At 35.0% G+C, this 110,825-nt stretch overlaps 5 protein-coding genes across 8 annotated transcripts in view; 4 read left to right on the forward strand and 1 right to left on the reverse strand.

The window, feature by feature from the left end:
* LOC120345130 (uncharacterized) overlaps window positions 1-8,243 on the forward strand; it is a 30,328-nt gene extending 22,085 nt beyond the window's left edge. Inside the window, exons 39-45 of the mRNA XM_039414540.2 lie at window positions 420-519; window positions 809-905; window positions 4,508-4,589; window positions 5,021-5,127; window positions 5,449-5,552; window positions 7,005-7,049; window positions 7,482-8,243. Of these exons, the coding sequence (XP_039270474.2) occupies window positions 420-519; window positions 809-905; window positions 4,508-4,589; window positions 5,021-5,127; window positions 5,449-5,552; window positions 7,005-7,049; window positions 7,482-7,498 (552 nt within the window). The 3' untranslated portion in view covers window positions 7,499-8,243. The remainder of the gene's footprint in view (window positions 1-419; window positions 520-808; window positions 906-4,507; window positions 4,590-5,020; window positions 5,128-5,448; window positions 5,553-7,004; window positions 7,050-7,481) is intronic.
* A 5,600-nt stretch (window positions 8,244-13,843) lies between these two features.
* LOC120345137 (uncharacterized) lies at window positions 13,844-15,894 on the reverse strand. 2 transcript variants are annotated; one of them, XM_039414551.2, is made up of 4 exons: window positions 15,680-15,894; window positions 15,207-15,372; window positions 14,711-14,818; window positions 13,844-14,159 (listed from the first exon to the last, which is right to left on the reverse strand). In XM_039414551.2, the coding sequence occupies exons 1-4, from the start codon at window positions 15,747-15,749 to the stop codon at window positions 14,108-14,110; spliced, it is 396 nt and encodes a 131-aa protein (XP_039270485.1). In that variant the 5' UTR covers window positions 15,750-15,894; the 3' UTR covers window positions 13,844-14,107. The 2 variants fall into 2 exon arrangements, with proteins under 2 accessions (XP_039270485.1, XP_039270486.1); XM_039414552.2 differs by lacking the exon at window positions 15,680-15,894 and adding an exon at window positions 15,462-15,547.
* Window positions 15,895-36,256: 20,362 nt separating this feature from the next.
* On the forward strand, window positions 36,257-40,498 carry LOC120345135 (origin recognition complex subunit 4-like). Its single transcript, XM_039414548.2, has one exon. The coding sequence runs from the start codon at window positions 38,421-38,423 to the stop codon at window positions 39,738-39,740; it is 1,320 nt and encodes a 439-aa protein (XP_039270482.2). The 5' UTR covers window positions 36,257-38,420; the 3' UTR covers window positions 39,741-40,498.
* Window positions 40,499-40,516: 18 nt separating this feature from the next.
* LOC120345127 (serine/threonine-protein kinase N2-like) lies at window positions 40,517-92,286 on the forward strand. 2 transcript variants are annotated; one of them, XM_039414537.2, is made up of 22 exons: window positions 40,517-40,657; window positions 56,077-56,262; window positions 64,399-64,543; window positions 66,183-66,286; window positions 66,864-67,014; window positions 67,788-67,978; window positions 68,587-68,824; window positions 69,950-70,141; window positions 70,552-70,661; window positions 71,412-71,555; window positions 72,091-72,160; window positions 74,213-74,402; window positions 74,992-75,237; window positions 78,799-78,877; window positions 79,013-79,161; window positions 80,496-80,654; window positions 85,551-85,727; window positions 86,132-86,271; window positions 86,830-86,972; window positions 87,470-87,658; window positions 88,291-88,350; window positions 89,332-92,286. In XM_039414537.2, exons 1-22 carry the CDS (start codon window positions 40,649-40,651, stop codon window positions 89,473-89,475), a joined length of 3,216 nt encoding a protein of 1,071 aa, XP_039270471.2. In that variant the 5' UTR covers window positions 40,517-40,648; the 3' UTR covers window positions 89,476-92,286. The 2 variants fall into 2 exon arrangements, with proteins under 2 accessions (XP_039270471.2, XP_039270469.2); XM_039414535.2 differs by lacking the exon at window positions 40,517-40,657 and adding an exon at window positions 52,710-52,874.
* A 5,609-nt stretch (window positions 92,287-97,895) lies between these two features.
* LOC120344740 (uncharacterized) lies at window positions 97,896-100,081 on the forward strand. 2 transcript variants are annotated; one of them, XM_039414052.2, is made up of 3 exons: window positions 97,896-98,497; window positions 98,692-98,799; window positions 99,462-100,081. In XM_039414052.2, exons 1-3 carry the CDS (start codon window positions 97,985-97,987, stop codon window positions 100,035-100,037), a joined length of 1,197 nt encoding a protein of 398 aa, XP_039269986.2. In that variant the 5' UTR covers window positions 97,896-97,984; the 3' UTR covers window positions 100,038-100,081. The 2 variants fall into 2 exon arrangements, with proteins under 2 accessions (XP_039269986.2, XP_077969230.1); XM_078113104.1 differs by having other exon boundaries at window positions 99,223-99,581.
* Window positions 100,082-110,825: the final 10,744 nt, after the last annotated feature.

Consider the following 110,825-nt stretch of genomic DNA (forward strand, 5'->3'; position numbering starts at 1 on the left):
GCGCTCAGCGTCTTAGACCATGATTAGTTCACAAGATGCCTAGATGCCATTCCTAGCAAAATTGTAACTCGTATTTTGAGCTTCGGAATAGTATAAAATTTTACTACACCGCCTACACAACCAATAACGGCACGATTAAGGTTTTCGGTAAAATCTATATACAAATTGATACACAGCAGTCCTCTTCGACAATAGTCTAAAAGCCCCAAAAAAATCAGCAAAAGGCTAAAATATCATCTCACTATGTACACAGATTATGTATTAAATTATAAAATTTCGGTCGCTTATGTATGTTTATTTGAATACCCGATAGTTCATCAACCAGCAACTATTGCATATCTATTTATAACTTATGTATAACTTTGAAAGTTGACAATACTTACAACAATATAAGAATTAATTTACAATATCGTATTTAGGTGATTATGCGACTAGAGGAAAGTACAGAAATATTTGATGCTAATATTGCTTCTTATAAATCAGAAATGGGTTCTTCCACAACAGGAAATTATTGGTTGGGTGAGGAAGCAATTAAGCAACTACACGATGTTATTATTTCCACTTATAATAAATGTCATCTAAAATGTTGCCTACATTTATTAGCTGGCCAAGAAGTATTAAAAACCAAGCAAATTTTGTCAAAAAATAACTGTTTTCTAATCGATATAGCAAAAACTAATATCATTTTATATGCCCGGGTAAAAATTTATATTGCCGAACCCGGGTAATGTTTTCCAATTACAAATGCCTTGAATTTCCACAAATTATCATTTTTATCAGTCTTCATTTTATTATTCTTTTAACCCAGGATTAGACAATATGCACAAAATAACATCAAAAGAAAAGTACAAGCTGAGAATCGAGTATACAGAAGATATGGATGCTGTTGTTACATTTATTTACGGGTAAGAACTGTATTTTGTCTAAGCCTGTCTGGTCGTAGTCTACAGTCAGTGATTCCCAAAGTGGGCAATATCGCCCCCCGGTGGGCGAAAACGATACAGAGGGGGGCGAAAAAGTCGAAGGGGCGATAGGGGGGCGATTTCGCGAAACCTGTTTTTGCTCGGCGCATCGTGCACTTACTTCTGTACTCTGTGTGCATTCGCAGGATTAAATCACGTGGTCGATTATCACACGCGAAAGGATTGCTGGACTCGTCTTCGCAGTAAGGTACGGTAGTTTGTGTATCCCAGTGGTCGGCAAAATACGGCCGGAGTAAAATAATCTGGACGGGACGATTCACTGAATAGACTTATCCCCGACCTTTGACCGCGGAAAATTCTTCCTATACTTTACCATTTTATCATTTTCGGTGCTTATTTCAATAGTGGTTTTGCGAGTTGTTGTCTGTAAAATGGGGTATTTGTTTCAAACTATCATTCTAATTCATACCATTCAACAATCTGTTTTTTAAAAGTACCGATAAAGAATTTTAGCCTAGTCTATCACAGCTATTTCTACTATAATTTTTGATACTGTATTTAAACTGAAACTTATAGGAAGACAAAGTAATCATTGACTTATTTGTTAATATTTAAATTTCCGAAAAACAACTAAAAACTAACGAATATAATTAAAACGAAAATGATGTAATGTTCGCGACCACGCCTGAAAATTTGTGAAAAATCAGTGAGTGTGTCTGAGCGGATGCGAAAGGGGGCATTGTTACGTTTATTTTTGCATCATGGCCAATGTCACGAAGTAAACAAGAAAGTCTATGCCCGGAGAAACATCCAAACGGCGGTTATGATGATGAATTAATTTTATTTATAATTTACGCTCGAGGAGTAAATTACATTTTTTTACGTAATAGAATTTATCGTGAGACACGTTCAGACTAAATTTTAATATATCCTAAAAATTCTATTGAAAGCTAGCTACTCGTTTAACGCGCTTACGATTTAATTATAATTAGACAAATGGAAACACGAAGAAAAGTTGATGCTGAGGGCAGGGGTTCAATAGCGCAGTAAATAGTCGAATATATTGCGATGCAATAAGAAATTGAAATTCATATTCTATTCGAGAAATTCATCACTGCTTAATTTTTGTAAGAATGTTTCCTCTTAAAGAACATTTTTATCAAATTTCACAAATCATGCGAAAACATTCACTTCGATGTTTGGAAGTACATATTTGTGCAAACAATTATTTTTGCCCATTTAGAAAATGTTCCAATCTTGGCGTTGTAAAGCTATCAAGCGTGATGCAGCAACAAGACAGTGTCACATTAAATGTCATTGTAATGATTTTTTAATAGGACGACTGAATGGAATTCACGAATTGTTGCAGTTTTCGCGCGTTCTTCCGTTTTCAACTTTCAAACAATATAAATTTTGTCCCGCGAGCGACATAAAATTTGCCGACCCCTGGGCCGTATCCTATAGTCGGTCACGGCTTCTTCCACATCCGAATCAATGAATCCAAAAACAAATGGCTGATTAATTCTATGGACTGGGGATTGGACTGGAGGCCGTGGTAAGATGAGTAATCGGAAATGAATTTTACCGGAGTATTTTGGTGCAGGTCATCAGGCTGTAGGAATGAATGAGGTGTACAAAAATCATTATTATAAGTTTGGAAAAATTAACTTTGTTTTCATTAATTCAATGTGAAATGGGGTGAATTTAGGGAGTGAAATGCTATAAGGCAAGAGTACATGGCGGTTTTTGAGGAGGTAGAACTCTGGATTCTTTCATTTCCGACCTATTGTGATGAAAAAGGGGTTTTCAGCCGTGCTACTTTTGCTATCAAAACAACGAAATCGCCTTTCCATCAATAAACGGGGTAATTTTAGATATGATAAAAAAAACTCGCTGAAGAACACCAAGCTCATCCATCTCATTAAAAACACTATAAACTCTGATTTGTCTTCTTATTTGGTCTGTAATATATTCGTTTCTGACTTTACATTTTTTGAAGTGCCGGGGGGCGATGAGGTTGTATAAAATATTGTAGGGGGGCGATGGTCAAAAAAGTTTGGGAACCACTGGTCTACACTACATTGTCAATTTATTGCACCCTATTTTACTAGCTGGTCGAACAATAACCAATATTCGAGTCAAGCAAAATTTTACTGAATAGATTATAAATAACGAGGAATTTTTTTATTGCAACTTCGCATTTTTTCACCCCGTCCTACGTCAATCAGCCACACTCGTTGAAATTTTTGTTCAAGTATTTAGTTCTTTTTTATTATGATTTTATGATATCAAAAACATATCTATTATTGAATAATCAATTATTCCGAGCATGATTGTTATTGTATGAAGAAATGAAATGGAAAATAAATCAAATTCTGTTCGGACTGGTGACTGCAAATAAATATTCAAAGCAATAGGGAATATAAATTAGACCCACTCCAAAGGCTACAAAATCCCCAGAATTACCTAAAAATATCACAAAGCATTTGGAAACTGTATGATTATTTTCGTTGCAATACTTTCCTTAAATGTTGGATTTTGAGACATTTCTAAGGGTGACCCTATACATGCGTAAACTATTTTACGCATGTATGAATAAAGCAATTTCTATTTTCATACCAGGATGACACCACAAAAAAAATAAAACCCATAACTTTCTTAATTACTACTATTTGATTTTGTCTGCACTTGAACATCTGTTTATGTATGACTGTTTTCAAAAATTTCAGAGATATAAGACATTTTGCACAAAAGTTATGGTCTCTCAAGAATATGTTCAAAAAACGCCCTTCTCGTCGCTGGACAGACAGACTTGCATCTGTTGCGCAAAATTGTCAAACACTCCCACATACTTTTCTGTGGGGATTTCTGTAATTTTTCGCTTAAATTACAGCATTGAGTTCATCAATTGTTTGAGGATTGTTCTGATACGCATTTTCCCTATAGAAAGAATATGTGTTGGCTTCAAGTCCGATGAATGATGTACCCGCACGACGTCACTGTTAACTGCTGATCCGTCTTTGCCGAAATTGCTCCCCCACCCTGTCAGGGGTGTGATTTAATGCATGAAGGTCGCTACTGGCCACCTCCATCAATCCCTCTACATCTACATCGTCAAAGCGATATCCACCACCTCTTTCATTTTCGTACGTAACCAATACGGACCGATTATGCCATGTTTGGAAATGCTTATCATGTCGTTCACTTTATTGAGTGTATCGGTTTCGGTATGACTGCCGTCGGAGGGGCTTCGCCCGAGAAAAATTATGAAACAAAAAACTGCGCTTCAGCATAAAACCAAGTGAAGGAGTCAAAATTTTGCGCAAGGAATGCAAGTCTATGGAACATATTCTAGAGCGAACATAATTTTTGTAGAAGTAATAAAGAAAATTATGGATTCCGTTTTTTTTGTGGTGTCATCCTGGTAAGAAAATAGAAATTGCTTTATTCATACATGCGTAAAATAGTTTTTCTGAGTGTTGAATGAATTATGTTCCATATTCATCACCATATTATATCACTTCAATTTGAGCTTATCATTCAAATCACCTTTAGTTATATTAAGTAAACTTTATGTTTTGCAGTTCTTTTTCTATTGGTGACGAATCGAGTAATTACCAGCTAACCGTGGCTGATTTCGTTCAAGAAGAATCTTCCACAAATTTGGTATGATCGAAATATTTAAATTTTGAATCTGAAAAAAAATAAAATTTCACAATATTTTGGTACAAAAATTACAACGAAGAAACAATATTTATATAGTGAATCACTATTTCGTATAATTATACTGTTACCCTGTCGCTTACATATTCGAAGCAGCCGGTAAGTAGAAAAGAATAATGTTTCTAATGGACATAATACTTGAGGATCTAATAAATACCTATTTAAAGTGTTTTGAGCGCATTCTTAGATACTCGGAGCGCACTCAAACTAATTTTCCCAATATGAAAAACACACATCGTTCGTTGTTTTGTACGCGTTCACTATAAAATATGTTTCTTGGCTAGAGTTCAGCTTCTTGTAAATGGAATTGAAGATAAAACTACTAATATGCGAAAGAGGTCGACCCAACATTATTTTCTGTTGTTTTTTTTCAGAATTCCATGAAAATAATAGGTCATAGTGGATCCACCTTTTCTACAAAAGACATGGGTACGACGGAAGACTTGAAGACCTGCGCTGTGACAGGAGGAGGAGGCTGGTGGTTAGTTTATTACATTGGTTTTATAATACAGCATTTTACCTTTACAAGAGAAAATTGTACATGCTGTGCCCATTATTTGAATCCAATAAAAATTTATAATTAGACTATGCACAAATAGTTACTGATAGGTAAGAAACTGCTATAGTTTGAAGGAACGAGATCTTATCAGTTCGACACTCCCTGCCCAATTCGCCATTACCGGAGGAGGCGGTGAACATGAGATTTGAGTCCAATATTTTGATCTGCGATGCTATCCAAGTTAAATCTTACTTTTTACCACTAGAATGTTCTGAAATATATTCTAGATTTGCTTTTCGACAGGTATGTTGCAGCGGCACCCGGATGTCAGAGTATAAAACTAACTGGAAAATATTATTCTACGTTAGCAGAACGCGATGGTTCAGACGGAATCATAATCGGGGAAGGTAAGTATACTTAACAATGCAAATAAAACATGCACTTCACCATCAGCAATAATTGCAGCAACTTGGATAGAAATCACCAAAATTGTCAACTCATTAGCATGTAGCAATTTTTACAACCAAAATCGGCGAATGGAATGACTCAAAATATAATTTTCTATTCACCGGGTTACATTTGAAATTTCAAGATCTTCAATCTAGTTTTAGAATTTCGATGATCGTTTAGCTTAAATATAGTTGTCAAGGCCACAGATGAAACCATTCATTTTTGAATTGACACATGAATGACTATCGCGTGATCAAATCACATGAATGACTATCGGATGCTCCAAAGTCAGCCATGAAAATATTTACTGCAAACTGAACTTTCTGAGTTATATGGCACTCAAATTGTTATGTTTCGCATTGACTTTTCCATATAATTCTTGAGTAGGCACATTGGTATTTCAGAAAGATAACTTAAATAAGGGCTCGGCAACCTTTTGTCGCTCGCGGGCCAAAATTAAGCGTTGCAAGTTTGGCGGACCACACATATTTTTAGAAAGTAAAAAACCGAACGGATGGGCTATAAATCACAAATTTTTCACACAGATCAGAAGTTAAAAGTTTAATCAGCGCGCGAAGACTGCAACATTTCGTGAACTCAACTTAGTCGTCTTAGTCAAACTTTACAGATGACATTCAATGTTACACTTTTGGTTGCATCATGATTGATGCGTTTCCGGCATCACTAAATGGGGAACATTTTTTAAATGGGACACTGGATGAAGCCAAGATTAAAACATTTTATCAATGGGAATCACTAATCCTAGTTTTCAGCTTGTTTTTTGTAATCTTTATTTTCGAAAATAATTGTTTGCATGCATATATATCGTAACCTACTTCCAAACATCGATGTGAATTGTTTTGCATAGTTGGGCAAATTTGAATAGAGTTTTCCTTCAAGAGGATACTTTTTATAAGTGATACATTTCTCGAATAGAATATAGATTTATTTCCTCATTGCTTTGCATAGTTGGGCAAATTGGGATAGAGTTTTCCTTCAAAAGGATACTTTTTATAAGTGATACATTTCTTGAATAGAATATAGATTTATTTCCTCATTGCTTTGCATCTCAAAAAATTCCATTTGAATATATTCCGCTCCATTGAACCCTTTGCACTTTTCCGCGTTTTGTTGCTATCTGTAAATTATGCCCTCAGTAATTGGGAATTATATACTTGTTAGGTTTTAATATAATTTAGTCTACATGTGTCTCACAATAAATTATATTACGTAAAGAATATAATCGTCGAAACAGCCGTTTTGTTGTTATAACTCAATGAAGCACCGCTGGCCTTTTATTTTACTCCGCGGGCCGCGGGCCGTAGGTTGCCGACCCCTGACTTACATCTTTGCTTCGGTAATATCGTAAAACTGTATCTGTTACGTGATTCAAATTTTGTTTTTGTCAGCTTCGAACTTTTACAAAAGAGCTGAAATGTCCATAAAAGTTTCCCGTAAGTACCTTAAAAATTATTATCAGAATCTTCATATATTAGAAAACACAATAATAAAATTATTTTTCTATTATCTATTGTATACTAGCTGTCAAAATTATGGCAAATCAAGGTACTAAATATGCTATTTCCGATCCATACTGAACCGCTCTGAAACACTTTCTGAAAGTAGAGGTTTTGCTGTGCACTTTGAACTTGGACTATCGTCAACGACACAAACACCATTGGTTAAGTTTTTTCAATCAAAAGTAATAAAGCATTACGTACAATGACATTTTGCAATGACAGATTCTTGAAACGTTGTATGTGCTATCACCTAAGTGGACTTTGTTTTAACAAATCGTCCTGAATTAATTTGATGTTTGTGAGCATTCCCGGTCATTTGATTGTGCGCATATAAGTTTCACTTCAAAATGTACAATTTTTTTACAGATTCAGACCTAATGTGAATACTAAAAGAACAGACAATTTTATTATTACTGCAATTTACAATTCGCTAAGAGACAGAGTTGCGTAGAAACCGAAATTTACATTGATTATTCCATATTGCTTACCTGAACGACAATAGATGGATTAATGCCTCATTCATCCAAAGTTATGAAACTCTTGTACTCGAATGTATTATGAAAATATTGGAATGGATTTTCAGAAGAAATTGAATGGAGAGTTCTGAAATTAGATTCAGTCTTGCAAAATGATTTTTTTCGACTTATATATATGCCTATATACCTGTCTTCGTTTATGAATATTTTAACAGAATTTACCATCTTATTGCCTTCCACTTGGTGTGTTCTACTTTCATTTGGTTACTTTTTACATATTTGAATTCTGGACTTGCCTTATAGGACTCTAAGGGTAGAATAAGAAAACTTGGATGAGCGAAAAAATCCTAACTGTTCGATCTTCAAGAACCACCAAACACAATAAAGGAATAAACATTGATATCACGCCTAACATAGCTCATTTTCAACAATTTGTTGTGGAGGTAGGGGAGTCTTTATTTAGGTTGTAGCAAGTACATACATACAGTACATACCGTGAATTTTATTACTTTTCACAACTCATTGTTGATAGTGCATATTATTTTCCCAAAACAAGGTCGTTGGCAGATTTTATTTCCTTATGATATTTTCATAAAACATTTCATGCGAAAAAGTTGAAGCTTGAAAAATAAAAAATAAATAGAAGGGCGAATTGTTGAATTCGGGCGTTCAAGCTTAAAAATAAGTCAGTCTGGTCATAAGAGGTCCTGGTTTAAATACATCGTTTTCTGTCAAAAAATCTTCTACGTTCTGGTTTCCTCGACTGCTTATTAACTCGACATACTGCCCAAGTTTAATTCTTTGATTACATTTTCCCTTGATTTCATTACTGTTAAATTGCTTTCCCGTTTTGATTGACGAAATTTTAGTTGTTGGATTGCAGTTAATTGCTTTTAGATCACGAACTGGTGTCATCATAAAATGTAGGGAAAATGGGGTCCATATTAGGCGTGTCCTTACCTCACTACTATTTAACGTACTTTTAGCGGAGTAATCCCTAACTGATACCTTGAGAGGTTAATGAACATAAAATATATTGTAATGCCAAATGTTAACAAATAACAGATAGTGAAATACACTTGAAATAAAGATTACCTCGGGCTTGGAATGGTTAATTGGTTAACCGGTTTTAAATGGTTATCGGCTACAACTTTATTAATTTACATCAAATATTATCAATTTACTAACAAATCACAGAATTATATCTTATGTTATAGAATACGCCCTCATAACGGGTCGAAGCATTTGAACACCCAACGCGTAATATCATAGTCCTGGTGCACAAAACTGAGTCAGGCATAAGCTTCATTAAAATAATAATAGAACTGACATATATATATATCAAGTAAAAATCACCTTTATACTGTACGATTCCTTAAAATGATTAGATCACTGCAAATGCATCTTCCGTGGCGTTTAATTCAAAGGAATATCACAAACTCACTTGAAAAGAAAATGTAAGAAATAATTGAAGTACTAATAATTTTAATAATGAAAATTTAACAATGAAAAGTTCAGTGTAAGTTTCCGGTCAGAATACATTGCTCATGATTATATTGCGAGAACTTCTATTGGATGTTATTCAACAACTGCGCATCCTGTCGCGAAATAGTAACATATATATATTTTTGGAAGGTATTGACGAACGATTTTAATTTCATCATTGCCTGCCGTACTGAATACATGCTCTGATGGTACACTAGTAGCAGGTTATTTTAACTTTTCACCGCTCCAGTCTCCAGTACAAAACTCTCTGGAACTTTGTCTCGAGAGCTACTTATACACTATTTATTGTCATATGTATATGAGTGAACTGAAGAAGCAGAATAATATAAAATGCCATAAAATTATTTGAATCTAAAAACTAAGAATTCTACTTATATGCACGATACATTCTAGTTACTCGCTCACAAAATTCCGGTGGAAACCTTGCAAAATTTCTTTATAGCTTGAAACAATTGCCAATAAGTTGCAATTGCCAAGCGTATTCGGTTGGAGTGTTTTTATGAGTAGTCTTCTATTACCTCTGATCAAGCCAAGACTATTGAAAAAAACTTAGATTGGCGTGATGTGCAATTCATAAAAGATCCGGTGGAAGAATTTTCGGGTCATTTTAATAAAAATGGCTACTATAGCCATTTTATCAACACAACAGGCTCGCATTTAAGGATATGATTGAAAAAATAGAGGGCGAAGCGACCAATCCGACCTTTGTTCTCAGTACATAAATACAGCACAAAGGGTATTATATGCACAAAATGCTCTCGATTTGTCGTGAGCGATGTCTAAGACAGCAAGATGCAGGTCAACATCTCTATGCATGACATGAGCTTGTTCTTGCTTTGCACTTTCATATGCATATGCGTGGTCAAAAAATAGGTTTTGACGAATCCAATAATCAATTCAGTCAGTCTTATGAATAGGTGAAAGCATCGGACGGTATGGTTTTATCTTGCTGGTAGATCTACAATGGAATAATGTAGGCCTATATCACGTTTGTAGTACTGTTATGTAATCCAATAACCAACTACGAGAAAATAATGGCAATTCCACGATTATCGGAGAAGAAATCATAGAAATTTGTAAAATAAAGACTATCAAAACCTTACCATTTGGAGTTAGTGTATGATCAAGCATGAGTGACTTGGTGGCTCCATAGTCTGATAATATTTATCCGGTACAATGACAGAAGTCCTTTAACTTTTGATAACCAGTGGGCGTAAAGTAATCCACGTTTTGGCCACTTGTTATAATGATAAAAAAAATTGCATGATGATATTTCCAGGTAAATGAGTATGTTTCGTATATGTTTCAAGCCTTATCTTTTCATGCGTACGTAAAACAGGACAAATTCAGAAGCTTCTAATAATTTTGATTACCTCTATACCAAACACAAATCTCGAAGTGATGAGAAAATTCTTAGTTTAGTCAAAATAATCATCTCCAAAATTGAGGAATTCTGTTTAATATTCATTAAAATGATATATATATTATAAAGGTGTGTCATCAGACTCACTCATAACGATTTATCAAATACCTGAACCGAGTGCATGGTAAAATGCATTTTATCTTCAAGGGGTAAGCAAAGATGCTCAGCACTTTTATTAAGCAAATGATAGCAGACGTTTCGCTGTTCACGGGCGCAAGAAAGCGCGTTGCGAGATTAGAAACTTTATATATCGGGTGGCTTTCTTTACAAGATAATAAACATATATATATTTATTCCGAACTCACTATACCAACTGTAATGAGTTTAATGAGACTGTAAATGCTGCGTTCATGTTCCATTCGCCTATAATAATTTATACTTCAAAAGCATTCTAGGTGAGATAGATCAAAGAGCTGGATAGATCGGAAATATCTGTGCCTTTTAACATATACCGATAGTATTAGCGACATGGAAAAAAGAGTCGATATTGCTGATACCGATATAAAGGTACACGATAAAAGCGCCACTACACTTCGGAATTGCACTGACTTGCTTTTAAGCTACATGTAGATGCATGTGGCCACTTACTTGACTGCCGACAGATATAGGCAGTATAATTTACAAGCACTTCACAATTTCACATCAGTATTGGCAATATTGTGACTGTGCAAGTGTGCAACAAATCCATTTATGTGTTTTTATCAAAAATTCGAAAACCTTACTAATACGAATGAGTGGGTATTATTTAACATAAACAAATAATGAAAAATGCTTGCCGTATTGCCGGGTTCTCCGAAAGCTCGATCGTCAAGAACGGGTCGTCACGCCAACCGAGTTCGCAAACTCTTTGTCTCTGGCTGAGCATTGATATCATGGGTATACTCATATACGCGTAATGATTAGAAACCAGTGATTACCATATAAGGATTAAACACCCCTGCATTTTTATTGCGGATGATAATGATACATTCGTGATACTTCTTCATTCTTGCAAGAATAACTCAAGTTTCACTGGATACCTGTTTTGGCATTGTAACAAGAGCAGTAATCATTATTCTTGAAAAAGGAAGGTACATTCTGAGTTTTTTAACCATACCAAAGTGGCAATCTGTGAAATTTTCCAAATAGGCATCAAAATTTATTCTTGCTTGCTATGGATGAGATGATTGTCAATCGACAGGTTCATAAGCAAGTGAAACTTGATGCTTGAGCGTGTTGCCATTAGAAATTTACCTTATCACCTTTTTTACCGATAACAACAAAAAAAAACGCAGAACACGAAAATTAATATTTATTCAGATGCATAAATGGCTACCTACTAAGATTTATTAAATACTCCAATTAATTGCATCTCAAAATACTGCCGTTTCTGCAAACATGTCATTGCGCACTGGTACCAGGAATTGCGTTGTTCAATTAAAGCGCATAGTGCGCCAGCACTACACATGGTGAAGTACATAAACGTTTATCCTATTAAAGCAATACATAGTGTTGAATACGCAAAATTTTGTGACAATATGATGTAATTTTTTGTTTTTTACATAACGAGAAAATTCGCATTTCGTCGTTGTTACTATTCATTATACCAAATATTAATGATATAATTTTAGTAGCGAAAATATCCAAAGTTGAAGTATCCAAAGTAGATTGGATAATAAATAGCTGAAACAGGTGAGAATCAGGGTAAAACTGTGTAGCCTATAAAATTGTAGTTTCAAATAAATTTAATTGGTACTAACTCAAATTAAAAACATTGAAATTGTAATAGAACGCCATGGTACCCGGAATAGTTATCTCATATTAAACCGTTTCTACTTGCAAGAGGGTGGCATAACTCAAGGTCAACGAGGCGACGTCGCGAACATGAAACTTCGACGCAAAAATAATTTTACCATCGGTGAACTAACTTTTCTTTCATATAATCTAGATCAGATCAAAGAGATGAATATATTAGAATATATTTATTCTATTTTTATCCGATAACGATACGAATACCCATATCCGGTGTATCCAAAATGTCTTGTCCCACTTGTCCCACGTGTCTCACTTGTCCCACGTGTCCCGCTTGTCCAACTTGTATCACGTGTCCCACTTGTCCCATTTGTACCACTTGTACCACGTGTCCTACGTGTACCACGTGTCCCACTCGTACCACTTGTACCACTTGTCCCAATTGACACGTGGTACAAGTGGGACACGTGGACAAGTGGTACAGTGGGACACGTGGGACAAGTGGTACACGTGGTACAAGTAGAACACGTGAGACACGTGGGACAAGTGGGACACGATATTTTGGAGACACCCCCGATATCGAAAGTATGGCCAATAAATCGGTACATCGCAAGTTACCAAATGGAACTAAAGCACTCGCGAAAACGCGTGCGATGTCCTGGCGACTAAATCGTTAGAATCAACTATATTGGCATAGATGGTAACAGCCCGGTTTCACATACCCTCTACATCAGTGGTTCTCAACCGGGAGCTGGGGGCCCCCTAAGTAAGCCACGAAGCAGTTCAAGGGGGCGAGAACACAAGGCTGATAATTGATAATAAAGCGACTTTGTTGACTTTGTTTGCATACTAACCCTTTTAAAATAAAATTACCCGTTCAGCGTTCACCTCTGTTTCATAGCCTGAATAGGTTATTTGAGATTGCAGGGAGTATTCACTTTCTTGTGCATACATTGTTAGATCATAAAGGAATTTGGAATCTTCTAATCAAAATAGTTCGCCGGTAGACAGTCTAATCTAACAGGTAGTTTCACTAGACTGCGAGATAATCTTTGCTATCTTATTATAGACGCAAAAACCCGTTTAGTTTTATTAGGGTGGTGAACAGGGGGGCCACGAGTGCAAAAAGGCGATGGAAGAGGGCCACGAGCCATAAAAGGTTGAGAACCACTGCTCTACATCATCCAACATTCCGTCTCTTTTAGAATAAAGCAAAGCCATTTAACATTTTTAGATATCAGTGAATGCTTTCACATGGTCTCGTTGGCGCGATTAAACGCTTATCGTGACTCTTTTCTATTGTTTTTGCAATACCTGCAAAATGTACTTGTGTGGACGGAATATATTCATCACGCAATTGACAGGAAAACTTGATAGAATCACCTTTCAACCATACAACTCAACACGAAAATTCCATATACAAAAAATAAACCTACTTGTTGTGGCTTTCCGATTTCGAGTATTTCCGCTTCAGATTGAATATCTTGGCTGCTTCGTCAGCTCCACACTACTTGGCTGCTCAAGGTTACATTTAGAAACTGACCGTCGCTATATATATATGACATGACAACACACATGATATTGTGATTTGTGACTGTTTTAAGCTTTGTAAAATACAGTTAAAAAAATTCTAATAAATATTGTATAGCATAGACTCAAATTATGAATTCAGTATTTATTCAGATTATTTATATTTCCTATACAGCATAAACGAAATTATTAGTGACAAAAACATTACATAAGTGAAACGCAAAAATTGTAATCATATTAAAATGATCCCAATGTTCAGACCATAACATTTTGTCGTCTTTGACACGTTCTGCCACTTTTTTGTTTGCGTTATTCATATCCACGAGTTATCCATGACCATTTCCCTCTTTTCTTTCCGGTGGTATACCTCCGCAGAATCTGATGAGTCAATATAAATTGAGATTCATACAAATATTCAACAAAGGATAACTTAGATATCAAATTTTAATAATAAGACGGAAGGAGTTATCTGAAAACAGTTAATTGAAACAGTTTCATCAATATTTATTACTCCAGATCGCATAGTTAAAAATATAATACGTATATGAAATATTGCAAAATATTTTGTTGGTTTCAGTATAAGATCATATTCGTTCCGGAACTCGCCCGAGATCCTAATTTTTTTTCTGCTATTTCAATGAATTAAAATCACGAACTCCACGTGTATTTCAATATATATAATAAGATTTATACTTGTTTTATTTTTTCCTATATATATGGTTGATTTGGAGTTCAACTCATCACAATCAATACACATCGAACAATGAAAGCTTGCTTTTTAATTAGCTCTGAAATGGATTTAGAAGGGATTATTCCATTCTAAAAAAAATTAAGCAATTTGGCTCTGCTTTGTTCGATTTCAATTGCATTATATAGTCCCATTATAATATTTTTGGCAAAGTTAATTTGACAACGATTAATGAGCTTACGTATTATTTTGCGGGGTTACCGCCATATCCACTATAACCATGTTAATAGATTCAGGCATATCTATCATAACCATCTCAACATCTTGCAATTTCATCTCTTCCGCTTTTCTGAAAAACATGTTTTTTAAATTTATACATTGACAGCTAGTTTAATTAATATTTTTCACAAAACTGTTGTCTGAAAATCCTGTTGTGGTTCAACCCTTTTGTCAAAGAATTAAGATACCCATGTACAGCACAAAATCGTGAAAGTCATTCTACCTATATATATACATTAAGTTCTAATATGAATAGTATCGTCTTATAGCAATTGCAAATATTTATCACAGTCTTTTTGAGAAGTTATTCGAAAAAAAAAATTTAATGCTGTATTCTTATCATATGCTTTCGTTTTTGGCCAACTTTATGACATTTTAACAAAATAATCAAACGCGAAATTTTGTAAAATCCTTGATTCACATCCTATCAGATGCAACATGTTATGCAGATTACTCACCTCAATCTACAAAACCTGCGAATAACAAAGTATATCATCTCTGCTGCAAATACTATTCCCATTACAAGAGAGATCGATAACCCAACATTTTTTGTGGGACTACTCTCAAGGTTAGAATCTTGTGAAGAAGAACAATTTGAATGCGACACCGTAATTTGTGAAGCCACTGTAATGTACGACCGTAAATATAGTGTTATTGTTTAGAATTGGAATTTTTTTTTTATAAAGTATAAATGAATATATTACAAACTTTACTCAAAATTAAGTCACCGGACTCTTTCTTTTTCATTTTGCAAAATGAATGGCATATCGAAGATTCAAGAATTGTACGGAATTAAAACGAACTAGGCTATATAGAAAATCATACAGCAAATGAAATTGCAATCTTATCAATGTATTGTACAATCAATATGCATTATTCAGTACTATATATAGATATATTTTCATTATATTATACTCTACAATTTGCTAACCTAGAAGCATACATCCAATAAATTCAGCCCGCATGTGATAAATCATTTTCAGTGTGAAATAAACTGGCATTGAATAAAAGTTGTGTTTGTAGCTCTATCTTTCCTTTCCAAGTTTATTTTCCTCAAATATTAGCTGACAGTGTACACTCTAATACCTGTTCTATTTTACTGATATTTTCTGTCATAAAGTATACACAAAATGTAGTTGAATTTTAGATCAAATATAAATTTGCAGCCCAAAGAAAATAATCATTTACTTCCATAACCTAGCCATTACTTGACTATAGTACTACATTAAACAAACACAAACCTCATAGTGGTGAGGAAAGCGTAGTCAAAATAATATTCTACTAATATCAGGCGGATTGTATGTTGCTTATCAAAAGATTTTATATATTGAATGGGCGTATATAATGTAATATGTATGCATAATCATTTGAAAAATTATCAATCGGATATTATCTTTTAGTACTACATCAAACACAAACCTCATAGGGAGGAGAAAAGCGTTAGTCAAATTTATATTCTACTGATATCAGGTGGATGGTGTGTTTTTTATATACAAATATTGGAGTATATAATGTATGCATAATCATTTAAAAAAATGTATCAATCGGATAATATATGGCAGTAATTGGACAAAATTGTATCAATAATAATTCGTAGCATTTTCCTAGAAGCTAATCTAGCCCAATTCAAAGTATTTTCTCTGAATATAATGGCCATGTACGAATGGGTTGTGTGAGACCGGAATCGATGTATCATTTTGAAATATACAGGAAATGTAGAAATACGCTCCTAGTTCCGACAAATAATTTAGTTTATTCACTAGCACTGCGAAATTTTCATAGCATTATTGTAATTAAATTTTGATTTTATTGGTTTTTCTTGGTGCTTCGTGGTATCTGCACTAGCAAAATATTAATAACGTTAATAATGTTGGAGCGATAAGTAGAGAAATGTTATTTCAAAATTGCTTTTTTACAGCTTGTGATATGTCTTTATGTTTTTAATTTTTCTATTGATATTTGTCGAGAGACAAGCTGTCGTGCTATACATAATCATCAACATATTCTTATGAATACATATAATATTTTTGATGTTCTCGAAAATAAAGGGAAACATTTGTATGCTCAATGGGTTTTAGCATTTTCGAATGATGCTTTTCAAAATATAGTAGCGGGATTAGCATATATATATATATACTTGCAATATTTGCATTGGATCATGTTGTTCTATCTAGCTTACCTTAAAGCTCACCGGCACCCAAGAACATATATATATATATCTTTCCTTTTTTCAAATAATACTAGAGAACACGCGATTTTGTCTTTATCCCTATCATATATCGCCCTATGTGTTTACAGATAAGTCAACAAATTTCAGGCAGTTTCAATACCAATGACGTATATCTCGTTGCCGCCTTATGTCAAATCCTAAATATAAATCTGTATAAGAAGTATGGGTTCAAGCAACATGATGCAAAAAATAGAATCAGTTGTGCTGCGGCACCTCTTAGATGTATCATACTTCAATAAAAAGATATTGGAACAGAATAGTCTAACAGCACAAGGGTCTAACCTGATTTTGAGACAAGGTTGATGATGTTGAGCAATTCTTTTTCTAAATGGAATTTCATTTATATTCCTATTCAAAAATGAACCCGTTGCGTTCGATGTCCTGATTTCTTACACTGACGAACTATAGGTTGTGTAATATAAACTTGGGAGATTTTTTAAACAAACCTCACGTACATATTGCTCTCTACAAGTACGTTTTTTCAATGTTGATGTGCTCTTTTTCCATTGTCAACGTATGTAACCAGTAACCACATTATCACATCCTGTCGAATCATGTACTGAAATTAAGTTTTGTGATATTGCTTGAAATATTTGTAATATCATCATCAAGCATCTGTCCGTTCAGCGCAAGTATATATATCTAAGAATCGTGAACAATGGTTTCCTAACCTCATGAAACCATATATTCGAAGTTATCCTCTTGCAGATATCGCTTGCAATATATATCATCCGAAAGCCAGCCATGTCACAAACATCGATATTTTAGAAAACAAGGCGAGGTACTTTTTCGATCACTAATTTCAAAGCTCCTTTTCCACTCAACATATTCACAACAAACCCAGTCTTATGTAGATAAGTTATACTATTTGGCACAACTGTTAGTCTACTGTACACACAATATATTTTGGCCAAGTTGTTGTGAGAGATTTTGTGCCTTTCTCATTGCTTATGATAATTGTAGCTGGTTATCTGTTGGGGTTCTGTTCTCTTGCATGATTTGCTCGATCATAATGGGGTTTGGAATCTACCAATCAAAATAACACTATAAACAATGTACCTTTATCCACTTAATGCCGGAATTATGATCCGCTGAGAGAGAAAAATCGCCTCTTTGGTTATTTGCTAATTCAAGGCCGTAGAATACGAATTTAAACTTATTTATTTCTATCTTACCCCCTTATTTGGGAGAAAAATTTTGTCACGAAATCGATACACTCGTTCACGTGATAAATTTATTGTGGGAATACTCACACGTATTGCGACTGATACAAATGAAAATATATAAAATTCAATTCAAAATAAACGAAACCGGACGACAGAAAATGTTCAGTAGACCGTACTGTTGGTCATTAATATACGCCATGGTACCACGCAAAGCAAATTTTGGCTTTGTTTAAGCATAAATATACTCCGCATTTGGTACATCTGATTATCGGCTTGCTATCACACCCAGGGAAACGACATCGCTGTTTCTTAGCTTCTACCACAGGCCAATGGCCAGTGGCGTCGGTTCTAACCTCATTGTTGGGATGTGGAGTAGGTGTGCTTCTGATTCGTGGTGAGGTAGTAGACAATGGCCTGCCTCGCTTAAGTGGAGTCGATGTTTTCCCAAGCTTGCAAAGAGATTCTGCCACAGAACTTCGGAACGATAAAAGATCTCGCTGCTTGTTACTCGAAACTCCCAGGGCCTCACAATCTTTTCTCTATAGGATCCAGCTGTTTACAATAGCCGAATCAACCAGGTGCAAGAAGATCCTCAAGTAGTACTTTTTTGACCGAATGCGTATCCTATAGTAGGCTATGAGCGCATCTAACAAGTCTACGCCTCCCATGCTACGGTTATAAAAATCGACCTTAAAAGGACGAGTCACCATTATGTGCTGTTTCGTGACGTTGTCCCATCTTCGGACTTCTGAGGTAGGCATGGCGCTGGCAAACGAACCTGCAATAGTTACACTTCGTTTATCATGCTACTTCACAACTCTTATTTCAGTGTCCTCAACACATGACGTCTTTTCCTGATAACATCCCCGGGCAATTCCAGCGTCACTTTTGTTACATCTGAGCAAATTTTTGAATTTCAAACTGACTTAACCTAAACAGTATTAGAAGTATTCAAGTCACATTGTTACTAGTTGTAGATGGCGTTAGGGCTGTAACATAGACACCATAGAGGTGGCGATGCTATGGACTACTTTCACATAGGAATACCGCAAAACACCGTTACTTGCGTTACAGAAAAAGGACACATGTTTTTTTAGCAAAACTTTGAGATGCTCCCCATCTCAAGATATTAACACCAACTAACTTCTTTTTGCCATGTCACTGGAGAATATAGTTAGGTTGTAAAACCATAAAAATTAGGTGAAAAACTTTTGTCTTAATAGTAAAATTTTTAGTAGGAACAAAAAATGATCCGTTACTTGCGTTACGTTACAATCATGGTCCGATTTTTGTTTTAATGGTATGTTTAATATTAAGTCAATATTTGACATTCAAGTTCCGTAAGTTCAAACTTTTTTATTCTACAAATAAAATGGGCAATTTGAATTTCCAGCGTTACATCTGGGTAAATTCTTAAATTTCAGACCCATTTAACCTAAAGCCAATTACAAGCATTTAAGTAATGGTGTTTCTAGTTATATATGCCCTTGGACCTGTAACATAGACACCATAGAGATGGAAGTACTAAGGACTACTTTCACATAGAAGACCAATTGAAACTGTTACCTGTTACGAAAATGAACACAAGTTTTTTTAGTGGAACTTTGATGTGGCCCATATTTCAAGATATTGTCACCAATCAACTGCTTTTTCCCATGACAATGGAGATTATATTCGAGTTGTAAAATATTATAAAATTAGGTGAATACTGTTAATCTAAATCAGGGTGGTCAAAACACAGGCCCGCGGGCCTCATGTGGCCCGCCGCTTCATTATCTGTGGCCCGCGTCACATTTGGAGAGTAATCAAAAAATCACATTTCGTGTTGTATCGTCATAAAATTAATCAGAAAAATCTTTTGACATATTCTCATCACGAATGTCACTGAGTTAAATAGTGTTATGGATAGCTGGGGAAGCTAGCAAAGTTGAATGATGTGCTTGGCAGTCTAAATTGTTATCTGGCTTTCTAACTTTTTGGTCGGGACTCGAGAGTATATGCAAACAATATAGGACATCATAGAAAACTAAAAATCGAAACTATAAATCGATTCTATTAGCCTAGAATGGCTATGCCTGATAACTATGTGTTTGCACAATAAAGGTGTTCGTTTTGTATTGCACTGTTTACCTATTCTTGCTACTATTGTGGCCCACGAACGATGCAAAATAATTTTGTGGCTCGCGGAGCCGACAACCTTGGACCACCCTGATCTAAATCTTAAAACTTTCAGTCTGAAGTAAAAATGGGTCGTTACTTCTTACTTGTGGTACGTTAAAATCGGGTTCTGTTTTATTTTTATTTTTTGGAACATGTTATATTTATTCAAAAGTTAACATTCAATCACATTAAATTTACATTGCTTAATTATATAATATTCGCCAAAAAAATCGAGCAATGCTGCACAGCACTACCTCACTCACACACAACAGTTGCAATTTGGGGCTTGCCAGATATGATGAGGTATTGAATATCTTTATAATAACTTATTTCTGTTACATTGTTCAAGTGATATGTTCATAAGAATATAATTTGCCAAATTGATTTGCAAATTTTCCATTGGCCATTGTTTTACATCAAAGTAAATGACTAACATCTTCCCAAAAATTCCATTAATCTCAAAATTATCCTTAACTATGGCAATTCCAATATTCATTACCTCTTTAAAGTGTGCTATTGTTATGGCAAAAAGTAGGATTGATCGGTCAATGTTTAAATTAACTGAGGTAAATAAAAACTAAATATCCAAAACCTATATCTTTTATTGTTAAAACCTTTTTGATTTATTAAATTTTCATTTCTCTTGTTTCGTTACTTGCATTACTATCGTTACTTACGTTACATTGTTACTTGCGTTACACAATTTGACATTGAATATTGCAAAATTTATACAACCATGATAAATAAAATAAAATAGTTGTGTACCAAACCATCTGTTCCACACAACATAAAAATTTTATACCCCCATTTATGGGCTTTTTGGGAAGATATTGTTCAGCCTTGACCTCCCAATAAACGGAACCACTGTTCGTCGATACATAAAACTTGCTCTTGATGCAGTGGTATGAATTTTGCTTTAAGCATTTCTAACGGGGGTCTGATTTTGAACAATCGATCTTGTTGAACATCAGAATCTCCATGAAGTAAATCGTTGTTATTGAAATGGAGCATCTTTTTTATTCTTTTCCATCGATCACGGGTCATTAGATCGGCAACACAGTTAACCTTTGTTTCTACACCCCAAAACATACGTGTTCTCGGTAGACGAAAAACAGACATGTAAACGACACAACCGAGACACTTCTCCATTTCTGGAATTGTAAGGTTTAGTTGTTTGGAGGGATCGCTTTGGCTCGCATAGATATTGTTTTCCGCAACTATTTAGTGCATTACATCCGAGTCCAAAAAATATTCAATTTGTGCTCGCACTGTTTCCGATTCATACTCACAGCTCTCGTGCTGATTCTGGGTCCCTTTCCTGTGCAATCCTCCATACGGGCTTCCTACGTGATATATTGATACCCAGGGGCGGATTAACCAGTAAACAATATAAGCACGTGCTTAGGGCACCAAGCAAAGGGGGGCACCACAGAAATTTTTATAACAGAATTTTCAATAGTTCATCGGTGTTTAATAAAATATTACGAGTTGAACAGACAACTCAGACTCGTTCGTATTTTCTTTTCCTCAAGCATCATATTAAGCTTCTCGATCAATGTTTGGAGGTTTGCGAACTATCTTTAAAAAATCGTGTACATCAATGGACCTTTCCTCGACCTTTGACCCCGAAAAATTCTTCCTATACTTTACAATTGCAAAATTCTCGGGGCTTATTTTAAGAGTGGTTTCGCGAGTTGGCCCCTGTAAAATGGGGTATTTGTTGAGACCATCATTATGTTCCATGGCGTACAATAATCACCTTTTTATAAGTACCGGTAAGGAATTTTAGCCTGGTCTAACACAGCTATTTTTACACCAATTTTTCATTTACTGCAATTGAATTAAAACTTATAAAAAGACATGGTGATCATTTAATTATCTGATTTATACTCAAATTTCCGAAACACAACTGAAAACTAACGAATAGAGATAAAAAACGCGAAAACGAGGTAATGTTTACAACCATGCCTGAAAATCTGTCTGAGTGAGAAAAGTGTCTGAGCGGATGCGAAAAGGGTGCATTGTTACGTCACTTTTTTGCATCTTGCTGATTGGCCAATTACTCGAAGTCAACAAGGAGGTTGATGCTCGGGGAAGGTACATTAGTGATGAACACTGAAACTTACTTGTCGAAAGTTTGGTGTAGCGACAACATCAAAATTAAAAATGGTGCACTATGTGGCGGTTCCGCGATCGCATTTCAGCGATCTAGAGGTCAGCGAAGTTGGGGAGTTTTCTGGTAAGGTAGACTAGACTAATAAGTACTGGTAAAATTTTAAACTGCAGTTTGTACTCGGTTCATCTGGTATTTCGATTCACGTTGAGACTTGACGCATGAGTCTTAATCGTGACAATTCCCAGAATATATGGAAATCATATTCTGCTAAGCCAGTTGATGCAAACCTAGGCAGCTAGACTACTTATATTGCAGATAAAATGCAAGAGCTGGATTTCGTTTTATGTTATTGTTTTGGAATGAAATTTTACAGAATTTTCACAGAGTAAGTCAAGTTCTGCAAAGTGAGAATGTAGACTTACAAACATGCGCGCATCTGTATGCAACATTACGAGGCCAGCTGCGCATTCCACGAGATGAATTTGAACGCTATGAAGCGCTCACGCTACCACTGCAACCAAATGTCTCTTCATCTGCTGAGAAGGGCAGGTATTCGCAGGGTTGTCAAAAGCTTATTGATGCTTACCCAGAAGATTTCAACAGTAATTTCTCAGCTGAGCTTCAGCAGTTTCATTTATATGTGCTCCATAAATTCAATGACACAGGAAAAAAAAATCAAGATTCAGTCATGCTGAACTTTACAAAATTCTTGTAGAATATAACATTGCGTGCGCCTTTCCAAATGTAGACAATAGTTTTCGAATATTTTTAACATTAATGATCACAAATTGTTCAGCAGAACGTTCATTTTCTCAGCTGAAGTATATTAAAAACCCATACAGAACAACTATGAAACAAGACAGACTAGAATACTAGATGCTTTATCTCTGTTGAGTATAGATAGAGGCAGATGTGTTACATAAGCTTAGTTTTGAGGATCTAATCAAAGACTTTGCAGCTAAAAAAATTAGGAAAAAACTTTTCAAAAGTAAGTGAAAGACTTCTGTCTTTTCAAATGTTAGTGGTGCCTTTGTAATGTCAGTGGCGTAGTATCTAGTATGGAGAGAGACTTGTTTTTATAATATGAGAAAATTTATCAGAATCAAATTCAAGTAAATGTACCGAAAAACATCGTTTGCTTCCTTACTGTTGGTATTGTTTTATTTCAATTTCATCTTTTCAAAATTTTGTGTTGTTCATTATTTAATGTAAAAGATGTATTATGTAAGAATAGGATTAGTTTTGGGAATATGAGCAAAATTTCACAGTCAAAAAATTGTAAGAAAACCTAAGAATGTTCGTAGAATTTTTATTTTTTTACTGTTGGTTGTGAGTATTTTTGATGGATAATACACTTAATTATATGTATTTTAAAAGACACATATGGGGGCACCAAAGCCTCCAGTGCTTAGGGCACCAAAGGGGCTTAGTCCGCCCCTGTTGATACCAATACACACCTCGACTTCAACCACGTGTAGCGTACCGGCAATGTATGAAATAATTATCCAGGTTCAGAATATCCTCTAATATGATCTGTCCTCTAGTTTCCCTTTCAATAGTCCAAGTCTTTACGCTGTTTTATGTCATTTATTTAACAACTCGAACAGTGAACGATCCAAAACAACCAAACACTCCAAAGGAACAAAAAGCATAAAATAAAAATAACAGATACCAGGCAGTAAAAGGGCAAGAAAGACCATATACACCATAAAAAACACTGACGAACCCTGAAATCGAAGAGACTTTCAATAGAAACTAAATGACCCCTAGAATCCAGTACAATAAACTAGCTACTACCATTTGCAGAACAGGCCGAAAATAACTTATGACAGGCATTTTTAAAAAACGACGAACAATTCTATAGGTGCACAACATTTGAATAGTGCTGATAAAAGCTAATTTCATGATAAAACTGAAAATACTACACTACGGTAAATGAACTGTAATGGCACTGTACTCAAACAATAACATGGTCCCTACGTCAACCCACTGTCCAACACAAAACATCCAACAGTCACACAACCACAGACAAACATCCCCGAAGACCAGAATCACCCACACTGACACAAAACAACCACCAATCCACCCGAAACACTCAAACGACTCCCCCTCGTCAACCCACGGTGCAGACCATGCCGCAAAATCAAGGAAGGCCGACAGTGTCCCAGCGCCCCCAGTGTCCTCACTAATAGAATACCAAATATTGAAACGATATCACATGACGCATTTAACAGGCAAAACAAGGGTCGTCACACACGAAAGCAACTGACATCTCACCTGACCCTCTTGCTTCTTGGTCACTTTCTCCTCCCCGGTCAATGGATATATCCTGACTAACTGCTTCGTCATCTGAACTTTCTGACAACAAGGCAAGGTGATGTAACAATATGTCAAAAGATTTTTCTGTTTAATTTTATGACGAAACAAAACCAAATTTTGTTTCGTTCGTTTTTTTGTTTACCCTCCCGCAATGGCGTCGCGGGCCATAGATAATGAAGCCGAGAGCCACATGTGGACCGCGGGCCTGCGTTTGGACCACCCTGCGTTAAACGATAAAGAAGTTTGGCGAATGGCGCCCTTGCTTTGTACTATGGGGTGCAATAAAGTTAATGTCCCGAAAACGACCCTGTCGTCGTTATGTGGTTATATATAGTTGGTTGGCAGGCCATCTGACCTGCAGATAACGGTCGGACCTAGTCTACTCATAATAACGACCGCTTCAAAAGACTGACATGGCCTTAGTAAATGTATAGTATACGCAGAAAAATATTATTATATATATATAAATTTCTAATATATATATATTTCCGAGACAGGGAAATGGGACGACAAATATGTTGCCGTTGGCTTTACCGAAGTAAATCTCACAAAGTGTACGCAATACGAACATTGATTGAATCGTTGGAATGATGAACAGGGGGCGGGGAGTGCTCAGGAAGGGGCAACGAGTCATGAACGGTTGGGAACCACTGATATAAATGGGAATTGCGATTATTCTCGAAGGTAAGTATCAGTTTTCTTGATTGATCTGCCTTTTAACCGTGCTCTTTCACTGCATCGTCGTGAGCACTCGATGGCATATCAATCATTGATTGCAAATTGAGTCTATACGGTTTTCTATCGGGCGAGCCTATATTTGCGGTACCAATTCCCACTCTACATTACGCAGGACTTGCTTAAACTAAATATCGTATTCGAAGGCAAATATTCCTAAACATAACTTATATATCATTTATGAAATTACGAATAAATTAATTTTTGAAAGCCATATATGTGCAATTGTTCAGATCAAGTCACGCACACTTCAAATTTGAGTTTAAAATAAAATACGTTTCCCCACGATAATCGTATAAATTTTAATTTTCATTGATGATTCAAATAACAGTTCGAAATAAAACTCATTCAAACGAGTACAATAAAGTTACCTGATTTCATTATTAATGCATTTACATATGACCATCTTCCGAAACAAAATAAAGCAAAACAATTTCAAATTTAAATGCATTTTTGCAACATTTGCATTAATACATAAATTAATATGTCTTTTCCGATACCATTTTGCTCTATTCTTGAACGATTTATTGAAAACCGGACGTTTTCTGGCTTGCTATCAATAATCGTTTCACCAAATAAAATAGAGATAGGTGAAAATGCGCGTTTATATGCCTTGGATATCTTCGACAGCGAAGTGCGTCGGTAGAGCGATTCTTCAAGATATTGTTAGATTTCAATGGTTACCCTTATCTAATTTTGTTCGGAGCAAAAGGCACGAGTGAGCGTCGTATTACGTCATTATATGGAAAGAAAAAAATCTGACCCCCTCCCCGCAAAAAAATTGAGCATTGGGCTGCTGCCCACGTTCTTGCCTTGCACCACACTTTATTTTAAAAAAGAAAAGAATTGAATGCAGGTCACCGGCTGATTAAACACAAGAAGGGCAGAATTGAAGCAATTCGAATATCTAATTCTTCGAACAGATGTTCATACGTCTAATTAGAAGATTTAGGTACAATCTGAAAATGTTATATTCATATTTTGTTCATTGCGGCATATATTTTCATAAAACAAATGATACACCCAATTTCGTATCAAAGATTAGTTCTAGTTAAAGCCATTTTCCTTATTGTGTAAACATTGAATTTCAGTCCTACAAATAAGAATAATATATATATATATTATTCGATTTGGATGCAAATGACAGTAAAGTTTTCTATCAAGTCTTCGAAGTTTTAGAAGTTATATTTCACTCCGAGGTAAAACTGAAATTCGACCCCTGGCGAATTGACAATTATTTTTAGCAAATCCATCTAGGCTGCAATTATAACAATGTCTAGTTTATTGGACACGTAGTGGACATAACGATCGTTTCAATATTATGTTGTTGTTGTTCTTGTTCTTTGACACGTTTTTAAAAAGTCGCTTTTCTCTTTGATTGCTGGACTAATTGCTTTGAAATTTTCAGTGGTTAAAGATGAAATTTTTCTCCAGAAGGCTATTACTTTTATTTATTTCAAATATTTCTGTTAGCTCTGTAAGATTTGTTTTAGTTTGCTATGACGTCGCTAAACGTTCTGCGGATATCGGACGCCATTTTGTGTCCAACGGACCATCTTGCAATTTCAATTCACGCTGTCACAAGACAGGACCTTCTAAAGATAGAGAAGTTCTGGTACCGTAACACAGCGCGGTGACACTGAACTAACTCGTAGCTGTCAAAAGCTTGAAAATCCATACAAATATGAGAAATAAAAATATGAAACTTGGCAGGTGGGTAGAGTTGTGTTTCTTTTAACCATATTTGAAGGTTTCGCGTTTCTACATTTGAAGGAGGGGGAATAGGGGGTGTGCATTTCCGATACGTCGATAATATCTTTGTCAACCAATTTGCGACCACCGTGTTTTCGTCTGTTTGATTGCTGTGATGTGGTGCTTTGTTTATAATTTAACGAGTTTTGTTCGAAATAACCGTGTTCTTGAAATATATGACGGTCAGAAATGCAATCAGAAGCCCAATGTTTTCACGCTGTCACAAGACAGGAACTTCTAAAGATAGAGTAGTTCTGGTACCGTAACACAGCGCGGTGACACTGAACTAACTCGTAGCTGTCAAAAGCTTGAAAATCCATACAAATATAAGAGATAAAAAGATGAAACTTGGCAGGTGGGTAGAGTTGTGTTAACCATCTTTGATAGTTACTTCTCTCCCCCGGGATAAATATGTAAATCCTATCCTAATACGTCGATAATATCTTTGTCAACCAATTTGCGACCACCGTGTTTTGTCTGTTTGATTTCTGTATGGCTGCGTATGCGATAGTCTCGACACAGCAGAAACGGTGATCAAGGCTTGAAATCCGTGGTCGCACACTGGTCGTTCGGTCGCAAATACGTCTTTCGAGTGCCGTACTTTGGGGATTTGTATAGCTTTAACCCTTTGTCGTAGAAAGTTAATACGAGGTTTAGCGTATAGAATAAATGCCGCCAATGCACCCACGGTGAAAAAATTAACGGGTTAGATATAATGGTTTTTGTTTTATAGCGGTTTGAATGAAATTGTCCGCAGACTGGCTACACCACCCTAGGCCTGGTGAGTTGTCCGTGTAGTCGAATTGTCCAACAGCCCTAAACGGCCATGACTATAACGGCTTAGCACCATACGATGTGCTCGTTAGGGTGATTGGAATAAATAGATCGTACAGGCACTTTATTTCTGATGACGCGGTTCTGTCTGAGTTCCTTTCAAAGTTCGAAACGATTGTCCAAAGATGTTTATTGTCGAGTCAAAATAGTAGTCAAATAATGATGAAATAGTTGTCAAACAGTAATCCGGTAAAATACAGTGCTATTACACAGGAGGGACCAATAATAACTATACGAAACAGGAAAATAGAATTATATGATGTAAATTTAAACTACGCCTACTTAATAATACCAAAAGCCCCCGATTGCTTACGATACAAATTTATACGTCCTACCTCCAAGCGGCTCACGCCGAAAGAGATCCCGCCAACGCCAAAATGGTCAGGGTTCAATGCCCTAAGTTACCGTTGCCAGTTTAGTTACAATAATAGCGGTCACCGTTTAGAATCATGGCCGCTACAATGACTGTACCAAAAATTGTACCCCGATTCGGCTGGTGTTAAGTTGACGCATGTTATTTAGTAACGTTTTTATGTGAAATGTTTGATTGTGGTTCGGTACCTGATCCGATAATACGGTACATAATTGACTCATATCACGAGATATTTCAACTGATGTTTCAATTGTCACAGGACCTAAAATATTTATGACAGTCCCTGTACCGTCACGTTACCCAGGTACTGGTAAGTCACCGCCGGTATGTTAGTCGTTGGTCACCGCATATGATTTTTGGGGAATTGTTCTGCGTGTCCATATATTTGAGCATTGCTCTCTTGTTTATAATAAGAATCGTTTATCGAAAATGGCGGCCATTTATTTTTTTCATTCTATTTTGTATTGCGTTTCGTTCAATAGTCTGTCAATTCCATTATGTATTTTGTCTACATACAAAACTTCATTAAAACAAAACGAAAAACAAATACTCATTCAAGCATATTTTTGGATATTGTATATATATATTACTATAAAATAAAATACCATTTTACCAAATAAAGTATCTTTCAGATAACAGAACTTTATTACATATTATTCGTCTGTTAAGTGTGTTTGAAAAATGCTATGATTAAAATACATAATGTTATATAACAAGCGAGCTATGCTCAAATATATGGACACGTAGCGCCACCCAATGGCAATAATTTTGATGACGTCATAGCGAAAAAAAAGTAATAGCCTTTCTGGAGAAAAATTTTATCTTTAACCACTGAAAATTTCAAAGCAATTGGTCCAGTATTCGAAGAGAAAAGCGACTTTTTAAAAACGTGTCAAAGAACAAGAACAACAATAACAACAACATAATATTGAAACGATCGTTATGTCCACTACGTGTCCAATAATAGTTTTATTGACGATCAGTTTCCTATTTCCCAAAGTATCTGCAATTGTGCCACCGATCTTAATTTACCATTTTTAATTAGAATGACAAGATTCCGGTTCCTTAGTGAGCTATTTGTTTTTAATTACTAGAATGCCTGAAATCAATCACAGAAATCATTACAAACTCATTAAATTTTTAAAAAATACCTAACCAAAAATATTTGTGCGGTTCTTTGTGCGTCATTATTGGGTTTATTCGGCCCACAGGTGTTTCTCTGTGTTTTTCACTTTTCATTAAATGTTTTATAGGAGTAAACCAGAATAGACTATAGGATGTATGTTTGAGCATTCTCTATTTTTCAGAGAGTCTGCGACTGGGCCCGGTACCAATTTATCATTTTTGATTAAAACTACTAGAATCAGGTGTAGGCCTATACATCGGATATGCGCCTCGGATAACTAGTATGATTGCAATTCTTCTCTTGTTCTTTAGTAAGTGCTAAGCTAAACGAAGAAGACAAATTAAGTGTCTGGCGTGAAGGGTGGTCAAGTGCGTTAGAGCACATTAATGTCAGTAGGCCTATAATGTATTTCAACTTTGTAATCAGCGAAACCGACGATAAATCAATTGCTAAAAACAAAGAAAAATAAAATATGCCCCCAGATGTAGCAGCTGGTATGACCAATATTTATTTCATGGTATTTTATTGGTGATAAATCCCATTTTCTTCCAAGGCGATCAAGCGCGTGCGACTCAGATTCAGATATTTATTTTCGTCATGCAAAATCAATATACGATATATATGAGATAAATAAAAGGCATATAACAAATTACAAAAACGTATATCGGCTTGTTGCAGTAGGGGTTAGATTAGGGTTTCCATACCGTTCGGAAAATTCCGGACATGTCCGGAATTTAGGGTTAAATTTTGCGTCCGGGAAGAATTTAAAAAATGCTTAAATGTCCGGAATCCGGAATTTTACTGCATCTGCAATCGTACTGTGCACACTGCTAATAAAGAACATTGTTATTTCGTACCGTGCTCATATTTTTTACTACGAGGTCATGACAGTGACCAGAGCGTGGTCATTTTGACAACCGGGGCAAGCTACTGCGGGACCAAGTCACCCCCATCTACGGGGACAGGATGAGCGCTGTAAGTTCTCCCATCATTTTATGAGTATAAAAACCATTCCATCGGTAACAACCAATCGGCAAAAGCGACAATTTTTAACGATAAGAAAGTGTCTTTAAAACCGGTCCAAGTCAAGGGATTAATAAATATAGACATAGTTTATTTTGAAACCTCTTTCAAAAGGAAAGGCAATATTTACCCAGATAAATACAATGACATATTAACAGAAACTTCGGGAAAGCAGACAAAACCTAAAATAAGGTTTAAAACGTTACTATGAAGAAAGGAAAGTTAATGCAAAGATAAGGACATGCGTCGCTCACTCATAGATATATATGCTGCTAGACTTCTACTGCTTGAACATATATGCAACACGCCGCGGTTTCTTGGAAGCAAAATGCTCAATAACGCGCTGATTAAAGTCATGCATCCTGGAATAACGTCTCTGTGAATGGATAAAACAGCCAAGGAATTTAATCTATCTTGCTTCATTGTGTTTCTGAGATACGTTTTAATACGCTTCAGCCTACTGAATGTTCGCTCTGCGTCGGCGGAAGAAATAGGCGTCGTCAAAATGATGTCCAGAAATTTTGCAGACGCCGCAAAAGTAGTTACTAGACTCTAGAGTGTTATCTATGAGGAACCCATAGAGCGCGCAAGTTGATGTGATGTTCAAAAAAGTTTGATTGGTGTATATACATCGCAATTCATTTTCCAATTTACTCACGTTTATCATGGGGTAAAATTTGGAGACAGTAGCCAACAAATGGATGGGAAATTGACGTGCAAATTTTGAAAAATTTTTGGGGTTCATCAAAGAGAACGCGGCAAGGTGTTCAGTGCGCAGACGATCGCCTATTTGATTCACCAGAATGTCACAGCATTCCTTTGCAGACAAAATCAAACGCTGCGTTGTTTGCCCGCGGCGTAAAGAAGCACTCCATGTGTCGTCGTATTTTATTGTTTCCCGAATACGAGATACAGCATCGCAGAAGTCTGAAATACACGACTGCACAGACGCTCCATCCATTAGCCTTGACTGCAATGCGCCGTATAATACATCCACGTGATAGAATATTGTGGAGAAAAAAGCGAGAAAAAATGAAAACTCACCATCTTCTAGCAGACACTTTAGACCTGCCGCCTCCCTCACAGAGCGTTCGTCCCAAACCGGAGAGCTCTGAATGCCATTGAAACACTCAATGAGCTCAGACCTAATTTCGGACACGCCCTGCACCACGCGTGATTGGAAGTTCCAACGTGTTGGTGCACAAGCTGGAAGACGGCGGCTACATATCTGGCGAAGGAGGTCAGAGCGCTTCGGCGAAACGAAAAAAAAATGAAGAAAACCCCGAAACATTTGCAAAAAATATACGGACGAGAGGGGTATCAAGACACATATTTTTAATAACGAGGTTAAATTGGTGTGCATAACAATGTAAAAAATGCGCACGAGGAAAATCTTCTTTTATATAAACTTGAACACCCACTCATGACTGCCGCGCCAAATGTTGTAAATAAATTTTATACATTGAGTCGAGAAAATCATTTTGGATATCCTTAGATGTCCCTTTCGACACAGTTGCGGCATCAAGATGATCTCTCAATACTGTATCTAGGGATGCGGTGTATTCCACCATATCCAAAAATACCCCTCTATTAGAAGAGCCAGCCCGTTCATCGTGCCCACGGAGGGACAGCCCGTGACAACCAATGAACTTCAAAACATCTATCAATCGACCGAGAACATGGCGGTTTTTCTCGACGTTTTGGTTGTGCCGACGAATAGAAACCGCGCGTCCTTCATCCAACTGTGCTGCAATAATAACATTTCCGAATGTTCGGTATTTTACTGCATTGTCCAGATGCTCCATAGAAGATTGATGATCCCTGGCACGCTCGGAAAGATGATTAAGATCTCTAAAACCAAATTTACACCAACGTGAGTCACGGGCGGTAGCAAAAAGTAGGCAATAAAAACAAAAAAGTGCATTTTTGTCCTCGCTGTAACACAACCATTCGTGTTTTTTATACCAAGTTTCTGCGCAGAATGTACGCCGACGCTTTCCTCCGTCATGGGATTGTTCCAGTGAACAATTTTTTGGTTGATAAGGCCCAAGACGTTGTACCTCTAGTTTTTGTTCCAGCGGGAGCTGCGAAAACGGAGTGCGAAGTAGTGCATCAACCTTATTCATTATGAGGTCTAAGGCTAAGAAATGCGAAGCCGGAAAGAAGTGAGGAGCTCAAAAGGAATGTGGAAAATCGAAAGCAAATGGACTAAAGGTCTCTAACTGATTCAAATAGCGAAACAAGCAACAAAAACGAAGGCGAGGAAACTATCAACTCTTCAAGCAACCAACGAACGAGAAGGAATGCGTGAATAAGTCAACACGTTGTTGTAAGAAACGTCGGCATTGTGTCGTCATAATATCGGGGCTAGCCCCGATCGGCCCTGATGATTTAGTAAAAGAAACAGAAAACAAACGAGACAAACGCGGCGAGTGGAAGATAAAAGAGAGAATACGATATACAATGAGCAACCGGGGCAAAATCGGCGTCGCCCCGTCGACGTTCGGCGAAGGCTTTGCGAGCGAAAAATGAACCATATCGGGAGAATATGGCTAGTGTAGACAGTCTGTGCAACCGATATTGAGGTATTTTTCCAATATTTTTTATTATACCGAAAAAACAACCGGGGCATTGCCCCGGTTGGCCCTATTGATGCGCCGCCACTGGGTCATGAACTGTCCGGAATTTTGCTTTTTCAAATATGGTGACCCTAGGTTAGATGTTCACATTGAACTTGGCTGTATTTATTACGTTTTCAGACGTTATTACATCATATATTTACGATTACACCCATTTTCATCTTTTCCGGGATGCCTAAAAAGGGCCTAATCGTGCCAGCTGGTGGCAATTTAATATTCCTGAGCAAAATAACTAGACGCAAGTGCATACATTGGATATTCAACTATGACTAGGGTAATCAGTAGCACCAATATATTCATATTATCGTCTTTTATTAGTGATTAGCCTCCTTTCATTTTTGAAGAGCGAAGGATATGTTGTGATCAAGAGCATGGACCCCTACCTAATACTACGTTACAACCCGCATTCTTGGGTTCACCCTTTGCACCTTGCATGGTCTATCTATAATCTGTTCTATATCATATCCGACTATTTTTAACTGATTCATTATTTTATTAAGTTATTACATCCATTTTCCCCCTTTTTCCTAAATTCCTATAAAATTGCCTTGTCGATCGTGCCTACCTGTACCAATTTATAATTCATGCATAAAACTTCCAGACTCAAATGCATTCATCGAAAATTCACCTAGTATCACTAGCATTTATATTTTATATTTATAGTCTTTTATTAGTGATGATTTATTTCTTTTTCCAAGTACCTAGCGTATGTGGTGATCAAGCGCGTGCGACTTCTTCTAAAACTACGTTTTAATCCTAATTAATGGATTTACTGGTTGCATTTTTCGTGTTCAACATTTAATTTGGCTAATTTTAACTAATTCATTTTCTTTTCAAAAGGTATTACGCCCATTTCATTATTTTTCCAAAGTGCATGAAAAGTCATAACCGGTTCCTGTAACAATTTAGGATTTACATATTTATCCAGGGGGAGAGGAAAGCCATAAGACGGCTTATCCATATGGAAAAACCACGGCCTCTCGTCCGGTTATCATTCCAAGTCGGTTGTGGGATAAGTTATTGGACACGTAGTGGACATAGCGATCGTTTCAATATTATGTTGTTGTTGTTGTTCTTGTTCTTGTTCTTTGACACGTTTTTAAAAAGTCGCTTTTCTCTGTGATGACTGGACCAATTGCTTTGAAATTTTCAGTGGTTGAAGATAAAAATTTTCTTCAGAAGGCTATTACTTTTTTTTACTGCAATGACGGCATCAGAATTATTGCCCTTAGGGGGCGCTACGTGTCCATATATTTGAGCATAGCTCTCTTGTATTGTTTGTTTTCGGAAACATGGACTTGGTGGTGGAGGAAGCCGTAACCGACCAGCGGTTACGTGAACCACCCAACGACGGCGAGGAGACTAGCAATCCTCTCGCACATAACCATCCCTGCATGGGATTCGAACCTGCGAACCCACGCAGAGTAATTAGAGGTGCGGTGGCGAGCGTATTCCTAACGCTTAGCCCGTTGAGCCACACCGCCGCGCCAGGACGGGTTTATTATTCTTCAATACCACTACTAGACTCAAGTGCATTCATCGGATATTCACTCAGGCTAATTAATGTGACTTATATTTTTATTTCTCGGTTTTTATTGTTATTGGTGATAATTTATTGTATTTATCGCGTTTTGTTAGACTTTCTCAACGGTGTCGCCGCTCGATAACCAGCTTTGGTTTTCGGCGTCTCCCTTCACCCTAAAATGCGATTTTTTTTATATATTTCTTTTAAATTGTGTATGTAGAATTCGTATTTTTCAGCATGATGAAAAAATAAATTACTGATTACTGACTGATTACATTCTTCATTTTTTTGAAGTGCCTAGCGTATTTGGTGAGAGAGCGCGTGCGACTTTTAGTACTACGTTTCAACTACAGTATCATTTTTGGGTTTACTTGTTGTACTTTGCGTGTTCAATGTTTAATTTGACTATTTTTACCTAATTCATTGTCTTTTTAAAAGATATTACGCCCATTTTACCCTTTTTCCGAAGTGCATAAATAGGTGCCTAATTTTTAGGTGCCTACTTTCAGTCCGTCCCCTGAAGGGTTACGGTACCGGTATCACTGGAATTTGCATACCGTACCGGTAGTTGTTAGGAATTTTGTCAGTTTGTTAAAGCGTAAATACGGTTAAAGTCTAAGCAGTCTTTCAGCTATTAGAATTTGACTAGATTAGCTTGAATAATTATGTGTGTTTAAAGTCAGATACTACAGTCAGACAGTACCGTACCGGTACCGGTACCGGTACCAGTAGCCTACGGTACTACAGGATAAATGGGAATTTAGATACAGTCTCTGTTGAGAGCCTCAATTTGCGTTGTTTTAGTTTTGTATGATGATTAAGAACTCGTACAGTCCAGCAGTCTGTAACTACCGGTACTGAACTACAGAACTAGATGTAAGATAAGATTATTTTGTTTTAATTTAGTCTATTAGAAATAGTGTAAAATTTTCATTTGCTAATTGTCATTTTTTATGTAACTATTGTTCATTTATGACATTAACAACATGAAAATTTGATACAACCAACTGGATAATACTGTACCGGTAATATGTACCGGTACCGGTATTTGAATAAATGAGACCAGTGGTTCCCAAACTGTGGATCGCGACCCCATCCGATTTTTTGGGGTCGCCTAACTTCTGCCGAACATACACACACAAGTGAATAGAATTTGAAAATTGTATAGTGAAATTTTTGCTGGCAAATACCGTAAAATTTCCAAACTTAGGATTTTTAGCAATATCTTGACCATTTGTTGTCCAAACAGTGCCAGAATGGCTCGATTCTTTTTATAGCTTTTTTGATCATCTTACATTCAAATAAATTGTAGACCCGCTGGTAAGCGAATTGGATTTAGACCATTGCCAGTCTGCGAGAAATTACGTTGGTTTTTTATTTTGTATCTGTGTAGCCCACCGTTTCTCAAATTGTATGCCGCGGCACGCTAGTGTGTCGCAAGAGCTTCTCAGGTGTGCAACGGAGCTTTTTGAAATTTTAGAAAATAAGCTATTCGTGTTACACATTCAGACATTGGAATGCATGCAACGGGCAAGCTTGTGAGACTTGAGTATCCGGTATTAGACTGGTAATATAATTACATTTGCCTTATCGATGTAGTACAGTAGTAAGAGTGATTTTCTACTATGACTGAAATTAAAAGCAAAAAAGGGAGCGACGGAACATCATTTCAATTGTTTCTCAAAACAGACCACACACATCTCATTAACATTTGCAGAATAATTTGTTTAAGGATAACTTTATTTTGTTACAAGTGTGCCGCAGGATATTTTTCATTTGCTTAGTGCCCCGTGAGCAAAAAAAGTTTGAGAACTACTGGTGTAGCCGCTTGGTTTGGAAGATACAAAGCAAAGTTGCTTTATTTGGCGAACGGTCCTTAGTTAGGTGTTTGACATGTTTGGTATTGATTACCAGGCGGTGTCTTGGCGGAGTATTGGCACTGTAGGTTTTGATCAGTTGCGAAAGCACTTTGTTAATTTGCGCACGTGTCCAAAATCTATGAGTCGGCTGCGTGTTTTGCCCACATTGACCCCACATAAAAGTGAACGTTTTCGTATTGCGATATTACGTATTCAGAAGTTTCATACATACTTTCAAAGCGTTCCGAGTAGTCAAACACAAAACCACAACAAGTTTTAGCATAATAGAAGGCACCTGAAAGATGTGATTTCGTTCACGTTTTCCCTATTTTACTCTCATGCTCCGTTTTAATTTAAAATTATTAATGGAGCAATCTGTATTATGTTAACATTGTAATCAAAATAATAAAGACACTGTTGGAATATACTAAATAAGATTTAAAATTTATGTATATTTAGAAGCATCTTACTATCTCCAAATCTCACTATTTCCGAAGTATCATAAGCTTCCTTACAGTTACAATCTACCACATTTTATCAAGTCCGTCTAGTACTGTAGGTTTCGCTAAAGAACCGTTAAAATCCTGATCTAAGAGATTTTTACACTGTGGTTTTCATATCATGCCATGTGTTATCAAATCTTCCGAAGTTCCCCCGTTTTCTGGCGCATTGACGGACTCGTTCATATATTTTTGGGCCAATGTTCATCGTCAACGTCCATTTACAGTAGATATACTGGTACATTGTTCCCATTGAGGTATTTAAAATGATACATAGTACTGATTTCTGAAGTTGCTCAACGTTTCTAGTTGTGGGTCGCGAGTATCTGTGGGCTTTGATTTTATGAAAATTGGGGTCGCGACAAAAAAAAGTTTGGGAGCCACTGAAATAGCAATACCGATGCTGAATTAATGGAACATACAATGGTGATGGGGATCTTATTGGATGGTAACATTTTATGTAATGTGATGAATATTGGAGTATTCCTGTTTTTACCACATAAAAAAAAAATCCTAACTCAGTAACTAGAGCCTCTATTATACTGTTATAGCAATACAGCACACTATCCAAATTCCAAGAATTTCCCTCCATTTGGCTCAATAAAAACAAACACTTTATGTGTCTCACAAAGGTGGGGCGTCTGGGATCACGTTAGATGCTTCATATCGCGCCATGCTTGTCTCAATAATATTCTAAATTAATCGCGGCCGCCACATGACCAAAATTGCTGTTTTTTGCTAAAAACTCTCAAATGCTACGGTAAAAATTTTTTCTTTCGATAAATCGGATTATTTTTTTCCGAGGAATTCAATGATGACGTTACTAAATTGCGCTTATTTGTAGTATTTGGCGCAACTTTATTATACTGTATTTTTACCGATATTGAGGGACAACAATGTCCAGACGTCTCCCTAAGGAGGGGTGTCTGATCATCTGTAAAATGGGTTTCTCTGAATTAGGACAATGTCACCCGACTTGTATAGTGTGCCGTACTGTATAGGTAAAATATTTATGTGAATTTGTCAAGTGGCTTCCTTGTCAGTTTGTCAATCGTAATCCTATTGGAAATCATTTTATTTGTCTGACTAAGGTGGTATGTATGTAATTCTGATTTTTGGATGCAGTCTTCATTTCATTACTAGCCTACTGTCTGACTGTACTATGTCTGTATGTCAGCATGCAGTAATAGTTTTTTTTTATTTTTTGTGCTTGACTGTCTGACTGTATGCAAAAATTTTTATTTTTCATTTTTTTGTTCACCAGATATTCTTTAATTCTGTTCCATCAAATTACACTATACAGCCATACATAATAATGAGCCTCTTGAGTTCAGCACACGACTTAATCAGGAAAAGAATGGCTGGGTTATCTACACCTCAAAATATTCGCAAGGATATGAATCAATATTTTCTAAACATAGAACAGTTATTAAAACGAACAGTTGAATTGGGAGAAAGCAATTCACTTCTTATTATTGGTCCAAGCGGATCTGGCAAGACAACATTACTGAAAAAGTCTTTAACAAACATTAAAAAAGATGTTAACATAGGGAAAAATTTGATGGAAGTACATTTAAATGGTTTAATTCAAACTGATGACAGAATTGCATTAGAAGAAATTACAAGACTATTACATCTTGAGAATACAGTTGGAGATCGCGTGTTTGGTTCTTTTTCGGAAAATTTAGCATTTTTATTGGAAGCTTTGCGGACAGGCAAATCGTCAACTTCTTGCCCTATTCTTTTCGTTTTGGACAATTTTGAGCTTTTTGCTATGCATAAAAATCAAACCCTGTTGTATAACCTTTTTGATATTACGCAGGCGGGTACTACACCTATGGCAGTAATAGGTCTCACTTGTAGACTTGATGTTATGGATTTGTTAGAAAAAAGAGTAAAATCGAGGTTTTCACATAGACAAATATATATTCATAATGGAAGTAATTTTGATCAATATGTAGCAACTTTCAAGGACTTACTCACTCTCAATGCGGATGATATTAAAACATTTGCTGGAAACAAGAATGAGAAAAATAAATTTCTGAAGCAGTGGAATAATTTTGTTGAAAAAATTACATCTGATTCATCAGTGCTTCGGTCACTTCAATTTCAGTTTGATATTTGCAAGGAAGTTTCTTCGTTGTACACTGCGCTTGCACTCGTATTGTTTAAATTAGATCCGTTTGCAAAGCCATCAGATACTGCAGGTGAAATAGTCGATGCAATAAATACATTACATTGTGATTTCAAAGCAAATGTACTACATGGACTTTCTGTCTTGGAACTTTGTCTGGTTATTGCAATGCACCACCTGAATAATATCTACGCAGAGCCTTTTAATTTTCAAATGGTTTATAATGAATATATTAAATTTGCGAAAAGAAGATCCCATATCTTGCAAAACTATTCTAAACAGGTTGTCATGAAAGCCTATGAGCATTTGATAGAATTGGAACTGATTAAACCTATGTATTCAAGTGCAACTGGTGTTCATGCTGGTGTTGGATCCAAACTTCAAAAGGAATACAGGCCGATGTCTCTATTAATCGAACAAAGCCAACTTCATGAAGCGATAAACAAATACAATGGTTGTCCTACTGATCTAAGGCAATGGGCTATGTCATCACTTGAATAATTTGTATGAACAAGCTATGAGGGCATAACAACACACACAGATAGTATTGAGAATTGTTCCTTCTTTGAGAAGTATTTTCTGGCAATATTAACATTATAGATTACGGCAGAGGTTCCCAAACTTTTTGGGCCACGGACCCCTATTTGTGGATATTATTTTTTACGGACCCTCATGTTATACCAATTTATGTGACTCCCATTGTTAAGGTCTCGTAACCATTACCATTTGTGATTGCGTTAACTTACAACTTTATCTCGTTTATGAATGTCTATGTAACAGTGGATATACGTTAAATGTACCGGTATATGTTTCAGACTCTCAATATCGCTGCGGACCCCATGTGTAGTCGTTACGGACCCCAGTTTGGGAAACCCTGGACTACGATAATAATGATTATGTGTTTTTGTTTTACAATACACACAATGAGGAACAAATAATGTACCGTACTTCATAAGGGCATGTTTGCTTTTTTATAAATTTGCATCGAAACCATACTTGACAAAAAAATAAAGATTTGGGAAATGAGATCATTAATTCATTATTTGTTATTTTCAGATAAAAAATGTTTTTTGAACATACATTTTCCAACAGATTGATGTTGTTGCCCCCAATGATCAGCGGTTATTGATTAATCCTGTCATCTTTTACCATATAACATCAAAATCCAATTAAACATACATGATAGAAGATTGTTCGAAGTTTTAGTACCTGTGTCTGCTATGTTCAAAAAAAAATTATTTTCTATATTCATTTTCAGATTCCTAATCAGTATATGGTTATTGTCTAGTAATAAATTTTCTTTCATTCAGAATCTTATTTTTCGACAAATAATAAATATTAATGTAATTCTGCTTCAACACTAGACTGGGCTACACTTCACATTTTACCCATAGTTGGGTTTTGGGATTATGAGCGATGTGAGTATAGTATTTTATTCACTATTCTGATACATAACGGTAATGTAAATCTCTGATATTGAATTGTTTACATTCGACTGATTCCAGGTCATGTTATACCAGAAAATTACTTGCATCAATAAATTCATGTAGGTACTTCTCGTGGAAATTAATTCAGTTTTTATAAATATTTCAATCATTACAAAACTTTGAACAAGCAGGCCCTGAATCCATGAAAGCATTGTGAAAACAAATTAAATGTACATACTGTTATCTAATAAACTATCTGCTAGTACTTATTGCTATAGAATTGGGGTATTCGGGTGTCTGTGTTTCACAGTTTATTAGTAATAAGTTGACAGAGGTGATAAATATTTATCGTAGATGCATTAATAGTTGATACTGATATTGAATAATACATTGGGTAGAAATAACATACTCTCGTAGTATGTGTGCCAGATTAGGTTTAGAGCATAATTAGGCTTCCCGCTGCTTGTCAGCAGGGAACCTATTGTATTCCTGTGTTTTATTATTATTTATTATTATTATTTATTTATTATTATTATTATTTTTTTTTCAAATTGGTCCTACAAACTTGAAATTCACCTCAAATGTGCAGAACTTCTCAGCTAGCAATGGAATGCAAATTTTATGCATGACTGACCACGCTTTCACGCTCCAGTGAACAAAACGCGTTTTCAGTTTTTTTGCGATTTCTCAAAATTAATACATGCTATTGGGTTGAAATTCATAACAATGATTAATGGACATGTTCCGGATACGATATGTCAAGGACACGCATGAGTGACCTCGGCGATACGCTCCAGTAAGCAATATAGGATTTTACATTTTCATCTTCTTCTTGAGAACGACACTACTTAGAGACTTGAAATTTACATCACATGCAGATAATAAGTCCCCCATCATAAATTGCGAATTTTATGCATGACTGACCACGCTTTCACGCTCCAGTGAGCAAAACGCGTCTTCAGTTTTTTTTTACGCGGGAAGCCTGTTAAAGCTGCACGCAGCTCTAGTTTTATTTTGATTTTCCTTATTTTAGTTCTGTTACGATAAAGAGTTCGGGGACTGTCTTTGTTAGCCAAGTAAATATGCCCATAGGCTCAGTGGCGCAACCAGCGGGGGGGTTACGGGGGTCGTGTCCCCCGTTTGAATTTCGTTTTTTTTTATTATTGTTCTATGTTAAAACAACGTCGTTCCACGGTCATAACAATCCGGTGAAAACTACTTTTTTCCAGTGCTTTATCACCTCGACGTAATTTAACACCGCCCGCCCGACTTCAATTATACCTTTTTGCTGATAGTTACGTAATAATCGCTAACCCCGCGTATATGTTTGTATTCGAAAATGAGATATGTTATCTCAAAAAAGTAGAAATCGCGCGCTGTCGATGCGAATTGAAAGCGACAATAGCATAATGCCATCTCTCTCTCTCTTGTGACGAATACTCTCGTGCTTCATCATCTTGACGCAATGTAACGCCGCCCGTCTTCATGTCGTCGAGGACGTCTTCATGTCGGCTGTTATGTATTTTTGTTTGTAAATGAATACCGCTAACTTTAACTGAACTGATGTTGTTATCAATGCCGGATGCCGACGAAATCCGCGATAGATATTAAATACTATTTAAGAGCTATTTTATACGCGCTAAATTAGAAGAAATGAAAAAATTTCCTGTTATGTTCGGTCACTATCGAAACTGAGGATGGAAACAACTAATTAAGACACAATTTGCCGAGGACGCCTAAACCATCTCGACTAAGTTAAAATACCCGATAAGAAAATATTTTCAATCAAAAACGTCCTCGAAGTCTTATAAGTTCTTCAAGTTGGCGTTTATCGAAATTCTTTCATGTCAGCTGTAATATATTGCCGAACCACACATGGACGACGACGCCTAGGATATGTGCGCCATATTTGGGATTATTATAAACACGAAAAAACAGTATTTGAAGTTTGCGATATTTGAATTTAAATTCGATTTGGACATCCCTGCATTAAATTAGTCAGTTTTTAGTTGTGTTTCCAAAAATTAGTTTTAAATCAATTATTTTAATTGTCATTATGTCTTCCGGTGAGCTTCAGTTTAGTTTAGAATTTTTCCGGGGTTAGGGTCGGGAAAAGGTCCATTCGCAAGAAGTGCATTTTGTTTTTAGTCTTGACGAATTCACCCAACGAGCAAGGCGCGGCACGAGGGAAACACTGGAATTTATTCAAGCCGTGTTTCACTATCCACGAGGCGCAAAGCGAGGAAAACGTTGAAAATAATTAACAGCTTTTCGTTAGCAATTCGCTGGAATGTAATGAACGGCGTTTTGCTACCCACGAGGTGCAAGACATAGCGAAGCGCCGTTAATGAACGAGTGCAAGGTAAGCGAAAGGCTGGGATTTAATCGATGGCGTTTCCCTTTTAACCATGAGCAATTTATCGTGGTCAGCGGGGCGACACCTAGTGGCGTTGCGACTTACGTCGTGGTTGCACTGTGTAAATTCCGGTCGGACCCCCCCCCCCCCCCGTTGAAAACGGCCTGGTTGCGCCACTGCATAGGCTTCCGTCCCTTTACATAACTTGATGTAAAGCAGGCGAACAAAATTAGTTACTTCCATATTGGTACATGCACTTCTGGAGCACTGAAATAACATAGACAAAGTTTTTATTTAAAAAATTCCTGAAAGAGGCAACTTTTCAACCTATTTCAGAATTAGATGTGGTTTTATCTGAAAATATTAAATATAAATACAAAATTTGATCGGTATTTCTGTCTCAGATTTTGTCATTATATCCATAGTGCACTCTATTTCATATACAAATAATATGATTTAGTTCAGAAAAATTTCTGGAAGGTAAAAACTACAAATATCTTTAGAACAGGATATTTTGAGCATTCCTTTTTATATAGCACTCTAATTAGAAAAAAGTGTCCTCCATCACATTTCTATTATTCATCTACGTGGGTTGAATGGGATACACACCTGATGAGTCAATACTACTACAGGATGGTAATAAGAAAAAAACAAATATTAGTAAGCTATGTATATTGTCTTATATTGCACCAGATACTATAAAGAAAATTGTGTGTTCAATATTGTTATGGAGCAGCATAGTTGATTTCATTTATTAATATCAATAATAATAGAGTAAAGTAGGATATAAGCACAAAAGCTGTGTTATAAGCTGATCATAGTATTTGGATGGTTCACACTTGTTTTGAGAAAAGGTTGCTGATTGGGTCGTAATATATGAGCAAAAACACTTTATGTGGAACAAGGAAGCATATTCGATTTAATATCGTTTTTTATTGCAAATATGTTTACAATTACTTTAGGGCTTGGGTATATTGGCTTGCTTGGTTTTGGGTTCAAATTTTGCTTATTTTAAGTTATCTTTTTAATTTATTTTATTGCCTTTAATAAATATACTTCGCTTGATAAAATTAAAGTATTGATTTTGTCAGATCTAATGGTATTCAGAAACTAAATAATATATTAAATTTTCAAAATACTGGCATATTCTCGCTGAAAAGTTATTTTAATTTATACATAAATTCTCTATTATGATATAATATTTCATGGGATGTGAATTTTTTTTGCAATAATACCTAAACTTGAGTTTGGAATGATTTTGATGCCATAATATGTAAACATATTATAGATCCAATTAGGTAATGCTCATTTTATAGAATTAAAGGCGCTTGTGTTGACTAGTTGGATATGCACATTGCAGTTGATTTCTTTGATAAAATCATTATTGGTCAATCTATTGACTGTTGTATTGGTACTGACTGTAGAATGTGTCTGGTTTATTATTAAATATCATTTTGTTGGTTTGAACGCACAAGAATTCTAAGAACTTTTGTTGACATCATATTGATTTATTTAAAAAATGTCTGATTGCTTGGTTCTACTGATGATAAATTTGTCACAGACCAGTATATTGTTATATAATAAATCTTGACTTTAAAAATATCTCAATTCTCTTTCAGTAAATCTTAGTCTTGCTTGCATGTTGGTCATTCCTCATTATTCAATATAAGTTTGGATAGTCACTAAAGTTTCTTGTCACAACTCGATTATATCAAAGTATTTCGACTACATTCTGATTAAGATATGAACATTGGACAATTATTGTTCTTTGCTGAGTAGTAAACATATTGCAGGTTGACGTCATAGTTCTTTTATGACTAGCAATATCTGATTTCTTGTCTGCTGAAGTTATTGAATACCAAAATTTTAAATGTATTACGTCATTCAATGGGGGCGTCTTCAGTGTCACATGATATTTTATCTCTAGCCGGCAGTTCATGAAAGCCTAGGAAGTTATCTTGTGTAAAAGAATGAATCAAATTCAATTTGGGACATGATTGAAGATGATTATATAACAATGAAATTATATTTCTTTATGGCCCATGTTATTTTTGATGTACCGTAGATAAAATCAATATTCGGATAAGCTCTAACAGGCTGACCAGTTACCACTTATACATTGTTGACACTGTTAACGCTTGTTCGTTATTTTGTTCCCCTACGAATCTCAGTCTTTGTCTTCATCCTGATGTCCTTGTCAGAAGAGAGAAATCTGTCTGCATATCTCTGAACAGAATATATCCAGAGATACTTGTAGATAGATTTTCCTTTGTATGTTTGAAATGATTGTGATTTGTAATATTGTTTGTTTTTCGAAATGAAAAATTATTTGTGAGGCTCAATTATCTATAATATTTCAATAATACAATTTGCCACACCCATGTTTCATGAGAATATGACGCTGAATGAGCTTTATATATAGGCATATGTCTATTATCAAACTGCTGCAATGCTTACCTCTAGGTACAATTAGATTTCAATTATCAAATTGCATTATAGGTCAAACAAATTCAAAAATGAGTTTGGTATATCACTATACTTGAATACTTTATTCATTTTGATGGTGATGATTTTGATGCAATATATTCACCTAAGAAAAGCTTGGCTTGAACCCAAAATGAGAAATACTAGAGAAATAATAGAGCTATGTCATAGTTAGTGCCTCATCAAATAAGTGATAATATTCTGTATTATATTTATTTTAATATTAAGTCCTTTAAAAAGTTCATCTCTTTCAATGATTACCGGTAAACTCACAACACCTTGCAGCATGCAGAAATAATACTATCAATTGGTTTCTATTATAGGCTATAGGAATTTTTTAAATGTGGAACCGGAACAACTGTAGTTGACTACCGGTGTGTAGAATTTGCCAATGGTTGATGAAATACCAATAAACTATATATGGAAAGATGTTGGAACTAAATGTGTATGAACTAAAATGTTGGTGTGCCTTTTTTAAACATTTAAATATTGTTAATTTGTCAGACAAAACGTTGATCTTGTTATGTTTCTAATACAAATAATATATTTATTTTAATATTATTATTATACTTTAGCTAATGTAGCTGAAGCTAAATGTTTCTTGAATTGCCACCTGAGCAACTCTGCTAAATAAAGGCTGGAGAAACTTTTTTTTAACCAGGTAGAGGAATTTTGACATTTTTGGGAGGTAATTTTGCTCTGTATTCGCTGTAGTAGCCGATTACTAATATTCATTAGTTTTTTATTATTACTATTGTACTATACTATTCATAACCACATAATAAACTTTTCTTTTAACTGTACAAAAGTGGAAGTGCAACTAGCACAATGCGTAAACACTATTAATAACAATTGAACAAATAAAATACCGTAGTTTTATGCATAGTGGAGGAAGAATAGAGAATTCCAAAATAACCGAAAGAAGGAATTAAAAAAAAGTTTGGTAACCACTAGGATAAGGCAAAAATGGAACATGTTTGCAAGTAGTGTAAGCAAGTAGTATTTTGGATGATAAACTGGTTTAGCTCAAAAGAAGGTTGCTTTTCAATCTAAATCCCAGCCCACATAATCTTCCTAGTAGGGATGGGCAATATAGAATACCGAATCCGGAGGATTCGAATCCCAAAGTAGTCGAATCCAACATGATCCGATAACAGGATTCGGTTCCTGCCTCTCCGGCGCCATACGTCGATTTTTGCATTTCGGGTTTCTAAATATCAATTAAAGACGAGCGTTTTTCTCGCGTGGAAATCTCTCTCGTTTAAATAGACTTGCGTCTGCTCGGAAAGAACCCGTAAAATCGGTAAACTTCAATCACTGTAATCTCAATCGGCGTATTCTGGACTGGAAGTCGGTGAAGTACATCTCATGGCGAAGACTCGTTATTGCACCATTTTTGCGTTTTCGCCGTGCGTCAATTTTTGTATTTCGGGTTTCTAATTTATCCATTAAAGACGAGCGTTCTTTCTCGCGTGGAAATTTCTCTCGTTTAATAAAACTTGCCTAATCGCAAAGAACCCGTAAAATCGGTAAACATCAAACACTGTAATCTCAATCGGCATATTCTGGACAAGACGTCGTGAAGTACACCTTACGACAAAGACTCGTTATTGCACCGTTTTTTGCGTTTTCCTGCTTTGCTATCTAGCTAGGGTTTAGTAATAATAATTATTTGTGCGACTTACTGGCGATATTCCGATAGGCGATAATATATGATTGCAACAATCTTCAATTGTTCACAGGCGTGCCTTGCTTCATTGTACATTACTGTAAATGATTTTCCGCGACCGGCGAGTTTTCCCCAGAAAATGATGCATGTAAACCAAAAGCCAGGCGTGAAATGTTATGACATTACTTGCGATTAATTTAAATCAAATATTATTTAGGAATAATTTTATTACTTTTATTACACCAGTTTCCGAAATACAAAGTTATATCGCAAAACATGACGATCTGTCGCATTTAAATTTCACTCTCAAAAGATTACATATCTTTCGGTCCGTTTCTATCGTTCAAGATAGACGCACGTTTGATTGAGTGTCTGTAGTAATTTTATTCGCCGATAAATTTAAAAAAAGATGCCACATCTGGCGAAATCAGTTACGTATTGAGTTCGAGTAGTGCCAAGTCCGGGTAAGATAATGATATGTAACGATAATAATACTAAATGAATTCGTCTTCAGATGATATTTAGCGGCAATTTAAAATACTGAAAATAAAACCGTAAATATAAGTTTTATTGAGGCCCGCGAAAATTTGAAAAACGCTTTTCTAGGCAGTGAAATTCGCAGAATTTCGTGTGCCTCTGGCACACATTATGTTTGGTCGGCGTTTAGAAGCATATCGTCACGAATTGAGGGCGGGATTTGCCTGATTATCCATTACTTTGAATTGCCGTCGAATATTTTCAAAGTATATTTAATCAATTTTATTTTGATGAAATAAATTTCACTCCGAGATGTTACAGAAGATTTACGGATTTTTCGAACGGTTTTATCTAAAAATAATGGCAGAGTGGCAGCATTTCGATTGAGCGGAGACACTGTTAACAAGTACATCTAAATATTTGCCGAATTCGCAAAATACGGATCAAAACATTATTTAATCGGGCAGTTTACCACACGTTTTTATTTTTATGACCACGGATTGCAATGGTATATAAGAGTGGTGAGGATTTTATTTTGTCGACGCAACCGCAGGTTAAATTGAAGACAATTAAATTAATAATGAAGCAAGACATTTTAAATATGCCCGTATCGGTCACGAATTCATCACTTTGCACAACAGAAAAATATATTGTTATATTATTTGTTGTAAAAGTCGACTCTTAACAGGTGGCATAATCGCGGCGATGAATACGTATTTTCAATTTACTGCTAAACTTTATATTTATATTCATTGTATGAAATGAATTATACTCTACACTTAACAGGATTTTATATCATTATTTGAGATTTTTCTAACGGCAATAACGAGTTGGCAAGATTGCAAAAATTCGTATTAAAATTAAATACATCAGGCAGTTTATCTCGTACTTTTAGGTCACAGATCGCCGTGGACCGAATAGTAATGTTTTTTTTTTGACGTAAGAAGAAGCAACCGCGAGTACGTTGGACACATTAAATTAATATATAAAGATATTTTAGAAACTCGTAGTTGTCATGGATTGAATATTTTACGTAACCGGATGATCATTATACGCTGAAAAGACGGCTCTTTTAACGAGCGCGGAATCGCGGTGGGTGTTACCAAAGTCACTTTGGGTGTTACAGGCGGCAATGGGAATTTCCGATTTCCAAAATCCTGGCTGCGCGGCTGGCAGTGATGGTCATTTATCCTCTACTAATTTATTTCCAATTTCAAACACGACAGTATGTTACACATAATAACAATATGGTTCACATAAATTAATATACAAATATACTGGTAGTAGTAGAATACTCTATGCTTAAATATTAGAACTTTTAAAGGCATAATGGATTTCCGATTGTTGTTGCTTGTTTCAGTTGCCTGCATTGCCAATAAATTTTATTACTCTCAGAAAATATACACAATTATCTGAATACAAGTAGTATTTTTGTCAACAGACTTGACTATTATCATAATATCATGGTACCAATGATAGAAAGCGTCAGACAACTCCTTGGCTATCTTTTCATATGGTCATTTGTACAAAGTGAATAATTTTAATAAACTGACTGTGTCACAAGTTGCTATTATTTTTTATTAATAGCTATAAACTATCAAATATCTTGTGTACATATATTGTTGGTTTGTGGCTTTATTCTGATATTTTTATTGAAGCTTATTTCCTAATTTACTGGGTTTTAATAAACTAAACAAAAATGTGTTATTTTCGATTTTAGAATGTATTCGGAATAGTTTAGTATTCGGAAATGGCCATCCCTGTCTCCAACCTATAATGGTACAATACCGGTCTCGTAACTTGGTTAAAAAACATGACTGAATACGAAAGGGAGATTTATTTTGTCAACCAGAATACAAGCATTGAATCAATAAAAATCATTTACAAAACACACAGTTTTTCGGTATAGACTGGGGAGCGATACGACCATCACAGTCAGCTCCCCCCTGCCCCCCATGTTTGCTATCAAGATTAACAGTTAATTAAGATGTTTTAACAAAAACTCCTCGGAGGAAGGGTTGACTAAGTTACGGGATATTTTTGGATTCGGTTAAAAATGTAGTCCATTATTAAACACTGCCATTTTTGTAGATTTTCACTTAGTGGACACTCAGCAAGTACGACAGTTAATTTATAAAAAAAATTGTAAATTAATAACAAATCAGTAGAAGTCAGCTCGGGTATTCAAACATGTGATGATTGAAGTGAGAAAAAAATTTGAAGTCACGTTTAGGATATTACATTAAACAACAATGGAAAAGGTACATTGGAATCAGTCAAGCTTCAAATGCTAATGGCAGTAATGAAAAGAATATGCGAAATGAAGACTGAAGTTTCCATCTGAGACATTGGAAGACGCTAAAACCTTATAGACTTGATAGTGTGGAAAGCGTTCTCACAATGCAGTAATAATGGGACATATATTTATAATATCATTATACAGGCTTTAAGTTGAACTATATGTTTAATTAAAATATCTATCTTTGCTAATAAATGCTGAAAACCATTTATTTCAATCTGCTGAGTGATTAGGGCCAGAAATTTGCTGTAGGGACCATCACCAGAGCTGGATTTACCAATAGGCTAGGCAGGCTGAAACCTAGAGCCTCGAAATTCGGTTTCAAAGTTTGTAATTCTTTTGGAAACTTGACAAGTTTAAACCCAACGAAACGTATATATATATATCAAGCTTTTCAGAGTAGAAAATTCTGTACACAACTGGTTTCAACCACAGCATCATAATAAGGGAAATTATTATTATGCGCATTCTGCTGGAAGTTTCTATGTTAAAGTATGGCTGTAGCGGTTGTTTGATCAAAGAAATTGAAAGCAAAACTGCCTCAAGTAAATTATCATTCCTTTAATTAAAAATTCACACCCATGAATGGGGAGAATGAAAAGTTTAATGCTTTCATATTTTTAAATTTTAAGCAATTAAATGTGGTGTTGTTTAGAGAGAAATTCTGAGCTCAAAAATATGAAGGGGCCTCTCATGGTCTAAATCCAGCCCTGAACATCACCAATTTTGAGATAGGTACCGTACATGGTAGGTACCGTCAACATATGAACTGAGTTAGGCCATTGGATTTTGAAAGGTGTACCAGAAATGTACATGGAATTCATGAAATATATAACATCCAATTAAAACCAAAATAGGTCTTTCGTTGAACGCCAGTTTTGGCCCCGGTGCCGGTATTCCAGTATTCTGTTATCACAAGCAGTTGGAGCACATATCCCACAGAGCACGGCGCATTGGCAGAATCTCATGGTCTAGTGAGAATGACGTCATCGGAAACACCGCGCTCATTAAAATTTCAATGAACGATTATTAAAAATCTTGACCATGTTTATCATAATAAAAATATCAAAAAAGATGTAAAAAACATTCTATCCTCTAAACTGCTCACGTATACAATGAAAGATATCTAGAAAATTACATAAAATGCAAATTTCTGCTCTGGTGATCACATTCCCCATAAGAGCTAATGTTAAAAAAATATTTTTTTACATCACTTATTTTTTTGCGTGTAGGATGGGTTTTTAATGAATAAGGTCTATTCTGATATGATTTGATTTGTCCACTTGCTGAGTAGCACTATTAATTCGATCAGCTCGACTACATCTCAATTACTCTGCTCTTTTTAGCCTATTCCCAAAAGAAGAGCCTATTTCTTTTACAGCAAAAGTCCCAATGAATTGGGATTTTAAATTTATTTTATCTCTGGTCATTTATACAATAATTTATAAATCTTGTAGATCAAGAGTTGCCTGAGTTTGTTGTTTTCTCATCCAGCATGCAGACATTGTTTTCCCTTCGCAATGCACTCTGCTTGGGAGAAAATATCATTAGCGCTGACATTATTAATATTTGCTGATTAACAGAAAGGTACTTGCCCTTGCTTGATTTATTGCTCTGGTTTTTGATTGCACTTTGGAAAGATTTCGAAGCATCTGTTGATCTCTTTTGTGTCACAATTGCCAATGGTCTTTTCAAGTTCATTAGTGTGTGAAGCGATGTTCACATACTTACTAATGAAATTTTATCATGCGTACCACCTTACTTGCCTATGAAGAATGAAACTGCTACTAGGTTGTATACATTGCAAAATTGTTACCCTTTGCATCAGATACTAGTACTCTTGATAAAAATAACTTTTAGTTAGTTTACATATGGGTTATATCAACAAAAATAAGGACCTATGAAACTGAAATGTATAAAAATAATATGTGTTTATTTTAAAAAGCAAATGTATTCAATTAAATTTGTCATTACATATTGATTAGTTTTTTAAGTTTAGTCTTTTCATGGTTTGCTATTTCTGTGAATATCAGTTGTGTATAGAAGCTGTTTTGTCTAGTGGATTGTCTTGCACATGTAATATTAATAGGCTTATTAAAGTCTAGTCTGGTTAAATATCAAATACTTATTCTTCGACTAAATACTTCTGTTTTGGGAAAAATTTGCCAGTTTTTTTAGATTAAGATGCCAGGATAAAAAGTGTTTCATGACTCTTGTGTGAAAATGTACTAAGCATAAGTATGGATTGCTTGGAATAGCTCATTTCATGGAATAATGAGCATATTTGTAAGATTGCATTAGATCTTATAGTCTGCTTTTTAGACAAAAAATATAGCTTTATCAAAGACTAAAATAGGATGGAAATTTTCTAATTGATCCTAATACTATGATTATAGAATAACTGGGAGAAGACTGATAAAAGATTTAAGAATAAGTTAAATAAGATTTTTTTATGTTGTCTGGCAATCCATTGTGATGGAGTGGCTTGATGTTTTTATTGTATTATTAATAACGAATGTTTGAAAATCTAGTAACTAGTTGGTACAATATTATTGAATGCTCTTCTTTGTTGGATTTTTCCATTCACAATGCTTTCTATTTAAAATATTACACTTATATGAGGGTTTATTTTTTTTACGGTATTAATTAATATTTGCATATGTTATTCAGGATTCAGTGACTAAACCAGATTCAAAATAAGTATTGTTAAGCCTTTTTGATAACCTTCCTGTTTTGAGGTCTAACTTGATACTTGGTATTCAGCCCAGCTTCATAAACAAGCCAGAATGCCCTTCCTTTCTGTCATATATAATCATGTTGCTATCATCTACCGTGCACTATGACAACTCGTTGGTCATTCCGAATTCGTACATTGTCGCATGATGGAGGAACCCTGAAACGTACAAATGCTTTGAAGACATGGGTAATCATCTGAAGTTTTAAGTACTTTGTAATTATGGTCAAGTTTTTTCTCCATCATCTGCACCAGGCCTGCCCAACCTTTTTCGTCTCGCGGGCCACTTTCACATGACAAAATTCGTTGCGGGCCGCAAACGTTTGTACCAAACATTAATACCAGCTAAGTCCTGATTTTGGTGTAGGTAATTTACATAATACGTAAAAGGCAAGTTTACATAAAATCAATCAATTTATTAATTGCTCTCTGGTTACTGAGTAGGGCTGGCAAATTATTCGAATATCAAGTCGAATATTAGAATAGCAATTTACTATTCGAATATCTGGTAACGCGGGGCGTGGACATGACACTTGCGTTTTTGACGACCACACGAGAACATACACATCACGTCGAGATTGATTGTTATATTTGCGTTATAGTGTTTTTATTCATTCATTTTTCAGTAGCTATGATACTGACTCAATGTTTAAATGAGCATAATGTGCGTCAATGTCGTGGGAATATCAAGTTTAAGTGGGCCGTTTCGTAAAATTTGAAACATCTACCGTATACAAGTATTTAACGAAGTAACATTACAAAGATTTCTGCATGAATAGTCCATATATACTGATTTGTGACCAATATGCAGCAATGCCATTAAGTCAATTTCATCAGAATTATTGACGGATACGCAGTGACGACATTTCCGAAATCTTATTTAACCCAAAAATTAATTAAATAAAAACAAACAAACATAAAAGGACAACAAGTCTAGGGACCAGTACCAAAGATATTGTTGACTTCTAATTTTACGTTGTCGATAAATACGATCAAAGCAGACACGTAAGAAAATAATCAAAACGAAATTAATTTGCAAATTTAGACTCAAATTCATTCCTATAATTGCACTCAGCATTCGTCCTCAATGATCGCACAATATCTTTCGAGTTCGTCGAACAGAACGCTCAGTTTTGTAAGAAATAAAAACAACGTGGATGTCCACAGGGTGCAAGCCTTGAGACATACGTAATAACAAGAACCGGCATTTGAATGTAGATAGATGGCACGAGTATTTGCCCCAAAATCACGAAACATAATTTAGCCTATATATTTTATATTTAACATAGTAAAAACAGTCTGCTTACAAACTTCATAGGGCGGGCCGTGGGTTGGGCAGCCTTGATCTGCACCATTTGTATTGTTCTAACGTGAAGCCTAACTGTTACAGTTATGATGAACTGCATGAATTATTGTATGAATATCGTCAGAGATCAGGTTTTTGTGATTGTTGAAACAGTATTATGTTAAAAAATTACCATTGTTTAGTTTTATTACATACCTAAGTGGATAAATTGTAGACATTTGTCAGGTTGCCCAAAGAGGAGTGGCCTTACTTCATACCTTAGCCAGCCATTTATTCCCATTTTTTCATTATTAATTAACATGTTGTTAAAGGTCTATTATTCATATATGAAAAATATCCCTGTTTTACATTTAGCATAGAAACATGACAATCTTCTTGCAGTAACTTGCAACCTATATTTTTGATCCAATTAAAGAGTCCAGCTGCACACTAACACAAATGTATTTCTGTAACGTTTCGTCCGACCAGAGTCAGACTTCTTCAGACAAGCAGTTTACAACAATTGTTGATTGTTGTAAACTGCTTGTCTGAGGAAGTCTGACTCTGGTCGGACGAAACGTTACAGAAATACATTTGTGTTAGTGTGCAGCTGGACTCTTTAATTGAATAGAATAGTCATCTTTATTCCAGCTACAGTATCCTTGCAGTATACGCATACGGATCCACTAGCATAAAGGCATAGAGAAAAGTTAGGAAGTTAGTCTCGCGCAACCCAACTCAAATCTATATTTTTGAGTTGGCATTTATTTTCCTTATTAACGCCATCAGTGGGTGGAGTGAATTAATATCAACACATACCGGTAGTATAAATACTCTTCTGCTCGTCGTCGAGAGTTTTTAACAATATAATATCATATTTCCTATAGTGCAAGATGCTAATTTCCCACGCTGTCCTATTGTATCTATGTATTAATTACCGGTAAATCCAAAATTTCAATAGAGATTGTCATATGGTTGCTGGTACAAATTTCAGAACTTTTTCATGCACTATAAGTACTATACTATCAAGAAAGATACATTTTTACTCAATATGCAGGTGTTCTAATCGTGGTGTATAATATAAAATCAGGAAAATACTATGAGAACCCAACCTGGAATTATTAGTATCACAACTTTTCCTGGATGAAGTGGGTTTATATTTCGTCTGTCATATCAATATAATTATTTTCCAATATATCAAATGGATTGTGCAACCCAGCAATTATGATGCCATCTTCCAATAGATCTTTTTTTGATGACGTCTTCAAGGCAATAGATGAAATATACCAATTTAGAGTTTAGTATTCATAGGTGTTTACAATGTTTTAATGTTAGATTTTATCAAATATTAGCCTATTTAATAATGGCTAATTTCGATTAAAAATTATTGTATGTATGACCATAAACAAAGAGGAGCTTTAAAATTCGTTACATGTGATATAGTAGATTCTTATACGTATGCCAGCAATATTGGGGATCATTTCTATACTCATTATTAACATTCTTTCAAAATTTGTTTTCGATGTACGTTGGATAAGATATTTGATATTTAAAATAAATTAATGACGCCACTATTTAAATGTGAATGAATATATCGTAAGTGTACATAAAGATCTTTTCAATATTATGTTGTTATTAGAATTCATTTTCATGTTCTTGTTGTTACTGTATGAAAAATCGCTTTTCTCATCAATTACTGGACCAATTGCTTTGAAATTTTCAGTGGTTAAAGATTTCGTTTCTCACAGGAAGACTATTATTTTTTTATCATTTCAAAAATTTCTATTAAAATCATTTTTGTGTAGGTTGCCGTCATCAAAAATTGCGTACCTTGTGGCGGTTCCGCTTTTGCGTTAGCCGTGGAGGCTGTCGAACCGATAGTCTACTGTGACACATTCTTTGTTTTGGCCTTTGTGTTCATATATTTGGCCATCGCCATCTTGTCCTCTGGATAATTCATTCCCACATAAAATACTGCATATGAACATTTTGCTGGTAGTGTCGTTGAACTTTCACCTGGAGCATATCAAAATTATAATGAAGAAGCCTTGGGATTTATTATTAGTTGAATAAATGGTTGAATAACATAAGAATATTCAATTTCAGCTTGGTGAGCGTACTGCTACTCCTCGTAGATACAGTGCAAGTACGTTCGGAGATATGGCGGATGACAATGATGTAGATTTGTCGGATACTCGTTTCCAGAAAGGAATCGAAGAAGTGAAGGATGATATTCGAAAAGAAATTCGGAAAGAGTTAAAACTAAAAGAAGGGGCGGAAAACTTGAAAAAGGTGTGTTTTCAATATTCTGAATATTACTCGCATATATTTGAATTCAACAATGCACAAAGCAAATTTATTTACTGCAATATAGTTCTCTTTTTAAAAAAGTTGCTACTTTCGAGTATACTATTATTAATCATATTGGTACCATCATGGTACACCCACTACGGGAGTACCACCTAATTTTCATGCTAATGGTATGAATTCTTGAATTATAAAATGTTTAATTTTTAATTTTTTTTTGTATTTTTCTACATCTGCATTCAATCATTAATTATTGATGTTGAAGGTTAGCAGTGTTTCAAATGTTATTAGTTACAAAGTATTTTGTAGGATAGTTGTTTTATAAAGAATGTTATAGTTCTAATAAAATATGGAATCAAACTACAGTATTGGGCACCTTCCCTTCCATTGTTTTTAGTAATAAGGCATTCGATATTTATTTATTACGCAATAAAGTTAGTTTGTTCCTTTGAGGCTATTTCATCATTAGCGTGCACTCTGATATATTTGTAACTCTATCTTGTGCTCACAGAAGATTTTTCACTTTCCAAATGATTTCGATTCAAATGACTTTGTAATATAATATAGATGGCATTTTGGCCACCACTAGATGTGTTCAGTCCAATGATTAACTAATCAATCGTCCTGTTTGAACTGCAATTTCTAAAAATAGAAATTTTGTTGTGGAAACATGGAATAGGGAATGACATGTGTGTTCTGTCATTTGTATTGTTTGTTATTTGTGACATGGATGGCCCTTGTTAGATTTTTTAAGTTTTAATCGAATGACTGTGATATTGACTGATTCCTTTTTTGTGGAATGATAATTATATGTCTTTAACATAAATTATAAATTAATGGTATATGAAAACAATTCCAATTTTGTGTGCCATATCCTGAAAACATATATCACAATAGAGTGTAGGATCTTAAATATTTTTAAATTTAGTAATCTTGGCATTGGTTTGTGATGAATCCATGTTCAATATGCATGAAAATCATACGACATATGCCCTAATATTTACCTCATTTCTCATTTTTTTTAACCAGGGATGGGATTCTGGTTTGAAATGACAATCACAATATATTTAAGCTGTGGCCATCTTCGAACTTATGGTCAATGAGGTTTTTTAGTATGCCCACTAGCCACTATCATCAAACATCAGCCCAAATGCAGTTTCCAGAGGGCTCAAAACTGTGATATAATGGTTTTAAATTTCAAAATCAAACTTCAATCTTTGAAATACACAGATTTAACTTGGAACTTCTAAATTGATATTAGAAATTAAATTTTAATTTTGAAAAATTACACTGGAAACGGTGGAATACCAAACCATATGGATATTCAATTCTGGCAACTTTGGTTGGGCATTTTTGGCAATTTACTACAGCTATAATCAGCTTGGCAATATTTTTAATTTAATAATTTATCCAATAATTTTTCAATTTACTTTTACTGTTCACTCCCATTTATAAAATCGATCAATTCGGCAGTGGCAAACATAAATTTATTAATATGGTGTGGCAAGTAATTTTTATTTATTTATTTAGTTTTTTTAACTACCTGTATATAATTTTTCATGTTCTTCTTTCTTTAAAATTTCGGTATGGCTGTGTGCGTGTGAGCGTGTGTGAAATATTTCCATTATTTTAGGTGAGTGAACACGTACCACTTCTTCTTGGTAAAACCTCCCATCTTGTATACATTCTGTACGCTTTAAAATAAACCATGTCTAAGGTTTTGTTTGCTCTCCTGATTTCATAATCATTTTTTATTTATTTATTTTTACCAATCATTTTATTGTTATGCTGATCATGGAGTCGAAATAAACTTATACTTATATACTATACTTAATTTTCCATGATTAGGTTACAAACTTCAAATTGTTTGTCAAAGTTTTCATTAGTAATTCATTCTAGTAATCTAGGAATAAATATCACCACAGTGTTCACTATTAGCGCACTTTTTTAGGGACTGCGAAATAGCACTTTTTTCCGATTTTGAAAGGAAAAATTTCAAAATTGAAAAATATGTTCATGTGAGTCTTATTAAGTTGTCAAATAAGTAACATACCAGTACTTTTGTAACTCAATTCTGTATATCATAACGATATTTACCGGAATTCTAACCTATGAGATGCAGACATAGAAGATAAAGCTCTTGCATTAACCTCAAAATTCTTGTTAATAATATGATTATTATACAAGCACGCGTATTCCGCTTCTCCCGCAAAACGCTCCGACAGCGTAATCGCGGTGAGTTAATTTGAACGAGAGTGTGGTCATGTGACATCCACGAATTGCCACAAAATGAAACGATTTTCTGGTGCAAGTTTGACGGGCCTTTGTTCCCCTCTGGATTTAGAAAGTTCTGAAACCCGACACGACATTATTTAGTAATATAATGTACGCTTATGCAATTATTTTTTGAATTAGAAGAAACTTTGCAAAATCATCAAATTCACAAAACACATATCATATGCCTTATTAATAACAGCCATTGCATTGTAACCAGGAATGTTAAAATCACGTGGCATTTTTCGGAATTTTGCGACATTGCATCCATTTCTCATTGATATGCGAGGTTATGATATTAATGTCCAGAATATTTGTGACCGTAACACAATTAAAACCGACAGACTTTTGCCATTACGATATCTTATCTTTATTATTTAGCGCTGATAATGATAAATAAGAATGTGTAATTGTTGATTGCAATTCCGGAGGCGTATTTTCCTTTCTCTCCATGAAACAGACATGAAACGAATTTTACCGCCGTCGTGGGTGCATAAAAGGAGAGAAGGGTTATAAGTTAATTTAAGGACGTACTTTTCCCGACTCGATCACTTTTATGAATACGAATCACAGCGCATTGAAAAGACAAATAGAATTTAATAACATTAATTTACAATGATTTACGGGTAAGAACTAACCTAGGGTTATCGCTAACAGGTAGAAACGATAAATGTAAAAAAAGAAATTCCCTTGCTTTTTGTGTCCTAATTTTGCACAGAGCGTGTCAGCACCGTTTTTGTAAATTTAGAAACGTCGAACCATGCAAATAATGTATTTATGGAAATTTCTCGAGATATCGGGAAAACATCCTTTTATTTCAACCACCTAGAAATGCCATTATTGCCGATTCATTCACGAGTTTAATATCAGAGTTTTAACTCAAATCTGAGTTACGTGAATACTCGACACTGAGTATTCAAGAGATTACCAATTAGCGGAGTTTTAAAATATTATTTTTTTTACGAAAGTTACACGGACACGATCTAAAATGAAAAGCATAGAAATACCGCCTCACAAATAGAAACTATCCGCCTCACAAATATCGCATCCCGGGGACAGTAATGGTAATATTGTTCGCCTAAAAAATTGCTCATAAACTGTGATACAAATCCTACACAGAAGATAAAAATCAGAATAAAATTAAATTGTGTTGTGAATGCACTCCGTAATAGTGGTCTTTAACATCTTCGCCGATGTGAACTCACAATTCTGTCCGAAATATAATATATTTTTCTCGCAACTAATCACACCGTGCATGTAAATAATCATTAAATGGCAATAAAAAATCAACTTCATTAACAATAAATTCCAAGTAATAGTTCCACATTTCATGCATTTGATCGGCGCTACATGCGAGCGCGTTTTTGTACATACAAACCATTATGAGCAATGTTCCCTCTAATTTTTTGTAATATGTGTGCGCAGAAATTTTTGTGTGTGCGCACTTTTTTTGAAATGACTAATATTTGTGCAAAAACCAATGAAAAATTTTGGCGTTCTAACCGGGTGATAAGTGGGCCAACAACAAACTTTCTCAACCTGCCAACCGAGAACATTGTTACATTACATCGAAATACGCCTGTGCGCAGTAAATCAATGCGTGTGCGCAGCCTCTGAAAGCTGTGTGCGCGCGAACACGCGCACACCTTAGAGGGAACACTGATTATGAGGCTACTGATATCTGCATGTTATAGTTCTCTCTAAAATTAATTTTCGCGATTTTTAGTGTTTTATTTCTGAATGCGGATACCTGCTGACTACGGATAAATGGTCGATGTTTAAAATAGGACTTGCAAAATATTCACCAACACCGACAGGCAAAGAAAGGTGTGCTATATGTAACTGGAATTTCGCTGTGAACGACCATACCTTTTAGTTTATTAAACGCATTATGTCGTCGTGAAACACACTTTAGGTGCAATGTTTTAATTTCAATTTTCGAGAATCATCCTCGTTGTATTTCGTGTTCCCTCGCAAATTCTGCTGCCTATATATGATGTTTTCTACCCGATTTTAACTAACTCGCACGCAAATCAAGGCATGCCGACATTTTAAAAAATTGCTTGTCTTTGCGTAAACTCTGAAATAGTATAACATTAATGTAAACGAGAAATTAGGCTAAAAGCTAGTTTACGATCACGAAACGGGGAAAGATTTTAGAAGTGATCTTGTGTAATATTTAGTTGAAAAATTTTGAAGGGAAAGTACCGTAGGTTAACTTATCTCTTAAAACAGCGGGTGGTGTCTATCAAAATGATATTGCTTAATATATCGGAGAAGGAGTGAAAGTAGGTTAACCTATCTCGTAAAGCGGGAGATGACTTTCAAAGTAATATTGTGCAATATTTTGGAGAAAAAGGTTTGAAGGGAATGTAGGTTAACCCTTTTTTTTCAACAACACAACAATCGATAAAGAATGAAAAAGGGAGCCGGAGAAACATGACGTCAAACAATCTTATAAAACTGGAAGAGGAGGGACTACTTTCAAGCGTATTCTATCGGACGAGGAAGCGTGGTATACTAAAACAAGAATAATACCAACCTGATACCTTAACAATATTCAGTCCATATTTTTTAAATATCTATGGTATCCTGAATACCTAGAGAGTATCGCTCGGAAAACGTTGCTCCTTCCCGTGAGAAAGGGCGGAATAAGTATGATAGATATTAAACTAAAATCTCATGCATGTCTTTTCCAAAAACTGACCACAATACTTAGCATAAATGCCCCAACCGAATTCTGGCACTTCGAGGCGCTATATACTCTCGGCGCGATAATAAGAATCTTCGACAAGTCGCTATACAACAACTCGGCACCCCATGCACTCCAAATTGACCAGCACTGGCAGCATATCCTGAATATTGGTTATATTATGGACCTTGGCCAATCCGAAAGGGAAGGAGCAACCTTGCGCTTTCTTTACGATAGGTTGAAAGAAAAGTCTTATGAATTCGACCGAACAGAAATATGTGAATGGCCAAAAATACACTTAGCAGATGACCGACTAAAGCAACACTTTTCAAATGCCGAACGGCAAACGTCATATAGGATTAAGAGAGATGGGTACCTCTTTGGCCACAGGAAGTGGAGGTTTGGTATATTACGAAACAACGAAAACTCTCACTTACTGAAATTGAACTACAAATTCTGTAGAGAAAACCCGGATACCACTCCCCACATCTTTCTGAGGTGCCCTCAATATCTAAAGCTTCATAACTCAGTTAGCCAAACACTGGAAATTATAACAGGCCACAAATTACCATTAAGTCGGCAACAAATATTCGACAACACTTTTGAAGATAAATACCAACTTGTTGTACTCAAAATTTTCTCTGTACTAAAAAATCTGAAGTCATCCAACTAAAAATTGAATTAGACAGGCAAAATAGATATGGAACCGTCTGCGATATAGAAAGTGTATATCAAAGAGTAATATTAAAATTTACTCAATATATGGACAACATAATACTTACGCTTGGATCAGCCCAAATATTTAAACTCAGGTCAGACTGGAAAACTCTACTACTTCAGAACAGAGTAGCGACTTAGCCCCCCATAATAACTGCATCCCCGCCCCCCACAAACGGGAGCGTAAAACTGCTAATACCATCACAACCCCTACGGAAATGATGAAAAGGTAGCTTCACGGTGGATGTCATGCTGTGTGCGCGCTACACGTCTTCACACAGTATGTACGGAAGCCAGGGCAGCGGAAGTTGAGCTATGCATGGCATTAACGGAAGCCCTGGGCTAACGTCATGCTATCTGGCAAATAGCATGTACAGAAGCTCGGGGTCGAAGTTTTTACCGTGCAATGCATAGCATATACGGAAGCTCCCAGATATGTATGACGGTCGTGTACCCCGCGACATGACTACGAAGCGTTAGTACCGATGTGACTCGGATATGACGTGTCTTTGAGACACTGATCCGAGACCAGAAAACTCTGATCCGTAAAAAAGAAAAAAAAAAAAAAAAGCGTGGTATACTAAAGCGATAGCGCCCAGATTTGACCTACCTACGAGGATGGAAAAAGTTTTACATAGATTTATTATGATAAAATAGGCTTAGCTTAGAATATGAATCATCGCATGGTGCGTTAGTGCGCAATCAATTTGTGGTAGATTAATTACAATTCCACTTCCTAATATTACGTTAAGCCAATTTTACCCGTATTTATGAACGAGGCATTTACCACTTTACTTTCTTAGAAATTACCTTAGTAGGCATGGCAGAGAAAAAGAAACAACGACATGATATTTTAGAGCTTGACGTTGACGCTTGGCCGGAGAAATGGGAAAGAGAGTTTCCATATATTATACACGATAAGAAAACAGGAACCGCAATCTGCACGTATGTTACTTACATTTCTGAGTTCATTATAAGAAAATTAGACAATATGGACCTTTGATCGAAGAATTCACAAACAAGGAGGCAGTAGTGATGGAATGGCAGAATCTTCGTCATGATCTGCATATTCTCCAATTACCGGCTATGGAGAACGTAAGTTCTAATCGGTAGCTACCATTTGTATTTATTTGTCGTATGCTTCTGATCTCTCATCCAACACACACGCACTTGGCTTCGAAGCATATGAAACCTAATTTAATATATGCAAATAAATTACAGGTATGCAAGTACTTAGCGGCAGCGCCCGAGTACCCAGGCTTTCAAGTGCTGGACAAAGTCCTCGGGGGCCGAACGAGGGTTTTCTTCAATAAACATAATTAAGACGAAACACAGGTAAAAATTATTATAACAATTTTGAAAGTATGAGAATTTGAGAAAACTTCTTACTTACTTATTTAGAAAATAGGACTATATTTGATATTGATGAATACCACTTTTGTAGGAATAGGCTTAGCAGCAGACACCTAACAATGCTTCTGAGATGTGGCGGGGAGACATCCATAAAAGCAGACAAAGCGGAATCATTCTTCATGGATGTCTTGCAACATTGGAAAGATTCCAAGCTACGTCGCCACGAACGGGCTGCAGAAGCCACGCCATCCATTTTTATTCGTTCGCTTTTGTATTTTTATTTGTGAATAAAACAAATGTGTGAACTGTGCTATTTTGTTACTTGATATCGAAGCCTTGTAACTTTCTCTCGTTGAAAACAAGGGTTGACCCCCGAGATATTTGGTGCGCCACTCATGCAAAATGTATGTTATGATTTGAGAAAAATACCGTCGTTACTTTTTAAATAACAAATTGATAATTATCCGATTGGTTCTGGCTCCGCCTGCAAATCCTTTTATGCACAGACCTCATGTGGAAACACCATGTAACAGTTATCTGAAACAGCGAAACATTAATGTAATCCTAAGGCGAAGTTTGGTATCGATCTATGGCCAGCAGTAACACGAATGTGCAAGGCTTTGCTGGTCATTCGAGCAATTGACTCCGAGCAATTGACTCCGGTGGTTGATTGCAGGAAAGTTTCGTTCATGACAGGTGTGCTAAGCAGGTGTCCTTTCGTTAGTGATGAATTTGCTTCAAATCGCGACAGGTGTGCTTAGCAGGTGTCTTTCCTTGCCGATGAATTCTCTTGTTTTAATCAAGATTTAAAGGAACAGAGAAACTCTTTTTAATTCGTGAAATTCACAGAATGAGCGCTGTTTCCAGTATTTATGTCTGAAATGAGTTATAACAAAAGCTAGGGCACCTAACTTGTTAAAATCGAAAAAAGCACTTTGTTGTTAAAATCGAAAAAAAGCACTTTCGCACTTTTTTTTTCGACTGCGAAGCACTTTCGCACTCATACTTTCCTCAGAGTTAACACTGTATCACCATCCATATATTATGATAATTTAAAATATGCGAAATGTTTTTTCTTCTATCAGGCAACCACAGACAAGAAACAACTTGCCAATGTTGAAAACCTTTTGAAGAAATCCAACAGAAAATTAGAAGAACTTCAACAAGAAATGAATGAACTTGATGCTTATCAGATTGCTAAGTCGGGAGATGGAACAGATGAAGCCAGAGGTATATTTATATATACTATATTTTCATATAAATTTCCATTGTTCAAATAGTTTGATATTCTATAACAAGGGAGCAATGATCAAATATATGGATAATTAAGGTTGAGCATCGGTACTGGTGTGGTAATGTCTTAGCGCGCTGAAATTGAACAGATCGGCAGACAAGCTTTACTGAATAAATGTGTTCTCCTTTATTTAGAATGAAAAGCAAAATTTTTGGTGAAATAGCAGGTCGGTTGCATAGGACTCGAGGAAATTAAAAAAAAAATAAAAGCAATAAAAACCTCCATCTTCATTATTAAGAACTGAAAATTTGAAATCGAATCACCTCTGAAATCATCCATTTTTCAACTTTGTATTAACTGCTGCATATAAGACATTCTGAATACATTTTTCATTTGAAAAATCACTGTGCTGAGCAGAATACTATAATATTATAGGCTAGTATAGTGGAATTCACATAAATAAAGATCAGTACTTCTTATTGTTTAGGTTCCACTACCAGCGTTAAACTTATGTCACAAATTTTCAAATATTTTGAAATGACCAAATATACATTTATCATAATGTTATATAGTAGCTATATTATTACATCATGACAGATGCACTTGGGTAAAATTCAGTTCAGGAAAATGGAAGTTCTTTTTTATATGATCAATATTTGACTTCCTTCTCTCATTAAAATTTCGGGATAATTTTGTTAATCTTATTGATTTTTGGATAGGATAATGTAATGGCTGCCTGGAAGAACGTTAATATAATTTCCATTCAAATTTACTTGCATTGTCTTGAAAGTTAGCGTTCATTGATTATTCATTACAAAAGTTTTAAAAATGAATTTTGCTAAAACTACTGATCGTTTAGGAAATTGTGGATTATTTATAGTGTATATCTTGAGTATTATTGTCCATTATAGAAAAAACTTTGTTTTGAAAAACAGTATGGAAGACTTAAGTATTGGTTGTTGTTTAACACTGCTATAACACCTAAACGCCTTATTACGTTTCTATATTTTTAAGTCACAACTAATGCAGGAAATGTGCAATAGCATGACGTATATTCAATATTACTATCTAGATGACACAATATTGAATTGCAGAAATTATATATATCTGTCAAGTCATACATATATAATATTTGGTATTGGTGATTTTCCGCTGATGTTCTTTGTTTGCATTCATTGCAGTTTTAATTGCAATATATAAATAAGCGATATATATTGTCTGCAAACAAATTGTTATATTGCAGCATAATCTTATATTTTCAATATTGTTTTGTTACCGGGCAAGTTTAATTAAAGCTAAAGATTCAAGTATTGTTAAACCTTTTTTAAATGATAGTTCAGAATTCTCTATGAACTAAACAGTTTGGACATATATAGTTGCAAGAAATTCTTGGCTGGCTTACACTTTAATAAGAGTGTGATTAATTCGTTGGCCTCAAATTGCCATAAGAAACAGCAAATAAAATATTTTTAGCAGGAAAAACTGGAATTTTTAAAACAAATTTTCATAATGGATTACTATGATAATGAACTGTTCATTTTCCAACATTCTGAGAAGTTTAGATCTTATTATTAAAAATAAACATTCAGTTTGTCACTTTCTTTTGTGTGATTTCATTTTAATTGTATTTTATAGCAAACCCAAGAGTTGCAGCACTCGAAAAACAGCTCAGAATTGAGACGAAAGTGAAAGAAGGAGCAGAAAAACTTTTACAATCGTTTAATATGGGACATAGTAAAGTGAGAGTTATTTGTTATTCGTTATTATTTATTGGAGACCTATATAAAAATGAGTTGGATCCTAGATACATACTGGTATTCATCTGGTATTCTTTCTCTTTTCCATCAATGTTGTAAATCGATGAATACTAGCTGGTTTACATATAATTACCAGTATATTCATTCACTGGGAATGAATTAGAAATTTCATCTGGATTATTTTTCAAGATTCGTGGTGAAAAAAGTTTTTTCAATATTTAATTACTTCGACATAGACATCCCCTTTAAAAAAAATTCAACCTTCAAAGAAAACACACTGCCCTCTGTAACATTATTTGTTACTGTTATTGTCGTGGAATGGAGAATTGGTACCCAAAGAATTCTTCAAATATGTCTGAAGTACCAAATTTGCAGTGCATTCAACCCTAGAAAATGTGTAAATATAAAAAAAAAACTTAGATTTAAAGTCAAACTTCCTAAAACAGATTTTTTCATAATTACTTCTATTGCTAGATATTTTCGATTCATACTTTGGCATATCTAATATTTTCATTCATTTCACATAGTATTTTCATCAATTTTTATTTTTGTGAACCAGGATAGAAAGATGATTGCTACAGCCGAACAAATGCTAGCTGAGAGTAAAACCAAAATTGAAGTTATCAGAATGCAAATATTAAAAACAGCAGCTGCTCACGAAAACAATAAAAGAAAATCACTAATGCCTACTGAAGAAGAAGAACCTAAAGGTACAGTGGAACATTACTATTTAGTTGTAATAGTAAAAGTTTCTTTTCAATAAAAACATTTTTTAATTGGATATTGGATGGTTTAAGTAGACAGAGAACAAAGCATTTGTGTTTACAAAAGTGTTGTCAAACACTTGTGCTATCATCATGAATTTTGATCTTCCATGGTTCAACTTAAAATGCTTCTTTATTTACACAATTAGTGATGTCAAGCCACAGGTTTTAAACTTTCTAACTGTAGTTGATTTGATTAATCTGTGACTTACCGTTTTGATTCCATTCATGCCATGTGTTAATGGAGTGTGACAATATCATAGTGGAAATCGAAATTAATTAGCGTGAGACGAGACCAACTGCTACTACCTGTCTTTCTGTGCCGTTGCTCTTCTCTTTCCTATGCGTATTATGCATTGATGCTGTAGCTAGAATATAGATGACTATTCTAATTCTAACTGATTCAAAAGTCTTGTCGCACACTAACATGAATGTATTTCTTTGACACTTAATAATAATCGTAATGAAATATATCTGAGGAAGTTTGACTTCGGTAAGACATAACCTTTGAAAAGTCATGTTACTATGTGGCAAAATATTTGATCACATACAATAATAAAATTGCTCGTAAGTAAATATGACCCACTATAACCTTTTTGTTCTCTACTTTTTAATTGGAAAAACCACTTTCAAGCTTGATAGATTATATGCTAGAATTCTACTAATAGAATTTAGAGTTTTAATAATAAAAAAATATAATGATGAATTTTATATTACAGAACGCAAATCAAAACGCGAACTTGAACCGAACTTGCCTAGTACGCCAATCAGTGATCCATTGTCTCTACGTATTGCTATGTTGAGGCATCATATCAAAATTGAAACAGCAATCATGGAAGGCTCAAGAAACGTTCTACGAATAATGAGTAGCCAGTCACAGAAAAACGTAGATAAACATGCACTTTTTGAAGTAAGTTGAAGCAGACATGTTTTTATACAAGTAGTTTGTGGTTTCTGCTAACCACGGGTGTTCAAATTCATATAATTTACTATTCTGAATACATTTTAAAGTAATGTTCCCTAATACGGAATATTCAATATCTTTTAAATTGCGCCACGCTCGACAGAGAAATTAACAGAAAAATATTAAATTTAGTAATGCTGCAGGGTAGTTAAAATAAACAATTTTTTATTGATTATCAAGTTCTAAGTGAAGTGAAATTCATTTATTGTCCGGCCATCAGATCAAATGCTAAAAATTATAAATTCTTAATGAATGAAATCTCCAAAATCAATTTTAAAATCAGGAATTACCCTATCGAATATAACCAATTTTGTATGTTTCTGAATTTATGATCGACATAATTGCAGATTGAAATCAATCCAATCGATGGTTGCTTAATTTTCCATGTTACAAAATTAATTGTTTCTGAATAATATATTGCTTTATTTGTTATAAAATAACCAGGGCTTTTTTAATCATTTGTCAACAAATAAAAGATAATCCTATTTCTTTTATTTTTATATGATCATTTAAATATAAATATTCATATATTGATAGTAATATCATATTCAAAGGCACAAATCAAACTTCAAGAATCGTCGCAAAAGCTTGACTTGCTTAAATTGTCACTCGAGCAGAGGACGGCTGAACTTCCTCCCGAGAGTAAACAAAGGAAAGAACTGGAGCAGGAGATCAACTCAATTTCTCCTGTTCATCATCATTCACATACATCAAAATCTTCTTCAAGGGATAGTGCCAATGGGAGTCTCGTTAATACTTATTCTACAATGCCCAAACCAGTTGCTCTTACAGGTATATATCCTACACTTTTTTGTTTTGGATTTGAAAAATGACATACTGTTGGTGTTACATCCATGGCCAATTTGTTGGCACAAACACTGCATTGTACTGTGGTCAAGGTTCCCTTTAAGGTGCCCAACAGCGCCATTGTGCAGTACCAGACAATCTGTGCAATAAAATCTCATTCTTGCGCACCTGTAATATTAAGTTTTCAAAGCGTGCCTCCCCATACTTTCTAACACCTGTCTAGAATGTCTATATATATCTGTTTTTCGCGAGTATTTTCGTTACCACTATTCATTGTGATGTCACACACGTGTCTGTTACGTCGAGGTACCTGGATTTCTCATGAATCATCTGGAGCTCTTGAGAGCTCTTTTAAGCCAAGCTTACAATGCCAGCGAGAGGCCGGTGCCCGCGGTCCAGCAATAAACATGAACAAAGTGTATAAACATTAGAAAATCATGAAAACAAGAAAAGGCTTTTCGAGTTAAATGTGTAGGCCTACGTACTTTGTTCGCATTCTGATAACATATTATTGTTGGTACAGTACTTTGCTCAGCCTTGATATATACATGCTCACTAAAACAAACAATTGTGCATTTTAATATTTTCTGACTGCGGTGCAGTCATATTTGATGTTTATGCCAACTGTAAACAAGTATAAGAGTCACGAATTTACATACATGAAATTGAAAATCAATAATCATCCGAAATTGTGATCAAATTGTTAAAGTTAAAAAAATTTAAAAAAAAAAGGATTTGTTTATTATCGTTTTAAAATTCTTAGCTTAGCCAGTATCATCTGGTCAAAATGAGGTAAATGATGGAGTATTAAAACATATGACTTGATGAAATAAAGCATCAGCTCCATCCCACCATAATACAAAGAAACTCACTAGGTCAAAAAAGTAAAAAAAAGGCTCAACCTGTTAGAAAGAGGTATTTGAGGCCCTGCTATTTTCAAATAGGCTGTGTTTCTTTATACTAGCTTCTTGGAGATATCTCATTGTATTATCCAAAATTTGGTTAGTCACGGTTTGTTTTTAGACTATGAAGCCAAAGCAACATCCCATGGGCTGCATTTATTTTTTTTACTTTAACATTCTTCGAAAGTTATCCAGGCTTTTTTTACAGGAAAATTGGAAGTGCGAATTGTCGGTTGTCAAGATCTTTTAGAAAACGTACCTGGTAGATCCAGAACAACATCAGTTCAACTTCCTGGTGGAAATCCAGATAATAAGGGAACATTTTTGAGAGGTGCAAGTAAAAGTTTCCATGGAAGATCTAGCAGTAATAAATATACAATCAAACCTGACGATATTTCAAGTAAGTGACTACAATTGAATAAATTGGTTCAGTCTGGAGAAAAGCCAAACCTGAGAGGAAGTGTGATGAGACAAAATAATAATAATATTGCTTGGTGAAACTTTCAGTTAGAGTAATTTCCTAGTGGTTACTACTTTGGTTCTAGCTATTTTTCGTCTTAGGCTTCAGGATCAAACCCATCCTTCCGACCACGTTAGTTTTTTGTATCTGATATTTCAGAGGCGTATACCCAATGGGAATTTCCCTGTTATCGTATTCAATATGGATATTTTGAAATGTTTTGCTGGAAAATAGTATTTGATTATTGAATTCTTCCTGGCAAAATACTAAATCTTACAAATTGTAATCTTGACATCTCTAACTTTGTAAGTAAATTTAAATTTTCACTTCACTTCAAACTTCATCTACAGGTGAAATAATTGCTGTTTTGAAACTGGATAATCAAATGTTCTGTGAAACTACATGGAAACCAATTAGTCAACAATGTTGGGACGGCAGATTCGTAACAGATTTAGACAGAGTGAGATGTGTTTCTGAGCTTATTTCTTTTTTTCCATAGTTTTTTCAATGAGAAATCCATTCAATGCACTGTTTTCCTGTCAGAATTATAGATAGTATATCTCTGACTGACGAAGTGGAGACCACATGTCAAAAAGCGCGCTGAAACTTGGGCTAGGAGTGATTTTCATCTCCTGTAACATGTCATGTGAGTGGTTGTATCTTTGCAGGGCTGGAAAGCTGGTTTGAAAGCACAATGGCTTCAGCTCCTGTTCCAGAGTGTCATTTTTTTAAAGTGGATCTGGGGCCTCGGCTACATAGCCATTGAACTTTTTAGGTGTGACCACTACCATAAATATCAGCCCAAATGCAGTTCATGGAAGCAGGACTCAAACTGTGAGGATTTAAGGATTTCAAATGTTAAAATCAAAATTTTGAACTTGGTAATTTAGAAAAAAAAATTTGAACTGAAAAGGATAATTTTTTTTATTTGTATTAGTAAATTAAAAGTGTGAAAATATAATTAGGAGTTGAAGCCACTAAAATTTTAGTTAGCAGTACCTCCGCCTCGTATGGTAAGCTTGGGTCCAGCCCCATCAAAGTGGCAGTTCCCCAGCCAAGATCCGTGTATCTGCCTCTGGACTCGTATCCGTACCCATGTACTAGGTTGGATCTTAGCGTTTACAATAGTCAGCCATATCTCCTTTGTGTTTTCTATTTGTAAATTCATGTATAGAATGATTGTCTATTTTGACTTTAACATTTTGTTCAGGCTAGAGAAATGGAAATTTCTGTATATTGGAAAGACTGGAGAGCCATGGCCGCAATTAAATTTTTAAGATTGGAAGACTTTTTGGATAACGAACGACATGGGATGGCACTTCATTTAGAACCTCAAGGAATCCTGTTTGCTGAGGTATTTTACTTGTCAATTATTGGTTTATTCTTTATAAAGTATCGGAATTTGCAATTATTTGTTCATGCAGTAAAATCTTACAATATGTTATGGTAATTCTCAGAATTTGGCATTTTTGCCTGCCTGAGTTCTGTTGGAATTAATCCTATGATGAATAGAATCTCTCTGTGTTACGTTCTAGGTTTCAAGTTTTCATATGTGGACACATCCCAAGTAATATCAATAATTTAATATCAATAATTGAATTTATATAAATTGCTTCCACCCACCTTAAAATTGCATGCAGGCACAAGGTCTAACATAGTGCAACATTTGCTGTTGGTTCAATAATGAACCTTGAATATCTTCAAAAACTTGATCTGCTCTAGTCATAGAAACCTAAATACTTGAACTCGGACTGAGCATCAAAGAGATTGAAGTTGGGACTCTAATAACAACATCTTGGACATTTCTATCCACTATTTAGTGAATTTTTAATAATAAAACTTTGAAAATCATGATGTTTCATTTTGAAAAATTTATTTTTTATTGACAGGTAACATTCAGCAATCCTAAGATAGAAAGGAAACCAAAACTGCAAAGACAGAAAATATTCAGGAATAAAGGTATATTCTTATGTGATCGAAACTTTATATTATACTAAATATTTCTTTTCAATATATAGGTACTAGAATTGAGTACAGTACTCATTATAAGTTTGATAATCTTTTCACTCATGAATTGTGTATTTTCGGTCATCTGTGATGGCGCATTAATAACTAAAATACGTTCTTGCATACAACTTTATTGAATGCATTTACATAAACGATTTATTTATGATCACCAAAATAAATTCATGATCACATAAGATATTTTTATCTGTAAAACTTCTATATTAATAAGCCACTGAAATTGTTATTGTATCGAAATGGAGCTTCATTTATTTATGATGATTGCAGAAAATAAAATGTTCTTCAAATTGTTATGGATTTATCTAGATTTCTTAGTTGAGTATGTCCTAAATAATATAAAAAGAAAAAAATTTCAAGATAAATTCTTAACAGTTGCCTGTTTTTGGTTTCACCATCATGTTTACTCATAGTAAGCATTGATGAAAAAATTCTGCTTTATTTGCTTTACATTCTAAAATAATAGTTTTGATTTCCAAATACTGAATTCATTCTAAACTGTTCTAGTATCAAAAAAGGTTCAGAAATTATTGGTAGAGCTCGACCGATATCACTTTTTGAAGCCGATATCGATATATCGGCCAACTGGTGGCCGATAACCGATATCGCTATGCTGATATTAATATAAATCATATTTTGAGCCACGCTTTTATGATGCACCTTGTGAGTCTGTAGTTTCATTTTGATATTTATTAGGATGGCAGTAAGACTTTGATTTAACTAACACCAGTTAATGCTTGAACAAATGTTATTCTGTTACTTTTCCTGCTACTTCAATATCAGTCTAGCTATTTCCAGGAAAAAGAATTGTTAATCTGACGTTTTTTATATAACTATGGGCATATGTTAAGGGTTTTAAAAAATTATAAATTGATATATTTTAAAGTGAATCGTGATAATGATAAATTCCTTCGATAGTGTGATAGCACATGTGCAGGTACATGTGAAATTTTTAATAACTTTGTTTCCAGAGACTCTCAATACCTTATTTAGTCAATAATAATGAATTAAGTTTTTATTTTGTAATTTTCAGCAAAATGATAAACAACCAGCAATATAGACAAAACTGTTACCCCAGAAATTCAAAATTGAATTTGGGGAGGTCACAAATTCGGAACTGACATTATTGCTTCGAGCTACCTGTACCATGTTTCTATGATTACTAACTCACCAGCTTCCAATCGATTCTATTTATAGAACCATCCTTTAATGCCATTACTAAATTTGCCTTTTTCTCATTGTGTACTCTCTCAAAAACGTCACTTATTAAAACGTCATTGTTACTCTAGATAATAACTTTTCAGTTATGATCATGCATGAAATGGCTAATCATAAGACACCGGGAATTTGGAGAGACACCTTTATAACGCAAAATGAAAGCGAGAGAAATATTGGGAAGCCGCAGCCCGGCGCTTGCCGAGTATGGCCGATATGATATATCGGCAAACACGCAATATCGGTCGAGCTCTAACTATTGGATTCACTTACATATTTCTTTCAGCAACAATCTCATGTCTCAAAGTGGTTAAGTTTAGTGTAAAAGTATTTGTGAAAAAAATTTTTGATAAAATTGGTTTTCTGAACAGAATGTTTGATATAACTTAATATGGAATGAATGCTTTGTTAATTATCAAATTTGGAATAAATGAAATAAAATGAAAATGTCATGAAAATAATCAATGTAAACAAATATTAGAATAGTAGTAGTTTTAAATATCAATTTTTCTATACAAACATTAATTTTCAGTCTCGATATTGTGACTCTTTGCCTATGGTACTTGTTTGCGTACTCTTGTAGTGCGTGTACCAGGTTAGGGTTGGGCCATACTTTTATTCCGAAAGCCCTTTTTTGAGTGCTTAAAGAGTCTTTCTACACACCTATACAAAGTTATTCCTGTAATGTTTCATTTGGCTGAGTTTGACAATTGACATCATCACTATCAATAGGTTTACCTTGCTCAATCTTTCTTACCACTTATTCCTATATAGGTAAAAGCTTTTTACGTGCTAAACAAATGAATATAAATATTGCAACATGGGGAAGATTGATGAAGCGAGCTATACCTCAAGCATGTAACACACCAAGTACATTCAGTCCACAAGAAGGTTCCCAGGTTCGGGGTCGTCCTGTGTTGGTTGATGTCGATCGATTTGGGCAAACAGATACACCAGGGAAAAGGTAGAATTCTTGTATGTCTAAAACACCGATTTACAAAATACTAAACATTTGAAATTGGAATATTCGTAAAGCTTTTATTAAATGTGGAAAAACCTATCAAGTTTCATGATTTTGTTGTCTTCGTTTTAACAAGACATTTGAGGGATCTATTAAATCGCTTTGACTACTGTAATTGTTGCTTCGACATGGCAATAGAAGCTAGTGCCCTATTTTCCAAATTCCCAGGGTCCTGAAATGAGGTCAAAGTTCGGAATTCGAACGCTAAGAGTATCAGTTAAATTTAAAGCTGAAACGGAAATTAGCTTTGCAAACTCTTCATATCCTATTTTATCATACTGGAGAAGTCTTTTAGGTCTATAATTGCTTACCCTATTCGCTTTAACACATTGGTCTGGGTTAGATTATACTAGTTTAAGACTTCTGATCACTGGATCAGAATATTAAGGTTCATTCTGTTAATAAGACATTACAAATTCACTGTTTACTGATATTCTGTGAGTAGTTTGAATAGAATTACTTGAAAAGATTGTCTTGCATTGAATCATGTTTTAATTTTATATTATTTTGTCTCAAAATATTTTGTTCCCAGACCGCTTAGCGAAAGTGGTATTGCACACAAATTGGAATTTCAAGTTACTCCCTCTGAGTATGCACAAGTTAGGAAATCAAAAGAACCTCTCTCTCCGCCACCCACACCAACCATTGCACCTATATCGGAACAAAAAATTGAAAATGGTGCACAAAAAGCTGCCACAAATGCACAAAGAACTCCATCGATGATTTGGCATGTACCTGGAACATTACCAAAACAGCCTGATAGCGGGGAACCTGAGAAGTGAGCATTTTTTTACTAGTTTACTATAATTCGCGAAATACAAAATTTTGTTTTGGAAATGTTCTAATTTTAATACTTTTATCAGTTTTAATGCTACTAATGTCTTAGAAAAAAAGTTAGTGTAGGCCCCTAGCCCCCTAACATAGTTGGCAAGTTGGTTATCTCATGTTCGTACCCTGTGCAAAATGTTTATCATGCAGTATCAAAGCAATTCCCTTCCCCAATCATAAAAATTGTTTTAGATACAACAACTTATGCTTGTCAAGATGCCTTTTTTCAAATAGGAGGTATGAAATATAACATGAATATAGCATAAATGCAGTTCTAGACTTCTGCTATTCTATACGATGTTGTATTCAGTTCTCTATTAAAGGAGTAATTCTGGTATAAAGGTTTGAGGATAAATAGATAACACTCTTACTTTTCTATATAAAATGACTGCATTTCAACTGAAGCAGGAACTCTGCAGATAGGTGGATTGTGGTTTATTTTCTTGCTTTGTGAAAACCCTGTTTATTAAGTTCTTAGACCTTGATTCGCCTCTTAGACTTCTGACGTAGATTTGGCCTACATTGGAGATGATTTTTGTGAGCAGAAAACGTACATGGCCAATGTAGCTGTTCACCACATAACAGATTGAAACACCCTTTGTTGCACAATTAATGTTAATTATACTCTCACTGTGGTCTGTGGACAGACTGTCTAGCCTAGCGCATTTTTTCATATTTCACTTACAGCACAGTCGAGGGGTAAATTTTATGATCGAATCTTGCCAAACTGAAGTACTGTAGTTGTTGTAGGTTTGTGTGGAAAAAAATATTATTCATTTCATGTTGAATGTTTGTTTTTGCAACTGTTGGAACATTATTTTAAGTTGTTTATCATTATTACCAATATTTGTTAAGGAAATCAAATTGGTGAAATAATATTATTAAACAAGAGATAATGAATATGGATTAAGATAATAATGGATAATTGTTATTTTACTGTCATTTTTAAAACCGAAGCCCAGAAAATATTTGAATGGCAATAATAAAATAGCCTTGTATGAGACATAGTTGCAGAAACACAATCATTTGTCCAAACAACAATATAACAAAACGACCTATGGGTCACAGTACATTCATACTTTGTTTTGTTGAATATGGCTATACAGAATTGATGATAAGCAAAAATGTTATGGCGCAGATTTCAAATTTGTAAAGAATGTATGGTAGTTTGAAAATAATTCTGAAATAATCCAATGCTCTCAAAATGTTTTTTTTTTAAAACCAATTTCACCTTAATTACATGTATATAGATATCTCTTGTTATAATTGAAATACATTATCCTTGATAACACAACTACAACTAGCATACCAATTTCTCTGACACAGGAATATTATGTTCTCTAATTATACTTCACACAATATACAGTCAGCTGATAGCAATATCGCATATTCAGGCCACTCTTGATGAGAATTGATCATACAGAATGTTTTGATTGATAAAAAATTTCGAAAGCGTAGGTTGCACACTCAATCATAACAAACAATTGCATCACACAGTATTCTCATGATTCATGACAGCGTAGGTTTATATCATGTTTGTCCTTAGATTCATACCTACCTGTCATTGCACAAAACAGATGCTGATACTCACCGAATCATGATGTGTGTATTAAAGTTAGGTTCAGGACAATATATAGAAATGTATATTCAATTTACTAATGCATTGTGTATTGAACCTCAAGCGTTTTCTCCTAGCTTTCTTCTTACTTCAGATCTGTATGTAGCAGGTAGTAGCAGATTGATAAACAAGGGGCAGCATATTTCTCTCACCAAGAAATTGTGAATAAATATATGAGCTTTTGTAATTTTTTCAGACGAAACGAGATATAACTTAATTATCATTATAATTATTTCCTTATTAAGTTATATCTTTTTTTGTCCGAAGAAATTGGACTATACTTGTTGTTTCATGGAAAGATATTATGTTATTTATTTGTATATTGGTTATTTGAATGAGTGAAACAGTTCGTCTACTTCAAGTCAGCTCCTGAGCAACTGGCTTGTATTTTGAATGCAATAATTTGTTTAAATTGAAAAATGTATTTGACAAATTGGTTGAATATGATTAGAATCTTGGAATGCTTGTTATCATGCTTAATCATGTTTTAAAAATAGTTATTTTCATTGTGCAAGTATTCATGTGTTTGAAATTTTCTATCCTCTGCACTTAAATATCATTTTAATACATGCTTGTAGCAAATAAACCGGGTATGAGATGGAAAATGAAATCATAATAACACCAACATATTTAAAAAAAAAAAAAATTTTGCGGTAGGCTACTTTCCTATATGATTTTCATACAATAATCTCTTTATAAAAAACAATACAACAATGTACTCTTGAGTGCTATTGTCGAAGTTTAATTTTATGGTTTGGCTTGTTTATATTTGCACTGTATTGATTAGTATCTTTAGATTTTCAAAGCCATGCACCATATGCATTCTATATAGCAGTCATTTTGCGGAATCGAAATTCTTCCAGAGTTTAATTTTAATGCAAATCCTTAGTTAGGATTTACAGATGACTAAAATATTAGGATAGTAAGATAATCATAATTGCACATTTGTCAGACTTTGTGTGATAAATCTATTCTTGTATTTAAATTTGACAAATTGGGCATATATTAGTACTAAATTTTTATTATACAATTCTGTAAATGGATTCGGAAAATTCAAAAAAAGGTTTGAAAGGCCTAGTGTATATTGTATGAAACTAAATATAAATATAATTTAGAGTGTTTAAAATTTCTTCAGATTTAGTTATGTTATAATCTGTTATGGTCATACAAGATTTTTCTTATTAATAATTAGGATGGTTTAAATGGTAATTAAGCGAGGGTCAGGCTGTACTTCACTGTGTGTGTATGTGCTACAACATAGATCCGAAATGCTGTTATTCCAACCTTCCAGAATGCCAGACTGTTTCGGCAATGTAGAAATAGTAGAGGTTGCCCATAAAAGACGTAAAAAACATCTATTACATCGAAGGTATATGAATACTTGTGGTTACTTTGTTATTAAATTACCAGTCTTCATTTATCCAATTTAAACAAGGCACAGATATAATAAAATTCTGAAAAAGTCAGATTATGCTGTCATAAACATTTACAACAATAATACAATACATTGCTTGGGATCATGGTATATGTGCTAACTTTTCTGAGTAAAAATGTACATTTGAAAATTGAAATGTTTTTTATAGTTGTAAAATGCTTGTCTGAAGAAGTCTGACCTCGGTCAGACGAAACGTTACAGAAATATATTTGTGTTCGTGTGCAGAAAGACTCTTGAATTGAATAGAATAGCCATTTACACTCTTGCTACAGCATCCTTGCGTAATATGCATACGGATCCACCTGCGCAAAGGCATAGAGAGCAAGGAAAGGTAGTTAGTTTCACGTAACCTCAACTGTTATAAAAAGTTATAAAAATTTTGCATTAGCGATATTATCCTTCTTTTGGCTTTTATTTATGCATACACAAGTCTTATATTGCTAATTTATTCACTGCAGACCAGCATTCACAGCTTCACGACCTTCTTACAAGAAAGCAGTTCATCCGGAATCTCCCTCTATGACCGGAGAAATAGGGGTTAGTCATTTTGCCCTTTTTATTACCCCTAACCTAGTCAATTCCCTCCAAAAAAATTTGAATAGTGCTAATTTTCTCCATTTTTTATTTCTTTTTTTTTTTACTATAATATTGTGTCAACCATATCTCTTGTAGGACCAATTTGTCAAATTCAAGCTGGTTGACGATGGCAAAGCATCACCTGTTCCTGCTCCGAGACAGCCTGGTCGTGTTGAAGATATCACAAAATCACCTCCGAAACCAAGTCGTCGATCTGCAGCTCCAACTAAATCTTCTAAGTTTGCGTAAGATGTGTTTGTTAATGTATCACTATTGTGTTTCCTTTTAAAGGTGCAGAATATCTGTAATATGAAGATTACAAAAACTGAATACTTGGAACTTATTAGATAATTACAGTTTATGAATTGAAAAGAAATGTAGCTAAAAGGCTGATACATTTAGTTCTTATCTAGATACTTCATAAAATAGTTGAACTAATGACTTTTTTCAATAGGGATGCTTGAATCATGGTATAATTTAGTTTAGTACATACAGTATACATCCGATTATCGAAAAGTTTTTTAGAATACAATACCTCTGGCATAGTAATTATTTGGTTTTGGTCATTTCTGTCTATTCATATCTTCATATTTCAAATTGTGAAGTCAAGTATCTAATGTTGTTGATGTTATTAATTGAATAAGCCTACACATCAGAATTAGTTTAAAATCCAAAATTATTCAATTCGCTATTTTCCAATTTTTACTTCCCTCAATCTTGTCTCAATTATTACTAGGAGAGCATTATTTAACAAAAATATTTATTTTTATATAATTTTTTTATTATTATTCAGGTGAACTATTAAGATACTTTTCCATTCGCATAAAATTCAAAATAATTAATATCATAGGCAGGTTTAAGAAAATACGTAGGATGTGAGAGTACAGTGTTTCACCTGTTACCTATTGACCTAAGATTTTGAATAACAATATATTTTCACAGGATGTACAGTCAGATATTTCGAAGTTTCATATGAAAAATGTGTTAAAATAATAGTAAAATATTCACAATTTTACAGTCATTGGTTACTGGTTTCTTTGTCAAATATTGTGTGCTGACAAATTGAAACCATCTATAAATGGATATTACAAACTTTTTAGTTACAAATAGTCCTTGATCAGTAATCTATTTTTTCATCATACAAAAAGTACGCATTGCACAGAATCTAGAATGAACTAAAAATGTCATTTCAGCATAAGTAGAGATACCAAGAAATGATTACTTTGAAAAAGTTTAACATTAAATCATACTCTACTATTGTCATGTTGTTTTTCAAAAGTTACTGTTATTTTCAAGTTTTCCAAATTAAATCATATGTTAATTTCAATTCTTGTTGTATTAAAAATATATGATATATATATCATAATTTTGCTGCAACATACGTTTTGAATATTTAAAATCTGAAATAAATATAAACCTGAATTTTACTTACCAAATTATTTGCATGCATTATTTTCTGTAGACCTTCATTTTTAATGGTATTATAGATGCTATTTTTTCATGAGCTCTTGAGAAATCTCCTGATTCTTTATTCTATATTTTATTGTAGTTCTATAATATATATTTTTTTTTTTTTCAGAGATGGTCAGATTTCAATGAAAGACTTCAAGTCTGTTGCTGTATTAGGTAGAGGACATTTTGGTAAAGTTTTACTTGCCCAGCATAGACGCACCAGTGATATATACGCCATAAAAGCATTGAAAAAAGGAGACATCATAGCTCGAGATGAAATAGACAGGTAGGTATACATTAGGATCAAATTTTGGCGCTCCAGAAGTATGTGTACCAATATGGAGGTAACTAATTTTGTTCGCCTACTTTACATCGAGTTGTGTAAAGGGACTGAAACCTATGGGCATGGGCGGACACCCGGGAGGGGGGGCGAAGGGGGCCGTCGCCCCCCCCCCCCCCCCCAATAATTTTGCAAAAAATTTTAATACATGTTGTTTCCGCCTTACAAAATTATCATTTCTGAAAAGTGCGGTAGTCAAGCACAATTAAACGGTTAATAGTTACCGATATTATAACTGTTTTCTTACAATAATGTGGACCAGAGCGCCTTCGGAGCACCTCACATTTTTTCGTGAAACATGCGTGCCCGCACGGGTAATACTCCGTCTTCAAACGCACCGCCGATCACGCGCCACAGTTTGGCACAACTAATTCATTTTTGTACAATTTAATATGGTTTTTTCATTGTCAAAATCTTTCAATAGTGTTATTGTTGGCACTTGCGAGAGAATGAGAGAGGCAAACAACAATTAATTATTATCGCTAAAAAATTAACTAGATCTAAAGTTGTTATAAACAATTTTCACCGCTGGACGTATCTTTTCACGTTATGAATTTCGTGCAAGGACCAGCATAAATTGCGGGCAAAGATCAAAGCATTTACTATGTCGAAACGCCTATTCGACTTTTCAGACCACAGAAACTATCTAAAAAAGATACCCCCCACCCCTTCTGAATTTTTTTGAAAACTGAAAAAGTCGCCAATAACGCGTGCAATAGAAACCCATCCTACGCGCAAAAAGAAAAGTGATGTAAAAAAAATTTTTTTAACAATAGCTTTTATGGGGAATGTGATCACCAGAGCAGAAATTTGCATTTTATGTCGTTTTCTAGATATCTTTCATTGTATACGTGAGCAGTTTTGAGGATAGAATATTTTTTACATCTTTTTTGATATTATTATTATGATAAACATGGTCAAGATTTTTAATAATCGTTCATTGAAATTTTAATGAGCGCGGTGCACTAGACCATGAGATTCTGCCAACGCGCGCCGTGCTCTGTGGGATATGCGCTCCAACTGATTGTGATAACAGAATACTGGTACCGGGACCACAACTGGCGTTCAACGAAAGACCTATTTTGGTTTTAATTGGATGTTATATATTTCATAAATTCCATGTACATTTCTGGTACACCTTTCAAAATCCAATGGCCTAACTCAGTTCATATGTTGACGGTACCTACCATGTACGGTACCTATCCCAAAATTGGTGATGTTCAGGGCTGGATTTAGACCATGAGAGGCCCCTTCATATTTTTGAGCTCAGAATTTCTCTCTAAACAACACCACATTTAATTGTTTAAAATTTAAAAATATGAAAGCATTAAAGTTTTCAATCTCCCCTTTCATGGGTGTGAATTTTTAATTAAAAGAATATAAATTTACTTGAGGCAGTTTTGCTTTTAATTTCTTTGATCAAACAACCGCTACAGCCATACTTTAACATAGAAACTTCCAGCAGAATGCGCATAATAATAATTTCCCTTATTATGATGCAAACGACGCAATAATGGCTGTTTACAATGTGGTTGAAATTAGTTGTGTACATAATTTTCTACTCTGAAAAGCTTGATATATATATATACTTTTTGTAGGGTTTAAACTTGTCAAGTTTTCAAAAGAATTACAAACTTCGAAACCGAATTTCGAGGCTCTAGGTTTCAGCCTGCATAGCCTATTGGTAAATCCAGCCCTGGTGATGGTCCCTACAGCAAATTTCTGGCCCTAATCACTCAGCAGATTGAAATAAATGGTTTTCAGAATTTATTAGCAAAGATAGATATTTTAATTAAACATATTTATAGTTCAACTTAAAGCCTGTATAATGATATTATAAATATATGTCCCATTATTACTGCATTGTGAGAAGGCTTTCCACACTATCAAGTCTATAAGGTTTTAGCGTCTTCTAATGTCTCAGATGGAAACTTCAGTCTTCATTTCGCATATTCTTTTCATTAATGTTTAATGTAATATCCTAAACGTGACTTCAAATTTTTGAAAATGTTTGAATACCCGAGCTGACTCCTACTGATTTGTTATTAATTTACCTTTTTTTTTATAAATTAACTGTCGTACTTGCTAAGTGTTCACTAAGTGAAAATCTACAGAAAAAAGCAGTGGTTTAATAATGGACTACATTTATAACCGAATCCAAAAATATTCCGTAACTTAGTCAACCCTTCCTCCAAGGAGTTTTTGTTAAATTGTTCAAACATCTTAATTGACTGTTAATCTTGATAGCAAACATGGGGGGCAAGGGGGAGCTGACTGTGATGGTCGTATCGCTCCCCAGTCTATTCGGAATACCAGTAACTGTGTGTTTTGTATATAATTCTTATTGGTTCGATGCTTGTATTCTGGTTGACAAAATAAATCTCCCTCTCGTATTCAGTCATGTTTTTTAACCTAATTACGAGACCGGTATTGTACCATTATAGGTTGGAGATATTCATCTTTTTTGTATACCGGTACCATACAACTATTGGCAGAATGGCCAACATTTTTGTTCGTAGGCCTATTTCAGTATTTACTAAATAATTTAGTTTTCACCTCTTGCAGCCTTGGTATGGTACCGGTAGTTTAAATAACACGACAGCATGCCTTCAGTAAATGATTGCTAGCTGTACAGGTATAAATGCGTAAAACCAGTAAACAAACGTGATAGAAATGGTATGGGTTATAGATTGTCAATGTTAAACGCTTCCAGTACGGGACCCACAGCGTTATTAGCGCCGCATTTGCAACGCATATCCCACAGCGCGTTGGCAGAATCTCATGGTCTAGTGAGAATGACGTCATCGGAAACATCGCGCTCATTAAAATTTTAATGAACGATTATCAAAAATCTTGACCATGTTTATCATGTTTTTTTGCATCATTTTTCTTTTTGCGCGTAGGATGGGTTTTTAATGAATAAGGTCTATTGCCTTTTGCTAAAATCGCCGATTGTTTTCATCATTGTGACCTATTATTTAGGTCGTAAACGCCTTGGCGTTGGCGTTTATCCTCTCTAAATCACAAATTTTCCACAAATTTGTGACACGATGACTATGATAATTATTTTATTTTCGTACAAGCACTGACTTATGAACCCGGCGAGAATTTTAATAAGTATCCATAAGTTGAAAAGCGGCAATATAAAATACTAAAAATAAAACTGTAAACAATATAAGTTTTGTTGAGGCCCGCGACAGTCTAAAAACGCTTTTCTAGGCATCTGAAATCGCAAAATTTCGTGTGCCTACGGCACAAATTACCATATGTTTGCTTGACCTTTAAAAACATTTCGTCACTAAAATCGAAACACGGTCAATTGTGAGCGGGATTTGCCTTTTTATCCATTACTTTTGAATTGACGTCGAAAATTTCCGTGTTAACATTAAACAAAGCTGAGAACGCGACTTTTTCCCGGTTTGTGGTGATATATAAGATAATTAAAGTATATTCGATCAATTTCTGTATTTATTTATGTATTTTCATTGTACTGGAATAACTTTTACTACGTGAGAATTGACAGAAAATTTACGGATTTTTCGAAAGGTTTTATCTTTAAAAATAATCGGAGTGACAACATTGCGATTGAGCGGAGCCAGTAGCCATTGAGAGTACATCTCAAATTTATCGAATTCGCAAAATAGCAAAAATAGGGATCAAAACAATATTTGAACGGGCAGTTTACCACACATTTTTATGTCCGCGGATTGTCGTGGTGTTTTAGAGTTTCTCTTGTTTTGTCGACTCAACCGCAGTTTAAATTGAAGACAATTAAATTAATAAATCAAGACATTTTGAATATGCCCGTATCGGTCTTTGATTGATTACTTTGCACAAGTAAAAAATCATTTTTCGTTGAAAAAGTCGGCTCTTTTAACAAGTGGCGTAATCGCGGCAACTGTTTCGCGTGGATTTCGAGGCGGTGAATTTGTATTTTTGATTTTCTAGTATACTTTATAATTATTTTCATTGTATGAAGTAAAATTGTACTATTTATATGTGGGATTTTATATCAGATATCGAGAATTTTGTAACGGCGATAACGAGTTCGGAAGATTGCAAAAATATGTATCAAAATTAAATACATCAGGCAGCTTATCTCATATTTTTATGTCCACATATCGCCGTGGTACTTTAGTTTAGTAATATTTTTATTTTGTCGTAAGAAGTCGCAACCGCGAGTTACGTTGCACACAATTAAATTAATATATGAGGACATTTTTGAATCTCGTGGCTGTCATGGATTGAATATTTTACGCGACAGAAAAATCATTATACGCTAAAATAGGCGGCTTTTTTAACAGATAATTCAAGAAATTGGTTCAGTGACGCGCAAGTACCGTGTCTAAGCGAAGCATCCTAGGTACTCGATATATGAGTAGCAAAATGACATTCTAATACTTCGAGAATGACATCGACAGGTTATTGTTACGTGGCGATACACGGCGCGATGTTTTTCGGTAGGCGATCCAAGTTCGCCCCCCAAAATTATGGAAAGTGTCCGCCCCTGGGCATGGGGTATATTCACTTGGCAAACAAAGACAGTTCTCGAATTTGTAATAGAACTAAAATAAGAAAATAAGTGATTTAATATGTTTGTTTCAACAAAGAATAAGATAAGTAAGATAAGCCACTGATAAGTGAAGAACTCACATTTTTCTGGGAAGGAGGACTGGAATCTATTTGTTTATCATTTACCGTAGTTGGTACACTCTGACTAATATGTGGAATATGAATTCGGTTGTATCCATATAGATAATTCTTGTATAAGTATTTAGAATATTATTTGTAGATTAATTTATGCTGAATTCATATCATACGTTATTTATTTTATTTTTGTAGTTTGATGTGCGAAAGACGAATTTTTGAATGTGCAACAAAAGTTCGACATCCGTTTCTCGTAAATTTATTCGCCTGCTTTCAAACTGTGGATCATGTTTGTTTTGTTATGGAATATGCTAGCGGAGGAGATCTCATGTTACATATTCACACTGATGTATTCTCGGAATATAGGACTGTGTATGTTGAGTTGTATATTATACTTTTAGTGTTGATCTATTTTATCTAAAGGTGTTCTATATAGTACAAAATTTGGAATATTTGACATACTTTATTTGAACATTGAAATTGACCATTAAATCTATTTTGAAAAATTCCCCACCATAGGATGGATATCTGAGCAAATCCATATTATGCTTGGATGAGTCGTATTACTATAAAATCAGCAGAAGAACAAAAACCAGTCCACAAATTTATTAGGTGGAAGTTTCTAAAAACGATGCGATTTTTTGAACTAGTATGTTTATTGAACAGAAACAGTTACTATTAATCACTTTATCAATATTGTATAAAAATGAAAGTTTCCACAGCCTGTCTGAGCCAAACTTTGTGTGCTACAATTTGATTTGTTTTATATTTTCTAGGTTTTACACTGGCTGTGTTGTGCTTGGACTTCAATATCTTCATGAAAATAAAATAGTTTACAGAGATTTGAAACTGGATAATTTACTTCTTGATAAAGAAGGATTTGTTAAAATTGCTGATTTCGGACTTTGTAAAGAAGGTTGGTAAATCGTGAGGCTTCAAAGATGTTTCGTTCTTTTTCTGTTAACATTTGTGACAAGACACAAATTCTTTGAAAAGGTGTCTTTTTAAACGGAGCAAAAATGTGTGAAGAAGCAAAATTGAGTTACCGACATTACATTGATTTAAAAACCAATAACAGAGACAGAAATGCTGAATTAGTATAGAAAAACAGTTGGAAAGTTTCCGACATTTATTTATGTAAGATGTACTCCAATACAATTTTTTATGTACTCTCGTATTGTGTGTACCTGGTTAGGGTTAGTCCATAATTTTATTCCGATTTTTCCTCATTTTAGTTCTATTACGAGTTCCTGTACTGTCTGTGTTAGCCAAGTGAATATACCCTCAGCCCATAGGTTTCAGTCCCTTTACACAGCTTGATGTAAAATAGGCAAACAAAATTAGTTACCTCCATATTGGTACACAAACTTCTGGAGTACCATTTTTCATTTATATAATGTTCACCTTGATAAGTCCAGTTAGTTTTGTTTGATCCGTTAATAGAGCAATATGCAAATCATTCATCCTTTTCTAGGTATGGGTCATGGTGACAGAACTGGAACCTTCTGTGGAACACCCGAGTTCTTGGCACCAGAAGTATTAACTGATACATCGTATACGCGTGCTGTTGATTGGTGGGGATTAGGTGTCTTGATATTTGAAATGCTTGTTGGTGAGGTGGGTAGACTTGGATAAGTTAGGTTTTTCTTCGATTTTAATTAATGATCTGAAAGCTGGGTGTTTTCTGATATTGAATGCTGAAACTTCATAATGTTCTACGATTCTTCATCTTATAGGAAATGCAGAGATTGCCTGTTGGAAATATGCTCTTGTATAAAATTACTTTATTGCCGAGCGAATTGTCTTTATACCATATTGTCCTTGGTTTTAAGTACCGGTATGTATTGTGTCTTCCTATTTATTGTTTCCATACATTTATTCTGAAAAAGATTCGCCATTGTTTACTCAATTAATTGCCTCTGAGGTGGCGAACATTGTTTGAACCAGACAACATTATTATCTACAATGCTGTGACCACTCAATTATTTGCCTTTTTCAAAGTTGTAGATTCAATCTTCCTTTTTTAATTCAAATTATTTATATTTATATTCATTTTTTTCCAATGGTAAAGCTTGAAATAGTTTTCTAAATGAAAGTTAAATTTTACTGTTTAGTCTCCATTCCCTGGAGATGACGAGGAAGAAGTTTTTGATTCCATCGTTAACGATGATGTCAGATATCCAAGATTTTTATCTAACGAAGCCATCGGTATTATGAGAAGATTACTCAGACGTAATCCTGAACGAAGACTCGGCGCTAGTGAGAGAGATGCTGAAGACGTGAAAAAGCAGCCATTTTTTAGAGTGAGTTCAGCTGTTTGTTACCAAAGTACAGCGTAACCCAAAAACAAAACCCAGTTCATTTGGAACATATTCTAGAGAGAACATAACTTTAGTGCAAAGCATCTGAATTACTGAAACATTCTGGGTACAATTATACACAAATAGTGGCGCTCCAGAATTGTGCGTACCAATATGGTGGTAGTTAATTTTGTTCGCCCACTTTACATCAAGTTGTGTAAAGGGATTGAAACCTATGGGCAGGGGGTATATTCACTTGGCTAACACAGACAGTCCCCGAACTCATAATAGAACTAAACTAAGGAAAATTGGAATAGAATTATGGCCCAACCCTAACCTGGTACACATATTACGGAAGTACCCAAATAGTAGTGCTCTTTATTTACGAATTCCATAGCAACCAGCATCTACCGAGATTTGTCATAACACAAAGTCGATATGTATCTCCTATCATGACAGAAATTCTTCTAAAACTAGCATTTTTTTGCTCTGCAAGTCAGTGTTCATATGACCTTGTCCAACCTGACATGAAGAAAAAAATATTTCAAAGTCTGTCGAATCATTTTCCTACTTGAAATCCTATCTTATAAATTGGCTTTAAGTTAACAATATCCTGACCTTATATTTTATTTCAGAAACTCGATTGGACCACACTTTTTCAGAGGAAATTGAAACCTCCTTTTGTACCGACTATTGTGAGTATATGACAAAGTCATATTAAAGTATTAATAGTTGTTATGGCAAGATTCTGTCAACTGGTATAATCGTATTAATGACCTGGCGATGGGTTCAAACTTCGTACTCGCCCAGTTCAAACTGAAAAGACTCCTGTCCTTTGAAAAATATTGTAACCCAGTGGTGAGCAACTTCTCCAGTCGGCCGGATGTGGGAAAATGAAGTCCTCGGCGAGCCGGATTATTACAAAAAATACTTCGGTATTCAATCTTTGTTAAATGCTCGATACTCTCTGTCAACTTTACGTTTCTTGGGATATTCCATGGTTAATAAAACTTGATATAAAATCTAATTTCTAAAATCTATTTATATTTAGAATATAAATATAACTAATAACAGAATAACAGCAGTGGGGAATGTTTACAACGCTCCTCTCTGCTTTGACCTCATATTGTTTGTTTAACAAGTGTGCTAACGCAATTGTTTGTTCACTAAGGCAATTGTTTATTTCACCAGCTCGCACTGACAGTGCAGTGAGAGTAGAGCGATCGGCAACTTTCAGGAATGATGCGTCGGACCACATCACAGAGTGTGGTTGAATACAGTCAGCGGGCCGGTCAAAATCTCGTTGGCCGTATGTTGCCCACCCCAGTTGTAACCCCTTGGCTGCTTGTTCATAGCCTTGCTGCCAGTGAAAGGTGTAAAAAATGTCATAGAAAAAAACTTTGTGAAATTTGCAAATTCATTTTCATCATCAAATTATTAATTTTACATTTATATTATGGCTTAATTGTATAATGAAAATTTGGCAAATAATTCCATAATTACTTGTTGTGAATTGATTTATGAAATTAAAAGCACAGTCGTTTTAAATTTCTGAATGAAAGTAATTTGAAATTTCGTTCAAACCTTATTATAGGGATTATGAATTTTGTGAAGACACTGCGGCCTGCAACTTTAGAAAACATTTTAGACATCAAATTTTTTGTATCCTTTTTTAGCGTTCTGCTACTGATGTCAGCAACTTTGACGAAGAGTTTACAAATGAGGATCCGGTTCTTACACCACCACATGAAAATAAAAGGACACTAAGCAGAGGAGAACAAGCACAATTTTCTGATTTTGACTATACTGCGGACTGGTAAAATCCGCTATTGCCACTGGATATAGAATGACTGTTGAATAGTCTAAGACAACACTGCCGTTTCCCTTCGCCTATGTTTGCAGTGCAGTATATCTTATAATAATGTATTGATAACTGACTTAGAAGTTGCATAAATCTGTGATACACTGACACGTAAGGCATTCTGAAATGTTTTCCACATGCTCTTTTCAAACTTTGACTGAGAACTTCATGAAACAATAAATAGTTTAGACGAAAACTAGTTTTGATAATAATCGGTAATTTGGTGGGTTATAAATTATCCCTGATCCCTTTAGGTTTAAAAGTGTTTAATACTGAGTCATGAATTGTGGGCTTGGTACATCTATTAGCTACTTTACATTACATTTCTATGTGTTTGGGTATCTTAGGTCAAACTTATCGGAAATCGGCCAAGCACTTAGTAATAAACATATTTTCTTTATTTTGTGTAAAAATTAAATCAAATTGGTAACATACCGTATGTTCCAAATTTTCATAATCCCTCAATCAACTTGAAGGCAAATGATTTAAGTTCAACTTTCTTTCTTTACAATTTTTGTTTATATGGGTTATGTTGATTGTTCCGTGGGATATAGCATACATTAGTCAATTTTGTAGAATTGTAGTATATCTTCTTAACTGGAACAATAGATTATGTAAATTTCATGTGGCGGATATATTGTAATGCTTGAAAAGGTTTGGCACGATAACTTCAATTCAGTATCCATTTTTTTTTTAAATTTTTATGGAATTAATTCTTAAATTTCTAATCCGGTGTTGCTAAAATAATACATAGGTATATTGCAGTAGTTTCCAATCTATTGGCCGCCTCTTATTATTTCTTTTTTTTATGTGAATTGACCTAATGTTCTGTTACAAATTTTCGTTTCAACATTCAAACTCACAAGTTCAATTCATTAGATTTAGGTAAAATATTATGATATTGAATCGCAGTTCCAGCAGAAGCTATCTAATATTAATCAGTGTTTTTACAAGTATATTACACCGAGTTTGACTAAGATATAATGAGAAAAAGCATTTATCTTTGACCAATACTGGAAAAAATAGCCCAATCGTGTCCTTCCGACAAATTGTCAAGCATATATAATTTAATAAAGGTGCAGTGGTACATTTGCTATATCTGTCTCACTATATATAAATAAATATATATTTAAATTATCATTCTTAAACATGTATGTATTCAGCCAAATATCAATTCAACTTTATACTTTATGAAAATAATTCTGTGTAGAATAACTTGGAATATTACGATAATTTAGAGCAGGGGTGTGCAACATTTTTTTTTGTCGGTGAGCCACACAGCCAATTTTAGACATCTAGCTGGACCACACAAAAAATTTAGTTTTTTCATGTACACAGTAATTAAAATATTCTCACAATGCAAAATTTTGTTTAATTCACTTGGGCACTTTGACACGTGTGACAGAAGTTGTAGCATAAACTGTCGGATTAGGATTTTATGCCTGATGGGAAAAAATCTGATTGTTAACAAGGACCACACTAAATGGCTTGGTGGCCCGAATTGTGGCCCGCGGGCCGCCTGTTGCACACCCCTGATTTAGTGCTTTCATTGAGAATGCTTTCTATATGGATTGTGATACAATTTACAAAACGTTATTCTAGAATTGTATCTTATAGAGCTTGACTTTCCTCTCACGCCCAGATTTTTATTGCACAACAATCATGGGCCAGACGTATAATGATTTTTCATTTTATTTCTATTAATATTTACTCTTAGATATTTACCTTATATTAGGTCAAGATTCTGATTGTTTTGCTGCAATGTTCATTGAAGAATTTTATCGAACGCTGCAATGTTCATTGAAGAATTTTATCGAACGCCACTTTAGGGTTGTATGTGATTCAGTCACCAGAAATCACTCTATTACTAAAAAAAAGTTTTTTTACCAACCAATTATATGTTTCCTGTTTCGTTTAATATGAATCTGTTGTTAGTATTAGTATGATACTGGCAAATCTGGTTCTTTATTGTGAATTATTCTGCATGAAAAATATATGGAAAAGTGTCTTTTATATGTAAATGCACAAGTATATTTTTAATAATTTTGTGCAAAAATAAACTGATCTTTCTATATATTTTTTCAAGATATTTTTGTGAACACATCTACCGATCATTGTGTTGTTGATATATCAAAATGTGGCTTATCAATACCCTGCTGTGCCAAAATTCTACATTTTAGAATAGAATAACATCTTCGATATCTTGCAAGACGTATAAAATGAGTGACTAGCAATATGTTGATGCAAACAGTATTGCTGCAAACCGATTTGTAAATTTTTGATGATTTTGAGAAAATTCACAAAATTGTCAAGCAAAGTTTGCTACTTTTGCTTTTTAAAAAATATTTCTCTGGTAATTAGTTCAAAATTAAAAGTAGCATCGCTCTAGTAGCATCACTCTAAAATAACCTGTGATGAATAACGACTTATATGATGTGTGTGACTACTCAGAATAAGTAAGAATAGTTTTTTATAGCTCATGTGCTATTTGGGTAGATAATTCCAATTATAACTCAGCGAAATAATCATTCTTAGCTATTGTTAAATACTGAAATAACATGAGGTAATGATAGAGCTATTATTCCATTGCCCAGTTTCGATCTAAAACCTGGTTTCAAATGTTTCTAAACTGTTTTTTTTTGCTAATGATATTGATTGCTCGTATCTTTTCTTTTTTGTTTATTGCCGTATGTTATGTGTGATTCGATTTAACTGTCGTTTCTATATTAACGCACACATCGAATATTAACACCAACTATTTGAAATTGAACCATTTTGTGACTTTATTGCAGGTAGTGGTGGGGTGTTAAAGTTTAAACTATACTTACATGAAGACATAATGGAAGTATTGGCCGCCCACGTTTTGCGCCATGTTATATGTGGGTTAGGCTCTGTTGTTTGGGCGCCAGCCAAAAACCAAAAAGTTTGAAACTTCTGTTGGAAAGTAAAGAGAATAAACACAATCGGAACGCATATTTGGAGGTAAAACGGTTATAATATAAAATTGCGATAATGTTCAAATAAATTTTCGACGTACTTGTTGTATTCCCATTTCATCAATACAAATTTATTTGTCGCCAAATTAAATGCTATAGTTAGTACCATTGTATCAAACTAGAATCACCCGAAGCATAAATATGATTTTTCTCCCTCTTCAAACGCACTTGCCGGAATATCTCCAGCCTGTGCTCATACTGAATGAAGTCGATAATCGCATAATATCTATGTTGCCAAAAATTCATGTACCGCAATATTGAACGAGCAAATCATTCCAGTTAGAAATTGATGTACACAATTGAAGTATATGGGGATGATACCAAATTAGTAATAATACAGATTGAGCATTTCTAGAGCGAGGGCTGCGACCTTGTTCCACTCAAATAACATGCGCTATTAACACATGAGTTGTTAAGAGTATTGGAATCCACGGTAACCATCAATCCATGCTCTCGTTGAACTACAATAAGAGTAAATATGTAAGTCTATTCCGTGACATCAGAACAAAGAAGTAATACAGACAAAACAAACATAAAGCAGGCAAAATCTAGAAAGATTTAAAAAGTGCTTATACTTACCTTAAGCAGCGAACAACGTATTATAGAAAATTAAAAAGAAATACTAGTTCACAAAACAAACAGATAATTCGAGCGTAAAAACATGGTTGTGGATGTGGAGTTTGGACACACAATTTCTACTATATTGTATACAAAAAATACCGAGAGTGCAGCAAGCGGTGCACAATATGTGACAAGAACAATATCAAAAGCAGCCTAACTTCATATCAACAACAAATGGAGTAAAATAGAACAAGAACATTCCATGCCCTGTCGTTCCAACTTCAGAGCGATTAGTATTAATAAAAATCTATGTGCTTTGTAAAACTTGCGCTGTGCAAGCAGTCTTTTATGGGAAATCCATTATCAAATTTCACATCCAACCACAGTCAAGTTCTGAAATATTAGCCTTCTGTTTCTGTATTCACTGTCTATAAGATTAAACGCATGCAAAATGGTCGAATGCGACCAAGCTCATGTTAATTAAGCAAGTGAGAGCGCAAACCAAATTGTATTTCGAATTTCTTCAATGTCAAATGAAATTGTTTTTACACGCGATGAGAATAACATAACGCTTGACTACTACACATCGCTGATTGCAAGCTAAATTTGCACAACATATATGCAACAAGGCAATGAAAACTATAATTCCATGCTTTGGTCTCTGCGGTAGGGGTAGCAAATTACTTTGGATCGTGGGCCATACCATGGCAACAATTTTCGCTAATGAATAAACGTGGTTTTAATCAATCTAAAAAAAAAAGAAACATTCGATTTCAATTCTATTCATGAGAAAGATTAACTTATCATTCTCTTCTGCAAAACTTTAAGGTCATGAGTTGTATTGATTGTTGATATTCTCATAAGAGCATGCCGAAGTCATCGCGAAACTGCGACCATCAAGCGAATAACCAGGATTAAAAAAAACATAGTTTCGAAACAATTAAATCGCAATATAAAAATACTTGTATATCTTCGATGATGTTTTAGGCAAAATATTTTAACTTTTGTCGCCAGTACATTTGAATTTAGCTAATATTGAAATATTTTACGTTATTTGAGTGTGGTTAGCTAGGACATGAAATAACTTAATTTGTGACGTCACAATTATTTTATTTATTAGCCAACAATCGTACTTAGAGCAATGTTAATTTTGCAAATTTACAAAAATGGCAAATTTATCATTTACGCGACTTCGACTTGTATCAACAGGTCAAAAGGTCACCCATTATCGTGTTTTTACACGCGATTTTGCGCAACCGAATCAAGCACTTCATCAGTGCGTTACAAGTTTTGCTGGCATTAGTAAATTTTTTGTCTGAAGTATTAATCTTCACCGAAGTTGACTATCAGAGAAAAGAAGACAATCTGTATCATGGAGCGGGATTATTTTTGACATGCATCGACATTCCTCATGACGCTTACATACTGGACAATCCTGTGCATGGTAAGGACATTGGTGGAATTCTGCATAATTTGTTCATGGAGCCCATGAATTGGCTATTTCGGCTATTGGCTATTGGCTGATCATAACATTTCCTGTAACTGAAAAGATGGCGAGGCTTCTAACCGCAGTACTTCGCCATGATAAATGCTCGATCTCTTTTATTGTCAAATTGCTGGGACAAACTGTTGTGGCCACACAGAGTCTCAAAATTAGAAAAGGACTTATTAAAACTTTAAAAATGCTTTTGGTAATATGTAGAGAGCCCGAAAATTTCTTCAGAAAACATCAAAAAACCTGGCGAATAAAAAAATCAGCTAGAAAATTTATTCGTCAGGCAATTAGACGTCATGACAACATTGCTTCAAAGGGACTAAGACTACGAGCAAATGAACATGTGAAAATACGAACATCGAATATACGAAGTTTGGATCGCTCTGAAAAAAATCGTAATGACCCGAATAATGAATCTAAGAACAATAGCATCAAATCCAGGCTCGATGATGGACCCCCGAACCACAACGTAGAATCTACCGAATCTGCAGGAAACAATTCGCCCGCACAGCAACAAGACGAGGAAAATATTCATCCACCCACTAAAAGCGAAACATATTCGTCACCATTCGTTTCTGCATCAGAATACGATTTGCTTCCTGGCAATACAGGATCAACGTCAGCGCCTTTTGACAAGGTGGTCGATGAAGTTCATTTTAACATTGTAGATGTACCGACAATGATTGACCCAACTTTGTCTTATAAAAACTCTACCGAGCATTCTCAACGACTCTCTACAGTTGGAGGTATCTTTAGTCCTACAGAAGAAGAAAAAGCTCCTGATGAGATTGATATGTATACACTCTAAGAAATATTTACCGGCAATCGCCTGGCATTACATATTACTGGAATGTAGTTGTGAAATTTTAATGCGATTTTAAGGTAAATATCACAAGAATTTTCGGTAAAATCGCTGTTGAACACCTGTGAATTTTACAGGATTTTCCTAGTAATCCTTACAATTATTTTCTAGTAATTTTCACCGGCAATGCGTAGTAATATTTACCGACGCTAGCCTGTGAATTTACATTACAAATTCGGTGAATTTACATTCAGAACCCGGTAAAAAGTACCGTAAATCTCCTGGCATTACATTTTACAGGATATGATCAGTAAAAATCACAGACTATTCTATGAAACAAGGTTTATTCAAAAAATAAAAGTGAACGTGAAATGAATGATTGAAAACTTGGAAAAATGAGAAATTGTATAGTGAAAAGTTAGAAATGCGAGGTAAACAGAAACTTCTCGTTGAAGAAGTTTATGCTCGCAGGGTATCCGTTCACATAGTCACTTTAAACAAGTCTCTATAGACAGCCTCTAAGAGAGAATAGTCTATGGCAGAGGGGGAGTCTTTCCGGGTTAGTGTTGCCCATGCTGATTGTATTGCATTATCCATTTGCTTTGAGGAACTCATGGTATTTTCTTCTCCATAACTTCAAGTTATCTGAAATGGAATGTACAAAGAGTTTTACCCAAACAACTCCAAAATTTAAAAATATTACTTAATTTTCGAATAAGATTTAACATTTTGTAGTATTCAATCAATCAATCTAATTCTTTTGCAAGTTGGAAATATCTGAAATTATTCAATTGCATATACTAGCATTCATTACAATATCCCACCTTTCTATAAATTTTCTTTCCCTCTTGGAGTTCAAGGACAAAAATCTGTGGGCAATCAATCGATACAGACTTTTCCAGTATTACCAAACTTTGTAGATGAGATGGAAGAGGTAGGCTACCTGAAATAGTATTGAAATGGAATAAATTATTCAGAAGTCCCTAAATAATAAAAATTACACTCCTAATACTTTATTGTCAGAGCAGATGACAAAGTTTCTCTTTTAACAATTTAAAATTAACATTATAACTAACCTCAAATTCTTCTTCCTTGAAATAACATGTTAGTAAGAATCTCAAATATTATGAAGCCTTAGACATTGACATTTTCATAGTTCAGAGTTGGGGCAGACAATTTGTTCATGCCTGCATAATCAAATTCTTCAGTTTCTAAAAAGAAAACACTGTTAAAAAGGATTGTATTCATTCCCCACCATCATTATATGTAATATGTTCAAATTCGGTCTTATTCAAAAGAGAAATTCAACAAAATTTATAGAATTGGTTTTGGTAAATATGCAGAATATGGTGGATAAATGTTGTTTTGATTAATTTTCTATTTATAGTGTCATAAGTTAAAAGAAAATCTAGTGTTTTTATGACAGTTAAATGTGAATTGCCTAAAATTGCTCTTTTTCAAATGAAACTGTTCTGAATTAGTCCTAGAATCAATAACTTAAAATATCATAATCAAATACAAATCTGTCTGTCTGTAGATGATTTTCAGTCACTGAATCAGTATATAATTATATGAGTAGGCCTATATAATTAATTGATACCTGTTTCTTTTAATGCCACATTCTTCAAGTCACGGTTTCTGGGTGTAGAGCAACGTCACCCCCTCCCCTGTCTGCCTGTTCATGTGTTTCTTGTAGTCCAGCCTGCCAGTAGTCTGAGTTTGCGATCATCATAAAGCTGTTGATCATTTTGACGGTTTACAGGTTTATCTTGATTCAGTAATTAGATGCTAACATTTCATAGTCTAGAGCTGTAAAATGGGCATATTCAGATATTGTATTGCCGTTTCGGCATTTTAACATTTGCCAGTCTACTGACAAAAAAATTCAGATTTGGAAATACGAATCAAGCTCTGGCTGTGGCGGATGTACTGATGTAAGCTAGTCCAATCAACCTTATACCAGTACCGTATACTGCTGTACTGTTATAGCCAGTATGTATTCATATTATCATATATATATATTAATTCAGTAATTGAAACGATAGATCTTACTCTACTTCCCGACTGCCCCATACTGCCATAATCCCACTGAACAATACATTAATACCCAGCACTAAACAACACAACACCTACACTGACATTATTGAATCCAAGATGGCTTACAGAAATACTGCCAACGCAATACTGCAGTAATTACAAAAGCGACCAAGATATGACTGTCGGCCAACCAAATATCAAAATCCAAAAGTCTGGAATTCGTCAAATCAAACGGACAAATTAAGGAGTAAAGCAACAAAAAAACGCGCGTGATTAATTACGCGTTTGAAATATAGCGTCTGATTGGCTGCTCTCCTTAACCAGTGTGCGCGCGCAACATTGACTAATGCCACGCCTCCCATGTCGGTGATTATTACCGACATTTGTCGGTGAATCATTTTACCGACCTCATTTTTTAATTTTTTACCCCTAAAATGACGGTAAAATTTACCGAACATTTCTTAGAGTGTACCATCAACCAGGATGATTTGAAAGGTGCTCAAGTAAGCCATAAAATTAATGGTAAATCTGCGAGTATTGTCGGCGAAAGTGGTGATTTTGCTGATGAAAACCAGTCATGCAAAAATTATCTGTTGGTAAACGAAGATGTAACGAAGTCTATGCTGCTGGTGATTCAAATACCACTAGCCAAAAGGGAAACGGGACACCTCAACATCTCTATAAACCATCGGGGAGGGATAAAGGAGACTGTGTGCCTCACCCATCACCCATCAAACTGACCAGATCATCCGATCATAAACAACCAGGAAAAAACCTTCTTGAGAAACAAATACAAAGTACAAATAATGTACATGCGAATGATCCTGTTTCAGAAGTTGAAATTTCAACTATTCCAGAATATCTGGCAAAATCAAACGCAATTAAAGATGAAGGTAATGCTGATTCTGCTCTGACCAACCACGGAAATTCATCAATCAATGCTTTAGACGAATGTAACGATCCTACGCCAGATGATAAAATATATGATACTGCTTCTTGCTCAGTCAGTCACACTGATTTAAAAAATGATTCCAACAATCACAAGAAAAATCATGTCGTGTCTGCAAAATATGGAAAAAATATCATAAAGGTGAGTTCTGAGATTTTATTCCTTCCAAAAAAATAATTTCTGCTATCGTTTGCAGTTTTTTGAACTTAGGTTTGAAAATATAAGATTGAATCAGCTTAAGACGTATTAGCGGTATTTCTGAACAAATCTAATTTGTCGGAAACTTTTTTCCTGCTAATCTTCCCAACCGTTATTTTTCTCTTTAATTTTTCCAGAATAATATAAAGAAGTCCAGAAAAGAGGCACGTGATCAATTTTGTACTCAAATATGCGCCAAAACTGTGGAAACAAACAAAGACTTTGATGCATCTGTTATTGTTGAGGTTTGTAATCAATGAAAACGGATTGTTACGAGATCGATTAAATGCTGTAAACGTTCTTAATTGCCTTGTCTCCAATTCATGATATAAAATAGCAAATTTTATATCTGAAAGCTTGCTTAGTGAGAATTAATGATAAAAAATCGACTTGGGAAATTGTTGCTCACTTGGGAATTTGCCAATATTTATCATACGCCCATGCAGTTAACGTTTCTAAATATATAAAAAAAAGTAGCAGACCAAGCTCGGAATAAAAACTAGCCTCGCATCAAATGTTAAATGGATTGATAGACCTCACACTGAAATGCATCTTTTTATTTTTTTTAATTCTGTATGTACCATGTGTATTTTCGGCATGTGAAAAAATAAACTGCTGATTGGCTGACAAAATAGACTATTATAATTGAATTTTGTATTTTTGTTTAGGGGAACGATATCTTCTCAAATAGAAAAGATATTTACGAATTTAACTATGAATTGTCAAAGATGAGTCAAAAAGAGAAAAGGGAGTTTTTATTCAAAAGTGAAGTCGACTCATACGATGTTAGCAAAGTATTGTACTACAGACCAGAAGTAAAAATGTACCGAAATAGGAGTTATTTTGCCAAAATGATAGTTCAGATCAATACAATTACAGAAAAATCATTTATTTTATTTTTCATCAGAATTTGATAAAACTAGAAGAAGAAAGAAATAGAATTTCCGAAGAAATTGTTTCATTCAAAAAATATCGTGGCAAATCAAAAAATTCATTTCGATGGATTCGGAAAGCCATTCGAGCTAAATTTAGACCTGGTTTGAAAAAGGAGGACAACTTTAAACTGGAGTCATTGTTGGCCAAAATTCAAACGAAAATACAAATAGAACGTGAACGAAATAATGAATTTCGAAGATTTCTACTTCTGTTGGAGGACAAAGAAGAAGGAGATATTCGGAATGTTCGTAACTCTATAAGAGGGCTAAAAAGCCGTATAGCTAAGAATTTGCACAAAGTGACACAGATTCGAAAACGGTTGGGGAACAATCAGAGCAATTCAGATGTAAATATCGAGCCATTTCAATGTGCTTCTGGATTCCTTGGTACAGATATTCGCAAAGAATATTTACTCCAAATTGAAAATCCAGTCTCGACTTCAACAGATGGATTTCTTCCAAACTATTCTAAAAGTCTTACTCACAAAATGGACAATTCATCTTGTAATCATTCAGCAGCTGGTGTTCAACTTACATATTTTGCATAGCATGCAATTTTCTACATATATATATATGTCAACTCTATATTATATTATTTTATAGTTCCATTCTATCAATAAAAATTTATTTGTATTCGATATTTAGAAATAAATTTTATTGATAGACACATAAAGTTTGATATGTTAGTCTGCTTCTGTCGCATATATTCATTGGACGGTGCTCCAGAAGTATGCACACCAAGATGTCGCACAACCTGAATCCCAACCGGTACAGACATAATATGTTCAGGTTGTGCGCCATCTTGGTGCGCATACTTCTGGAGGTCCCATTGGACAAACAAATCAAAGAGACGTACAAAAGTAAAGAGCCATTTAAGAAGTTTCCCAAAATAAAAAAGTCCTATTTCCAGTGTCACTTATGCCACCGTGCACCATAAGTATGCCAATTGGCGATATAATGTAACTAGAGGGCTATATTGGAGCCTTTCCTCGAAGAAACATCAATTACCGTAAGGAAGAGTATTTAAAATTAGGGCGAATATTACCATATTTATGAAACCTTACATGCTCAGCATTATTTCAAAAATAAATAGACTAGCAATGAAAAATGAAAAAGATTTCACGTTTTTAACTAAAATTTCAGAATGGGTTTGAATAAAAGTATTTTTTGAGCGCTACTTGCATAATTTTGTACAGAATTTCCACTATTTGTAAACTTCAGGGAGACTCCTTTCCAGTATTAACCAAGTTATGCGCAGTGTAATCTGCTTTTAGGCTTATTTAATTGAACAATTTATGCAATATTAGTTTTCAGTCTATACAAAACGTAACTTTAAACCAGAATTGACGTCCAGCTACAGAAGCATAATTATGCTAATTTAGATTCAGTGGATAATCCTTTAGTTGATCTGCTTTCGTGTACGTCGATGTAGATTTCATTGTCCAATTTTGTTAGAGTTGCCAAAATCAACAAATTTTAATAACGCTGTGACGCATCCCTAAGCTTTAACAATAGCTTTAGAATTTACTGATATATTGATTTCATTTTTATGTTTTAAAGAATTTTTAATGATGCTGCTCAGAAAAATAATGTGCTTTTCATTGGTATCGGGGATGAGGAACATTTTCAAATATCTGGGTCGAAATTGTGTTTTTATCACGGCAAAAAAATATTGTGCTTTTCAATGGTATCGGGGATGGGGAACATTTTCAAATGTCTGGGTCGAAATTGCGTTTTTATCACGGAAAAAAAAGTGGATCAAAGATAATTAATCCAAATCTCCATCAATGGGGAGCTTGCTTTTGCGACTAGTCCTATAATCCTTGGTTTGTATTGTGTAGTTTTGAGCTTTGAACATGAAGTCCTTGTATCGGGGCTGAGATTGATTTCCTGTTTTTCCTTGTAATCGATTTTATGAAATTCTTGTGCGAAAACACGGATGCTCATGAATATAAACACCATAAAACGTTATAATAATACGGCAAATCTTGCCATAGTTTCAAAAGAGTTTGGAAGAAAATTCTATTCTGAACAAATTATATTTTCGAACGACTTACAACCATTCCCATACAACCAAGTCCCATTCCTCTACATTGTTATTTTAAATTTCTGTAATCGTTAATTTCCTATTAAAGTTCCTTTTCCAAATGACAGCTGAACGTTATTAAATAAAGGCAGTTCTTATGAATAGATACAATGCAGAACGTGCGTGCCGGGGCAATCTTCAAAAGACAAGGATCGGTAGCGCTATAAACGCTCTTCAGCGAATATAAAAGTTAATTGTTGCAGTAATTCAAAGCTGCTTGCGCACCACTAGTGGTGCGCGTACCTCAGGTTGAGAACAACTGCTCTAAAGCATGCCATAGATTGATGACTTGTTGGAACAAAATTTCGGAAGAAACCATACGTGCCTTGTGCAGTCAAGTTCCAAACAGACCGAGGCGTGTAGTGGAGGCAAAAGAAGGATATATCGAAAAATAACAATGAATTCTATTATTCATCTTTATAATGCTATTTTCCGCAGAATATTTTTTTTTTCTCTTACATTCATATTGTAGATATTTCAATAAACATTTGTCTACACTTGGTCTGATCACCATGTAATATCACCATGTAATATTCTCGGGAATTAACCTTAAAATAACAGAAGACTTTTAATATCTTCTTTAAAAGAACGCCACCCATGCACATAATAACAGTCTGATTAGAACGGTAAACTCTCGATGTTTATTAAATTTAAAGTAAGTAAACTCGCGATATTTCAATCACTTTTGGGTTTTCTCCGACTTGCGGCCCGCGAGACCTCCTCGAAAGTTTTTGCGGTTCTTCAACCTAGCAACCTTGAACCACCCTGAGGTAGACTACTAGGTACCGGTAAAATTTCAAACTACAGTTGTGACTTGTATCCTTTGGTATTTCAATTCACGTTGAGACTGGAGGCATGAATCTTTATTGTCACACTTCCTCAGAATTAGAGCTCAACCGATATATCGGCCCGATATTGCGTGTTTGCCGATATATTATATCGGCAGTAAACGGCTGATATATATATATATATCGGCTATATATAACAGTTAAAAAAAACTAAAAATGTTCGTAAAAGTTGTTTTATTTACTGTTGGTTGTGGTTATTTTTAATGGAGAATACACTTATGTGGTTTATTGTTTTTATATTTAAATTACACATGAGGGGGCACCAAAGTCTTCAGTGCTTAGGGCACCAAATGGGCTTAATCCGCCCCTGGTAGGCGGTATTGCAGCTTGATTGCGGTTAGTTAGTCTAAGTTACTGTGCGATATGTCATCAAATAAGCAACGAAAGTACGAAGATAAAAACAGAGTTGTCAAGTCAGAATGGGAAGAAGAATACGCATTTACCAGTCAGGAGAATAAACCTTTGTGCTCAATCTGCCATAAGCTACTAAGTCAGAATAAAGTCAGCAATGTTAAACGGCACCATGAAACAAGAATCATGAAAACTTCTTACGAGACTACCCTCGTAAATCAGCTCAAAGGAAACACAAATTAATTGAGCTCAAATTGTGCATATATTTGAGCATAGCAGATTTGTTTATCTATTTATCGTTATTAGACTCTTGTGTGAATTTCTTTTCTGTTCATGGTATTTTAATAATAATGAATTCACAAATTCTGCGGCTCTTTTGCAGCATGCGGCTCTTATACTAAAAAATTGTTCCCACCCCTGCTATATACTATAGCCTACATAAATAAAGACATAATGAAACTATTGGACGCCTCCGTTTTGCGGTATGTTAGATGTGGGTTAGACTCTGTTGTTTGGGCGCCAGCCAAAATCCAAAAGTTTCAAACTTTTGTTGGAAATAAAGAGACGGAACAAAATCGGATCGTATATTTAAAAGTGAAACAATACTGATATAAAACTATTTGGCGCCAAATTGAATACATCTCCGTCCTCGAATCCGATAACAACTGTAATATATATCCCAACTGTACTTGAAGATGTTCAAAAGACTATATTTGAAACTATAATAAGCATCATTGTATCAAACTAGAATTACCTCAAGCATAAATATGATTTTCCACCCTCTTCAAACGCACTTGGCGGAATATCTCCAGTCTGTGGTCTTTCTGGAGTCTTTGATAATATTTATATAGGGTGATCAAACCCAAAGTAGACAAATGTTTTTTAAAATATCTACAATATAAATGTAAGAGAGAAAAAAATATTTTGCAGAAAATTCAAAATAGCATTATAAAGATAAACACTAGAATTCATTGTTATTTTTTGATATATCCTCCCTTTGCCTTCACTACACGCCTCGATCTGATTGAAACTTGACTGAAAGACGCACGTATGGTTTGTTCTGAAATTTTGTTTCAACAAGTCATCAGTCTATGCCTTAGACTTAGAATAGTTGTTCTCAGTCAGAGTTACGCGCACCACTAGTTTCATGGAAGTATTTCAAGTGGTAAGAAAGCATCTTTGAATTATTGCAACAATTAACTTTTGTATTCGCTAAACGGCGATTATAGCGCTACCAATCCTTGTCTTTAGAGATCGCCCTCGCCCATTACTGTCCACCTGAATCGAAACGGGCATGTTTTTGCCAATTTGCGCGTTACGTTACAGTACATCTCATCATATTCACCAAATTATCCGAAACCTCGTACGAATACACTTTGAACAGTGCTAGCTGCTATCGCGAACGCTCCCTTATATGCCGATTTATTAATTAATACAGACGCACTGTGATGTAACATGCGAAACGGCGAAAACAAGCCTGTTCCGTTTTTAATGGACGGTAACGGGCGAGGGCGATCTTCAAAAGACAAGGATCGGTAGCGCTATAAACGCTCATCAGCGAATACAAAGGTTAATTGTTCAATAATACAAAGCTGCTTGCGCACCACTAGTGGTGCGCGTACCTCAGGCTGAGAACAACTGCTCTAAAGCTTGTTCAACGCAAATAGCATGCGCTATTAACACTAAGTTGTTAAAAAGTATTGGAATCCACAGTAACCATCAATCTGTGCTCTCGTTAAACTACAATAAGAGCAAATAGGTAAATCTATTCTGTAACATCAGAACAATGAAGCAATACAGGGCAAAACAAACAAAAATCAGTAAAGTAGGAAAAATCTAGAAAGATTTAAGAAGTGCTGATACTCACCCCAAGCAGCGAACAACATATTATTGTAAATTGAAAAAAAAAAAGTTTACAAAACAAATAGATAATTCGAACATAAATACTTGAGTGTGGAGATTGAACACACAATTTATACTATATTGTATACAAAAAATAACGAAAGTGCAACAAACAAACAAGCGGTGCACAATACGTGACTCTCAACACTCGTTACTTACTTTCCACTGTACGCTAAATACCAATATCAAAAGCAGCCCAAAAATTATCAACAAAAAACAGAGTAAAATAGAAGAAGAACATTCCACGCCCCGGCGTTCCAACTTCAGTGCGAATAGTATTAATAAAAATCCATGTGCTTTGTGAAACTTGCGCTGTCCATTGTCCAAGCAGTCTTTAATAGAAAATTCATTATCAAATTTCACATCCAATTCCAACCACAGTCAAGTTTAGAAATATTAGCCTTCTTTTTCTGTCTTCACTTTCTGTAAGAGTAAACGCACTCCAAAGCTCAGGGTGCACCATTCTGGAATGTGATTAAGATCATGTTAATTAAGCAAGTGAGAGCGCATACCAAATTGTATCTCGAATTTCTGTCAAATGAAATTGTTTTACACGCGATGAGAATAACATAACGTTTGACTACTACACAGCGCTGATTGCAAGCTAAATTTGCACAACATTTATGCAACAAGGCAATGAAAACTATAATTCCATGCTTTGGTCTCTGCGGTAGGGGTAGCAAATTACTTTGGATCGTGGGCCATACCATGGCAACAATTTTCGCTAATGAATTAACGTAGTTTCAATCAATCTAAAAAAGGAACATTTGAGATTTCAAACTCTATTCATGAGAAAGATTCACTTCTCATTCTCTTCTGCAAAACTAAAGGTCATGAGTTGTATTGGTTGTTGAGATCCCCATAAGATCATGCCGAAGTCATCGCGATATTGCCACCAGTGCTCCGCAACCCTTTTTCACTCACGGCACACTTCACAACCTTCATAAACTCGGCGGCACACCAGGGGTGAAAATGTTAAATACAAAGAGAAAAATTAAATGCAAAAGAACAACATCAATAAATTTAATGCGATATTTGCGCCTGCTTTGATGAACACAGTCGTTGAATATTAGGTTCAAATTTCGAAAGAGCAACTCGAAGCTCTCTATCAATATCTCTTAAGCAGGAACGTTTGTCATTTTTGATCAATACGAGAGAAGAAAAGCTTTGTTCGCAAAATAAGTCGTGGAAAATTGGAGAATTTCGATAGCTGCCTTGGAAATTAGTTTGTATTCTTCTCTAATAGAAACCCAAAATTCTCCAAGTGACATCTCGCTGAATTTCAATCCGAGAAATTCACTACAAATTGTCTGTCAACATCCCTTATATCATTATTGCTACTTGGAAACATTTCCAGCGATCCCCGCCCCAACTCGGTTTTCCATAGTGCTACTTTCTGTTTAAATCCAGTCAACTTGTCAGAACACGATAGTATATTTTCTTCCCTGCCTTGCAATTTGATGTTGAGTTCATTTAAGTGTTCACATATGTCCGCCATGTATGCAAGTTTTGCAACCAAATAATTGTCTTCAAGGTGCTTACGCAAATCGTGGTTGTTCTGACTTAATAAAAACTGGCTCACTTCATGCCGAAGTTCAAAGAGTCTTGCGAGAACTTTTTCCCGAGAAAGCCAACGTACATGCGTATAGTACAATAATGACTGATACTCTGAACCCATTTTTTCGCATAATGACGAAAAAATACGTGAATTCAAAGCTCTCCCTTTAATGAAGTTCACAATGTCAATGCAGTGTTTTATCGCTTCGGACAGTTCCTCTGGCAGCACTTTGGTCATCAAAGCTTCTCTATGTATGCAGCAATGCGTAACTTGAATGGCAGGATTTTGCTGTTTCGCCAACGTAGCAAAACCTTTACCTTTGCCCAACATTGCTGAAGCACCATCTGTGCAAAGGTTGATGCAATCACTCTAGTCTAGTAGATACCGTGGGCAGTAAAAAAACTCGTTTGTCACGCGAAAAATGTCCTGCCCAGTTGTTCGCTCTGGAAGTTCTTTGCAAAACAAATACTCGTCTGCAATAGCATTGCCGTCGACAAATCGTACAACAGCCAATAGCTGTGCTTGCTTTTTGATGTCCGTTGTTTCGTATATTTGAAGGGAAAATTTTCCAGATGTTTTTAGTTTATTAAGTAGCGTTTCAAGTAGATCTTCAGACATATCGCCAATGCGCCTTTTAATAGTCTCGGCGGACAACGACACTTTCCTGACTTCTTCAGCTTCCTTCTGTCCAAGCATTAATCCGACAACTTCTAGGCAGGCTGGTTTTATGAGTTCTTCTCCGATATTATGCGGCTTTTTCTGTCGAGCAATTAATTTGGCAACGTGATAGCTAGCTTCTACTGCTTTTTCCGAGACTGTGAAAGTTGACTTCATAAAGTGCTTTTGCTTTTTATTTCGACTCAATATTCGTTGAAAGAAATCCTTATTCTTGCCAGAATAAGTGGAATGTTTTGTTTTTAAATGCCTAATAAGTTTGCTTGGAACCATTGCTTGATTAGCAAGTTGTTCTCCACAAAGTACGCATTTAGAGCCTCTTCACTACCGCACCAAGTATATCCATATTGAATGTAGTCTTCACTGTATTTTCTCTTCTTTTGTGCTTTTGCAGTATCACTTGCTGAAGTAGGTAAACTATCTGGTGGTTGCACTGCTCTCTTTAAAAATTTATCCATTCTGTTAGGGTTCGGGTTTTGCTAAACGCAGAAATATGTATTGGGCGCTAATTTACTATAATGGACCCTCGTAAAAAAATCACATGTCAATTTTCGGATGCTCCTAATCAGTGGCGGCGCGTCAATAGGGCCAACCGGGGCAATGCCCCGGTTGTTTTTTCGGTATAATAAAAAATATTCGAAAAATACCTCAATATCGGTTGCACAGACTGTCTACACTAGCCATATTCTCCCGACATGGTTCATTTTTCGCTCGCAAAGCCTTCGCCGAACGTCGACGGGGCGACGCCGATTTTGCCCCGGTTGCTCATTGTATATCGTATTCTCTCTTTTATCTTCCACTCGCCGCGTTTGTCTCGTTTGTTTTCTGTTTCTTTTACTAGATCATCGGGGCCGATCGGGGCTAGCCCCGAAATTATGACGACACAATGCCGACGTTTCTTACAACAACGTGTTGACATATTCACGCATTCCTTCTCGTTCGTTGGTTGCTTGAAGAGTTGATAGTTTCCTCGCCTTCGTTTTTGTCGCTTGTTTCGCTATTTGAATCAGTTAGAGACCTTTAGTCCATTTGCTTTCGATTTTCCACATTCCTTTTGAGCTCCTCACCTCTTTCCGGCTTCGCATTATTCTAGCCTTAGACCTCATAATGAATAAGGTTGATGCACTACTTCGCACTCCGTTTTCGCAGCTGCCGCTGGAACAAAAATTAGAGGTACAACGTCTTGGGCCTTATCAACCAAAAAATTGTTCACTGGAACAATCCCATGACGGAGGAAAGCGTCGGCGTACATTCTGCGCAGAAACTTGGTATAAAAAACACGAATGGTTGTGTTACAGCGAGGACAAAAATGCACTTTTTTGTTTTTATTGCCTACTTTTTGCTACCGCCCGTGACTCACGTTGGTGTAAATTTGGTTTTAGAGATCTTAAACATCTTTCCGAGCGTGCCAGGGATCATCAATCTTCTATGGAGCATCTGGACAATGCAGTAAAATACCGAACATTCGGAAATGTTAATATTGCAGCACAGTTGGATGAAGGACGCGCGGTTTCTATTCGTCGGCACAACCAAAACGTCGAAAAAAACCGCCATGTTCTCGGTCGATTGATAGATGTTTTGAAGTTCATTGGTTGTCACGAGCTGTCCCTCCGTGGGCACGATGAACCCTTCTAATAGAGGGGTATTTTTGGATATGGTGGAATACACCGCATCCCTAGATACAGTATTGAGAGATCATCTTGATGCCGCAACTATTTCGAAAGGGACATCTAAGGATATCCAAAATGATTTGCTCGACTCAATGTATAAAATTTATTTACAACCTTTGGCGCGGCAGTCATGAGTGGGTCGAAACATGGTGTTCAAGTTTATATAAAAGAAGATTTTCCTCATGCGCATTTTTTACATTGTTATGCACACCAATTTAACCTCGTTATTAAAAATATGTGTCTTGATACCCCTCTCGTCCGTATATTTTTTGCAAATGTTTCGGGGTTTTCTTCATTTTTTTTTCGTTTCGCTGAAGCGCTCTAACCTCCTTCGCCAGATATGTAGCCGCCGTCTCCCAGCTTGTGCACCAACACGTTGGAACTTCCAATCACGCGTGGTGCAGGGCGTGTCCGAAATTAGGTCTGAGCTCAACCGCGGCGCGGCGTGTTGCATATATGTTCAAGCAGTAGAAGTCTAGCAGCATATATATCTATGAGTGAGCGACGCATGTCCTTATCTTTGCATTAACTTTCCTTTCTTCATAGTAACGATTTAAACCTTATTTTAGGTTTTGTCTGCTTTCCCGAAGTTTCTGTTAATATGTCATTGTATTTATCTGGGTAAATATTGCCTTTCCTTTTGAAAGAGGTTTCAAAATAAACTATGTCTATATTTATTAATCCCTTGACTTGGACCGGTTTTAAAGACACTTTCTTATCGTTAAAAATTGTCGCTTTTGCCGATTGGTTGTTACCGATGGAATGGTTTTTATACTCATAAAATGATGGGAGAACTTACAGCGCTCATCCTGTCCCCGTAGATGGGGGTGACTTGGTCCCGCAGTAGCTTGCCCCGGTTGTCAAAATGACCACGCGCCGCCACTGCTCCTAATAATTATAGGGAGCATTTCGAAATTTTTAAGTGTGTTTTTTACAAGGGTCCATTATAGTAAATTAGCGCCATGTATAGTGACGTTAGATACACAACAATACCGGTATTATAAAAATTGCGCAACTGAACTGGGAGGCTAATACTTCGATTGATAAAATTTATTGGTGTGAAGAGACATAAAAGCTCAAAATTCTCAAACAATAAAAAGTGTCTTACATTTCCAAAAAATACCGCGGCACCCTTAACGCAGCTTCGCGGCACACCGGGGTGCCGCGGCACCCCGGTTGCGGAGCACTGATTGCGACCATCAAGCGAATATCCAGAATAAAAAAACAGAGTTTCGAAACAATTAAATCTCAATATAAAAATACTTGTATATCTTCGATAATGTTTTAGGCAAAATATTTTAACCTAAAGTCACCAGTACATTCGAATTTAGCCAATATTGAAATAACTTACGCTATTTGAGTGCGGTTAGCTACGACATGAAATAACTTAATTTGTGACGTCACAATTATTTTATTTATTAGCCAACAATCGTACTTACGGAATTTTAATTTTGCAAATTTACAAAAATGGCAAATTTATCATTTACGCGACTTTGACTTGTATCAACAGGTCAAAATGTCACCCATTATCGTGTTTTTACACGCGATCTTGCGCAAGCGAATCAAGCACTTCATCAGTGCGTTACAAGTTTTGCTGGCGTTAGTAAATTTTTTGTCTGGAGTATTAATCTTCACCGAAGTTGACTATCAGAGAAAAGAAGACAATCTGTATCATGGAGCGGGATTATTTTTGAGATGCATCGACATTCGTCATGACGCTTACATACCGAACAATCCTGTGCATGGTATGGACATCGGTGGATTTCTGCATTATTTGTTCAAGGAGCCCATGAATTGGCTATTTTGGCTGATCATAACATTTCCTGTAACTGAAAAGATGGCGAGGTTTTAAACCGCAGTACTTCGCCATGATAAATGCTCGATCTCTTTTATTGTCAAATTGCTGGGACAAACTGTTGAGGCCACACAGAGTCTCAAAATTAGAAAAGGACTTATTAAAACTTTAAAAATGCTTTTGGCAATATGTAGAGAGCCCGAAAAATTCTTCAGAAAACATCAAAAAACCTGGCGAATAAAAAAATCAGCTAGAAAATTTATTCGTCAGGCAATTAGACGTCATGACAACATTGCTTCAAAGGGACTAAGACTACGAGCAAATGAACATGTGAAAATACGAACATCGAATATACGAAGTTTGGATCGCTCTGAAAAAAATCGTAATGACCCGAATAATGAATCTAAGAACAATAGCATCAAATCCAGGCTCGATGATGGACCCCCGAACC

Source organism: Styela clava, chromosome 5, assembly GCF_964204865.1.
Source record: "Styela clava chromosome 5, kaStyClav1.hap1.2, whole genome shotgun sequence".
Lineage (NCBI taxonomy): Eukaryota > Metazoa > Chordata > Ascidiacea > Stolidobranchia > Styelidae > Styela > Styela clava.

Bases quoted from the DNA above. Each gene is read 5' to 3' on its own strand.
- LOC120344740 (XM_039414052.2), top strand. From the start codon at position 97,985: ATGCAAAAATTATCTGTTGGTAAACGAAGATGTAACGAAGTCTATGCT. The intron at 98,498-98,691 runs GTGAGTTCTGAG...TAATTTTTCCAG, and splicing joins ATGGAAAAAATATCATAAAG to AATAATATAAAGAAGTCCAG. The intron at 98,800-99,461 runs GTTTGTAATCAA...ATTTTTCATCAG, and splicing joins ATGCATCTGTTATTGTTGAG to AATTTGATAAAACTAGAAGA.
- LOC120345135 (XM_039414548.2), top strand. From the start codon at position 38,421: ATGAGCCTCTTGAGTTCAGCACACGACTTAATCAGGAAAAGAATGGCT.
- LOC120345137 (XM_039414551.2), bottom strand. From the start codon at position 15,749: ATGCCAGTTTATTTCACACTGAAAATGATTTATCACATGCGGGCTGAA. The intron at 14,819-15,206 runs GTGAGTAATCTG...CATGTTTTTCAG, and splicing joins CGCAGGTTTTGTAGATTGAG to AAAAGCGGAAGAGATGAAAT. The intron at 14,160-14,710 runs GTAAGCTCATTA...TTGACTCATCAG, and splicing joins GTAACCCCGCAAAATAATAC to ATTCTGCGGAGGTATACCAC.
- LOC120345127 (XM_039414535.2), top strand. From the start codon at position 52,791: ATGACAACTCGTTGGTCATTCCGAATTCGTACATTGTCGCATGATGGA. The intron at 56,263-64,398 runs GTGTGTTTTCAA...TTCTTCTATCAG, and splicing joins GGGCGGAAAACTTGAAAAAG to GCAACCACAGACAAGAAACA. The intron at 86,973-87,469 runs GTGGGTAGACTT...TTTACTGTTTAG, and splicing joins TTGAAATGCTTGTTGGTGAG to TCTCCATTCCCTGGAGATGA.